Genomic DNA, 144,179 nt, shown 5'->3' with positions numbered 1-144,179 from the left:
CTTAATTATGCACGCCCCTGAAACGCCGTCCAAACGCACGGGCGCCGCCTGCGTTTGCCCGACCACTCCCCCGGTCACCACCCACAAACGGCACTTCCTGTCAAACACTTGTCCCTGGGACTGCGGCCCCCCTGCGTACACATACTCCATCGCACTGGCCAGTACGCGGACTGCGATGCATATGTATGCACAGAGCAAAACCATCGACCGATTGCGTGCGTTGCTTGCTGAATCAGGCTCTCAGCGCTGTAGTCTCACTGTAACAGTAGTAAAGTCTCACTGCGTCCCAATGGGCATCGCCGATCAATAGCGCCAGGGATATTTATAAACAAATATTTCTGTATAGCCCCTAAGATCTAGCATGTGGCCTATCCCAGGTGATGTTGCAACGTGCGTTGGACGTAAGAAGTACCAAGTTTTGGGGGGTTTTCCCGCTGTTGCACTACTGGTGTCAGACTCACTGGCCTACAGTTACCAGATTTCCACATCAAGGCTGCGTGAGTTATACCGTTAATCTCTACATACAACCTGCATTTGGTTTAACTGCTGTGTTGGGATTCTTATCATGATGCTGGTACATGTACAGTATATTACAATACAAAAGTGCATTATTAACAGTTACTGTAAAATAGTTCCAAAACCACTGTTAACCTCTTTATGTTCTTATGCCGCAATGTTTTCTTTCATGTACTTGTTTCTCCTGGTAATTTTAAGCCAGAAACCGGTGGTCTAGAGCAGGCCCGGTTGCTTAAGCATGCTCTAGGCTTAGGCCCTCATTCAGAGCCGCTCGCTAGCGGGCGTACGCTCGTTCCGAGCGTTTTCGCACATCTGCGCATGCGTACGTTTTTTAGTACGCATGCGCAAACCAGTCAGTGTGGCCGAAAATCGTTTGTACGCTATATAGCGAGTGCCTGCTATTTTGAGTGACAGAATGAGGCGTATGTGGGTGGTAACAGGGGAAGGTGTTTGAGAACGGGGGAGTGGAATTCGAACGCAGGCGTGCTTAAAGGTCAAAGCGGGCGTTTTAAGGGAGTGCATAATTAATACAGCAGCGTCATTGACCACGTCACTTGGTTTTTTTTAACTCAGAACTGCTCGCAAAATAGCGGTTGAAAAAACCAACCACAAGAATAGCGAGCAGTTCATACGCTGTACGATGTACTCGATTAATCTAATAAATAGCGGACATGACGTATGGTGCGAGCGGCCAGGGGGCGTTTTTATCAAATAAACGAGCGAATGTTTTGCTTGCTCGTTCAGACTCAGCATTTTGCGAACGGATCATTTGAATAGCCACCCCTTGTTTTTGAACGAACGACCGCAAATAGCGAACGGCTCTGAATCAGGCCCTTAGTCTGGCAGGGCATGCTGCGACTAGTAGTTCCATAACCAATTGCCTACCTTCTGCCTAGAAATGGTGTAGTGCTTTGGCTATGTAACCCATGGTAATGCACACGCTGCACACAGTAATTGTACACAGAGCTGGTATTTGATGTATACGGATGTATAGGAAGAGTACTGAGCCCGAGCAGCCGATGATTCATACTGCTGTGTGGCTGCAGGCTGTATGCCAAGAATCAAGGGCTCTGCTCTGTCCCCTGCCTTATACACCTTGTCCTCCACTGTCTGTCTCCAGCCCACAGGCCTCCCTTGTGCACATACTGCCTTCCTATAGTCTCCGCTCTGCCTCCCATGCCCCCAAGTCTCATCTTTCCACATTCCTTCTTATCATTCCCCAACACTCGCCCTTCTCTGCCCTCCCTCACCCTCTCCACTCAGCATCCATATTCATCCCTTTCTCCTCTTCATTTGTCCACTTCATTTCAGCATGCCCTGCAGCCTCGCACTGGGTTATAGAAGTGCACCAGCACCCCCTGCTGCCTTAATAAAAAACATAGCACAAAATTCTCCCTCTATACAGTCTCTATGAAATTCTCCATTGTGGTTCGCTTGTTAAAGATCCACTTATTGTCTTAGAAGTCTTAAATGAGTCCACCTAATTATTGTTTAATACAACCGCTTTAAATAACCCATAGGGTCCTACTGAGACTCTCTTTATCGTAACTGATCCCAGTATAGTTGGCAAATACTTTTCCTATTATTATTATTATTATTATTATTATTATTATTATTATTATTATATATCCTCTGATACATAGGAGGTGAGTGTGTGGCTGCACATAGGCTGAAAGGCTGTTTTATTTTAGCCACAGAACCAATAACATGTTAGTAATTTGTACTTGCTATGTCTTCTCACATTTGGATTTGAGGTGGGGGGCTGGAGCTGTACGTGGGGCACCTTGCAGAGGCTTCTCCTTGCAAGATGAGAGCTTTGGCAGACTGCAGGTGAATGTGGCACTCCCCCAAGTTTTGGTGCAGGTGGGCTGGAAAACCTTTGCCCCACTGAGATCTTGGGCGGGGGGAGGGGAATTGGGGAGTAAATGAATAAATAGCCCCAGGTTTTTCTCCTACTGCAGCGGGAGAAGCTGATCGGAAACCACCTATTCATTGCGGTAGAAAATTATCCAACAACTTAATTACTTTATTATCTGTTTTGTGTAAAATGTCATGTGCAGGTTTCTGTGTGTATGTAGTATGTCACTACAGTGTGGCCTCAACTAATACAGCCTTCATACGTGTAGGCAGCCGTTTTGTGGGCTCAGTATTTATACACATGCTAATTATTGTTCAGAGTTTCCTTTTTTCCCCTCTATTTCCTCCTGTTTCACTCTTTCCTACTTTAGTAACACTCTTCTACAAATCCTTTTCTTTCTCCTCCTCTATCATTCCCTTGCTCCATCTCTCCTCCGCCTTCCCATCAGTCTCTCTTCTCTCTCTCTCCTGCCCCTCCCTGTGTCACCTTCCCATCAGTCTCTCTTCTCTCTCTCTCCAGCCCCTCCCTGTGTCACCTTCACATCAGTCTCTCTTCTGTCTCTCTCCAGCCCCTCCCTGTGTCGCCTTCCCATCAGTCTCTTTTCTGTCTCTCCTGCCCCTCCCTGTGTCGCCTTCCCCTCAGTCTCTCTTCTCTCTCTCTCCAGCCCCTCCCTGTGTCACCTTCCCATCAGTCTCTCTCCAGCCCCTCCCTGTGTCGCCTTCCCATCAGTTGCTCTTCTGTCTCTCTCTCTCCTGCCCCTCTGTCACCTTTCCATCAGTCTCTCTTCTGTCTCTTGCTCCTGCCCCTCCCTGTGTCGCCTTCCCATCACTCTTTCTGTGTCTCTCACCTGCCCCTCTGTGGCGCCTTCCCCTCACTCGCTTGTTCCAGCCCCTCCCTGTGTCGCCTTCACATCAGTCTCTATTCTGTTTCTCGCTCCTATCCCTCCCTGTGTCGCCTTCCCCTTAGTCTCTCTTCTGACTATCTCTCCTGCCCCTGTGTCGCCTTCCCCTCAGTCTCTCATTCCAGCCCCTCCCTGTGTAGCCTTCTCCTCAGTCTATTTTCTGTCTCTCTCTCCTGCCCCTCCCTGTGTCGACTTCCCATCAGTCTCTCTTCTGTTTCTCGCTCCTACCCCTCCCTGTGTCGCCTTCCTCTCAGTTTCTCTTCTGTCTCTCCTGCCCCTCCCTGTGTAGCCTTCCCCTCAGTTTCTCTTCTGTCTCTCCTGCCCCTCCCTGTGTAGCCTTCCCATCAGTCTCTCTCCTGCCCCTCCCTGTGTCGCCTTCCCATCAGTCACTCTTCTGTCTCGCTCTCCTGCCCCTCTGTGTCACCTTCCCATCAGTCTCTCTCCTGCCCCTCCCTGTGTCGCCTTCCCATCAGTCGCTCTTCTGTCTCTCTCTCTCCTGCCCCTCTGTGTCACCTTCCCATCAGTCTCTCTTCTGTCTCCTGCTCCTGCCCCTCCCTGTGTCGCCTTCCCATCACTCTATCTTCTGTGTCTCTCACCTGCCCCTCTGTGGCGCCTTCCCCTCACTCGCTTGTTCCAGCCCCTCCCTGTGTCGCCTTCCCATCAGTCTCTCTTCTGCCTCTCTCTCCTGCCCCTCCCTGTGTTGCCTTCCCCTCAGTTTCTCTTCTGTCTCTCCTGGCCCTCCCTGTGTAGCCTTCCCATCAGTCTCTCTTCTGTCTCTCTCCTGCCCCTCCCTGTGTCGCCTTCCCCTCAGTTTCTCTTCTGTCTCTCTCTCCTGCCCCTCCCTGTGTTACCTTCCCATCAGTTTCTCTTCTGTCTCTCTCTCCTGCCCCTCCCTGTGTCGCTTTCCCCTCAGTCTCTCTTCTGTCTCACTCCCCTGCCCCTCCCTGTGTCGCCTTCCCCTCAGTCTCTCTTCTGTCGCTCTTTCCTGCCCCTCCCTTTGTTACCTTCCCCTCAGTCTCTTTTCTGTCTCTCTCTCCTGCCCCTCCCTGTGTCGCCTTCCCCTCAGTCTCTTTTCTGTCTCTCTCTCCTGCCCCTCCCTGTGTCGCCTTCCCCTCAGTTTATCTTCTGTCTATCCTGCCCCTCCCTGTGTAGCCTTCCCATCAGTTTCTCTTCTGTCTCTCTCTCCTGCCCCTCCCTCTGTTACCTTCCCATCAGTCTCTCTTCTGTCTCTCTCTCCTGCCCCTCCCTGTGTCGCCTTCCCCTCAGTCTCTCTTCTGTCTCTCTCTCCTGCCCTCCCTGTGTCGCCTTCCCCTCAGTTTCTCTTCTGTCTCTCTCTCCTGCCCCTCCCTGTGTTGCCTTCCCCTGAGTTTCTCTTCTCTCTTTCTCCTGCCCCTCCCTGTGTTACCTTCCCATCAGTCTCTCTTCTGTCTCTCTCTCTCCTGCTCCTCCCTGTGTCGCCTTCCCCTCAGTTTCTCTTCTGTCTCTCTCTCCTGCCCCTCCCTGTGTTGCCTTCCCCTCAGTTTCTCTTCTCTCTTTCTCCTGCCCCTCCCTGTGTTACCTTCCCATCAGTCTCTCTTCTGTCTCTCTCTCTCCTGCCCCTCCCTGTGTCACCTTCCCCTCAGTTTCTCTTCTGTCTCTCTCTCCTGCCCCTCCCTGTGTCGCCTTCCCCTCAGTTTCTCTTCTATCTCTCTCTCCTGCCTCTCCCTGTGTCGCCTTCCCCTTAGTCTCTTTTCTGTCTCTCTCCTGCCCCTCCCTGTGTCGCCTTCCCCTCAGTCTCTTTTCTGTCTCTCTCTCCTGCCCCTCCCTGTGTCGCCTTCCCCTCAGTCTCTTTTCTGTTTCTCTCTCCTGCCCCTCCCTGTGTCGCCTTCCCCTCAGTTTCTCTTCTGTCTCTCCTGCCGCTCCCTGTGTAGCCTTCCCATCAGTCTCTCTTCTGTCTCTCTCTCCTGCCCCTCCCTGTGTCCCATTCCCCTCAGTTTCTAGTCTGTCTCTCCAGCCCCACCCTGTGTTGCCTTCCCCTCAGTTTCTCTTCTGTCTCTCTCCTGGCCCTCCCTGTGTTGCCTTCCCCTGAGTTTCTCTTCTGTCTCTCTCTCCTGCCCCTCCCTGTGTTGCCTTCCCATCAGTTTCTCTTGTCTCTCCTGCCCCTCCCTGTGTAGCCTTCCCCTCAGTTTCTCTTCTGTCTCTCTCTCCTGCCCCTCCCTGTGTTGCCTTCCCCTCAGTTTCTCTTCTGTTTCTCCTGCCCCTCCCTGTGTAGCCTTCCCATCAGTCTCTCCTGTCCCTCCCTGTGTCGCCTTCCCATCAGTCACTCTTCTGTCTCGCTCTCCTGCCCCTCTGTGTCACCTTCCCATCAGTCTCTTTCCTGCCCCTCCCTGTGTCGCCTTCCCATCACTCTTTCTGTGTCTCTCACCTGCCCCTCTGTGGCGCCTTCCCCTCACTCGCTTGTTCCAGCCCCTCCCTGTGTCGCCTTCACATCAGTCTCTATTCTGTTTCTCGCTCCTATCCCTCCCTGTGTCGCCTTCCCCTTAGTCTCTCTTCTGACTATCTCTCCTGCCCCTGTGTCGCCTTCCCCTCAGTCTCTCATTCCAGCCCCTCCCTGTATAGCCTTCTCCTCAGTCTATTTTCTGTCTCTCTCCTGCCCCTCCCTGTGTCGACTTCCCATCAGTCTCTCTTCTGTTTCTCGCTCCTAACCCTCCCTGTGTCGCCTTCCTCTCAGTTTCTCTTCTGTCTCTCCTGCCCCTCCCTGTGTAGCCTTCCCCTCAGTTTCTCTTCTGTCTCTCCTGCCCCTCCCTGTGTAGCCTTCCCATCAGTCTCTCTCCTGCCCCTCCCTGTGTCGCCTTCCCATCAGTCACTCTTCTGTCTCGCTCTCCTGCCCCTCTGTGTCACCTTCCCATCAGTCTCTCTCCTGCCCCTCCCTGTGTCGCCTTCCCATCAGTCGCTCTTCTGTCTCTCTCTCTCCTGCCCCTCTGTGTCACCTTCCCATCAGTCTCTCTTCTGTCTCTTGCTCCTGCCCCTCCCTGTGTCGCCTTCCCATCACTCTATCTTCTGTGTCTCTCACCTGCCCCACTGTGGCGCCTTCGCCTCACTCGCTTGTTCCAGCCCCTCCCTGTGTCGCCTTCCCATCAGTCTCTCTTCTGCCTCTCTCTCCTGCCCCTCCCTGTGTTGCCTTCCCCTCAGTTTCTCTTCTGTCTCTCCTGGCCCCCCCTGTGTAGCCTTCCCATCAGTCTCTCTTCTGTCTCTCTCCTGCCCCTCCCTGTGTCGCCTTCCCCTCAGTTTCTCTTCTGTCTCTCTCTCCTGCCCCTCCCTGTGTTACCTTCCCATCAGTTTCTCTTCTGTCTCTCTCTCCTGCCCCTCCCTGTGTCGCTTTCCCCTCAGTCTCTCTTCTGTCTGGCTCCCCTGCCCCTCCCTGTGTCGCCTTCCCCTCAGTCTCTCTTCTGTCGCTCTTTCCTGCCCCTCCCTTTGTTACCTTCCCCTCTGTCTCTTTTCTGTCTCTCTCTCCTGCCCCTCCCTGTGTCGCCTTCCCCTCAGTCTCTTTTCTGTCTCTCTCTCCTGCCCCTCCCTGTGTCGCCTTCCCCTCAGTTTATCTTCTGTCTATCCTGCCCCTCCCTGTGTAGCCTTCCCATCAGTTTCTCTTCTGTCTCTCCTGTCCCTCCCTGTGTTGCCTTCCCCTCAGTCTCTCTTCTGTCTCTCTCTCCTGCCCCTCCCTCTGTTACCTTCCCATCAGTCTCTCTTCTGTCTCTCTCTCCTGCCCCTTCCTGTGTCGCCTTCCCCTCAGTCTCTCTTCTGTCTCTCTCTCCTGCCCCTCAGTCTCTTCTGTCTCTCCTGCCCCTCCCTGTGTCGCCTTCCCCTCAGTTTCTCTTCTGTCTCTCTCTCCTGCCCCTCCCTGTGTTGCCTTCCCCTCAGTTTCTCTTCTCTCTTTCTCCTGCCCCTCCCTGTGTTACCTTCCCATCAGTCTCTCTTCTGTCTCTCTCTCTCCTGCCCCTCCCTGTGTCGCCTTCCCCTCAGTTTCTCTTCTGTCTCTCTCTCCTGCCCCTCCCTGTGTTGCCTTCCCCTCAGTTTCTCTTCTCTCTTTCTCCTGCCCCTCCCTGTGTTACCTTCCCATCAGTCTCTCTTCTGTCTCTCTCTCTCCTGCCCCTCCCTGTGTCGCCTTCCCCTCAGTTTCTCTTCTGTCTCTCCTGCCCCTCCCTGTGTCGCCTTCCCCTCAGTTTCTCTTCTATCTCTCTCTCCTGCCTCTCCCTGTGTCGCCTTCCCCTTAGTCTCTTTTCTGTCTCTCCTGCCCCTCCCTGTGTCGCCTTCCCCTCAGTCTCTTTTCTGTCTCTCTCTCCTGCCCCTCCCTGTGTCGCCTTCCCCTCAGTCTCTTTTCTGTCTCTCTCTCCTGCCCCTCCCTGTGTCGCCTTCCCCTCAGTTTCTCTTCTGTCTCTCCTGCCGCTCCCTGTGTAGCCTTCCCATCAGTCTCTCTTCTGTCTCTCTCTCCTGCCCCTCCCTGTGTCCCATTCCCCTCAGTTTCTTTTCTGTCTCTCTCTCCAGCCCCACCCTGTGTTGCCTTCCCCTCAGTTTCTCTTCTGTCTCTCTCCTGGCCCTCCCTGAGTTGCCTTCCCCTGAGTTTCTCTTCTGTCTCTCTCTCCTGCCCCTCCCTGTGTTCCCTTCCCATCAGTTTCTCTTGTCACTCCTGCCCCTCCCTGTGTAGCCTTCCCCTCAGTTTCTCTTCTGTCTCTCTCTCCTGCCCCTCCCTGTGTTGCCTTCCCCTCAGTTTCTCTTCTGTTTCTCCTGCCCCTCCCTGTGTAGCCTTCCCATCAGTCTCTCCTGTCCCTCCCTGTGTCGCCTTCCCATCAGTCACTCTTCTGTCTCGCTCTCCTGCCCCTCTGTGTCACCTTCCCATCAGTCTCTTTCCTGCCCCTCCCTGTGTCGCCTTCCCATCACTCTTTCTGTGTCTCTCACCTGCCCCTCTGTGGCGCCTTCCCCTCACTCGCTTGTTCCAGCCCCTCCCTGTGTCGCCTTCACATCAGTCTCTATTCTGTTTCTCGCTCCTATCCCTCCCTGTGTCGCCTTCCCCTTAGTCTCTCTTCTGACTATCTCTCCTGCCCCTGTGTCGCCTTCCCCTCAGTCTCTCATTCCAGCCCCTCCCTGTATAGCCTTCTCCTCAGTCTATTTTCTGTCTCTCTCTCCTGCCCCTCCCTGTGTCGACTTCCCATCAGTCTCTCTTCTGTTTCTCGCTCCTACCCCTCCCTCTGTCGCCTTCCTCTCAGTTTCTCTTCTGTCTCTCCTGCCCCTCCCTGTGTAGCCTTCCCCTCAGTTTCTCTTCTGTCTCTCCTGCCCCTCCCTGTGTAGCCTTCCCATCAGTCTCTCTCCTGCCCCTCCCTGTGTCGCCTTCCCATCAGTCACTCTTCTGTCTCGCTCTCCTGCCCCTCTGTGTCACCTTCCCATCAGTCTCTCTCCTGCCCCTCCCTGTGTCGCCTTCCCATCAGTCGCTCTTCTGTCTCTCTCTCTCCTGCCCCTCTGTGTCACCTTCCCATCAGTCTCTCTTCTGTCTCTTGCTCCTGCCCCTCCCTGTGTCGCCTTCCCATCACTCTATCTTCTGTGTCTCTCACCTGCCCCTCTGTGGCGCCTTCCCCTCACTCGCTTGTTCCAGCCCCTCCCTGTGTCGCCTTCCCATCAGTCTCTCTTCTGCCTCTCTCTCCTGCCCCTCCCTGTGTTGCCTTCCCCTCAGTTTCTCTTCTGTCTCTCCTGGCCCTCCCTGTGTAGCCTTCCCATCAGTCTCTCTTCTGTCTCTCTCCTGCCCCTCCCTGTGTCGCCTTCCCCTCAGTTTCTCTTCTGTCTCTCTCTCCTGCCCCTCCCTGTGTTACCTTCCCATCAGTTTCTCTTCTGTCTCTCTCTCCTGCCCCTCCCTGTGTCGCTTTCCCCTCAGTCTCTCTTCTGTCTGACTCCCCTGCCCCTCCCTGTGTCGCCTTCCCCTCAGTCTCTCTTCTGTCGCTCTTTCCTGCCCCTCCCTTTGTTACCTTCGCCTCAGTCTCTTTTCTGTCTCTCTCTCCTGCCCCTCCCTGTGTCGCCTTCCCCTCAGTCTCTTTTCTGTCTCTCTCTCCTGCCCCTCCCTGTGTCGCCTTCCCCTCAGTTTATCTTCTGTCTATCCTGCCCCTCCCTGTGTAGCCTTCCCATCAGTTTCTCTTCTGTCTCTCCTGTCCCTCCCTGTGTTGCCTTCCCCTCAGTCTCTCTTCTGTCTCTCTCTCCTGCCCCTCCCTCTGTTACCTTCCCATCAGTCTCTCTTCTGTCTCTCTCTCCTGCCCCTCCCTGTGTCGCCTTCCCCTCAGTCTCTCTTCTGTCTCTCTCTCCTGCCCCTCAGTCTCTTCTGTCTCTCCTGCCCCTCCCTGTGTCGCCTTCCCCTCAGTTTCTCTTCTGTCTCTCTCTCCTGCCCCTCCCTGTGTTGCCTTCCCCTCAGTTTCTCTTCTCTCTTTCTCCTGCCCCTCCCTGTGTTACCTTCCCATCAGTCTCTCTTCTGTCTCTCTCTACTGCCCCTCCCTGTGTCGCCTTCCCCTCAGTTTCTCTTCTGTCTCTCTCTCCTGCCCCTCCCTGTGTTGCCTTCCCCTCAGTTTCTCTTCTCTCTTTCTCCTGCCCCTCCCTGTGTTACCTTCCCATCAGTCTCTCTTCTGTCTCTCTCTCTCCTGCCCCTCCCTGTGTCGCCTTCCCCTCAGTTTCTCTTCTGTCTCTCTCTCCTGCCCCTCCCTGTGTCGCCTTCCCCTCAGTTTCTCTTCTATCTCTCTCTCCTGCCTCTCCCTGTGTCGCCTTCCCCTTAGTCTCTTTTCTGTCTCCTGCCCCTCCCTGTGTCGCCTTCCCCTCAGTCTCTTTTCTGTCTCTCTCTCCTGCCCCTCCCTGTGTCGCCTTCCCCTCAGTCTCTTTTCTGTCTCTCTCTCCTGCCCCTCCCTGTGTCGCCTTCCCCTCAGTTTCTCTTCTGTCTCTCCTGCCGCTCCCTGTGTAGCCTTCCCATCAGTCTCTCTTCTGTCTCTCTCTCCTGCCCCTCCCTGTGTCCCATTCCCCTCAGTTTCTAGTCTGTCTCTCCAGCCCCACCCTGTGTTGCCTTCCCCTCAGTTTCTCTTCTGTCTCTCTCCTGGCCCTCCCTGTGTTGCCTTCCCCTGAGTTTCTCTTCTGTCTCTCTCTCCTGCCCCTCCCTGTGTTGCCTTCCCATCAGTTTCTCTTGTCTCTCCTGCCCCTCCCTGTGTAGCCTTCCCCTCAGTTTCTCTTCTGTCTCTCTCTCCTACCCCTCCCTGTGTTGCCTTCCCCTCAGTTTCTCTTCTGTTTCTCCTGCCCCTCCCTGTGTAGCCTTCCCATCAGTCTCTCCTGTCCCTCCCTGTGTCGCCTTCCCATCAGTCACTCTTCTGTCTCGCTCTCCTGCCCCTCTGTGTCACCTTCCCATCAGTCTCTTTCCTGCCCCTCCCTGTGTCGCCTTCCCATCACTCTTTCTGTGTCTCTCACCTGCCCCTCTGTGGCGCCTTCCCCTCACTCGCTTGTTCCAGCCCCTCCCTGTGTCGCCTTCACATCAGTCTCTCTTCTGACTATCTCTCCTGCCCCTGTGTCGCCTTCCCCTCAGTCTCTCATTCCAGCCCCTCCCTGTATAGCCTTCTCCTCAGTCTATTTTCTGTCTCTCTCTCCTGCCCCTCCCTGTGTCGACTTCCCATCAGTCTCTCTTCTGTTTCTCGCTCCTACCCATCCCTGTGTCGCCTTCCTCTCAGTTTCTCTTCTGTCTCTCCTGCCCCTCCCTGTGTAGCCTTCCCCTCAGTTTCTCTTCTGTCTCCTGCCCCTCCCTGTGTAGCCTTCCCCTCAGTTTCTCTTCTGTCTCTCCTGCCCCTCCCTGTGTAGCCTTCCCCTCAGTTTCTCTTCTGTCTCTCCTGCCCCTCCCTGTGTAGCCTTCCCATCAGTCTCTCTCCTGCCCCTCCCTGTGTCGCCTTCCCATCAGTCACTCTTCTGTCTCGCTCTCCTGCCCCTCTGTGTCACCTTCCCATCAGTCTCTCTCCTGCCCCTCCCTGTGTCGCCTTCCCATCAGTCGCTCTTCTGTCTCTCTCCTGCCCCTCTGTGTCACCTTCCCATCAGTCTCTCTTCTGTCTCTTGCTCCTGCCCCTCCCTGTGTCGCCTTCCCATCACTCTATCTTCTGTGTCTCTCACCTGCCCCTCTGTGGCACCTTCCCCTCACTCGCTTGTTCCAGCCCCTCCCTGTGTCGCCTTCCCATCAGTCTCTTTTCTGTCTCTCTCTCCTGCCCCTCCCTGTGTCGCCTTCCCCTCAGTTTATCTTCTGTCTATCCTGCCCCTCCCTGTGTAGCCTTCCCATCAGTTTCTCTTCTGTCTCTCCTGTCCCTCCCTGTGTTGCCTTCCCCTCAGTCTCTCTTCTGTCTCTCTCTCCTGCCCCTCCCTCTGTTACCTTCCCATCAGTCTCTCTTCTGTCTCTCTCTCCTGCCCCTCCCTGTGTCGCCTTCCCCTCAGTCTCTCTTCTGTCTCTCTCTCCTGCCCCTCAGTCTCTTCTGTCTCTCCTGCCCCTACCTGTGTCGCCTTCCCCTCAGTTTCTCTTCTCTCTTTCTCCTGCCCCTCCCTGTGTTACCTTCCCATCAGTCTCCCCTTCTGTCTCTCTCTCTCCTGCCCCTCCCTGTGTCGCCTTCCCCTCAGTTTCTCTTCTGTCTCTCTCTCCTGCCCCTCCCTGTGTTGCCTTCCCCTCAGTATCTCTTCTCTCTTTCTCCTGCCCCTCCCTGTGTTACCTTCCCATCAGTCTCTCTTCTGTCTCTCTCTCTCCTGCCCCTCCCTGTGTCGCCTTCCCCTCAGTTTCTCTTCTGTCTCTCTCTCCTGCCCCTCCCTGTGTCGCCTTCCCCTCAGTTTCTCTTCTATCTCTCTCTCCTGCCTCTCCCTGTGTCGCCTTCCCCTTAGTCTCTTTTCTGTCTCTCTCCTGCCCCTCCCTGTGTCGCCTTCCCCTCAGTCTCTTTTCTGTCTCTCTCTCCTGCCCCTCCCTGTGTCGCCTTCCCCTCAGTCTCTTTTCTGTCTCTCTCTCCTGCCCCTCCCTGTGTCGCCTTCCCCTCAGTTTCTCTTCTGTCTCTCCTGCCGCTCCCTGTGTAGCCTTCCCATCAGTCTCTCTCTCCTGCCCCTCCCTGTGTCCCATTCCCCTCAGTTTCTAGTCTGTCTCTCCAGCCCCACCCTGTGTTGCCTTCCCCTCAGTTTCTCTTCTGTCTCTCTCCTGGCCCTCCCTGTGTTGCCTTCCCCTGAGTTTCTCTTCTGTCTCTCTCTCCTGCCCCTCCCTGTGTTGCCTTCCCATCAGTTTCTCTTGTCTCTCCTGCCCCTCCCTGTGTAGCCTTCCCCTCAGTTTCTCTTCTGTCTCTCTCTCCTGCCCCTCCCTGTGTTGCCTTCCCCTCAGTTTCTCTTCTGTTTCTCCTGCCCCTCCCTGTGTAGCCTTCCCATCAGTCTCTCCTGTCCCTCCCTGTGTCGCCTTCCCATCAGTCACTCTTCTGTCTCGCTCTCCTGCCCCTCTGTGTCACCTTCCCATCAGTCTCTTTCCTGCCCCTCCATGTGTCGCCTTCCCATCAGTCGCTCTTCTGTCTCTCTCTCTCCTGCCCCTCTGTGTCACCTTCCCATCAGTCTCTCTTCTGTCTCTTGCTCCTGCCCCTCCCTGTGTCGCCTTCCCATCACTCTATCTTCTGTGTCTCTCACCTGCCCCTCTGTGGCGCCTTCCCCTCCCTCGCTTGTTCCAGCCCCTCCCTGTGTCGCCTTCACATCAGTCTCGCTTCTGTTTCTCGCTCTTATCCCTCCCTGTGTCGCCTTCCCCTCAGTCTCTCTTCTGTCTCTCTCTCCTGCCCCTGTGTCGCCTTCCCCTCAGTCTCTCGTTCCATCCCCTCCCTGTGTAGCCTTCTCCTCAGTCTATTTTCTGTCTCACTCTCCTGCCCCTCCCTGTGTCGCCTTCCCATCAGTTTCTAGTCTGTCTCTCCTGCCCCTCCCTGTGTTGCCTTCCCCTCAGTTTCTCTTCTGTCTCTCCTGGCCCTCCCTGTGTAGCCTTCCCCTCAGTTTCTCTTCGGTCTCTCCTGTTCCTCCCTGTGTAGCCTTCCCATCAGTCTCTCTCCTGCCCCTCCCTGTGTAGCCTTCCCCTCAGTTTCTCTTTGGTCTCTCCTGCCCCTCCCTGTGTAGCCTTCCCATCAGTCTCTCTCCTGCCCCTCCCTGTCACCTTCCCCTCAGTCTCTCTTTTGTCTCTCTCTCTTGCCCCTCCCTATGTCGCCTTCCCCTCAGTCTCTCTTCTGTCTCTCTCTCCTGCCCCTCAGTATCTTCTGTCTCTCCTGCCCCTCCCTGTGTTGCCTTCCCCTCAGTTTCTCTTCTCTCTTTCTCCTGCCCCTCCCTGTGTTACCTTCCCATCAGTCTCTCTTCTGTCTCTCTCTCTCTCCTGTCCCTCCCTGTGTCGCCTTCCCCTCAGTTTCTCTGCTGTCGCTCTCTCCTGCCCCTCCCTGTGTCGCCTTCCCCTCAGTCTCTTTTCTGTCTCTCTCTCCTGCCTCTCCCTGTGTCACCTTCCCCTTAGTCTCTTTTCTGTCTCTCTCGCCTTCCCCTCAGTATCTCTTCTGTCTCTCCTGCCCCTCCCTGTGTAGCCTTCCCATCAGTCTCTCTTCTGTCTCTCTCTCCTGCCCCTCCCTGTGTCCCATTCCCCTCAGTTTCTAGTCTGTCTCTCCTGCCCCTCATTGTGTTGCCTTCCCCTCAGTTTCTCTTCTGTCTCTCTCCTGCCCCTCCCTGTGTTGCCTTCCCATCAGTTTCTCTTCTGTCTCTCTCTCCTGCCCCTCCCTGTGTTGCCTTCCCATCAGTTTCTCTTGTCTCTCCTGCCCCTCCCTGTGTTGCCTTCCCCTCAGTTTCTCTTCTGTCTCTCTCTCCTGCCCCTCCCTGTGTAGCCTTCCCCTCAGTTTCTCTTCGGTCTCTCCTGCCCCTCCCTGTGTAGCCTTCCCATCAGTCTCTCTCCTGCCCCTCCCTGTTTCGCCTCCCCATCAGTCTCTCTTCTGTTTCTCTCTCCTGCCTCTCCCTGTGTCGCCTTCCCCTTAGTCTCTTTTCTGTCTCTCTCGCCTTCCCCTCAGTTTCTCTTCTGTCTCTCCTGCCCCTCCCTGTGTAGCCTTCTCATCAGTCTCTCTTGTGTCTCTCTCCTGCCCCTCCCTGTGTTGCCTTCCCCTCAGTCTCTGTTCTGTCTCTCCTGGCCCTCCCTGTGTTGCCTTCCCCTCAGTTTCTCTTCTGTCTCTTGCTCCTGCCCCTCCCTGTGTCGCCTTCCCATCACTCTATCTTCTGTGTCTCTCACCTGCCCCTCTGTGGCGCCTTCCCCTCACTCTCTTGTTCCAGCCCCTCCCTGTGTCGCCTTCACATCAGTCTCGCTTTTGTTTCTCGCTCCTATCCCTCCCTGTGTCGCCTTCCCTCAGTCTATTTTCTGTCTCTCTCTCCTGCCCCTCCCTGTGTCGCCTTCCCCTCAGTCTCTCTTCTGTCTCTCCTGGCCCTCCCTGTGTTGCCTTCCCCTCAGTTTCTCTTCTGTCTCTCTCCTTCCCCTCAGTTTCTCTTCTGTCTCTCCTGCCCCTCCCTGTGTAGCCTTCTCATCAGTCTCTCTTGTGTCTCTCTCCTGCCCCTCCCTGTGTTGCCTTCCCCTCAGTCTCTTTTCTGTCTCTCTCCTGCCCCTCCCTGTGTTGCCTTCCCCTCAGTCTCTCTTCTGTCTCTCTCCTGCCCCTCCCTGTGTTGCCTTCCCCTCAGTTTCTCTTCTCTCTCTCCTTCCCTCCCTGTGTAGCCTTCCCATCAGTCTCTCTTCTGTCTCTCTCTCCTGCCCCTCCCTGTGTTGCCTTCCCCTCAGTCTCTCTCCTGCCCCTCCCTGTGTCGCCTTCCCCTCAGTCTCTCTTCTGTCTCTCTCTCCTGCCCCTCCCTGTGTAGCCTTCCCATCAGTCTCTCCTGTCTCTCCCTGTGTCCCATTCCCCTCAGTCTCTTCTGTCTCTTGCTCCTGCCCCTCCCTGTGTCGCCTTCCCATCAGTCACTCTTCTGTCTCGCTCTCCTGCCCCTCTGTGTCGCCTTCCCATCAGTCGCTCTTCTGTCTCTCTCTCTCCTGCCCCTCTGTGTCACCTTCCCATCAGTCTCTCTTCTGTCTCTTGCTCCTGCCCCTCCCTGTGTCGCCTTCCCATCACTCTATCTTCTGTGTCTCTCACCTGCCCCTCTGTGGTGCCTTCCCCTCACTCTCTTGTTCCAGCCCCTCCCTGTGTCGCCTTCACATCAGTCTCGCTTTTGTTTCTCGCTCCTATCCCTCCCTGTGTCGCCTTCCCCTCAGTCTCTCTTCTGTCTCTCTCTCCTGCCCCTGTGTCGCCTTCCCCTCAGTCTCTCGTTCTCTCCCCTCCCTGTGTAACCTTCTCCTCAGTCTATTTTCTGTCTCTCTCTCCTGCCCCTCCCTGTGTCGCCTTCCCCTCAGTTTCTCTTCTGTCTCTCCTGGCCCTCCCTGTGTAGCCTTCCCCTCAGTTTCTCTTCGGTCTCTCCTGCCCCTCCCTGTGTAGCCTTCCCATCAGTCTCTCTCCTGCCCCTCCCTGTGTCGCCTTCCCATCAGTCTCTCTTCTGTCTCTCTCTCCTGCCCCTCCCTGTGTAGCCTTCCCCTCAGTTTCTCTTCGGTCTCTCCTGCCCCTCCCTGTGTAGCCTTCCCATCAGTCTCTCTCCTGCCCCTCCCTGTTTCGCCTCCCCATCAGTCTCTCTTCTGTTTCTCTCTCCTGCCTCTCCCTGTGTCGCCTTCCCCTTAGTCTCTTTTCTGTCTCTCTCGCCTTCCCCTCAGTTTCTCTTCTGTCTCTCCTGCCCCTGCTGTGTAGCCTTCCCATCAGTCTCTCTTCTGTCTCTCTCTCCTGCCCCTCCCTGTGTCCCATTCCCCTCAGTTTCTAGTCTGTCTCTCCTGCCCCTCCCTGTGTTGCCTTCCCCTCAGTTTCTCTTCTGTCTCTCTCCTGCCCCTCCCTGTGTTGCCTTCCCATCAGTTTCTCTTCTGTCTCTCTCTCCTGCCCCTGCCTGTGTTGCCTTCCCCTCAGTTTCTCTTCTGTCTCTCTCTCCTGCCCCTCCCTGTTTCGCCTTCCCCTCAGTTTCTCTTCTGTCTCCCTCTCCTGCCCCTCCCTGTGTTGCCTTCCCCTCAGTTTCTCTTCTGTCTCTCCTGGCCCTCCCTGTGTTGCCTTCCCCTCAGTTTCTCTTCTGTCTCTCTCCTGCCCCTCCCTGTGTTGCCTTCCCATCAGTTTCTCTTCTGTCTCTCTCTCCTGCCCCTGCCTGTGTTGCCTTCCCCTCAGTCTCTTTTCTGTCTCTCTCTCCTGCCCCTCCCTGTGTCGCCTTCCCCTCAGTCTCTTTTCTGTCCCTCTCTCCTGCCCCTCCCTGTGTCGCCTTCCCCTCAGTTTCTCTTCTGTCTCTCCTGCCGCTCCCTGTGTAGCCTTCCCATCAGTCTCTCTTCTGTCTCTCTCTCCTGCCCCTCCCTGTGTCCCATTCCCCTCAGTTTCTTTTCTGTCTCTCTCTCCAGCCCCACCCTGTGTTGCCTTCCCCTCAGTTTCTCTTCTGTCTCTCTCCTGGCCCTCCCTGAGTTGCCTTCCCCTGAGTTTCTCTTCTGTCTCTCTCTCCTGCCCCTCCCTGTGTTCCCTTCCCATCAGTTTCTCTTGTCTCTCCTGCCCCTCCCTGTGTAGCCTTCCCCTCAGTTTCTCTTCTGTCTCTCTCTCCTGCCCCTCCCTGTGTTGCCTTTCCCTCAGTTTCTCTTCTGTTTCTCCTGCCCCTCCCTGTGTAGCCTTCCCATCAGTCTCTCCTGTCCCTCCCTGTGTCGCCTTCCCATCAGTCACTCTTCTGTCTCGCTCTCCTGCCCCTCTGTGTCACCTTCCCATCAGTCTCTTTCCTGCCCCTCCCTGTGTCGCCTTCCCATCACTCTTTCTGTGTCTCTCACCTGCCCCTCTGTGGCGCCTTCCCCTCACTCGCTTGTTCCAGCCCCTCCCTGTGTCGCCTTCACATCAGTCTCTATTCTGTTTCTCGCTCCTATCCCTCCCTGTGTCGCCTTCCCCTTAGTCTCTCTTCTGACTATCTCTCCTGCCCCTGTGTCGCCTTCCCCTCAGTCTCTCATTCCAGCCCCTCCCTGTATAGCCTTCTCCTCAGTCTATTTTCTGTCTCTCTCTCCTGCTCCTCCCTGTGTCGACTTCCCATCAGTCTCTCTTCTGTTTCTCGCTCCTACCCCTCCCTCTGTCGCCTTCCTCTCAGTTTCTCTTCTGTCTCTCCTGCCCCTCCCTGTGTAGCCTTCCCCTCAGTTTCTCTTCTGTCTCTCCTGCCCCTCCCTGTGTAGCCTTCCCATCAGTCTCTCTCCTGCCCCTCCCTGTGTCGCCTTCCCATCAGTTACTCTTCTGTCTCGCTCTCCTGCCCCTCTGTGTCACCTTCCCATCAGTCTCTCTTCTGTCTCTTGCTCCTGCCCCTCCCTGTGTCGCCTTCCCATCACTCTATCTTCTGTGTCTCTCACCTGCCCCTCTGTGGCGCCTTCCCCTCACTCGCTTGTTCCAGCCCCTCCCTGTGTCGCCTTCCCATCAGTCTCTCTTCTGCCTCTCTCTCCTGCCCCTCCCTGTGTTGCCTTCCCCTCAGTTTCTCTTCTGTCTCTCCTGGCCCTCCCTGTGTAGCCTTCCCATCAGTCTCTCTTCTGTCTCTCTCCTGCCCCTCCCTGTGTCGCTTTCCCCTCAGTCTCTCTTCTGTCTGACTCCCCTGCCCCTCCCTGTGTCGCCTTCCCCTCAGTCTCTCTTCTGTCGCTCTTTCCTGCCCCTCCCTTTGTTACCTTCGCCTCAGTCTCTTTTCTGTCTCTCTCTCCTGCCCCTCCCTGTGTCGCCTTCCCCTCAGTCTCTTTTCTGTCTCTCTCTCCTGCCCCTCCCTGTGTCGCCTTCCCCTCAGTTTATCTTCTGTCTATCCTGCCCCTCCCTGTGTAGCCTTCCCATCAGTTTCTCTTCTGTCTCTCCTGTCCCTCCCTGTGTTGCCTTCCCCTCAGTCTCTCTTCTGTCTCTCTCTCCTGCCCCTCCCTCTGTTACCTTCCCATCAGTCTCTCTTCTGTCTCTCTCTCCTGCCCCTCCCTGTGTCGCCTTCCCCTTAGTCTCTCTTCTGACTATCTCTCCTGCCCCTGTGTCGCCTTCCCCTCAGTCTCTCATTCCAGCCCCTCCCTGTATAGCCTTCTCCTCAGTCTATTTTCTGTCTCTCTCTCCTGCCCCTCCCTGTGTCGACTTCCCATCAGTCTCTCTTCTGTTTCTCGCTCCTACCCCTCCCTCTGTCGCCTTCCTCTCAGTTTCTCTTCTGTCTCTCCTGCCCCTCCCTGTGTAGCCTTCCCCTCAGTTTCTCTTCTGTCTCTCCTGCCCCTCCCTGTGTAGCCTTCCCATCAGTCTCTCTCCTGCCCCTCCCTGTGTCGCCTTCCCATCAGTCACTCTTCTGTCTCGCTCTCCTGCCCCTCTGTGTCACCTTCCCATCAGTCTCTCTCCTGCCCCTCCCTGTGTCGCCTTCCCATCAGTCGCTCTTCTGTCTCTCTCTCTCCTGCCCCTCTGTGTCACCTTCCCATCAGTCTCTCTTCTGTCTCTTGCTCCTGCCCCTCCCTGTGTCGCCTTCCCATCACTCTATCTTCTGTGTCTCTCACCTGCCCCTCTGTGGCGCCTTCCCCTCACTCGCTTGTTCCAGCCCCTCCCTGTGTCGCCTTCCCATCAGTCTCTCTTCTGCCTCTCTCTCCTGCCCCTCCCTGTGTTGCCTTCCCCTCAGTTTCTCTTCTGTCTCTCCTGGCCCTCCCTGTGTAGCCTTCCCATCAGTCTCTCTTCTGTCTCTCTCCTGCCCCTCCCTGTGTCGCTTTCCCCTCAGTCTCTCTTCTGTCTGACTCCCCTGCCCCTCCCTGTGTCGCCTTCCCCTCAGTCTCTCTTCTGTCGCTCTTTCCTGCCCCTCCCTTTGTTACCTTCGCCTCAGTTTATCTTCTGTCTATCCTGCCCCTCCCTGTGTAGCCTTCCCATCAGTTTCTCTTCTGTCTCTCCTGTCCCTCCCTGTGTTGCCTTCCCCTCAGTCTCTCTTCTGTCTCTCTCTCCTGCCCCTCCCTCTGTTACCTTCCCATCAGTCTCTCTTCTGTCTCTCTCTCCTGCCCCTCCCTGTGTCGCCTTCCCCTCAGTCTCTCTTCTGTCTCTCTCTCCTGCCCCTCAGTCTCTTCTGTCTCTCCTGCCCCTCCCTGTGTCGCCTTCCCCTCAGTTTCTCTTCTGTCTCTCTCTCCTGCCCCTCCCTGTGTTGCCTTCCCCTCAGTTTCTCTTCTCTCTTTCTCCTGCCCCTCCCTGTGTTACCTTCCCATCAGTCTCTCTTCTGTCTCTCTCTCTACTGCCCCTCCCTGTGTCGCCTTCCCCTCAGTTTCTCTTCTGTCTCTCTCTCCTGCCCCTCCCTGTGTTGCCTTCCCCTCAGTTTCTCTTCTCTCTTTCTCCTGCCCCTCCCTGTGTTACCTTCCCATCAGTCTCTCTTCTGTCTCTCTCTCTCCTGCCCCTCCCTGTGTCGCCTTCCCCTCAGTTTCTCTTCTGTCTCTCTCTCCTGCCCCTCCCTGTGTCGCCTTCCCCTCAGTTTCTCTTCTGTCTCTCTCTCCTGCCCCTCAGTCTCTTCTGTCTCTCCTGCCCCTCCCTGTGTCGCCTTCCCCTCAGTTTCTCTTCTGTCTCTCTCTCCTGCCCCTCCCTGTGTTGCCTTCCCCTCAGTTTCTCTTCTGTCTCTCTCTCCTGCCCCTCAGTCTCTTCTGTCTCTCCTGCCCCTCCCTGTGTCGCCTTCCCCTCAGTTTCTCTTCTGTCTCTCTCTCCTGCCCCTCCCTGTGTCGCCTTCCCATCACTCTTTCTGTGTCTCTCACCTGCCCCTCTGTGGCGCCTTCCCCTCACTCGCTTGTTCCAGCCCCTCCCTGTGTCGCCTTCACATCAGTCTCTCTTCTGACTATCTCTCCTGCCCCTGTGTCGCCTTCCCCTCAGTCTCTCATTCCAGCCCCTCCCTGTATAGCCTTCTCCTCAGTCTATTTTCTGTCTCTCTCTCCTGCCTCTCCCTGTGTCGCCTTCCCCTTAGTCTCTTTTCTGTCTCCTGCCCCTCCCTGTGTCGCCTTCCCCTCAGTCTCTTTTCTGTCTCTCTCTCCTGCCCCTCCCTGTGTCGCCTTCCCCTCAGTCTCTTTTCTGTCTCTCTCTCCTGCCCCTCCCTGTCGCCTTCCCCTCAGTTTCTCTTCTGTCTCTCCTGCCGCTCCCTGTGTAGCCTTCCCATCAGTCTCTCTTCTGTCTCTCTCTCCTGCCCCTCCCTGTGTCCCATTCCCCTCAGTTTCTAGTCTGTCTCTCCAGCCCCTCCCTGTGTAGCCTTCCCCTCAGTCTCTATTCTGTCTCTCTCCTGCCCCTCCCTGTGTCGCCTTCCCCTCAGTTTCTCTTCTGTCTCTCTCTCCTTCCCCTCCCTGTGTCGCCTTCCCATCAGTTTCTCTTCTGTCTCTCTCTCCTTCCCCTCCCTGTGTCGCCTTCCCCTCAGTCTCTCTTCTGTCTCTCTCTCCTTCCCCTCCCTGTGTCGCCTTCCCATCAGTCTCTCTTCTGTCTCTCTCCTGCCCCTCCCTGTGTAGCTTTCCCCTCAGTCTCTATTCTGTCTCTCTCCTTCCCCTCCCTGTGTCGCCTTCCCATCAGTCTCTCTTCTGTCTCTCTCCTGCCCCTCCCTGTGTAGCCTTCCCCTCAGTCTCTATTCTGTCTCTCTCCTGCCCCTCCCTGTGTCGCCTTCCCCTCAGTCTCTCTTCTGTCTCTCTCTCCTGCCCCTCCCTGTGCCGCCTTCCCCTCAGTCTCTCTTCTGTCTCTCTCTCCTTCCCCTCCCTGTGCCGCCTTCCCCTCAGTCTCTCTTCTGTCTCTCTCTCCTGCCCCTCCCTGTGTAGCCTTCCCATCAGTCTCTATTCTGTCTCTCTCCTGCCCCTCCCTGTGTCGCCTTCCCATCAGTTTCTCTTCTGTCTCTCTCTCCTGCCCCTCCGTGTCGACTTCCCCTCAGTCTCTCTTCTCCCCCTCTGGATAATTTTTCTGTGAACAGTACTTCCTCTTCTTTATACAGTTAGCATGCTGTCACCGACTAGATTATCCTTGGATGGGGCACGTGTGGTACCTACAGAATGTGTGCGCGCACTGCCGGTAACCAGTGGCATGTGACGTGCACATTTGGACACACAGTGGGGACTTTCAGTAGCGGGAAGTGGCAAAGCAACCTATGTCGGCAATACATGTGGGAATAATACATATAGAAATACATAAAGCTCAGGGGCATGTGTACGTGCCATGCACATGATTTAAGCAGACACAGTTACGTACAAACAATGCGTGACAGGTAGTCAGCATGTGGAGGAGGTAACGGGGGAGGGCATAAAAAAAAACAGGTGTCCCTTACCGTTTAAACGCTGTTACATGTGGGTGCATAAATTAGTCATAGTGATCTCCTTTGCAGCATGAGAACCCATTGCGTGTCAGCAGAGTTGTAGTGTTTGCAGCTGGTCAGATCTGCCGTAAGGGCAAAATGGCTGCTCGATGAGCGTCAGTGTTAACGATATTTATGCAGGTAATCGTTGTCGTACGCAGATGAGAAGTCAGCAGTGGGCGTCCCTATGCTTGGGCGGTCTTTGGAACTATTAGCATGTTTTTTGCAGCTGTATACCGTGCGAAAACCGAGTTGCGATCACATTAGCGTCCATCTCTAAATCAGGCCCCTAATTCTTATTACATAAATAATCATTCAGCTTCTCGCCTCACGGAGGGAGAGATGTATGAAAGCTTGGAGAGAGATAAAGTGGTGAGAGATAAAGTACCAACCAATCAGCTCCTGTCATGTTACAGGCCGTGTTTGAAAAATGGCAGTTAGGAGCTGATTGGTTGGTACTTTATCTCTCTCCAAGACTTGATACACATACCCTTAGGAGATAATGGTATCACTGAGGCAATGATCATTTATAATTCATGAGAATTTAGTCAGTCCGGTTGGAGACATGAGTGACATGTTATGTAATATCATACATAATAAAACACAAATGCCACAGTGATGTCACTAGTTCCCAGTAATGTGATAGGCTGCATTCTTACGAATATTGGTCCTGATTCAGAGCCGTTCGCTATTTGTGGTCGTTCGTTCAAAAACAAGTGGTGGCTATTCAAATGATCCGTTCGCAAATTGCAGTCTGTTCCCACCTCTAAGTCTGAACGAGCGAGCAAAACATACGCTCGTTTTTTTGATAAAAACGCCCCCTGGCCGCACGCACCATACGTCATGTCCGCTATTTATTAGATTAATCGAGTACATCGTACAGCGTATGAACTGCTCGCTATTCTTGTGGTTGGTGTTTTCAACCGCTATTTTGCGAGCAGTTCTGAGTTAAAAAAAACCAAGTGACGTGGTCAATGACGCTGCTGTATTAATTATGCACTCCCTTAAAACGCCCGTTTTGACCTTTAAGCACGCCTGCGATCGGATCTCCACTCCCCGTTTTCAAGCACCTTCCCCTGTTACCACCCACATACGCCTCCTCCTGTCACTCAAAATAGCAGGCCCTCGCTATATTGCGTACCAATGATTTTCGGCCGCACTGACTGGTTCGCGCATGCGTACTAAAAACCGTACGCATGCGCAGATGTGCGAACATCGCTCTGAACGAGCGTACTGCCGCTGGCGAGTGGCTCTGAATGAGGGCCATTGTCTTAGCCCACAAAATGGCCGCCTCTTTTGTGTATTGACCAGTTGTCCAGTGAAAGCAGACCTATCCTTTCCAGCCTATAAATGACACTTCCTAAAGGTTTTTCTGGTGTCAGTGTGACTTAGTCGATCCCTCACCTGCTTCCCAGAGTAGTTTATAATTATGTTGTCTTAAAACCACTCCCTGCACAATATGTGCTTTTATGCTGTGTATAATATGTAATGCAGGCACCAGCTATGCTCATTTTTGACTTTGCAGTGTCCCTCTATAAATAGATTTTGTGGAGCGCTCGGTGAGGGGACAGTATTGGAGAGGCGAGCGAGTAATGCCACATAACAGGGACTAAGGGGGTTAGAAGTTGGCTGACTATGAGTAATGCAGGGGAATGGGAAGGCTGTCACAGGCATTTAAGTGAGCGTGTTACAGTATGGGGGAGGGGGGCACAGTATAGAGGTACAAATAGGAATTAAGAATACATATCTGATCTATTTTCCTGTGTAGGCTCCATGTACTGCTATGTGGAGACTTCGGCAGAAGGAAGGGGGAGAACAGGCAGACTGCCAAGGGGCCCGTTCAGGGTGACACGATTAAAATGTAAAGTCAGTGTGCACTAACAAATATGCTTCATTATAGGACGAGTCCTTCTGAGCTGTAACATTCAGGGAGTATGGCAGGCGACAAGATTTGGGAATGTGGGGGGTGGAGGGGATTTAGGGGGATGAGCTTTATCAAATCTTGGAGAGAAATAAAGTGGAGGGAGATAAATTACCAACCAATCAGCTCCTATCATTTTGCGAACACAGGGCCTGATTCATCACAGATCGCCGTGCAATAACGCACCCAGGTCTGCTGCGAAAATATGCTAATGAATGCCGTCGCACTGCCAGCATAGAGACAACCGCTACCGCTATCTCACATCCGTATTACCTGGCAGTCCTGCGTACACATCGGGAACATCGACCCCTCACGCACAATTACAGCAGGTCAGACCTTAACTCTGAACTTGCTAACCTCAAGGACACAAGCTGCGTATGTGCTGTCACAATGTCTAATTTGTGCACAACCCATGCAACGGTGTTCAGACGGACAGGCACGCCCGCATTTCTCCGACCACTCCCCCGCCACCACCCCCAAACGCTGTCGTCCCGTCCCTCAGCCTGCGATGGCTATATATCTGCATAGGTGATCGCAGTGCGATCTCAATGCTAACTCACGCACTGCGTGCATACGCATGTGCAGTACGCACCATCGGCGGATCTGCATACACTGTTGCATTTGCAACAGTGGAATAAATGAGGCCCACAGTCTGTAAAGTGACAGGAGCTGATTGGTTGTTAGTTTATCTCTCTCCGCGATTTAATCAATCTCCCCCTTGGTGAGTGTACTAGATATTAGAAGATTTTGGGGAGTGTGTTTGGTGTATATAGATTGAGGGAGTATGAATGATGTTAGAAGATATGCCAAATGTGTAGGGTGTTAGAGAAAACGGGGAATATGCTGGGCGTTAGAAGAGCTTGGGAAGTGTTAGAAGACTTGGGGAGTGTTTGTGGTGTTAGGAGACTTGGGGAATGTACCAATTGTTAGAAGGGTGTAAGAAGTCTCAGTAATTGTGCCAGTTCTGGGGAGTGTTTCCGGTACCAATGGCTATTAGAAGGTATTTTGCTTGTTGGTAGAAGACAGTATAGTTAATGCTAGAAGGCACAAGGAATATTCCACTTGCCGCTTGTTTGAAGACCTGGCAAGTGGGCCAGGTGCTAGAGCACTTCGGTAGAGCGCTGTGGGGGTCGTTCAGATCCACTCGCGAGCGGCAGTACGCTCGCAAGTGGGTCGATGTTCCCCACTGCGCATGTGCACGATGGAGGGAGCTCCGCCGTGCGCATGCGCGAGACCCGGCGAGCGACGGGCTTTCCATCGCTCGGGGTCTCGCACCAAAGGGGGCGTGCTGTCGATGTTGATTGACAGCACGCCCCCTTTGGTGGGCGTGCCTGCCAGACGGAGGCATTCCCATGGGAACGCCTACCGTCTGAAGCCGGCCCCACTGACATAACTAGTGATGTCAGTGGGAGTGATTTTGGCTCTGATAGAGCCAAAATCACTCCTGGGCTTGCGGCTGGGAAACCCGACCGCAGGGTTTCCCTCGCAAGTCCGATGGTCGCGATGGTCAAGACCATCGCGACCATCTTTTTACACGCTCGTATATGCTGTGGGTGGTGACCCACAGCTATACGAGCGTCCAGGAGGACGCTCCATTTTAATGGAGGAGGGCCCTGATTCAGAGCAAGCGCTCTGGTCAGAGCGTCCGGCTCTGAATCAGGGCCTATATTGGTTAGGAGACTCTAGGGGGTAAATTTACTAAGATTCGAGTTTGGGTGAGATTGCAATCTCACATGAGTTTAGGCATTTTTTTCATCTCGCAAATTTACTAAAGACAAACTGGAGTGAGTTTGGAAGAGAGTTCTCTCTTTTCTCTATTAAAACTCGTGTGAGAAGCAAACTCGAAAAAACTCACCATCAGCCAAACTAGGAAGTACTTTTCATGAAAAAGATGCAACTCTGGAATTTTCTAAGATTCGAGTTTACAATCTCGCGTGAGATTGTAGCAAACTCACTGATCAATTGAAGTTTCAAATGGACCACGTCCTGAGCTGCGAGATTGCCATAAACATACGCGAGATGAGTGTGATTTGTGTATGTTTCTGCATATATACCTAATGTAAAGTGTTTTGATTAAAAAAAAATGACGTAAGGTCCCCCCCTCCCCCCAAAAGCCATAACTAGCCCTGGACTGGTCAGCGAGTCCTGGTTCCAAAAATTACTGGTACCAAAACGAGTGGGGTTCCAACGTAATTTAGGAACCAGCACTAGGCTGCAGGGCCAGTGCTGGTTTTAAATATAGGGGGAAAAAAATTGCGTAGGGGTCCCCCTATATTTAAAACCAGCACCGGATCCAAAACGACCAGGGTGTAATGCCACAGCCAGGAGACCCTATTACCATGTCTCCAGGGCCAAAGCATTCTCACCCCAAGCAGGGGATCTAAGGGGAGGTGGGGACCCCCCCCAAAAGAGGTCCCCCTCTCTCGAAACCCCAGGTTTGGTCTGAATCCCGGGGCTCTTCCCCGCACCCCTGGGCTGTGGGTACGGGGGTAAAGTGTTAAATTGAAGTAAACTATTGTATTTTACAGTGGAACTACAGGTGCCAGCAGACGGCCAGTACCCTTACCTCCACTGTAAAATTAATAGTTAAATAAAAACACAACACACACACACATCATATACAGTAAAAGTTTATTACATACACCTACACCACTCACACAAATGTAATTTCCCTCTTGTCCTACACCTTCTCCTATGTCCCCCTTCTTCCACATCTGCCCTTATCTCCCACCTCTTCTTCTTCTCGCCTCCTCTTGAGGCTGGCAGTAGAAACTTCCCATGTGGATGGACTCGCTGCCCTGAAATGCTCCAGTTACAGGGTAGAAGCAGACTATCCAGAATTCAAGCTGCAATATAGCTGAACACTGCAATAAACACAGTTGATACCACCAGCTGCACAAGCAGAACAGAGAGCTCCTCATATGTGGGACGCCGCACCCCATCGCCTGACCATCAACCCCTAAAGTTGTTACCCCTCACCACAGGCTGCATAGCGACCAGGAGGGGATCTATGGCAAATCACAAAACAGTCCCTGAAAGATTGTCTTAATCCAGTTACTGTGAGTCAGCTATTGGGGCGATATAGTTACTACTGTGCCAAAAAGGCAAATCTGAGCAGGGTTTGAGCCCCCCCACCCCTCTTTGTTACACATTCGCATAAGAGCATTGTGCTTTTTATACACAGTTAGATCAATAAGACATAGGAAGGAATGTATCATGCACCGCATATTGCATGCGATATATCCCGCCACTTATCACATGCGTAGCAGTGTTTATGCATAAATAATAACGCAAAGGACCTCTCTTCCGATAAGTGCTGTCCTTTGTGTTATGTAGAACTCCCGGTACTTCTCAGGGGAGCTCTAGCATTCTATGGGGACTGCTGTGACGATGGATATCCGCTGCGGACCACTTTTATGCATATGGGGTTTTTGGAATACCCCCAAAACTGCAGTTTTCGGAGGTTTGACTGCATTTTAAGTCTTGAAAGTGAGCGTCACCCATACCCCCCACTTGTTTATTATCAACAAGATGCAAACCTCTTGTTAGGGCACGTGCGTGACTCTTTGGAGTATGGTCCAGCTACAGCCTTGAGGGATGGAATTCTTGGCTGGATGCGGCCGTACAACAGCTTTGAGAGCTGGAGGAAGACTTGGCTTGTTGGTCCTAAAGGCCGTACATGATGAAGCGGCCTTTGGGTCGTGCAGCAGCCTTGAGGGCTGGTATAACTTGGCTGGATGCAGCCAGTAGGCTGTAGAATATGAGGTGGCCTCTGGGCCACTTCATATTCTACAGCCTACTGGCTGCACTGTTGGTTTTAGCAGCCAATGAGAGTCAGACAGACTTTCATTGGTTGCTGCAAATCGCGTCCGGAGCTCACTCATGAGCTCCACTTTCCGGTTCTTGCAGTGGGTGATGGGAGAGACATCATGACGTGTGCTCCATAGTGCAGAGCGGGCCGGGAGGACGGAGGAGCGGACAGCGGCAGGTGCGTGGATTCAGGTAAGTGTTTTTTTTTGTGTCTGTGTCCTATATATGTAAGGGACACTGCATAGGGTGGGGGCGCTGCATAGGTGGGACCACTACTGGGGGCACAATATAAGGGGCACTGCATAGGGGGGACCTGTACTGGGGGCACAATATAAGGGGCATTGCATGGGTAGCCTAACGTGACCCGGGTGGTGTCCAGTTTCAACAGATGTGTCTTGTGGGAGTGTTGTGCTTATGTAGCCTTTTGTGCTTGTTGGAGCAGTCTGGATGCAGACGGGCATCTGTTTCTGATGGGTCTTTTGCACAACTGCACAGTTTGGGTAAAGTCCGGATGTAATAATGATGGCTGTGGATGGAAGAAACAGAGGGTGGTGTGACTCGTACGCATGCAGACGCACAGATACTCGCATAGACGGGCTGATAATCGCACTAACCTATACTAGTAGGAAGGCTGAAGCATCTAAGGGCCTGATTCAGACCCGGTCGTAAGCGCTGAGCGCTCGCAACCGAGTCGATAGTGGCCCAGAGCGCATGCGCACGACAGAGCCGGCTCCGTCGTGCGCATGCACGAGACCCGGATAGCGACGGGCAATCCATCGCTCCGGGTCTCGTACCAAAGGGGGCATGCTGTCGATGTTGAGTGACAGCACGCCCCCTTTGGTGGGCGAACCGGGAGGGTGGCTGCCCAGATGGAGGCGTTCCCATGAAAACGCCTACCGTCTGGGGGCAGCCCCACTGACATCACATCTGTTTGAGCCGAAAGCTCTCTGGGGCTTGCGGCCACGAGACCCTACAAGGGTCTCGTCGCAAGCCCGATGGTCGCGATGGTCTTGACCATCGCGACCATCATCCTGGCCTCTCGCATTAGCTGTGCGCTGAGGCCGCTCACATTAGCCGTGCGCTGAGGCCGCTCCATAAAAGAAAAAAAAGACGCCCTGGTTCAGAGCGAGCACTCTGTCAGAGCGTCCGGCTCTGAATCAGGGCCTAAGTACGAAAGCGCCCTCAGATGCCTCGGACTCTGAATGAACCCTTAGGGCCATATTCAATATGGGGTGAAAAGTCATAATTTTCGCCTGTTTCAATTATCCCCATATTCAATTTCAAAGACTTTTCGCCGGTGACAGGGATAACTTTTCTCCATGTAATACATGGTGAAAAATTGCAGAATTGGGGTTTAGGGGTGCAGACTAAAAAAAAAAATAGGCTGCACCCCTGGGAGTGTCCCCTAAAAGTATTCTGTGTCCATTTTTTTTTTTTTTTAAAAGTCCTCAGGACACCCCAAAAAATGTACTTTCATTTTGGGGGCGAGAAAAAAAAATATTGGGGAACAAAGTTTGAAACCAGCGAAATTGATTGAGAGGGGGTTCCCATGTATGCGGCAGGTGTTTTCTAGAATGCGGCTGGTAGCGGCAGGTGCATTTTTGAAAAATGTAAAAAAATTACTTTAGGGACTTAAAAATATGCTTGCACCCATTTTCATGTACCCCAAATTTGATGGGCATAGTTATTTAGAAAAAAAAGATAAATGCATTTATGCACCTGCCGCAGCTGTTTAAAAACCCCAATTACCTTCAGCAAACCAAATCGGGGGTACCCATAGTTATCCCCCATGTCAGGCCATCTTTAGGGGGGGTGCCAGGAAAATTTCCCGAAAATTTACAGGACTTTTCCATACTTACCTTTCCGCCGGGTCCCGTTTTCACTGGATCCAAATTGAATACGGGGATAATCGGGTACGTGTCCGATATTTTATCCCCGCAGAAACCTCCGATCATGGCGCAAAGTCCTAGCTCGGAATTTTTCGCCTCTAATTGAATATGACCCTTAGTAGGCAAAGCAGATGGAGGGCCTCATCCGGAGCTCTTTGGAGTATGGTCCAGCTACAGCCTTGAGGGATGGAATTCTTGGCTGGATGCGGCCGTACAACAGCTTTGAGAGCTGGAGGAAGACTTGGCTTGTTGGTCCTAAAGGCCGTACATGATGAAGCGGCCTTTGGGTCGTGCAGCAGCCTTGAGGGCTGGTATAACTTGGCTGGATGCAGCCAGTAGGCTGTAGAATATGAGGTGGCCTCTGGGCCACTTCATATTCTACAGCCTACTGGCTGCACTGTTGGTTTTAGCAGCCAATGAGAGTCAGACAGACTTTCATTGGTTGCTGCAAATCGCGTCCGGAGCTCACTCATGAGCTCCACTTTCCGGTTCTTGCAGTGGGTGATGGGAGAGACATCATGACGTGTGCTCCATAGTGCAGAGCGGGCCGGGAGGACGGAGGAGCGGACAGCGGCAGGTGCGTGGATTCAGGTAAGTGTTTTTTTTTGTGTCTGTGTCCTATATATGTAAGGGACACTGCATAGGGTGGGGGCGCTGCATAGGTGGGACCACTACTGGGGGCACAATATAAGGGGCACTGCATAGGGGGGACCTGTACTGGGGGCACAATATAAGGGGCATTGCATGGGTAGCCTAACGTGACCCGGGTGGTGTCCAGTTTCAACAGATGTGTCTTGTGGGAGTGTTGTGCTTATGTAGCCTTTTGTGCTTGTTGGAGCAGTCTGGATGCAGACGGGCATCTGTTTCTGATGGGTCTTTTGCACAACTGCACAGTTTGGGTAAAGTCCGGATGTAATAATGATGGCTGTGGATGGAAGAAACAGAGGGTGGTGTGACTCGTACGCATGCAGACGCACAGATACTCGCATAGACGGGCTGATAATCGCACTAACCTATACTAGTAGGAAGGCTGAAGCATCTAAGGGCCTGATTCAGACCCGGTCGTAAGCGCTGAGCGCTCGCAACCGAGTCGATAGTGGCCCAGAGCGCATGCGCACGACAGAGCCGGCTCCGTCGTGCGCATGCACGAGACCCGGATAGCGACGGGCAATCCATCGCTCCGGGTCTCGTACCAAAGGGGGCATGCTGTCGATGTTGAGTGACAGCACGCCCCCTTTGGTGGGCGAACCGGGAGGGTGGCTGCCCAGATGGAGGCGTTCCCATGAAAACGCCTACCGTCTGGGGGCAGCCCCACTGACATCACATCTGTTTGAGCCGAAAGCTCTCTGGGGCTTGCGGCCACGAGACCCTACAAGGGTCTCGTCGCAAGCCCGATGGTCGCGATGGTCTTGACCATCGCGACCATCATCCTGGCCTCTCGCATTAGCTGTGCGCTGAGGCCGCTCACATTAGCCGTGCGCTGAGGCCGCTCCATAAAAGAAAAAAAAGACGCCCTGGTTCAGAGCGAGCACTCTGTCAGAGCGTCCGGCTCTGAATCAGGGCCTAAGTACGAAAGCGCCCTCAGATGCCTCGGACTCTGAATGAACCCTTAGGGCCATATTCAATATGGGGTGAAAAGTCATAATTTTCGCCTGTTTCAATTATCCCCATATTCAATTTCAAAGACTTTTCGCCGGTGACAGGGATAACTTTTCTCCATGTAATACATGGTGAAAAATTGCAGAATTGGGGTTTAGGGGTGCAGACTAAAAAAAAAAATAGGCTGCACCCCTGGGAGTGTCCCCTAAAAGTATTCTGTGTCCATTTTTTTTTTTTTTTAAAAGTCCTCAGGACACCCCAAAAAATGTACTTTCATTTTGGGGGCGAGAAAAAAAAATATTGGGGAACAAAGTTTGAAACCAGCGAAATTGATTGAGAGGGGGTTCCCATGTATGCGGCAGGTGTTTTCTAGAATGCGGCTGGTAGCGGCAGGTGCATTTTTGAAAAATGTAAAAAAATTACTTTAGGGACTTAAAAATATGCTTGCACCCATTTTCATGTACCCCAAATTTGATGGGCATAGTTATTTAGAAAAAAAAGATAAATGCATTTATGCACCTGCCGCAGCTGTTTAAAAACCCCAATTACCTTCAGCAAACCAAATCGGGGGTACCCATAGTTATCCCCCATGTCAGGCCATCTTTAGGGGGGGTGCCAGGAAAATTTCCCGAAAATTTACAGGACTTTTCCATACTTACCTTTCCGCCGGGTCCCGTTTTCACTGGATCCAAATTGAATACGGGGATAATCGGGTACGTGTCCGATATTTTATCCCCGCAGAAACCTCCGATCATGGCGCAAAGTCCTAGCTCGGAATTTTTCGCCTCTAATTGAATATGACCCTTAGTAGGCAAAGCAGATGGAGGGCCTCATCCGGAGCTCTATCCGTGACCCCTGAACTTTTCTACGCAAACTACGGTTAAAGGGGAGAAGCCAAATTTCCGGCCGGCATGTCTGCAGACACTGAGCACCGGGCGAGCTCCCGGGCACTCGCCACTCTCTATGGAAAGGCTTTTGCAGTTCTCCATGCCTGCCAAGTCGCAACGGGTCCATTCTGAGAAGGGACGCTGCGTGTGGCCTCCTCTTCTTTATGGTACAGTTAGACTCCGGTGTATGCGCAGGTCTCCAGTTACATGACACCTGTGCCATGATCCCAGAGACTTCTCTATTGTGCATGCGCAAATCTCTGGGAAAATGGCCACCGCACAGTGTGGGTCCCCCTGCATACTTGCCAACTCTCCCTCATTGTCAGGGAGACTCCCTGAAATAGCAGCAATCTCCCTGTCTCCCTGAAGAGTCTAGTAATCTCCCTCATTTCACCTTACCCCCATTATGACACTGTTATATAAAAAAAAACCCAGAGATATATACATTCAAATGGGATCATTAGTATAATTTCCCTGCAGTGGGTATAAGGCACATTGATCCCTATGGGTACATGTATTTTCTGAGAAGTATCAGTGTGTTTTCATCAACAAGTAGATCTTACTAACTGCTTTGGGGCTCATTTACATGTGGATGTCAGTCAGTATTATGACACGCCTCTCAGATATAGCAGCACACGCCCAGTTTACCTCCGCGCTCATAGGTGCTGCTTTCACAATCTCCCTGACATGCTTTTTCAAAAGTAGGCAAGTATGGGCCCGTGCGATGGCACACTCTACACCCATTACGGATATGCCAATTGTGGGCACTCTAAAAACTAATACTGCACATTTACAAGAAGACCATCGCAGTATTTGGAATTAATTAGACAACCTAGAAAATTGGTCCAGGTGCAAACACTGGCCTTCCTCAGTCTCTTAAAGGTGCTCCCCTGTATCATTCTTTATGCAATACTGTTCCTGTCCTGCTGGATGTCCAATCCACCTGTGCTGATTTGGTAATTGTCTTGGCCCCACCCTAGTGGTAGACCTCAACCTGTCACTTTTAGATGCCTTAAATACCCACATAAAGAGGCGTTATGGATTGCATCCTGAAAATGCTGTTAACCTTTCCGGGGAAATTCCATGCTATTCCTTTTTCAGGATTATTCTTTTGTCGTAACCGGAACCAGGAAATATTTCTCTCCAATCTGTTCACAATTGATTGGAGATTAGATGAAATTTTCCCTGCTTTATCCGGCCTGGCTTCACGTATTTGATGAAACCTCCTTTAAAGGACACTTCAGCAGCAGATGAAAAGGAGTATCTACAAGTACAAGCATTGGAACTTTCTACAGTGCCCCCTGGTTTGGCTGCTGATTCCTGCCTTTTGCTAACCTGTCCTATGTCGCTTGGCCTCACATAGATGACTTTATGGGATCTACTACTGCTACATATTTGCATCATGTGGTCGACCTGATTTGCTGATGTCTGCTAGAAGCAATCAGATGTCCATCTGCATTGCTCCACCTGATGTTTCTCCCTCATCCCCAGTTGGAAGTCCTTGTTGGTTATTTTTCTCCTGGGACACCTTTTCGTCCTAGTTTGACTTGTTTTATTGTTTCTTTCTCTCGTCTTCCCTCGTTACCCTCTCCACTCTTCTCCCAACCCTTACTTCCCCTGGAGGGGGCAGAATTAAATGCAACGCAAATTGAATAGCGCCGGGAAGGAGCTCCAGGAGCAATTCAATTCAGCGCGCTGTTAAGCTGACTGAAAGATTTCTTCGTGCGAGCCGAAATCCGACAAAACTACTCTACTGGCGCGATAACGTTTTCTGCCCTTAGCATGGCGGAAACAGCATCACGCCGGCACTTATGTCGGCGAATGTTTAAGGCGCCAAAACGGGCATTCTCCAACAGCACGCTGAATTTAATAGCTCCGGGAGCTCCTTCTCGGCGATATTTAATTTACTTTGAATTGAATTCTGCCTGTTTCTATTCCTTATGTGATTTGCTATTATGTACATTATGTGGAATTTGGGCGATAAGCCCCTATGAGGCAGAAGAAAAATATGAGATATGGTAAGAACTTACCTTTGTTATCTCTATTTCTACGAAGTCCATAGGGTTCCACAGGATACCTTGGGGTATAGGTGTGACGTCAGTCATCGGGCACCATAGAGTTAAGCTTTCAGCCTCCCAAGATGCACTAGGGTCCCCCTCCTATACCCCTCCCCCGAGCCAAGGCACCTCAGTTAGTTACCAAGCCATAGGCCGGAGGAGGAGAAGGAAGAGAGAGAAAGAAGTTCTGGATACACAGAAGAATCACACTCTCACCAGAGGGAGACGGAAAAACCGGTGACCAGAACAAAGCCCATCTGCAGCACAGGTGCGACAGGGCGGGAGTCCTGTGGAACCCTATGGACTTCGTAGAAATAGAGATAACAAAGGTAAGTTCTTACCATATCTCATATTTCTACTTCAGGGTCCATAGGGGTCCACAGGGTGACCTTGGGGTATAGCTGGATCCTGGATCCTCGGGCACCACGGAGTTAAAGCTTTTAGCTGCTCCCAGGATGCACTTGGGTCCAACCTCCCCTATACCCCGCCCCCGAGCCACAGGCACCTCAGTTTAAGATGGTGCCAGGCCGGAGTCGGGTCACCCTGCGGGGGGGGTCTGCAGGAGCAGCCCCCTAAAGCTTTTTTAACTTAGTTAAATTTATTTATTTTTTTACTACAGTTTTTTCTTTTTCTCCAGAGCGGCAGCGATGGGCTGTCTGTACAGACGCCCATGCTGCCGCTCCTCCCTGCTGGCGCCGCGACGCCAGCACTGAACTGGGGATCGCGGCGGGGGAAGCCAGAGTCTGTACTAGCCGGACTCTGGCTTCCCCCGGGACTGCTGCCGGAAGACGCCGGGGAGATCAGGTAAGCCGCGCACCGCTGATTAGCGGCGGTGCGCGGGTTCCTTTAAAATGCTGTCCCATGCCCCCGGTCTAGGGGACAGACCGGGGGCGCTAGCGGTGGCGGCGGGCCCCCCCTCCATCGGAGGCATACCCCGCCAGACCACTAGACCACCAGGGTAATTAAGCGGCAAGCGGGATGCCGCAACCTTGGGGGTTAAATATGCTAGCCAGGGGAGGAAGCCTTCCCTGTCAGCGGCTCCTCCCCTCAGCTCAGCGCGCCTTTCAGCTCGGAGTCTGGCGTCGCTGAGCTGCAGCTACTCGGGCCACTCCTCCTCTGAGGTCTCCAGCGGCCATTTTCTTACTGGCAGCGTGGATACTCTCAGGGAGCACGCGGACCGGTCCCCCTGTGTACCTCTCCCCCGACAAGGACAGTGTACACAGCGCTATAGCCCTCCCAGACACTGAATCTGGGAGGTTGATTGTAGTGGAAAGGTACAGTGAGTATATCTTCCTGCATGGTATGTGACTTTTGCTAGTGCTGCCTGTCTGTGTCTTTTTTCTACTTACTGTCAGCCTGTACCTATCCCTTTCCTTCTCCTACAAGCCCTACAGGTGTGCGGGGGAAGGGTGTTTCTACTGACCTCACCTATATAGATCACGTATTTGTGAGGTCCGTCACATACAGTTGTGTGCTACACGGTGCCATATTGTGGGCTGTTGTTCAGCACACTGGTGAGTGCGCACGTTTTCTTCCTAAGTCATGTCTGAGGAGGAGATTGAGCACTCCGGGGCTCCAGCATTGTTCTCCTGCAGGCGCTGTTCTGCAGGAGTGGATAGGGAGGATTTGTCACGCAGGAGCCACCATGGGCGATGTTTTCCCAGGTGCTGGTGTCCATCGCGGACCGTCTGTCGGTCCCGACTGCCGCCCCTACTAGGGCGTTGCCCCAGCCTGCCATCCCCCATTCCCCGGGTGTCCCACAATTATTGCAGACTCCCCCGGGGTCTCAGCCTGTTGGTCCCTATGCGGGGTTGCCAATGTATATTCAGTCCACCCCTGTGGCACAGCCGGCTGTGGTGCCGTTTCAGGCTCCTGTGACAGCTCCTCCACCCTGGGTGGATGCGCTTTCCCACACTGTCCAAGATTTGGCGGCAGCATCTTCGGCTTTTCAGTCGATGTTGCGCAGTGACGTGCCCTCCAGGGCGTCTAAACGCTCAGTCATGGCACAGGCTGCGCATCTTTCGGATTCTGAGGGGTTCTCGGATGATGGTGAGGTACAGGATGACTCAGCCTCAGATGCCTCAGTCCAGGAGGTAGACACTAAGTCTTCCATCAATGTGCGGGCTCTGGTTAAGGCGGTGCGGGCTATTCTTCTGATTGAGGATGAGGCACCCGCTCCCAAGTCAAGGTATCCTAGTTTTAAAAAAGCTAAGGTTACTTCTACAGCGTTCCCCTTGTCTGATCAGTTGACTGATCACATGGCGGTGGCCTGGCAGACGCCCAGTAAGCGTTTCCTGCCACAGAAACGCTTGGCGTCCAATTATCCATTCCCGGAAGCGCATTGTAAGAAATGGGAAACTCCGCCTGCAGTCGATTCCCATGTAACACGCCTCATCAGGAGTGCTACTTTGCCATTGCCGTCTATATCCTCGCTGAAGGATCCTACGGACAGGAAGGTGGAGACTTGTCTAAAGTCTATTTATTCTCTCTCAGGGGCTGTAGCCCGGCCGTCCATGGCCATCTCCTGGGTGGCCAAGGCCATTGAGGGGTGGGCCAACGCCTTGGAGGACACGTTTACGGATGAAGCTCCGGACGTCCAGAGGGCGTTGTTAGGACAGATGAGAGATGCCGCCTCCTACATTGGAGAAGCATCTTTGGATGCTAGCCTGTTGACCTCTAGGGTTTCGGCGGCAGCAGTGTCTGCTCGTAGATCCTTGTGGTTGCGGTCTTGGAGAGCAGACGCGGATTCAAAGAAAGGCTTGGAGGCCTTACCTTTTAATGGGGAATTACTATTTGGTCCGGACCTGGACAAAATAGTAGATACCCTGGCAAAATCCAAGTCAGCCTTCCTCCCTTCAGCTACTACACCTGCTAAGGTCCGGAGCTCGGCGTTTCGTTCCTTTCGGGTTCAGGGCAAGGCAAAGGGTCAGTCCTTCCCGAGGCAGTCCGCACCCAAGACCGCCTCAAAGCCAAAGAAGCAAGCCTGGAGTGCTAGGCGCCCTTCTTCCAAGCCAGAAGATAAGCCTTCTGCGTGATGGGACGGGCCTCCCTCTGGGGGACCCCAGAGTGGGAGGCCGACTTCTTCAATTCGCCCAGTGCTGGCACAATACCACCACGGATGCCTGGGTGCGAGAAGTGGTCTCCCAGGGGTACGCACTGTCTTTTCGGCACAGGCCGCCTTGCCAGTTTTTTTGCACAAGTCCTTCTCAGGACAAAACCAAGGCCTTGCAGGTTCAGGAAGCCATAGAGGCCTTGCTGACGGCGGGGGTCATTATACCCGTACCACAGTCTCAACGTGGGATGGGGTATTACTCTACGCTGTTTCTGGTGCAGAAACCCAATGGCTCTCATCGCCCCATCCTCAATTTGAAGTCCCTGAACAGGTTTCTCAGGGTTCCCAAATTCAGGATGGAAACTTTGCGTTCCATCATACTGGCGATGGAACCGGGGGATTATATGGTCTCCCTGGATATCCAGGACGCCTACCTCCATGTGCCTATAGCAACATCGCACCAACGGTTTCTGTGGTTTGCTATTCTCCACAACCACTACCAATTCAGGGCTCTACCCTTTGGTCTCTCCACGGCACCAAGGGTATTTACCAAGGTGATGGCGGTCATGGCGGCTCACCTTCGGAGCCAGGGGATACGGTTGCTACCGTATCTAGACGACCTCCTCTTGCTGGCAAGCTCCCCGGAGGTACTGATCCAGCATCTCCACCTGACGGTCGCTTGTCTACAGGCGCACGGCTGGTTGATCAACTGGAAGAAATCCTCCCTCATCCCATCACAACGGATGGTTCATTTGGGGGCCCTGCTGGACTCTCGTCAGCAACGGATTTTTCTGACTCCAGAGAAGGTCTCCTCCTTACAGCTGTGGATTCACAGTTGTCTGAGCAGTGGCAGAGTGTCGGTGCACTCAGCGATGAGAGTTTTGGGGTCCATGGTGTCGGCATTCGACATGGTGGAGTTTGCCCAGTTCCATTCCAGGCCCCTGCAGGGGCTGATTCTTTCAGAATGGAACGGATTGCCACACAGGATCCGCTCTCAGATGCTGGTGTTGTCCTCGGAGGTGCGTCTGTCCCTAGCCTGGTGGCTGCAGACAGCGCATCTCCTGGAGGGGCGCCCCTTTTGGATCCCGGAATGGGTTCTGCTCACGACAGATGTCAGTCTCCGGGGTTGGGGGGCGGTGACAGGCTCCTTGTCACTTCAGGGTCGTTGGTCGGCGGAGGAAGCGATTCTTCCCATCAACATCCTGGAACTGCGGGCAGTATACAGAGCCCTGCAGTCGTCCGGCACCGCTCTTCACGGAAGGGCCGTTCAGGTGCAGTCAGACAATGCCACCACGGTGGCGTACATCAATCACCAGGGAGGGACTCGCAGTCGAGCTGCGATGTCGGAGGTGTCCCGCGTCCTGGCTTGGGCGGAGCGCTATCTTCCAGCTCTCTCGGCAGTTTTCATCCCAGGAGTCCTCAATTGGGAGGCAGACTTCCTCAGCCGTTACGATGTGCATCCCGGGGAATGGTCGCTTCATCCAGAGGTATTCCAACTACTCGTGGACAAGTGGGGGCTGCCAGAGCTGGACCTGATGACCCGTACACAGGCAGCTTGTGATTGTAACGGGACGCCAAGGACAAGGGACGCAGGCGCAAGTCTGATAGACGCGCTGTCGGTGAAATGGCTGTTTCAACTGGCTTATTTGTTCCCTCCGATATCTCTGCTGCCTCGGGTCCTGCACAAGTTCAAACAGGACGGAGGCACACTGATCCTGGTGGCCCCAGCGTGGCCCAGAAGGCCGTGGTACTCCGATCTGCGGAGCCTGTCCATCGACGCTCCGTACCTCCTACCTCAACGGCGGGACCTGTTGTCTCAGGGGCCCCGTCTTCACCCGGATCTGGGTCGACTATCTTTGACGGCGTGGCTCTTGAGACAGCCGTCCTGAGGTCTCGGGGCTTTTCTAGCTCCGTTATTACCACCATGCTGAGGGCGCGCAAGCCTGCTTCCGCGAGGATCTATCACAGAGTGTGGCACACTTACTTTCAGTGGTGCCACCCTGTGGACCCTATGGACTTCGTAGAAACAGAGATAACAAAAGGTAAGTTCTTACCATATCTCTTGTTTTTCTACTTCAGGGTCCATAGGGTATCCACAGGATACCTTGGGGATGTCCCAAAGCACTATCCTTTAAGGGTGGGGATGCTCCTGTGCTGAAAGGAGAATCCGCCGCCCGAAGGAAGCATCCTGAGAGACGAAGGTGTCAAACCTGTAATACCTCACGAAGGTATGGACAGAGGACCACGTAGCAGCCTTGCAGATCTGGACTGCAGAGGCACCACGTCCAGCTGCCCACGAAGGACCCACAGACCTAGTGGAATGAGCCTTCAGAGAAGGAGGAACCGGCAGACCTTCATGGAGATTAGCTTCAGAAATAGCCATACGGATCCAGGCTGCCAAATTTTGCTTTGAAGCAGGCCAACCCTTTTTACGGAAGCCATAGAGGACAAACAAGGCGTCCGACTTCCTAAATGAAAAAGTGCGGTCAACATAAGTCCTTAAGGCCCGCACAATATCCAAAGTGGCCTCACCCACTGAAAGACCAGGTGAGTTAAAGGCCGGAACAACTACTTCCTCGTTAACATGAAACAGGGAAACAACTATGGGAAGAAATTCAGGCAGAGTGCTGAGCACTGCCCTGTTCCCATGAAAAATCAAGAAAGGGGGTCTACAAGAAAGAGCCCCTAAATCAGAAACACGTCTGGCCAGAAGGAAAACAGTCTTAGCTGTTAGCCATTTAAGATCCACTGAGCCCAGTGGTTCAAATGGCGGTCCCTGGAGAGCCCTCAGGACCACAGCCAAATCCCAAGGCGCCACAGGTGGAACAAAGGGCGGCTGAATGCGGAGAACACCTTGCATAAAGGTGCGCACATCCGGGATTGTAGCAATCCTACGGTGAAACCAGACAGACAGGGCCGAAACCTGTACTTTCAAAGAAGCAAGGCGAAGCCCATGATCTAGTCCCACTTGTAGGAAGGCGAGTATGCGAGACAGACGAAACTCCCGCGGTGCATAACCTCTCGGTCGACACCACTGGAAGAACGTATGCCACACGCGATGGTATATCTTCGCTGAAGACGGTTTCCGAGCTCGTAACATGGTACACACTACAGAGCTGGAAAACCCCCTGGACCTCAACATGGCTGTCTCAACAGCCACGCCGTCAAAGACAGCCGAGTCAGGTCCGGGTGAAGACAAGGACCCTGCGACAGAAGGTCCAGTCGTAGCGGCAACCGCAGAGGACTGTCCACGGACAGACCCTGAAGGTCTGAGAACCAGTGCCGTCTGGGCCACGCGGGAGCTATCAACAGGAGCGTCCCTCCTTCCTGTTTGAATTTCCGAATTACCCGTGGAAGGGAAACCGGAGGAAACAGGTAAGCGAACCGGAACTTCCACCGGACGGACAGAGCATCCACCAGAGACGCCTCTTCGTCTCTTGTGCGAGACCCGTACACCGGCAACTTGTTGTTGTGCCAGGACGCCATGAGGTCGATCTCTGGAAGACCCCACTTCTCCACCAGCAGTTGAAAAACGTCCGGGTGCAGGGACCATTCCCCCGGATGAACGTCCTGGCGACTGAGAAAGTCCGCCTCCCAGTTTAGCACTCCCGGGATGAAGACAGCGGATATGGCCGTCAGATTGCACTCCGCCCATACCAGGATCCGAGACACCTCTACGAGAGCCGCCCGACTTCGGGTTCCTCCTTGCCGGTTTATGTAGGCCACGGTGGTAGCGTTGTCCGACTGGACCTGCACTGGGCGACCCTGGAGAACCCGATGTGTCTGCTGGAGAGCATTGAAGACCGCACGGAGTTCCAAGATATTTATTGGAAGTTCCGCTTCTGTCGGAGTCCACCTGCCCTGGAACAAGTGTGGACCCGAAACTGCTCCCCAGCCCCGAAGACTGGCGTCCGTTGTCAACAGGACCCAATTTGGTACCCAGAACGGACGTTCCTTGCTGAGATGGGTCGTCTGCAACCACCAGGCAAGGGACAGGCGAACCTCCGGGGTGAGCACTATCGTCTGGGACTTTAGAGACTGAGGCAGCTCGTTCCACTTGGACAGGATCAGGTGCTGCAGAGGTCTGGAGTGAAACTGGGCATATTCCACCATATCGAACACCGACACCATGGAGCCCAGTAACCTCATCGCCGAGTGTAGAGACACCCGGCGGCTGTGCAGACAACTGCGCACCCTCGACTGTAAAGCAGAGATCTTTTCCCCCGTCACAAAGATCCTTTGCTGTCCCGAGTCCAATAAGGCTCCGAGGTGCAGAATCCGCCGAGACGGGATTAGAGTGGACTTCTGCCAGTTTATTAACCAGCCGTGCCATTGCAGTAGCGCAATGGTCAGGTCCAAGTGGCGCAGAAGGAGCTCCGGAGATCCTGCCACTAATAAAAGGTCGTCCAAGTACGGCAACATGCGGACTCCCTGCAGCCGCAGAGAAGCCGCCATGACCGCCATCACCTTGGTGAACACACGCGGTGCTGTCGCCAGGCCAAAAGGCAACGCCTGAAACAAAGTGGTCGCTGCGGATTGCAAACCTGATGAACTGTTGATGGCGCAAAAGAATAGGGACATGCAGGTAAGCGTCCTGTATGTCCAATGACACCATGTAGTCCCCAGGTTCCAGCGCCAGAATGATGGACCATCATCCATCCGAAACTTCGGCACCCGCAAAGACTTGTTGAGAGCTTTGAGGTTGAGAATCGGACGATACGCCCCATTGGGTTTCTGCACCAAAAAGAGATTGGAATAGAAACCCTGGCCCCTCTGGGAGAATGGAACAGGCACTATAACTCCAGCCTGGAGCATAGTGTGCAAGACCTTCCGCAGCTCCGTGGCCTTGTTCCGGTCTGATGGTAGACCCGTGGTGAAAAATCGAGCCGGGGGTCTGTGCCGGAAAGAGAGGGCGTACCCGTGGGAGACCACCTCGAGAACCCAAGTGTGTCGTGGTGACCGACCAACACTGGGCGAACTGCAGCAGGCGGCCTCCCACTTTGGTATCCCCCAAAGGGAGGCCCGGACCGTCAGGCCGCAGGCTTGTCATCTGGCTTAGGGGACGGACGTCTGGTACTCCATGCCAGCTTCCAGGGCTTGGCCGATTTCTTGGGACCAGCCTGTCGGGGAAAAGACTGTGGTTTGGGCCTGCCCTGGGCCCTATAAGACCGAAAGGACGATGGTCCTGAACCAGAAGGAGCAGCGGCCGACGGGAGACATGCCGATTTGGCTGCCGCCAGCGTGGCCACAATCTTGTCCAGATCTGGACCGAAGAGAACTTCTCCGTTAAAGGGCAACGCCTCCAAACCCTTTTTGGAATCAGCGTCCGCCTTCCAGGATCGCAACCATAAGGTGCGACGAGCAGCCACCGCTGCTGAAGAAATTAGAGACACCAGGGTACTAATGTCTAAGGCCGCCTCGTTGATATAAGTGGCCGAATCACGGAGATTACCAATCAACTCCGCCTGATCACCCGGAATCAAAAGACGCCTCTAATGAATCCGCCCAGCGCTCCATCACTCTGGCAACCCAGCAAATGGCCATAGCCGGCCGCGCTGCACCCCCGCAAAGGAATAAGCGAACTTCAGGCAGATCTCCACCTTGCGGTCCGTAGCATCCTTAAGGGAGCACATGGATGGCATCGGCAATGTGGCACTACGGACAAGACGGGTCACGTGAGAATCCACCTGTGGAGTGGGAATCCCACTTAGCAAAATAATTTTCCGCGAACGGATAAGCCACCGCCAGGCGCCTCTGCGGCTGGTATCGCTTGCCAGGCTGTTTCCACGCCTCCTCTAAATGGTCCACTAACTGACCCGAAAGAGGAAAGACTGTGGCGTCACCCTTCACATCCTTAAAAAAGGCATACTTGGATTTAGCCGCTGTGGGAACTTCGTCTTCAATCACCAAGGATGTGCGGACTGCCCAAATAAGTCCAGGAATACACCTTGGACCTAGCGTCAGCGTCCTTAGTATGGAGAGGTTCCTGATTGTAAGGATCCAGAATCTCCCCATCATCAGACATCCCTTCGTCATCCTCATAAGGAGCCGACAGAGACGCCACCGGCCGTTTATGTGGCCGCATCACAGCCTCCCCCTGCAACACATCCGACAAGTGCTGTACAGAACTCGTCAGGGAGTTAACCCACGCCGGCTCCTGAGAAACTGGGAGAGGGGAAATAGGGAGACTGCGGGGTACCACCAATTGTCTTGGGAAACCCTGCATGGGTGACGACACCACTGACTGCTGGGACAAACCCATCTGCGTAAACGCGGGCTGCGGAGCTAACTGGCCCACTAAGGTTGTAAGCGCCTGAGCGAAACAAGCCCAGGGCGGCTCCTGTACCGGTGCTGTAACCGTAATAGGCCAGGCCATTGACAAACACTGCCGGCAGAGGCCCTCCGCGCTATCCTCCCCCTCCGCTAAAGGTACTTTACACGTAGTACACTGTAGCCGGAGAGGAAAATCACTTTCAGACATGATGGTACAAAGTATGTGACCCCTCTCACCAATTGGTTTTTAAAGAGGCGAGAGACCACCCTGCAGCAGCGCACCACAAGGGCTTAGCAGAAAGAACAGGGACAGTAATAAAGCTGACAGTTTAGAAGAAAAGTTACAGGCAGCAGCGCTAGCACAGTCACATACAATGCAAAGAAAATCAATTCCTGCACTAACCAGCGCTGATAGATCAACTACGCAGACACAGAGTCTGGTAGGACACAGCGCTGCATACACAGACCTGACCACAGCGGAGGAGAGGTAGGCGGGGGGGACCCAGACCACGATGCCTCCGTCCAGGCTTCCAGCAGCGTTCACCATGCGTCCACGATGCTTCAGGAAGATGGCCGCCGAGGAGCAGAGAGGAGGCTGGCCTGGGGGAGGAGCGCTGCCACAGGGCCAGTCGGCAGTGTGCAGAGAGGACTGTGTGCAGCGGGGGAGGCGCCGGCTGTGAGACAGGGAAGGCGCACACCCCTGGCATGCATTTAACCCCCGGGACGCCGCAGCGCTACCGCTCTGCTGCGGTCCGCTGTCCCAGGGGGTAGTGGAAGCGCAGGTTGGTCGCCTGGCTCCACGCTGCAGCCAGTCCCCAGGGAACCCCCTGCCTGGGGACTCTGGACCATGTAACAGCGGGGACCCACCGCGGGACCCTGCTGCTTACCTTGCTGTCCCCCTTCATTCCGGCCATGGTCCGGAACATCTGGGGTCACCGCTAGCTGTGACCCCAGATGCTTACCAGCATCCCCGGATCGGTACCGGCGTTCTGGTACCGGCGGGGGTGTAGGGAAGACATCATGGACGTCAGGACTGACTGTCCATGCTGTACATCCAGATGTGCAGCCACAGCTGCATGCAGGAAAACTTCAGGGGCTCTTCTTAGCCCCCACTCCAACAGGTGCACCCGACCGGCCGGGCACCAAACTAAACTGGGGTGCCTTGGCTCGGGGGCGGGGTATAGGAGGGGGACCCTAGTGCATCCTGGGAGGAAGAAAGCTTAACTCTATGGTGCCCGATGACTGACGTCACACCTATACCCCAAGGTATCCTGTGGATACACTATGGACCCTGAAGTAGAAATTCTCCTGTATCTAAAACATTCATAGTGCTCATTTGGTTGTTTCCCCTCTCTGTTTATCTTATGTGAAGTGTGTACTTTTACAATTGTTATATTTTTTTATAGGCGATCTACTCACCCGTGAGAAGGGGTGTTGAGCGGTTTCATGAAAAGTGGAGTTTCTATATATCGCCAGCCTAGGCTCCACTGCGCAAGATCATATGCACAGGGGCGCCGAGAGGGGGGGGGCGGGTACAGTTTACCCGGGCCCGGGCTTCCAGAGTTGCCCGGCAGGGGCCCGGGTCTGGCGCCGCACCCCCCCTCACTTCCTCCCTCTGCAGCAGCCCAGCACACAGAGTGTGCTGGACTGCAGCGGGAGATTGCTTGCGGCTGCTAAGTAGCAGCCACAGCAATCTCCTATGCCTGAAGGGAGGAGCGATCACACCGATCGCGCCCCCCACTGGCTTTGCGCCGGGCTGAGGGGCTCACAGCGCCCCCTCCCCGGCGCTGCAAAAATCTTTTTTTTTTCTTCAAGGGGGCGTGGCCACGCCTCCTGAAATTAGGCCATGCCCTCTCTTTACCGGGGCCTGGCGTGGCTCTCTACGCCCCTGCATATGCATACACTATTCCAATCCACGACATGATACTTACCCCGCCAATTGGGCAGTTCTTCTTGATGGGTTTTTATATTGCTGGTTATTTTCATTTATTATTCTTTCTCTCCCGCCGCCCTTTCCTTTCTCTCTCCTCCCAAAACCCTTTTTTATGCTTGGTTAACTTATACCCCTTTTACACCGGAGCTAAAACCCGGGTTATTGCAGGGTTAACCCAGGTAGCTCCTTGGTGTAAAAGGGGAGAGGGTTGGATTGCCGGGTCGAGTGACCCGGCAATCCAACCCAGGTAACTAGCAGAGTGAAACCCTGCAGTGTGAACGGCGCACTCCGGGTCACTATGACCTGGAGCGCACCACATGCCGGCCGATTGGTCCGGCTTTAGTGGCGCTTGGAGATTATGTCATCTCCAAGCGTCCACTTCAACGCCGGGTCTATGCAGACCCGACTCCGGCGTGAACGGCGCCGACTCAGAAATATCCTGGGTCAGCGCCGGCTAAATTCCGGGTCTGATCCGGATTGGAACCCTGTTTGGGGGTGCCTGCGCTCTGGATTTGAACCCTAGTATGTTAGGGACCTACCCTAAAGAGGTTACCTGGATATGGTGGGTAGACCCACAACCATGATTATGCTAAAAACATCTATTGATTGCAAAATGTTATTGCATTTATATATTATCATTAATTTGGAGTTGTGCACCTGACATTTGTCTGTTTCTGTGCCTGCAATTAGTCTCACCAGGTAGCACCTCCCATTATATATATTCAGGGTGTGCAGTCCAGGAACCTTTCCTGTTTAAAGAGGCACATACATCAAGCAGCTATCGCAGCAATTCCCCATTCTGCCAACGCCTGGCTCGGGGAGCAGAGAAATCCAACATGTTGACATGTTGGACAATCTGGATTCCCCGATTGTGACCCTAAAATGGTCGGAATAGGCATGTCGGGGATTTTTAACATGTTGAATTTCCCAGACGGCTCACCGATCATCAATATCTGCTGATCAGTGTTTTTGATTGGCGTTGGTAGGATGAGGAATTGTATCGTAGCTGTATGGCCCGCATTACTCGAATGTAGAACTACGTAATAACGATTCTGTACACCTTACTAGAACAGTTTATTATTATTAGCTTTCCTTTCTATCATTATGTTCTATACCCCATGTTTATACATACTGTATGCTTTATCTGACTCTTTGGGTCTTGATGTATTACTGTATTTGTCTTTTTGTCTAAATACCAATAAAGATGTTTTTGTTTTTGAAAAGGGGGACAAGCTGCATTCTAATATAATGTTTTGCTGTCTACCTGCACCACATGATTACAATTGTGTTTTAAGAAATGGGGCTAAAATACGTGCCCTGAAACATGTGTATATTGGCCTTATGGAAAGCTTTATGTATCCTGAGATGTGCCCGCATCCATGTGTAGCATATGCGCCTGGTTTGCTACTAGTTATCATTATCAGCCCGTGGGAATCACTATCAGCCCCTTCACACCCAAGTTCCACCTCTTCGATTGTAGATGCATTCAAAATGTACATGACTGCGTTCCCGTACTGGCATGCCCGTTTTATGAGGTGCAGTGTGAGAATAGGCAAGAGTAGCTGCGCCAACGGGCGTGCGTTTGACTCTGCCACAGCTTCTATGGCCCGTATTCAATTGGAGGCGAAAAGTCTGAAAAGTTTCGCCTGTCCGACTTTCCGCCTCCTTCACCTGTTTCAAAGGCGATAACTTTCCGTGCGCATCCCCGCTTTTCGCCCTATTCAATTCCTAAGCAGGCGAAAACGGAACAGGCGGAAAGTACTGTCAGAATTGGGGAAATCAGGGCCTGATTCAGACCCGGACGCTATTTCTGGACGGTCGTTCCAAAAAAGGGGCCGGCTATTTAAATTGAGCGCTCGCTCTTTGCGGTTTGTTGACGCCTCTATGTCTGAGCGAGCGAATGAAAAATGTGCTCGCTATTTTGTAAAGATGCCCCTTTGCCGTTCGCATCACACGTCATCTCCGGTATTTATTAGATTAATCGGGTACATCGAAAGGCATCTGAACTGCTCGCACTGCTTGTGGTAGGTTCTTCTTACCGCTATCACTGAGAGCAGTTCAGGCTAAAAGACAACCAAGTGACGTGGTCGATGACGCTCCTTTACTAATTATGCACTCCCATTAAACGCCCTTTTTACCGTTTGGCACGCCTGCGTTCGGATCTCCACTCCCCCGTTTCCAAGCACCTTCCCGTTACCACCCACAAACGGTACATTCTGTCACTCAAATTAGCAGCCCCTCGCTGTTTTGCGAGCACACGATTTCCGACCGCAGTGACTGGTTGGCGCATGCGCATTACGACCCATACACATGCGCAGTTGTGCGAACATCGCTCAGAGCGAACGAGCGGCCGCTTACGAGTGGCTCTGAATCAGGCCCTCGGTCTGTACCCCTCAAAAAAAATGCACACATAGGGAATCAATGTAGATGTGTACTAATAGCCCTAATAAAAGTGTTTGGGGTAGCGTCTTTGCAAAAGTGGTGAAGAATGGCATCAAGCAGTGTTTTTTGGTGAAAATAAGTAGTCCAGTCAAATTTGGGGTACTTGCAAATGGGTGCTGGCATATTTTTAGGTCTCTAAAGTGAACTTTAAAAAAAAAGTCAAACGCACCTGCAATCCTAAAAACACCTGACCCATCCTTGCTGACCCTCAAGTCTATTTCGCTAGTTTTTTGCTTGTACCTCCACTTTTTACTTTTTCACCCCCAAAACAAAAGTTCTGAGGTAATTTTTTTTCTGATCTGTCCTTTGGGGGGCTGTCCCAAGGGTTCTGAGTCGTTTCCCCACGTTTGCACCCCAAAATAACGATTTTACACTTTTTTTCACCTGCTATTCATAGGAGATACTTTTCCGCCTATTACATTGCATTGAGTTTCCGCTTAGGAGAAATCGACCTGGAATTGAACAGGTGGAAAGTCCGAATCCGCGGAAACTTATCTCCAAGCGGCACTTTTCGCCTCTAATTGAATCCAGCCCTATGTATGTAATAATAATTTAGTTTGTTTTATGTATCTTTCCTTCATGGGCAGCACAGTGGCGCAATGATTAACTTTCTGCCACACCGCACTGAGGTCCTGGGTTTAATTCCCACCGAGGTCTTATCTGTGTGGAGTTTGTATGTAAAGAGACAACATTTTTGTGGATAGTGTAATACATTTCTAATCACATAATGCTTCAGGGATCCCTCCCCCCACACCACTGACTTGTATGAATAAAAAGCTCTAGTATATTTGTAATGTATAATTATTATCTTTAGATTGTAAGCGGTCATGAGCTTGTGCTTTTCTCAATTGCCAACAACGGCACCCAGGGCTGAAACTAGGATATCTGTCACCCGGGGCAAGACAGTAATTTTGCAGCCCCCTCCCTTCCCATACCTGGATTTTGTTCTTGCTCCTCCCTAAGGCAGACGTCCCTGGTATAGTGACTTACATTATTCCACACACCATAATGCCCATTACACATTATGCCACACTGTAATGCCTATTACCAAAGTGCCACTTATATATTTTCCCCTGACACCATTTTATGCCCCACAGTAAGGCTTCTAATTACTTTCAAATTACCTGCTCGTTGTCAGGGGTTTTATGCTCATTACCAGGGGTTTCATGCGGGGTATCATGCTCGTTGCCAGGGGTCTCATGCTCTGGGTTTCATACTTGTTGTCAGGTGTTCCATGCTTGTTGCCAGGGGCCTCATGCGCTGGGTTTCATGCTCGTTGCCAGGGGTTTTATGCTCGTTGCCAGGGGTTTCACGGGAGAAGATGCAGCTTTCCGCATCTTCTCCCGGCAGTGCCAGCGTTCCCGACACTTCCGGGAACGCTATGCAGGACCTCTACCATCTGTCTCCTCCAAGGAGGCGGACATTTTTGGAGGGCCGTTTTCAGCAGATTCCACGTGGATGTCTAGTCTGCATGGAATCTGCAGCCCTTCAGCGCCCCCTCAAATCCGGCGCGCGGTGCACCTCTAGCCCCCCACCCCTAGTTGCGGCCCTGGCAGCACCTATCCTTTGGATTTGGCCGTCCTGCTGCTTATTTTGGTACTATGATGGCTGCTGCAGAATTGTTTATAAACCTTGCCCATGTCCTAAAATGCCCTGTACTCTTAGTCACTTTTTTCTCAATCTGCTTCTGACCCATTGTGGCGCCATATAAATAAAGAATAATAATGGTTGATGATTTGCAAGGTGCCACAGTGCCGGACAGCGGGGAAAACAGGACACACATAATGATGAGGTAAAATAAACTCACACATGAAAAGTAAGGTAGGAACCTACTCAGCAGAGAGCGCTTACATTGTAATTTGGAGAGACACATGAGGAGAATGGCTTATCGAAGGTGCATTACTGTGGATTGTTTGGGTGGAGATATGGTAAGCTCTAATAAAGAGACAGGTTTTCAGCAAGTATTTAAACATTTGGAGACTATAGGCGAGTTTAATCAGGAATGGTAGGTAAAGCCATAAGTGGACAGTGACACAAGAGAAGACCTGTAGTCAGGAGTGAGAGGTGGTTACCAGTGGCGAGGCGCAAGTCAGATCTGAGAGGTAGAGGATTATGGGATGAGGTTTGAGGTACATGAAGGTGTGGCATTGAGGTTCTGTAGAGAAGTTGAATAATGAATTCTGGAGGACACAGGGAGCTAGGGTAAAAATTAGCAATGTGCTACGGCATTTAAGATGGTTTGAAGTTTGGATAGATAGGTGAGGGGAAAGCTGGAGGTTGAAGCAGTCAAGGCAGGAGACAATGAAAGTATATAAGTCTTGGGTAAGACAATAGCATTTTTTTTTGTGGCAATGTCTACAGTGGAGGCAACAAGACTGGCAGAGAAACTGGAAGCGGAGGATGGTGTCATTTGTGGCACCAGGCTGAGGAAATTGTGGTGTTATTGATGATGAGGGAGATTTGAGGGGGTTAGTGGCTCTGGGAGGAGGAAAGATCACAAGTTCTGTTGTGGATATGATGAGGTATAGGTAGCATTGGCGATTACAGAGAGTTGGTAATGAGAGAGTGGGGGAAACAAATAATCCATGTTGTGTAAGGCCGTGGATAAGGTGTAGGCAGCTATAGTGCACGCTGCCCTGGGGTAAAAAGAGTCGGCAGTCTCTGCGGCTCTGATACGTGGTCCAGGCTGCTGACAGCTGGGCTCAGTGGGTCCAGCAGACGACCAGCGGTAATTACATTTTACCTGTTGCTGAATCACAGTGTAAGCAGCCATTTTGTAGAATAAAACGATATTTATTAGGATAATTAATAGTCTAGAAAACAGGAACATCACAAAGCTCTGAGGAACAAAGTGTCTCAGTGCTGGTACTGGTTCCTAGTGAATAAGATGAATTCTCATTGGGTATTGCATCAACCCACAAGATACCAGCCTCCATGGTGACGGGCGCACTTGTACTATACAGGTGATATGAATGCACTGGTAAATAACATCTGTAGAATTAGTATGTAGCGAGGCCATGGTTAGGATTGCCTTATAAAGAAGAGTACATCACCTACTGTGGATTATAACAATTACATGTGACCTTGGTGTTGCAACATGTATAAAGCTGCTCATACATGGCCGAATAGTCCCGAGATTACTTCTAGTTTCCCTTTGTTTTATACTTATCCATATGTACACCTCTTCTATGACCCAACAGGTGGCAAACCATGCTTCAGATCCTCACAATGCTCTTGGGGTCTCCCAGTGTCCAAAACTCTGATTGTGTGCAGAATCCTGGTGTTTGTCCTTATTTATTTATTCTGACGAAACCGCTGGTTCATGGAGCGGAGAAACGCGTAAGGGTCTCTATACTTGTCAAACTGATGACCTACTAAGGAGTCGGGAGTGTGGTGGATAGTGCCAGTGTATACACTCTGAAGTCGGGAGCTGTTTAGAACATCAACGGCTTTTAGTATCCAGCCTTTACCTTATGACGCTGGCAAGCCGTGTGTTCTTTGGGATTTACAGACGTCTGCTTGTTCCCTTTTAGCCGACCGGCGATAAGGTACTTTCTGCTTAGCTTGAACTTGTTAATCAATGTCTGCTGCTCCACACACTTGCATTGAATCAGCTCAGAAAGACCTGGAGTATTAAGCACCTGATTTATGCTCTATTAGACCATATGTTTGGACTGTGAGGTCTACAGACATTGTACTTTGTGGAACTAAACAGCAGAAAAGGAATGACTTAAAGTGAACACTTCTCTAAATCAGCTCCAGCACTTACTAAACCCCAACTCAGACTACAATTATAATTCTACTCCACTATTTATGTACATCATTCCCTTTTCTTTTTGATGTTCATTGGGAGATACCTACTGCAGAGGTGATCTCCTCTAGGGGATAAATATATATATATACTGTATTTATTCTTCATTAGTTTGATGTATGTTTATTATGTGTAAATGTGTGTTATTGTGTATTATTTTGTTTTATTTATATTAAAAATTGAGGGGTCTAGTTACTAAGCAGTGTTAGGAGACAGAGTGAAAAGTGATAAGAAAGTGATAAGGTACCAGCCAATCAGCTTCCAACTGTCATTTTTTAAACACAGCCTGTGAGATGACAGTTTGGAGCTGATTGGCTGGCACCTTATCACTTTCTTCTCACTTTTCACTCTGTCTCCTAACACTGCTTAGTAAATAGACCCCTGATTTTTATATTTCTACATTTAGTACTCCTTGTTTGGATTATCACTTGCCTCTCTATTCTATGCTTCTTATTTGACCATGTATTATATTGTCATATGATAGTGAAGTATTTCCAAACTATTCAAGGTTTTAATGTTTAGTGGGATAGATAATCTTACTGCTGTAAGGAGCTGCTTTCATGGTTTATTAAAGATGATCGAGTTTTTAGCTTGTCCTTTGCACCTGAATTGTATATGGGTTACATATACTGGTTTATTTCACTTATATATAGAGCCAGAATATTTCTTTGCACTTTACAATTGGGAACAAAACAGTAATAAAACAAGACTGTGAAATAACAGACAGTCAAAGAGGTAGGAGGGCCCTGCTCGCAAGCTTACAGACTATTGGGAAATAGGGATGTGATACACCCGGATAAGTGCTACATATTGCATATGGGTCCAGACAGAGGGTCTTGGTGGGTTGTATGATCCAGTCACACAGCAGTGTTGGCCTGGGGTCAGCGGGAGTGTAAAAGGAGAACATATGTATGTTGTGTGTATTTCAGGGAATGCTTGAAGGTTTAGAGGCTAGAAGAAAGTCTTGTTGTGCATGGGAGAGCATCCCACAGATTGGGTACAAAGTCTTGTAACCGTGAATAGGGGCAGGTAATGCATGCGGATGAGATATGCAGGTCTTGCGCAGAGCGGAGGTTTCAAGCCGGGAGATATTTTGAAGTAAGCGACGATAAAGTAAGTGAGATAGGTGTCTGCACGCAAGTCGATCAAGCAGATTGGAGGCAAAGAGTATGAGATGAATAGAGTGGTGGAGAGAGATGGTTTCTGAATTGTGAGATGAGCGCATGTCTAAAGGTGGGTGTAAATGTGCCAAGGGAAAGAGACATGTTGGGCATGTGAGCTAGAGGTAGGCATGCATTGGGGGAGAGTGAGTGGAGAAGCTGGAAGGGAATAGGGTCTATTGGGCAGGTTGTACAGTGAAATGATGAATGCAAAGTCTCTGTCCTCCATTACTGGTATATTGGGGATTATATGAGGTGTGTTGGGTGAGGGTGTTTGGCATGATGAAATATCTTGTGGAATTGGTGCGGATTATTTCGGTGACGCCGGCGGTGGGAGAGGCGTGCTTATGTCGTTTTGACATCCATATACGTAGGCAAACCTATTTTATATTTGATACTGTCTTTGATTGTGACTGTACACGTATGCATCAGGTGTCAGCCGTGATCAGACCCTCATACCTTCTTCAGGACCAAGTCCGTGATTTCCTAGGGAGCTATACCTACATTGATACACGTATCCTCACACCATAACTCCTTCCATGCGCGCTACGAGGGCCTCCCCAAAAAAACCTGTGTCACGCATTGCTGGTATACTACACAGCACCAGCCTTTTATACTGTCCCTTGTTCCTGTCATCTTACACCTGCTTTTCTTTGCCTCCACTGAATGTCTATAAGTGGTGAATCTATCTGAAGGTCGGCTTCACGGTCCAAGAAGCCCCCTGTAATTCCCTGCACTCCTGCTCGTTCACGTCTATCGGCAGGTTAACAATACATAGAATCTCCTCAACTGCATTTGGGGCCTGAGGTTTTAGCTTTGCGCCTCCTACTTGTTGGATCTCACTGTCTCCTACAGTCCAGACGCCCCCTCTCTAGAAATCTTCATAACCAGCCTCAAGTTCTCTCTATTTTCCCAAGCCTAATATTTAATAATAATACTCAATACCTAGGCCCCTTCTCATTATTCTGTTACTGTTTGCAGGTTTTTTTTTGCGTTGTGTGTTTTATTCAGCCAATGTAAAGCGCTTTGAGCCCTACGGGGGGAGAAAAGTGCGCCATATAAATACAATTTCTATTAAGCTGCATGTTCAGCACATGTTTGCAAGGATTTCTGCCGGGAATTCCGGATTCCTCTCACTACCCACAGACATACTAGTTGCGTACGTCCGATTATGCGTCCGTGGTTCGGAAATGACGCTGTAAGCTTCAAGTTCTCCAAATGCACGGCCCGGTGGCACTACACAGATAAAGGATGATAAGTTATAACACATAAAATGAATATGGAAGGGCATCTTGGCACATATGCCCGTGGCGCACATATGCACGGCAATAATCTACGCTCAAACATTACAGAGCAGTCACGGAGCACACACATGCTTTGCACAGCCCAGACACATACATTATAACACGCACAGATAGAAGCACTAGCACACACAGTTACTTGCTCCCTAGTCCTGCAGATAAATCCAGCCTCCCCCCACCTTTGTGCTAGAAATTACAGGAAGAGCAGGGGGAGAAAAAAAAAAAAAATGAGGAGGGGGGAGAGACAGCTAGTGAGAGAGTGAAAACATTTCTATCGCTGTGACCTCTCTCCTCCCTCCCTCCCTCTCTCTCTCTTTCTCGCTCTCTCTTTCATATGGAGGAGACATGACATTAAAACGAATAGAAGCAACTTTTTCAGACCCCTCTATCTATTCCGTCTGTCCCTACTGACCGCCCTACATGCCTGCTTCTCACTCCTGCCTTCTGAGACCTAACGGAAGAGAATAAGAGGGAGGTGAGACTGTGAGAGAGGGAGGGAAGGACAGAGGCAGACAGACAGATGCAGAGAAAGAGAGGGAGGTAACCAGGGAGGAGGAGGCACCAGCAGGAGGGGGAGGGAGAGAGCAGTTTAAGGGGGGGGAGAGGAGGTAAAAAAAAAATAAAAAAAAATCGTCTTTTGTGGGATTTTCACTGCACAACGGATTATAAAAAAAAAAAAAAAAAAAAAAGAAAAGAAAAAAAGCTTTTTTTTTTTTTTTTTTTGATCCTCTCTGCTGTGTAGCTGGTTCCTCTGCTCACCCCCTTTTTTCTCCTGGCCCAAGCCAGCATCGCAGGCACGGGAACCCTGGGCACAATGATCCGTCGGGGCTCCCAAGGCGATGTTCCGCTTGGCCCTGGACTGCCAGCGTCTCTGGATGGGTCTGGAATGCTGCAAATGTAGAGGAGAGACATACATGAGGAGATCGCAGTCTGTGCCTCGGCTTCCTGCGCCCGAATCCCTTTGTTAGGTGGGTGTCGTCCCCCCCCTCCCCTCCCCCTGTGCTAATCTGGATCCTTCCAGAGATTTGGGAGCTGAGATTGAGATGGATTGTGTAAAGGGATTTCCAGGCACACACACATGCGAAGCGGACACTGCCGGGGGAGAAGGCACGCTCTGAGGGGGACACGCTACACCAGACATGCACATACCAGGCATTGGGTCGCAGAGGTGTATGTGAAAGGCATGTAACACATACATGCAACAAAAATACACATGCACACACCCCCTCCTGTGGGATCTCCGTGTACACACCCCCAGCTCCCTTCTCTCACTGGCTCCGACATACACAGCTGCGCAGTACACATGGAGGGGCAACTAACGCAGTTCCTGCACTCAACAGCTGGCAGCGCTCAGGATTGCGGGCGCACACTGCCGCACGGGAGAGGCCCGAGGGGTTCCAAGTCGGGGTGCAGGTATTGCGATGCCTCGGACTACTACTGATGTGTGCCATTAGATCACTTAGAACACCTTCCACAGCGCTACATTGTACCTGACACAATGTAACACAAAATATCCCAACACAATTAGGAAGGGGTTTCATTGTGAAAGCGTTAGACAGCGATCCTCAACGCACAGTACTATATCTGTATGTTTCTACAAGTGACTGATGTACTGAAATGCTTTATTGTTAATGCTCAGAGCTAGGCATGTATCCATCTACACAATAATATCAATGTACAGGGATTATTCAAGTAGTTATTGCACAGTTTGGGGGTCAGACGGGGATGGATGTGCCTAGACTGAGCCTGTTGGATTGTATCATGTTGGGGAATATTATTCTTTTTATAGTGATATTATTGAATGACAGCGTGCGCTCATTATATAACCTGTGTGCGGAACCATAGGGCTCGCAGTCAATATCAATGCATGATTAACCCTTTGTGGCTATTCAGATGACCTGAGAAAAGTTTCCCCTACATACTTTGCTGGGGATTTGTCACTTTCTGCCACAGTTTTTATGTGAGTCGATATTTCAGCTGACAACAGTGACAAACTTTAGAACGTTACGAACAAAAATGTTACATTGGGAATCATATTCTATCTGTGGTCTAATCTTCTTGCATTCACTTTCATACCCTCCAGTAATGGAATTATACTGACTGCTTTATTTTTTGCAGGTTACTGTTCTACATTGCATGTGTAATAACATTTAATGTAGATTGTATTTTCTATATTGCCTATACTGACTGAATTATTTTTTGCAAGCTACTGTACTACATGCAAGTGCTATAACATTTAATGTAGATTGTATTTTATATTTGGTCTATACTGACTGTTGTGAGAGATCTAGCCAGCGTTGGGGTTTGTTATGTACAAAGTGCAATAATCTGTAACAACCAATCAGCTGTCAGCTTTGACAAAGTTAGTGAAAACTGGCGCAAAGGGAAACAGTTGGTGTAACCCATGGCAACCAATCAGATGTCTGATTTTAGTTTCTAACTTGCACTACAAAAATGACAGGTAAAATCCCATTGGTTGCTATCGACAACTGTTTTTTCTTTTTGCACCAGTTTGTGTCCCCCCCGTGGAAAATGCTTGGATGGGTTTGGGGTGTTGGTGCACACATTGCGCTCGGTGGTTAGTAAATAACCTATGTCTATAATCTCTTATGTGATCTATTAGTAATATTGCTGATATTTTAACTTTTTTGCTGGAAATTATGTTTTTTTTTTTTTTTTATGATATGAAAAATTCCCAGTAAGGGACAGTTGTTGGCGTGATTGGGGTTTTCATTACATTTCAGGGGACAGCACCTTATGGGAGACAAATACATGAAGATGTCTGGTAGATTTTGGGTTTGATTCAGATTTGTGCGCTAATGTTGTTTTTGTTGTGGCAGATTTTGGGTTTGATTCAGATTTGTGCGCTAATGTTGTGCGCTAATGTTTTCGTTGTGGCAGATTTTGGGTCTGATTCACAGTTGTGCGCTAATGTTGTGCGCTAATGTTTTTGTTGTGGCAGATTTTGGGTCTGATTCACAGCTGTGCGCTAATGCCGCCGCCAATGTGTACGCAGCCGCCATGCACAAATATGCCAATGTGTCGCAGCGACAGGTAGACGTACTGAGGCGCCCAGCTGCTTCTTTGCAAATCTGCCTCAAATTTGTATCTGCGTACAAATTTGCAGCATTCATCGCAGATCATTCGATGTTTGCAATCCTGAAAGAGTCTAGAGTCGCGCAGAAGGGGCGCGGGAAGTGAGACGCTGGAGCCATATTTCTTGCATATGGGATCGCAGGCGCAGGATGCGACACGCCCCCAAACCGTTCGCGACACACCTTTTTAGTCAACACGTCCCATTACCTCCCCCAAACGCTCCCTGTCAGTCAATCACACTGCGTATAAATACTCGTTGCCTAGCGACTATGGTAATGTGCCTTGTCACACGCGCGCTGCGCAGACAGGTACAAAACATTGGCGTACAGATGTGTCCTCTTGCATTCTTGCCGCTCGCACTGCACCATTCTCGCGGGTCACTCTCATCGCACCATGTGCTGCGTTCGCACAATGCAGTCCTATGGGGTTGCGTGTACTCGTCCACGGCCGCGCAACTCACGCTATGCGTGGCGCGATTTACCCAGCACGAGCGGCAAAGATGCAAATGGACATATCTGTAGCTTATGAGTTTGAATCAGGCCCACAATGCAGAGATGAGTATTTTATGTGATGCAGACACATTTAGATTATTGCATTACAGGGGACTATGGGCCTGATTCAGACCCACTCGCAAGCGGCTGTCCGCTCGCAAGTGGGTCGATGGTGTGCACTGCGCATGCGCACGACGGAGGGAGCTCCGTCGTGCGCATGCGCCAGACGCGACGAGCAAAGGACTTTCCTTCGCTCGTTGTGTCTGATCAAAGGGGGCGTGCTGTCGATGTTGATTGACAGCACGCCCCCTTTGGTGGGCGTGCCGGGGGCGTGCCTGCCAGACGGAGGCTTTCCCAAGGGAACGCCTACCGTCAGAAGCCGGCCCACTGACATCACTAGTGATGTCAGTGGGAGTGATTTGGGCTCTGATAGAGCCAAAATCACTCCGGGCCTTGCGGTTGAGAAACTCAACCGCAGGCTCCGGCTCGCAGTGGCGATGGTCGCGATGGTCAAGACCATCGCGGCCATCAACCTGCACGCTCGTACAGGCTGTGGGTGGTGACCCACAGCTATACGAGCGTCCAGGAGGACGCTCCATAATTATGGAGGACGGCCCTCATTCAGAGCGTGCGCTCTGCTCAGAGCGTCCGGCTCTGAATGAGGGCCTATCTTTGTTTTAACAGTTGAACTCTCAGGGGTGTCGGACAGGAGTCCAATACTACCTACACTAGCAAAGATCCAGCCAATCGCTTACCAGGCTGAGCGGCTGGATGGATGAAAGCATAGGAAGATTGCAGTCATTGGCCGATCTGATTTTCCATTACACCCAATCACAAACTATTTTCGCACCATAAGTGTTGGCCAACATATGACAGTATAAGGACTCTTTGGTTACATTGCTCAACCTAATGACACAGCGAGGCTGAGCCATAGATCCACACTGTTCTGCTTTGCGGAAGGATCCTGCAGTATTTCTCTGCAATTGCTCTGCAGCTGAGCATACCCAATTTAGGGCAATTACAGGCGATTCAGAGCCACACCCATCTCAGCCGCATCGCCACTTGCACTGAGCGGGCGTGCGCAGGGCGAGTTGGGGGCGTGTAGGTGGGAGGTGAGGGAGTGTAGAGATGTGTCCGATTCAGGGCAGGTTTCATGCACCAAGAACAGAGCCGGCGTAAATGCGCGCTCAAAGTTATGCCCGCTCTCGCAAGCGGATGGAAAGGCGGCCTTGACAGGCACAGATATGAATTTATTTCGGAGCTTGCGGCCCGGCTTATGTGCGATTCTCTATCAGCCCCAATGAGTGGCCCGCTGTAAAAAAGGGATAAAAATGTATTTTTTCCCTTCTTTTCGTTTTTAATACTCGCCTGTGGATAAAGGATAATGTTACTGTACTGAATTAGTATTGTGCTGTACCTCTTGCTGCAGAAGCCTCAGTCTGGGACACCGTTCTGTGGAGTTACGATCCCAATTCGATAATTATAACCTTCTGGAGTGTTGGATTGAATTGTAGAATGATGGATAGATTTGTGGGTATCTGCAAGCATAGACAGAGACAGACCATGAGGAATAAGTACATTGCTCAGGAAAGTGGAGAGTTTTCAGAAGGGATTCACCCACTGTTGCCTTCCAGGGCTATGCATGTGTTACTTTACAGTATTAACATGCTTCTCTACTGAACCGTAAAATAGCACAGTGAGGACACAGGGCCTGATACAGCAAGGATCGTAGTTGCTTATACGCACGCAATCGGACGATTGTTGCGCCATGCAGTTATAGGGGAGCATCGTGATTAGCAGCTGTAGGGAAGCAGGACGAGTAGCAGGTATAGGGAAGCAGGACGAGTAGCAGGTACAGGGAAGCAGGACGAGTAGCAGGTACAGGGAAGCAGGACGAGTAGCAGGTACAGGGAAGCAGGACGAGTAGCAGGTACAGGGAAGCAGGACGAGTAGCAGGTACAGGGAAGCAGGACGAGTAGCAGGTACAGGGAAGCAGGACGAGTAGCAGTTATAGGGGAGCATCATGATTAGCAGCTGTAGGGAAGCAGGACGAGTAGCAGGTATAGGGAAGCAGGACGAGTAGCAGGTATAGGGAAGCAGCACGAGTAGCAGTTACAGGGAAGCAGGACGAGTAGCAGTTACAGGGAAGCAGGACGAGTAGCAGTTACAGGGAAGCAGGACGAGTAGCAGTTATAGGGAAGCAGGACGAGTAGCAGTTATAGGGAAGCAGGACGAGTAGCAGGTATAGGGAAGCAGGACGAGTAGCAGGTATAGGGAAGCAGGACGAGTAGCAGTTACAGGGAAGCAGGACGAGTAGCAGTTACAGGGAAGCAGGACGAGTAGCAGGTACAGGGAAGCAGGACGAGTAGCAGGTACAGGGAAGCAGGACGAGTAGCAGTTATAGGGAAGCAGGACGAGTAGCAGTTATAGGGAAGCAGGACGAGTAGCAGTTATAGGGAAGCAGCACGAGTAGCAGTTATAGGGAAGCAGCACGAGTAGCAGTTATAGGGAAGCAGGACAAGTAGCAGTTATAGGGAAGCAGGACGAGTAGCAGTTATAGGGAAGCAGGACGAGTAGCAGTTATAGGGAAGCAGGACGAGTAGCAGTTATAGGGAAGCAGGACGAGTAGCAGTTACAGGGAAGCAGGACGAGTAGCAGTTATAGGGAAGCAGGACGAGTAGCAGTTATAGGGAAGCAGGACGAGTAGCAGTTATAGGGAAGCAGGACAAGTAGCAGTTATAGGGAAGCAGGACGAGTAGCAGTTATAGGGAAGCAGGACGAGTAGCAGTTATAGGGAAGCAGGACGAGTAGCAGTTACAGGGAAGCAGGACGAGTAGCAGTTACAGGGAAGCAGGACGAGTAGCAGTTACAGGGAAGCAGGACGAGTAGCAGTTACAGGGAAGCAGGACGAGTAGCAGTTACAGGGAAGCAGGACGAGTAGCAGTTATAGGGAAGCAGGACGAGTAGCAGTTATAGGGAAGCAGGACGAGTAGCAGGTATAGGGAAGCAGGACGAGTAGCAGTTATAGGGAAGCAGGACGAGTAGCAGTTATAGGGAAGCAGGACGAGTAGCAGGTATAGGGAAGCAGGACGAGTAGCAGTTATAGGGAAGCAGGACGAGTAGCAGCTGTTCAGATGCGGCATTGGCATTCCTGAAATATTAAACATTTGTTTAATATGTGATATGTAGAATTCTAATTCGCTAAAGAGGGACACATATTAATAAAGCCTAATACAGTTGTAAGCAGGTGTAAGAGGGTTGAACAGACTTGATTGTAAAACCTATACAGAAGCTTATTTAATGCAGAAACGCCTGTCATGTTACTTTGTTTTTAAATATTCGCTTAACTGTGTGAACATCGACATTATGTGCGCCAATGTGTCAGCCTCATTACCTTCACTTTCCGGCCATTTACTGTGATGTGTATGAATTGTGGGCCTGATTCAGAGCAGAACGCTCTGACCAGAGCGCTCGCTCTGAATCAGGGCCCTCCTCCCTCAACTTGGAGCGGCCTCATGGACGCTCGCATAGCTGTGGGTTACCACCCACAGCTATACAGAGCGTCCATGATGATGGACGCGATGGTCTTGACCATCGCGACCATCAGGCTTGCGACGGAGACCCTGCAGTAGGGCTCTATCAGAGCCAAAATCACTCCCACTGACATCACTACTGATGTCAGTGGGGCCGGACTCAGACGGTAGGCGTTCCCATGGGAACGCCTCCTTCTGGCAGCCACGCTCCCGGCACGCCCACCAAAGGGGGCGTGCTGTCACTCACCATCTACAGCACGCCCCCTTTGGTGCGAGACCCATAACGACGGCTTGGCCGTCGTTATTCGGGTCTCGCGCATGCGCAATTCGGCACCATCGTCCCGCTTGCGAGTGTCCTGCGCTCGCAAGCGGGTCTGAATCAGCCCCTGTGGACGGTGTTTGGCCCATCTTTTGTGCTGGCATTTTACGTTTGTGGCGCATTTTATGTTTGCGCTTTGATGCAAAATGCAACAAACTCTGAATAAGGTTCAAGGTTTGTCACATATATTCATGGAGGCCGGCATAACAGATGAATGGCACAGGATGGCAGGGCAGCGTATGGGCACATAATTATAGGACAGTATATGTGTACAGAAGAGCGATTCTATGTGTGGGTACTGCCTAAGCTAATGGTGAATGAGCATAGGAGCAGCATGTGATCACTGGGTAATGCACAGCTATGTGATACAATACAAGAATAGATGGCAGTGCGTGGCCACGGGGAAAACATACAGACACAGGATGGTCAATGGGTACATGTCAGCATCACAGTGTATGGGCAGAGATTAGCGGGCAGTGTGTGGGCATAGGACAGTAGACCACCATGTGGGTACAGGACAGAGTGGCAGCATACTGGCACAGGACAGCAGGGTAGTGTGTAGGCACAGGACAATAGGCTATTGTATGGGTACAGGATAGCAGAGTAGTGTACTGTGACAGAATAGGACAGTGTGTGGGCACAAGGCAGTATAGCAGATCTGTGAATGGAAAAGGTCAACATAGCAGTAAATGGGAACAACAAAGGATGGCACCATACAGGCAAAGGATAGTATAGCAGTGTATGGGCACAGTACATCATGGCAGCGTATGGATACAGTACAGCATGGCAGCGTAACTATGGATACAGGACAGCATATCTGCACATAGGCACAGTACAGCATGGCAGCGTATGGATACAGGACAGCATAGCTGCATATAGGCACAGTACAGCATGGCAGCGTATGGATACTGGACAGCAAAGCTGCGTATAGGAACAGTACGCATGGCAGTGTATGGATACAGGACAGCATAGCTGCGTATAGGAACAGTACGCATGGCAGCGTATGGATACAGGACAGCATAGCTGCATATAGACACAGTACAGCATGGCAGCGTATGGATACAGAACAGCATAGCTGCATATAGGCACAGTACAGCATGGCAGCGTATGGATACACGACAGCATAGCTGCATATAGGCACAGTACAGCATGGCAGCGTATGGATGCAGGACAGCATAGCTGCATATAGGAACAGTACAACATGGCAGTGTATGGATACAGGACAGCATAGCTGCATATAGGTACAACACGGCAGTGTATGGATACAGGACAGCATAGCTGCGTATAGGCACAGTACAGCATGGCAGTGTATGGATACAGGACAGCATAGCTGCATATAGGCACAGTACAGCATGGCAGTGTATGGGCACAGGACAGCATAGCTGCATATAGGCACAGTAAAGCATGGCAGTGGATGGATACAGGACAGCATAGCTGCATATAGGCACAGTACAGCATGGCAGTGTAGGGATACAGGACAGCATAGCTGCATATAGGCACAGTACAGCATGGCAGCATATGGATACAGGACAGCATAGCTGCATATAGGTACAGCACGGCAGTGTATGGATACAGGACAGCATAGCTGCGTATAGGCACAGTACAGCATGGCAGTGTATGGATACAGGACAGCATAGCTGCATATAGGCACAGTACAGCATGGCAGTGTATGGATACAGGACAGCAAAGCTGCACATAGGCACAGTACAGCATGGCAGTGTATGGATACAGGACAGCATAGCTGCACATAGGCACAGTACAGCATGGCAGCGTATGGATACAGGACAGCATAGCTGCATATAGGTACAGTACAGCATGGCAGCGTAACTATGGATACAGGACAGCATAGCTGCATATAGGCACAGTACAGCATGGCAGTGTATGGATACAGGACAGCAAAGCTGCACATAGGCACAGTACAGCATGGCAGTGTATGGATACAGGACAGCATAGCTGCATATAGGCACAGTACAGCATGACAGCGTATGGATACAGGACAGCATAGCTGCATATAGGCACAGTACAGCATGGCAGCGTATGGATACAGGACAGCATAGCTGCATATAGGCACAGTACAGCATGGCAGCGTATGGATACAGGACAGCATAGCTGCGTATAGGAACAGTACGCATGGCAGTGTATGGATACAGGACAGCATAGCTGCGTGTAGGAACAGTACGCATGGCAGTGTATGGATACAGAACAGCATAGCTGCACATAGGCACAGTACAGCATGGCAGTGTATGGATACAGGACAGCATAGCTGCATATAGGTACAGCACGGCAGTGTATGGATACAGGACAGCATAGCTGCGTATAGGCACAGTACAGCATGGCAGTGTATGGATACAGGACAGCATAGCTGCATATAGACACAGTACAGCATGGCAGTGTATGGATACAGGACAGCATAGCTGCATATAGGCACAGTACAGCATGGCAGTGGATGGATACAGGATAGCATAGCTGCATATAGGCACAGTACAGCATGGCAGTGTAGGGATACAGGACAGCATAGCTGCATATAGGCACAGTACAGCATGGCAGCACATGGATACAGGACAGCATAGCTGCATATAGGCACAGTACAGCATAGCTGCATATAGGCACAGTACGCATGGCAGTGTATGGATACAGGACAGCATAGCTGCATATAGGCACAGTACAGCATGGCAGCGTATGGATACAGGACAGCATAGCTGCATATAGGCACAGTACAGCATGGCAGTGTATGGATAGGACAGCATAGCTGCGTATAGGCACAGTACAGCATGGCAGTGTATGGATACAGGACAGCATAGCTGCATATAGGCACAGTACAGCATGGCAGCGTATGGATACAGGACAGCATAGCTGCATATAGTGTCAGTACAGCATGGCAGCGTATGGATACAGGACAGCATAGCTGCATATGGGCACAGGACAGCATGGCAGTGTATGGATACAGGACAGCATAGCTGCATATAGTGTCAGTACAGCATGGCAGCGTATGGATACAGGACAGCATAGCTGCATATAGGCACAGGACAGCTTATGGATACAGGACAGCATAGCTCCATATAGGCACAGTACATCATGGCAGCATATGGATACAGGACAGCATAGCTGCATACAGGCACAGTACAGCATGGCAGCGTATGGATAAAGGACAGCATAGCTGCACATAGGCACAGTACAGCATGGCAGCGTATGGATACAGGACAGCATAGCTGCATATAGGTACAGTACAGCATGGCAGCGTATGGATACAGGACAGCATAGCTGCATATAGGCACAGTACAGCATGGCAGCGTACGGTTACAGGACAGCATAGCTGCGTATAGGAACAGTACGTATGGCAGTGTATGGATACAGGACAGCATAGCTGCATATAGACACAGTACAGCATGGCAACGTATGGATACAGAACAGCATAGCTGCATATAGACACAGTACAGCATGGCAGCGTATGGATACAGGACAGCATAGCTGCATATAGGCACAGTACAGCATGGCAGCGTATGGATACAGGATAGCATAGCTGCATATAGGAACAGTACAGCATGGCAGTGTATGGATACAGGACAGCATAGCTGCATATATAGGTACAGCACGGCAGTGTATGGATACAGGACAGCATAGCTGCGTATAGGCACAGTACAGCATGGCAGTGTATGGATACAGGACAGCATAGCTGCATATAGGCACAGTACAGCATAGCTGCATATAGGCACAGTACGCATGGCAGTGTATGGATACAAGACAGCATAGCTGCATATAGGCACAGTACAGCATGGCAGCGTATGAATAAAGGACAGCATAGCTGCATATAGGCACAGTACAGCATGGCAGTGTATGGATACAGGACAGCATAGCTGCGTATAGGCACAGTACAGCATGGCAGTGTATGGATACAGGACAGCATAGCTGCATATAGGCACAGTACAGCATGGCAGTGTATGGATACAGGACAGCATAGCTGCATATAGGCACAGTACAGCATGGCAGTGTATGGATACAGGACAGCATAGCTGCACATAGGCACAGTACAGCATGGCAGCGTATGGAAACAGGACAGCATAGCTGCATATAGGTACAGTACAGCATGGCAGCGTAACTATGGATACAGGACAGCATAGCTGCATATAGGCACAGTACAGCACGGCAGCGTATGGATACAGGACAGCATAGCTGCATATAGGCACAGTACAGCATGGCAGCGTATGGATACAGGACAGCATAGCTGCATATAGGCACAGTACAGCATGGCAGCGTATGGATACAGGACAGCATAGCTGCATATAGGTACAGTACAGCATGGCAGCGTATGGATACAGGACAGCATAGCTGCATAGAGACACAGTACAGCATGGCAGCGTATGGATACAGGACAGCATAGCTGCATATAGGCACAGTACAGCATGGCAGCGTATGGATACAGGACAGCATAGCTGCGTATAGGAACAGTACGTATGGCAGTGTATGGATACAGGACAGCATAGCTGCATATAGGCACAGTACAGCATGGCAGCGTATGGATACAGAACAGCATAGCTGCAAATAGACACAGTACATCATGGCAGCGTATGGATACAGGACAGCATAGCTGCATATAGGCACAGTACAGCATGGCAGCGTATGGATACGGGATAGCATAGCTGCATATAGGCACAGTACAGCATGGCAGTGTATGGATACAGGACAGCATAGCTGCATATAGGCACAGTACAGCATGGCAGCGTATGGATACACGACAGCATAGCTGCATATAGGCACAGTACAACATGGCAGTGTATGGATACAGGACAGCATAGCTGCATATAGGTACAGCACGGCAGTGTATGGATACAGGACAGCATAGCTGCGTATAGGCACAGTACAGCATGGCAGTGTATGGATACAGGACAGCATAGCTGCATATAGAAACAGAACAGCATGGCAGTGTATGGATACAGGACAGCAGAGCTGCATATAGGCACAGTACAGCATGGCAGTGTATGGGCACAGGACAGCATAGCTGCATATAGGCACAGTACAGCATGGCAGTGGATGGATACAGGACAGCATAGCTGCATATAGGCACAGTAAAGCATGGCAGTGTAGGGATACAGGACAGCATAGCTGCATATAGGCACAGTACAGCATGGCAGCATATGGATACAGGACAGCATAGCTGCATATAGGTACAGCACGGCAGTGTATGGATACAGGACAGCATAGCTGCGTATAGGCACAGTACAGCATGGCAGTGTATGGATACAGGACAGCATAGCTGCATATAGGCACAGTACAGCATGGCAGTGTATGGATACAGGACAGCAAAGCTGCACATAGGCACAGTACAGCATGGCAGCGTATGGATACAGGACAGCATAGCTGCATATAGGTACAGTACAGCATGGCAGCGTAACTATGGATACAGGACAGCATAGCTGCATATAGGCACAGTACAGCATGGCAGTGTATGGATACAGGACAGCATAGCTGCATATAGGCACAGGACAGCATGGCAGCGTATGGATACAGGACAGCATAACTCCATATAGGCACAGTACAGCATGGCAGCGTATGGATACAGGACAGCATAGCTGCATATAGGCACAGTACAGCATGGCAGCGTATGGATACAGGACAGCATAGCTGCATATAGGCACAGTACAGCATGGCAGCCTATGGATATAGGACAGCATAGCTGCATATAGGTACAGTACAGCATGGCAGCGTATGGATATAGGACAGCATAGCTGCATATAGGCACAGTACAGCATGGCAGCGTATGGATACAGGACAGCATAGCTGCATATAGGCACAGTACAGCATGGCAGCGTATGGTTACAGGACAGCATAGCTGCGTATAGGAACAGTACGCATGGCAGTGTATGGATACAGGACAGCATAGCTGCGTATAGGAACAGTACGTATGGCAGTGTATGGATACAGGACAGCATAGCTGCATATAGACACAGTACAGCATGGCAGCGTATGGATACAGGACAGCATAGCTGCATATAGGCACAGAACAGCATAGCTGCATATAGACACAGTACAGCATGGCAGCGTATGGATACAGAACAGCATAGCTGCATATAGGCACAGTACAGCATGGCAGCGTATGGATACAGAACAGCATAGCTGCATATAGGCACAGTACAGCATGGCAGTGTATGGATACAGGACAGCATAGCTGCATATAGGCACAGTACAGCATGGCAGCATATGGATACAGGACAGCATAGCTGCATATAGGCACAGTACAGCATGGCAGCGTATGGTTACAGGACAGCATAGCTGCGTATAGGAACAGTACGCATGGCAGTGTATGGATACAGGACAGCATAGCTGCGTATAGGAACAGTACGTATGGCAGTGTATGGATACAGGACAGCATAGCTGCATATAGACACAGTACAGCATGGCAGCATATGGATACAGGACAGCATAGCTGCATATAGGTACAGTACAGCATGGCAGCGTATGGATACAGGACAGCATACCTGCATATAGGCACAGTACAGCATGGCAGCGTATGGATACAGGACAGCATAGCTGCATATAGGCACAGTACAGCATGGCAGCGTATGGATACAGAACAGCATAGCTGCGTATAGGAACAGTACGCATGGCAGTGTATGGATACAGGACAGCATAGCTGCGTGTAGGAACAGTACGCATGGCAGTGTATGGATACAGGACAGCATAGCTGCACATAGGCACAATACAGCATGGCAGTGTATGGATGCAGGACAGCATAGCTGCATATAGGTACAGCACGGCAGTGTATGGATACAGGACAGCATAGCTGCGTATAGGCACAGTACAGCATGGCAGTGTATGGATACAGGACAGCATAGCTGCATATAGACACAGTACAGCATGGCAGTGTATGGATACAGGACAGCATAGCTGCATATAGGCACAGTACAGCATGGCAGTGGATGGATACAGGATAGCATAGCTGCATATAGGCACAGTACAGCATGGCAGTGTAGGGATACAGGACAGCATAGCTGCATATAGGCACAGTACAGCATGGCAGCACATGGATACAGGACAGCATAGCTGCATATAGGCACAGTACAGCAGAGCTGCATATAGGCACAGTACGCATGGCAGTGTATGGATACAGGACAGCATAGCTGCATATAGGCACAGTACAGCATGGCAGCGTATGGATACAGGACAGCATAGCTGCATATAGGCACAGTACAGCATGGCAGTGTATGGATACAGGACAGCATAGCTGCACATAGGCACAGTACAGCATGGCAGTGTATGGATACAGGACAGCATAGCTGCATATAGGTACAGTACAGCATGGCAGCGTATGGATACAGGACAGCATAGCTGCATATAGGCACAGTACAGCATGGCAGCGTATGGTTACAGGACAGCATAGCTGCGTATAGGAACAGTACGTATGGCAGTGTATGGATACAGGACAGCATAGCTGCATATAGACACAGTACAGCATGGCAACGTATGGATACAGAACAGCATAGCTGCATATAGACACAGTACAGCATGGCAGCGTATGGATACAGGACAGCATAGCTGCATATAGGCACAGTACAGCATGGCAGCGTATGGATACAGGATAGCATAGCTGCATATAGGAACAGTACAGCATGGCAGTGTATGGATACAGGACAGCATAGCTGCATATATAGGTACAGCACGGCAGTGTATGGATACAGGACAGCATAGCTGCGTATAGGCACAGTACAGCATGGCAGTGTATGGATACAGGACAGCATAGCTGCATATAGGCACAGTACAGCATAGCTGCATATAGGCACAGTACGCATGGCAGTGTATGGATACAAGACAGCGTAGCTGCATATAGGCACAGTACAGCATGGCAGCGTATGGATACAGGACAGCATAGCTGCATATAGGCACAGTACAGCATGGCAGTGTATGGATACAGGACAGCATAGCTGCATATAGGTACAGCACGGCAGTGTATGGATACAGGACAGCATAGCTACGTATAGGCACAGTACAGCATGGCAGTGTATGGATACAGGACAGCATAGCTGCATATAGACACAGTACAGCATGGCAGTGTATGGATACAGGACAGCATAGCTGCATATAGGCACAGTACAGCATGGCAGTGGATGGATACAGGATAGCATAGCTGCATATAGGCACAGTACAGCACGGCAGTGTAGGGATACAGGACAGCATAGCTGCATATAGGCACAGTACAGCATGGCAGCACATGGATACAGGACAGCATAGCTGCATATAGGCACAGTACAGCATAGCTGCATATAGGCACAGTACGCATGGCAGTGTATGGATACAAGACAGCATAGCTGCATATAGACACAGTACAGCATGGCAGCGTATGGATACAGGACAGCATAGCTGCATATAGGAACAGTAAAGCATGGCAGTGTATGGATACAGGACAGCATAGCTGCATATATAGGTACAGCACGGCAGTGTATGGATACAGGACAGCATAGCTGCGTATAGGCACAGTACAGCATGGCAGTGTATGGATACAGGACAGCATAGCTGCATATAGGCACAGTACAGCATAGCTGCATATAGGCACAGTACGCATGGCAGTGTATGGATACAAGACAGCATAGCTGCATATAGGCACAGTACAGCATGGCAGCGTATGGATACAGGACAGCATAGCTGCATATAGGCACAGTACAGCATGGCAGTGTATGGATACAGGACAGCATAGCTGCGTATAGGCACAGTACAGCATGGCAGCGTATGGATACAGGACAGCATAGCTGCATATAGGCACAGTACAGCATGGCAGCGTATGGATACAGGACAGCATAGCTGCATATAGGCACAGTACAGCATGGCAGCCTATGGATACAGGACAGCATAGCTGCATATAGGTACAGTACAGCATGGCAGCGTATGGATATAGGACAGCATAGCTGCATATAGGCACAGTACAGCATGGCAGCGTATGGATACAGGACAGCATAGCTGCATATAGGCACAGTACAGCATGGCAGCGTATGGTTACAGGACAGCATAGCTGCGTATAGGAACAGTACGCATGGCAGTGTATGGATACAGGACAGCATAGCTGCGTATAGGAACAGTACGTATGGCAGTGTATGGATACAGGACAGCATAGCTGCATATAGACACAGTACAGCATGGCAGCGTATGGATACAGGACAGCATAGCTGCATATAGGCACAGAACAGCATAGCTGCATATAGACACAGTACAGCATGGCAGCGTATGGATACAGAACAGCATAGCTGCATATAGGCACAGTACAGCATGGCAGCGTATGGATACAGAACAGCATAGCTGCATATAGGCACAGTACAGCATGGCAGTGTATGGATACAGGACAGCATAGCTGCATATAGGCACAGTACAGCATGGCAGCATATGGATACAGGACAGCATAGCTGCATATAGGCACAGTACAGCATGGCAGCGTATGGTTACAGGACAGCATAGCTGCGTATAGGAACAGTACGCATGGCAGTGTATGGATACAGGACAGCATAGCTGCGTATAGGAACAGTACGTATGGCAGTGTATGGATACAGGACAGCATAGCTGCATATAGACACAGTACAGCATGGCAGCATATGGATACAGGACAGCATAGCTGCATATAGGTACAGTACAGCATGGCAGCGTATGGATACAGGACAGCATACCTGCATATAGGCACAGTACAGCATGGCAGCGTATGGATACAGGACAGCATAGCTGCATATAGGCACAGTACAGCATGGCAGCGTATGGATACAGAACAGCATAGCTGCGTATAGGAACAGTACGCATGGCAGTGTATGGATACAGGACAGCATAGCTGCGTGTAGGAACAGTACGCATGGCAGTGTATGGATACAGGACAGCATAGCTGCACATAGGCACAGTACAGCATGGCAGTGTATGGATACAGGACAGCATAGCTGCATATAGGTACAGAACGGCAGTGTATGGATACAGGACAGCATAGCTGCGTATAGGCACAGTACAGCATGGCAGTGTATGGATACAGGACAGCATAGCTGCATATAGACACAGTACAGCATGGCAGTGTATGGATACAGGACAGCATAGCTGCATATAGGCACAGTACAGCATGGCAGTGGATGGATACAGGATAGCATAGCTGCATATAGGCACAGTACAGCATGGCAGTGTAGGGATACAGGACAGCATAGCTGCATATAGGCACAGTACAGCATGGCAGCACATGGATACAGGACAGCATAGCTGCATATAGGCACAGTACAGCATAGCTGCATATAGGCACAGTACGCATGGCAGTGTATGGATACAGGACAGCATAGCTGCATATAGGCACAGTACAGCATGGCAGCGTATGGATACAGGACAGCATAGCTGCATATAGGCACAGTACAGCATGGCAGTGTATGGATACAGGACAGCATAGCTGCACATAGGCACAGTACAGCATGGCAGTGTATGGATACAGGACAGCATAGCTGCATATAGGTACAGTACAGCATGGCAGCGTATGGATACAGGACAGCATAGCTGCATATAGGCACAGTACAGCATGGCAGCGTATGGTTACAGGACAGCATAGCTGCGTATAGGAACAGTACGTATGGCAGTGTATGGATACAGGACAGCATAGCTGCATATAGACACAGTACAGCATGGCAACGTATGGATACAGAACAGCATAGCTGCATATAGACACAGTACAGCATGGCAGCGTATGGATACAGGACAGCATAGCTGCATATAGGCACAGTACAGCATGGCAGCGTATGGATACAGGATAGCATAGCTGCATATAGGAACAGTACAGCATGGCAGTGTATGGATACAGGACAGCATAGCTGCATATATAGGTACAGCACGGCAGTGTATGGATACAGGACAGCATAGCTGCGTATAGGCACAGTACAGCATGGCAGTGTATGGATACAGGACAGCATAGCTGCATATAGGCACAGTACAGCATAGCTGCATATAGGCACAGTACGCATGGCAGTGTATGGATACAAGACAGCGTAGCTGCATATAGGCACAGTACAGCATGGCAGCGTATGGATACAGGACAGCATAGCTGCATATAGGAACAGTACAGCATGGCAGTGTATGGATACAGGACAGCATAGCTGCATATATAGGTACAGCACGGCAGTGTATGGATACAGGACAGCATAGCTGCATATAGGCACAGTACAGCATGGCAGTGTATGGATACAGGACAGCATAGCTGCATATAGGCACAGTACAGCATAGCTGCATATAGGCACAGTACGCATGGCAGTGTATGGATACAAGACAGCGTAGCTGCATATAGGCACAGTACAGCATGGCAGCGTATGGATACAGTACAGCATAGCTGCATATAGGCACAGTACGCATGGCAGTGTATGGATACAAGACAGCGTAGCTGCATATAGGCACAGTACAGCATGGCAGCGTATGGATACAGGACAGCATAGCTGCATATAGGCACAGTACAGCATGGCAGTGTATGGATACAAGACAGCGTAGCTGCATATAGGCACAGTACAGCATGGCAGCGTATGGATACAGGACAGCATAGCTACGTATAGGCACAGTACAGCATGGCAGTGTATGGATACAGGACAGCATAGCTGCATATAGACACAGTACAGCATGGCAGTGTATGGATACAGGACAGCATAGCTGCATATAGGCACAGTACAGCATGGCAGTGGATGGATACAGGATAGCATAGCTGCATATAGGCACAGTACAGCACGGCAGTGTAGGGATACAGGACAGCATAGCTGCATATAGGCACAGTACAGCATGGCAGCACATGGATACAGGACAGCATAGCTGCATATAGGCACAGTACAGCATAGCTGCATATAGGCACAGTACGCATGGCAGTGTATGGATACAAGACAGCATAGCTGCATATAGACACAGTACAGCATGGCAGCGTATGGATACAGGACAGCATAGCTGCATATAGGAACAGTAAAGCATGGCAGTGTATGGATACAGGACAGCATAGCTGCATATATAGGTACAGCACGGCAGTGTATGGATACAGGACAGCATAGCTGCGTATAGGCACAGTACAGCATGGCAGTGTATGGATACAGGACAGCATAGCTGCATATAGGCACAGTACAGCATAGCTGCATATAGGCACAGTACGCATGGCAGTGTATGGATACAAGACAGCATAGCTGCATATAGGCACAGTACAGCATGGCAGCGTATGGATACAGGACAGCATAGCTGCATATAGGCACAGTACAGCATGGCAGTGTATGGATACAGGACAGCATAGCTGCGTATAGGCACAGTACAGCATGGCAGTGTATGGATACAGGACAGCATAGCTGCGTATAGGCACAGTACAGCATGGCAGTGTATGGATACAGGACAGCATAGCTGCACATAGGCACAGTACAGCATGGCAGCGTATGGATACAGGACAGCATAGCTGCATATAGGCACAGTACAGCAAGGCAGCGTATGGATACAGGACAGCATAGCTGCATATAGGTACAGTACAGCATGGCAGCGTATGGATACAGGACAGCATAGCTGCATATAGGTACAGTACAGCTTGGCAGCGTATGGATACAGGACAGCATAGCTGCATATAGGCACAGTACAGCATGGCAGCGTATGGATACAGGACAGCATAGCTGCATATAGGCACAGTACAGCATGGCAGCGTATGGTTACAGGACAGCATAGCTGCACATAGGAACAGTACGCATGGCAGTGTATGGATACAGGACAGCATAGCTGCGTATAGGAACAGTACGTATGGCAGTGTATGGATACAGGACAGCATAGCTGCATATAGGCACAGTACAGCATGGCAGTGTATGGGCACAGGACAGCATAGCTGCATATAGGCACAGTACAGCATGGCAGTGGATGGATACAGGACAGCATAGCTGCATATAGGCACAGTACAGCATGGCAGCACATGGATACAGGACAACATAGCTGCATATAGGCACAGGACAGCATGGCAGTGTATAGATACAGGACAGCATAGCTGCATATAGGCACAGGACAGCATGGCAGTGTATAGATACAGGACAGAATAGCTGCATATAGGCACAGTACAGCATGGCAGTGTATGGATACAGGACAGCATAGCTGCGTATAGGCACAGTACAGCATGGCAGTGTATGGATACAGGACAGCATACCTGCGTATAGGCACAGTACAGCATGGCAGTGTATGGATACAGGACAGCATAGCTGCGTATAGGCACAGTACAGCATGGCAGTGTATGGATACAGGACAGCATAGCTGCGTATAGGCACAGTACAGCATGGCAGTGTATGGATACAGGACAGCATAGCTGCATATAGGCACAGTACAGCATGGCAGTGTATGGATACAGGACAGCATAGCTGCGTATAGGCACAGTACAGCATGGCAGTGTATGGATACAGGACAGCATAGCTGCATATAGGCACAGTACAACATGGCAGTGTATGGATACAGGACAGCATAGCTTCATATAGGCATAGTACAGCAGGGAAATGTAGGGCACAGAACAGTATAAGTTCATATAGATGCAGAACAGCATGGCAGTGTATGGGCACAGGAACACATAGCTGCATATGGGCACAGGAACATATAGCTGCATAAGATCACAGTACAGCAGGGCAGTATATGGGCACAGGAACACATAGCTGCATATGGGCACAGGAACATATAGCTGCATAAGATCACAGTACAGCATGGCAGTATATGGGCACAGGAACACATAGCTGCATATGGGCACAGGAACATATAGCTGCATAAGATCACAGTACAGCATGGCAGTATATGGGCACAGGAACACATAGCTGCATATGGGCACAGGAACATATAGCTGCATAAGATCACAGTACAGCATGGCAGTGAATGGTATTGAGCAGTGCAGCTGCACAGAGGCACATGATAACATAGATGTGTACGGGTACAACACGGCATGTACCGGCACAGGACAATAGGGCATAATAGAAGTACAAGGCAACAGGCAGTATATGGGTACAGGAAAAAAAGGATAGTGCATGGGTAGCAAATCTGCATATGGGCACAGTGTAGCATGGCACTGCACAACACAGTACAAAAGGGCATAATATGAGAACAGGACATTAAGCAGTTTATGGCACAGGACCAAATAGCAGCATAACGGCAGAGGACAGGGCACAGGACAGCAGTGCACCATATGGGCACATGGCAGTATATGGCACTGGCCTGCATAGGTATATACTGTATGTGTACACAACAGCATAGGAGGTGTACAGCATACTGGCAAGTACAGCATGACAGTATGAGGTCAGTAGGTATTGTATAGGGCCTACACAGGGTACAGACACAGGACAGTGTGGCATTGTACAGGCACAGGACAGCGTGGCATTGTACAGGCACAGGACAGCGTGGCATTGTACAGGCACAGGACAGCGTGGCATTGTACAGGCACAGGACAGCGTGGCATTGTACAGGCACGGGGCAGCGTGGCATTGTACAGGCACGGGGCAGCGTGGCATTGTACAGGCTCAGTAACGCATGACAGTGTAAGAGCACAGGAGCATATGGGCAAGAATAGCATGGCAGTGCACAGACAGGTAACATGGGTATAGGAAAGGAGGGCAGTGTAAGGGCACAGGTCAGAATAGCACTATATGAACACAAGACAGCAAATGGCACGTGTCTGTATAGTATCAAAAGGTAACTGGACAGAATGGCAGCATACAGGCACAAGACAGAATAACTGCATATATGCACAGTATACAAAGGTAATGTAAAGGTAATGGTAAGTGGCGTCACAGTACTGTGATGTCTTGGAAATGCCCAGACCTGCATCAGTTGTAATCTGACATCTCGTGAGTCAGTTTGAACACCAGCTAGGCAGCTCATGGCAAAGAGACATGAATTATCGGGGATCAAGCGGACAGAGTGGGTGCCCGACAGATGGAACATTCCATTTCCGACGTTGAGCGGAGATTCCACATACCTTGATCTACAGCGTCACGTGTGTATCTCATGGAAGGCATTTTAACCCGTCGTGGATAGCGCAGTGGCTGACCACGGGTGCTTAATGAATGTGACCAATGGCAGCTGGTCAGAATTGTCCGTGGTAACAGAGAAGAGACACTGGCTCAGATCGCTTCTACATTCAAGGTACCAGACGCATATCCAGAAGTCAGAGCAGCGTTCTTTAGCTTCCATGGGATATGGTAGCAGAAGACCCACCAGACGCAGCGCCTCATCTGGGTTTGTGACAACGCTAATTGAACCCTGGAGGACTGGCAACATGTGGCACACTGTATGGGCACAGTACAGCATGGTAGTGTACATGCACAGGGCAGTGATCGGCATATAGGGAAATGACAGCTAGGAAACATACATGCACATGTCAGCAAAGCTCTATATGACCAGCAATAGATTACATAGGTCAGCATAGCAACCTATGGGCACAAAACAACAAGAAAGTGGATGGGCACAAGTCAAGATGCCATAGCTACATGTGGGCATAGCCTAGGACAGTATAGTAGCACATAGCGAGCAAGACAGTGGCTGGCACAGGGCATAAATGAGATAAGACAGGGCAGCATATAGGCACAGGATAGAAGGGAAGTGTGTAGGACCAGGACAGCATACGGGCACAAGGCAGAGAAAAGCTATGGCACATTAATGCCACATATTCCCAAATGGCACCTGGATGCTACAGTATATCTGACGATCTGTACCTTAGATATTTACATACCTACAGGCGGGTCAGTGTAACTTTTATAGATTAAATACTAGAAATATTGTACAAGGTAAAAAGAAGACAGGAATGAAAAAATACAGATATACAATGAAGGTGAGTATGACAGCCAGATCCCAAGCTGCCAGAAACAAACGTAATACTTACACGTTTACCGGGTATAACTGCCCAGCTACAGGTACTATGGGAGGGGGAGATGTACTAAGCCTTGGAAAGTGATAAAGTGGAGAGTGATAAACTACCAGCCAATCAGCTCCTGTCATGTTACAGGCTGTGTTTGAAAATATGTCAGTTGGGAGCTGAGTGGTTGGTAGTTTATCACTCTCCAATATATCACTTTCCTGAGCTATATACATCTGCCCCCTGCCAGGTTACAGGGAGGACATTTGCATGTCTAGGCCAGGAACTGGAGTGGAAGCAATGTAGTATAAACACCATGGGTCATCCAGAGTCTCTCCAATAGAAGTGACTTACAGCATAGTATTCAGTTAGCAGCCTATATGAGTGTTAATATAATTATGCAGAGAGTTAGGAGAGCTCACCTGTTGGCTTTGCACTCTGCTTGTAGGCTCCGCCTCCAGACCAGTCACATGACACTGGGAGGGTAATCCTGGGCTGGGCGTGGCAAGGCCAGCATGTGACTAGTCTGGGGGGGGGGGGAGGGGGTGTACATATATATCAATACATACACATTTTATATTTATATATATATATATATATATATATATATATATATATATATATATATATACACACACTGTATATCTATCTATCTAGTTAGAGCAGTTAAGCTGTTGCAGTCCTGGAGATGCTCCAGCAGATAAATGTACCATGTTACTAGTCTTGAAATTATTCCCTGTCCTGTACTTTATTATCACCCCTGTCCCCAGTAATAGAGATGATGATGCTGGTACACGCAGAGGGAGCATGCATAGTGCACTGACAAAGTACATGGGGTTCTGTTACCAGAGATACCCAGTGTTTCTTGACTGGTAATCTGACATTATTTCCTGGAATCCAGTACATCTAATATATACAGCCAGATACTCATTAACGGCGGGAATGAACATACTCAAATTCCGCTGTCCCTTCATCCTTTAAGATTGTCCCTCTTTTAGATGTATAGATCTGTATACTGTAAATATAACCTTTTATTGGCTCCAACATTATCCGATTAGTCCCTACTTTTAGCACTCTCTATATAATTTCTGCCATATATAGAATGCACTCACCAGGACTTCTCATCAAGGTTCAAAAATGGAAAAACCTACTTTAATGATCACATCATAATCAAATGTCGACGTTTAGACCACACAAACGCGGTCTTCCTCAGGACACCACCAGTGAAGCACAGGATATACCTGTCCTGTGCTTCACTGGAGGTGTTAGTCATACTTGTCCTGTGCTTCACTGGTGGTGTTCTGAGGAAGACCCGTGTTTGTGCGGTCAAAACGTCGACATTTGATTATGATGTGATCATTAAAGTAGGTTTTTCCATTGTTGAACCTTGATGAGAAGTCCTGGTGAGTGCATTCTATATATGGCAGAAATTATATATTGGTACCCCAAGTTAACCATTGAATGGTCACCCCAGGCAGTATTATCTACTGCTTAAAGAGAGTGCTGACCTTTACTGGACATTATATATATATATTTTATCATTATTGTGTTTGTAACCGATGACGTAATTTGCGGTGAATCGTGTCATCTTGGCCCCGTCCCCTGCTGTCCAATACCAGTAATCTCATAATTGTCTAGCAGGGGCACAGACGATGCGATCACCTTGCCTCTGGCACCAGCCCCCTTCAGTACTCCATGCCCCCAGCAGTGCCGAACTGGCTGCCTCTTTCCCGGTGGGTGCAGCCCAAAGGTCGGCAAGTATGAGACTTTGGGGCCCATTTATTAATGATCGCATTTTGCAATGCGATCAGGGCATGCAGTACCGCCCATGATCGCATTGCAAAATGCGATCATAGCGGCCAGATGTATTAACCGGCACATGCAGGGTGACGGGCTCCTGTGATGTGGCCGGAGTGCATTCGGGGCTGCTGCGCATGCGCAGTCCCGCGGACTGCACATGAGCGGCGGCCATTGCAGGCGGAGGGATCTGGGAGATCCCTCAACTGGCTAATATGCGGTAAGTTGCCATAGGCTACAGCGGCTAACGCTATCTTCAGATGGCGTTAGCTGCTGGGGCCAATATCGGGAATGCTTCACATTCCGGATATTGGTACATTTGGTAGCAACGCATCCCCCATAGAAACCTATAGTGGAGGCGGCTGCCAGCGGCAATGGAGGAGGTCCCTCCTTCATACATCCGGGGGATACTTAGTATTTGAGGTAAAACTCACGAAAACGTGTGTTTTTTGGGGGATTTTACCTCAAATATTCAATAATAAATGGGCCCCTGAGTAGACTGGATGAAAACACATAGAAGTCACACACTGCTCCGTATACAACTGCATTTGGGTTGCAGATATTTTTGTGCTAATGCAGCTGCTATATTCACGTCTCCAGACTTACAGCTGTCACCGTTAGTATTGTCACTGGTACCTACTTGCTGGGAGCAAGAGATGTGTCTGAAATAGTCATTCCCTCGAAATCAGCTGGAGACGCACAAGAATGTGTATCTTCACTACAGCGCATTCACTAGATGTGCCTGCTTATGGAGTATCAGGCCGTAAATGCATCATTAAAGTGCACTTACGTTTTTTCACTCACTTTTGCCCAATTTTACGGCGCATATTTGAGAACCCGTGCAGAAGCAGGGTGCAGAGACGCCCTGGGCCGCACCCCTCGCCCCGCAGCACAAGCGAATGTCACAGAAAAAGTGACGTGAGCAGGAAGATGAGTGCCAGACGAGCAGCCATTCCAGACACCCCACAAACTGGAGAGGGTGCCATCAGGGCAATGACTGTGCTGCCCCCTCGGCCTTGCGCTCTGGGCACACCTCTCATTTCGCCCTGGTGTGAATGATTCCCTTACAGTCCCAAGGCAGGGACAGCAATGCAGGATGGAGAAGAAATATTAGGTTACAAAAAGGACATTCATACTAATATGTGTGTTGAAATCACTATGTAAGTGAGATGCCTTGCTTGTATCCTATCCGTACTTCATTAACTGCTCAGTACGGCGGAGGGATCTGTTCGGATTCCTCTTTGCAATCCCCAGTCCTGCGTCCCATAGGGATGAGCGGGGCTCCAGGAACCTACGCCATTGGTTCCCTCAAGCAAACGGTGAAAACTTTCAATTTGCGGAGTTTGCTGAATATTAGGTGGCCACATTGGGCCACTAATAATAACAGTTCCACATGTGTAAAGGGCCGGGGCGTTTCTAGAGAGGAGGGGGCCCCTGTGCAGTCTCCGACACAGGGCCCCTTCCTCTCCGTCCAGCGGCCGGCTGCACGCTAGAGTGTGCCTAGAGTCTAGAGCGCATGCACAGGTAACCGGGAAAATGGCCACGGCAGCCATTTTCCCTGTACTACACATGCACAAACTACGGGAAAATGTCAGCGGCGGCCATTTTCCAGCCGTGTTTCCAGCCGCAGTCACTGGAGCCGACGTGGGACTCTGGAGAGGTAAGTTTTATGGGTGCAGGGTGTGCGGTGCGGGCCCCCCCTGGGCCTGATTCAGAGATGGACGCAGTTAGCATTGTTCTTGCGCCTTTGGACGCAGTAACAATGTTAACATATGGTATGGCAGCAGGAGGAGTCTATAGGAAAAAGACTCCTCCTGCCGCAATCTGCGATCCGAGTGCTGTTTCCGAAGATGTTGCATCAGATCACCGGTCGCGATGGCCGCAGTAATCACCCATCTAAGTAAGCTTAAGCTTACTAAGAATGAGCAACAGAACTGCTTAGACATGGTCAGGAAGTCGGAAGAGGCAGACCCTGCCCCCGGGGGATGTAGTTATCAGACCGGCGGTTTCAATCCCGGCAAGGGATTCAGCATACGTGTCGAAATACCAACGCCTATGTTAATCCTGACGGTGGAATGCCGGACCGATCGTCCTCAGCCGGGGGTAAGTATACACTTAGCCGGGGATGGAGGGGCTAGGAATAGGGACCCCCGGGGGGACTTAGGGTTAGGCACCCCCCCGGGGAAGGTTAGTTAGACTAGGGGAAGGGGGGGTTAGGTTTAGGCACTAGGGGGCGGTGGTTAGGGTTAGACACCCCCGGGAGGGTTAGGTTTAGGTTGCGGGGAGGGGAGGTTAGGTTTAGGCATTAACGAGGGGGAGGTTAGGGTTAGGCACTAGGGGGGCGGTTAGGGTTAGGCACCCCTAAGGGAGGGTTGGGCGGGGGAGAGGGGTAGGGATAGTATACTTAACTGAGCTGTTGGGATTTTGAACCATCGGGATGCCGACATCTGGATTTGAACCGCTGGGCATTCTGATTCCGCCCTTGGCACTGCCAGCAAACGGGCTACATGCTCCCAGCTCCACCCACTCCATTCCCCACCACCAAACGACCGCAGCGTCATCTAGGTTGCGGCTTTGGGAAACTGCAAGAAACCTCACAGTGGAAGATCGGCAAATGCGCAGTACAAATCCTGCTCATGGGCTGATTTTCTAACATTGGAAATGTACGCAAACCATCAGGATTGCATACATCTTCGAATGAGGCCGAATATCAGGGCAGGGTAAGGTTTTGTGTGATCCACATTTTTTAAAGTGTGTCCCAATAATAATAATCACAAAAGGGGCTTCAGTAATACCTTTGTACATTTTGCTCATGTGTGTCGTTACCATAGTCTATCGCTTCATTAATACATTTGCACAATTTGCTCATGTGTGTCGTTACCATAGTCTATCGGATCATACATTTTATGAAAACCAGTGCTCATGTAATTGTATTATGAAGATGCTGTAACTGATAGTAACCAATCAGATTCTCATACCTCCCAACATTGGAAGATTCAGATATGGGATGGAGGCATGGCTTTGGCATGTTGGGGGTGTGGTCACACCATTGTGCCTCTGGTCACCCCATCATAGTGACCATGGTAACACCCCCTCTCACACCGCTAATGGGCGTTTTTAGCATATAACACAATTTTTTTTTTGCCACACTCATTGGAGGTACCTGACTGAATTAAATGATGTTTATCAGGCCAGTGTGTGATATGCTTTGTTAGTGTGCATACAGCTGAAATGTTTCAAAGAAAGTTAAGGGTGGAGCTTCTCTACATTGCATCATTGTACACTATGGTGGACAGTGCACAGAACTCTACAGCTTTTAGAGTGCTCTGTGATTGGCTTATAGTCTACACAATAACAGATTTTCTCTGCAGATTTGTACATTCAACCATAGTGCTTGAGGGGACAACTATTATTATTATCTTATTTATATGGCTCCATAAGGGTTCCACAGCGCTGTCCATAGGGGATCACAGATAAACTGTACAGGAACAGCATAGCAAATACAAGAACATACATATATACTATACATAATGTGACACAGTCAGGGTAGGGTCCCTCTCCTGAGGTAGATGGACTCCCTCTTTACACACACAGCAGCCGTAAAAACAGGATACAAGTCTGGGATTCTCGTACAAACTGGTCGGCGACAGTCTTTATTGTGCCAAATGAATGTAAACATAAACAAAACATAAACATAAGTCCTACCCCGGCTGGGCACTAGCTACACAGCAGATTCCCTCTCTATAATAATGGTAGGGCCTATTGCCCTCACCATCAACAAAACACGTGCACAGTACTTACAAGGAAAGTAACCAAGTGTCTCTGAACAGGCTAGTCTGCCTGCTCTCCCAGGTGTGAGACACTCCGCCACAAACAAACCCAGCTTATATTAGCCATTTCCAGCTACTGTTACCAGGCTGAAAGGCCCAAAACCTGGAGTGACCTGTGGATGGAGCCCTCCCTCTCTTCACATCCGCACCCCCAGGACCCAAACCGGCTTTTCTCTAAAGCCGACATTTCTAGTCTGTTTTTCCCGGACAGACTTGTCCTGGGGGTTTCAGAACACATATGACAGGAACCTAGGACATACATAAAAGCCATTCCACACTTCTCCAGTGCTTCTATCACAATAATTACAGTCCTCAAGTGACACAGTTACATGGAGGGTACTGAGGGCAGAGGGTGGAGCTCACCAGGGCTTACAAAATACCTTTTCTTACATGAGCCTACAGGTCTGGCCCAGGGTGTGCTTGGGATGAATATCAGGAAATATAGCAAAGGTTTAGAGACATCATGTTACCTGTTACCATGCACAATATTTGGGTAATGCATTCATTTGTAACACTAACACTTATTTGAAAAAAATGTTTTGATGGTCAATAATAATAATTTTTCTATCTTATCAGGTAGGACTTCCCTCTTTGGATATAGTGGTCGCCCCAACCCCCACCCCCCTTCCCTGCCCCTCATCCTCACTGTCCGCAGTGCAGTTTATGTTCTCTGATACCTGCGGGGAAATGGGGCCTCTGCACCCTGCAATATGAAAACACGACAGAACAAAGACTCGGTGAGTACCTCATATACCAGGGATATTGGTAATCCCGGCAACTGTGTTCTGATATCTCCTGTCGACTCTTTCTGTGTCTCCAAGAAGATGTCGATGAGGAGCGGAAGGAAAAAGGAGAGCGTGGGCCCGAGGGAGGAGCGCAGAGCGAGGGGAAGAGCATCTCCTGGCGCCATCAGCACGTCCAGTAGTGACAGCAAGAGCGAGAAGGGCAGGCCAAGCGCCAAGGTAATGAAGAGGGGCGAGAGGGCATGATCTGGAGCAGCGCGCCAACATTTATCATCCTCAACTCTCTCCCACAGAAGGGCCGCATGGATGACGCTGTCCCTAAGACCAGCAAACGGGAAAGAGTGAAGGACTCCTCCGAGAGTGAAGGGGAAGCGGGAAAAACCCAGAAGAAAGTGAAAATGGAGGTGAGAGGCACCTCATTCGTTAGGTCTTTCAGAGTTGGGATGCATTCTCCTCAGAATTGTACTCTGTCACGAATTTGCTGGTAGGCCTTGATTTAGTGCGGCAGGCTAATGGGGCCCATACATCTGCGATGGATTGCCCCAATTCCCAGTTCTGCCGGGGTCGGGGAATCGAGGAAATCCAACATGTTGGAAACTCTCGATTCACCGATCTTGTCCAAAAAATTATCGGGATCGGTGAGCCGAGGATTTTTAACATGCTATTTTATCCCAATCTGTCAACGGCCTGCCGACCGTCGGTGGCTGGTGATCAGCGAATCAGAGCGCGGATCGGCAGAACTGAGAATCCGGGCTGTAGATGTATTCTTCCTTCACCTATATTTTTCTTTCTAAAGCTGAAACACAAAAATTTATTATATGTAGATGAGAAGGGATAGAGTGCCTGATTCAGAGCCGCTCGTAAGCGGCCGCTCGTTTGCTCCGAGCGATGTTCGCACAACTGCGCATGCGTATGGGTCGTAATGCGCATGCGCCAACCAGTCAGTGCGGTAGGAAATCGAGCGCTCGCAAAATAGCGAGTGCCTGCTAATTTGAGTGACAGGATGAGGCGTTTGTGGGTGGTAACAGGGGAAGGGGAAGGTGCTTGAAAACGGGGAGTGGAGATCTGAACGCAGGCATGCCAAACGGTCAAAACGGGCGGTTTAAGGGTGTGCATAATTAACAAAGCAGCGTCATCGGCCACGTCACTTGGTAGTTTCTTAGCCTGAACTGTTCGCATGATTGCGGTAGGAAAATACTACCACAAGCACTGCGAGCAGTTCAGACGCCTTTCGATGTACTCGATTAATCTAATAAATAGCGGAGATGACGTAGGATGCGAGCGGCCAGGGGGCGTCTATACAAAATAGCGAGCGCATGTATCGTTCACTCGCTCAGACATAGAGGCCAAAAAAAAAACTTACAAACCAAGCGCTTATACAAAAATAAAAATAAACATAAAAGACAGACTTAAAAAATTCAAATATAAGCTATATTTATAGCTGTTTCTATGGATATCCAAAAATTGATATTTTCTGCTAAAAATAGCATTAACTCCACCTTAATAGGGGATTTATGCCCTGTAAAGACTATTAGAGCAATTTTATTAAAGCTGTGATGTTTATAGTCTTTTCAGACCAAATGGTGGAGTGACAGATTTAGAACAGCAGTGTCCCGATGTTATTCGTTCGTGTAGGCAACTCGCGTAAGGTGACCAGTCTGCTGCTGAGGAGGATTGAGAGACTTTCAACAGCAGACTGGTCACCTTACTCGAGTGAACCACCCGGCGTCTGACGTCATCATCCTGTGCCACGGGTACCACGCATTGTGAGGACAGCGCCGCGAGGAAGAATCCCCGGAGGGAAAAAGTACTCAGCGACCCTTCACCAGTGCGGGTCCCACCACGTGACGGCTATCACTTCCATCAAGCACCGCGGCACACGGAGGAACCCCGGAGAGGGGAACAGTAAGGTAGGGACAGGTAGAAGTTGCCTACACGAATGAATAACATCGGGACACTGCTGTTCTAAATCTGTCACTCCACCATTTGGTCTGAAAAGACTATAAACATCACAGCTTTAATAAAATTGCTCTAATAGTCTTTACAGGGCATAAATCCCCTATTAAGGTGGAGTTAATGCTATTTTTAGCAGAAAATATCAATTTTTGGATATCCATAGAAACAGCTATAAATATAGCTTATATTTGAATTTTTTAAGTCTGTCTTTTATGTTTATTTTTATTTTTGTATAAGCGCTTGGTTTGTAAGTTTTTTTTTTTGATCATGTATAAATTATACTGAGCAGCTAATCACATAAACAATTCTACAAAGCGCAGCACACACACATTGTATTTCAGACATAGAGGCGTCAACATACCGCAAAGAGCGAGCGCTCAATTTAAATAGCCGGCCCCTTTTTCTGAACGAGCGAGCGCAAATAGCGTCCGGCTCTGAATCAGGCCCAGAGATCGGGCCCTTGAAGCTCTGTGTCATTTGGGTGAAGTAGGGGAGTTTCAAACGCGGAAGGCAGCAATAAAAATGTTGGACTTCTAATCCAGTATACCGAAGTCATATGTATATGGGAAATAGGCACTTCAGAAGACAGAGGGCCTGATACATTACGGATCGATATTGCGATTAGCGGCTGCGATTACGCACGCGGATCGGCTGCGAAAATAGGCTCATGAATGCCATCGCAAAGCCAGCATAGAGACGCCCACTACCTACCACTTCCACTATCTCACATCCGTATTACCTTGCAGTCCTGGTTATACATCGGGAACATCGAGTAACATCGGCCACTCACGCACAATTACAGCAGCCCTGACTTACTCATAAATTGCTAACCTCGTCGCACGCAGTGAGTACACAAGCTGCGTATGCCGTCGCAGCGGCTAATTTATGCACGCCCATGCAACGGCGTTCAAACGGACATGCACGCCTGCGTTTCTCCGACCACTCCCCCTTCACCACCCCCCAAACGCTGACCTGACGTCACTCACTCTGCCATTGCGTTGCATCGCAATGCTAACTCACACATGCGCAGTACACAACAATCGGCCGTCTGCGTACGCTATCGCAATAGCGATCCATGCTGAATCAGGCTCAGATAGCGTAATGTTTAATCATTGACTGAATCTACTAACAGGGTAATTATGACTAATATAAACTTCATTAAATTTCTAAATTTTGCTGCCTTCTAAAAATGTCCTCCTTGGACAGTTGCCTCATTATAGACCACCTTAGACTCACGAGCAATAACTGGGCGGAACAGAAGTAAAATTTGGGCCTCATTCTCCTGAGGACCTTTTGAATACAGGGGTTTACCTATAATGAGGCAACCGTACAAGGCAGCAATGTATACTAGTTGGTGCATTATACCATATGGACCTCATTCTCCTCCCCTGTGTAACCTACCTCTTAGAGCAGGCACTTTAACCTGAGATCCCACTCTTTGGTAGTCAGACTGAACAGTCGTAGCTCATGGGGCTGCCGATGACGACACACACACACATAGCGCAGCTGGTCAATAGCCAACTGCTTTAACCAGAACGAACGGGGGAGAACCTACGGATTTCAGTCATTCTAAGCGGTCTTTGGCGGTCGGTGGAGGCGAGAGTACATAGTGATTAAATTGGCCATGTTGTCTGACGTCTCCACCACTACTGCATTTAAAGCCCTGTTTAACATCCGCTCATTTAAATGTCTGATGATGATACTTGAATGCAGACCCCCATTACAGCTTTATATAACGGTTCTTTATAATTATTCATAGTCTCCAGAAGTCCCCCGTCCGCCCCCTGATGACGAAAGCTTGGACGGGCAGAGTGGAAATGAAGACGGAGGGAGCGACCCACGTGATATTGACCAGGATAACCGCAGCACGTCACCAAGCCTGCACAGCGGGGACAGTGAAAGTGACGCATCCTCTGTCCCTTCACCAAAATGCTTTCCTTCTCTGTACAGGGGACCTGGTTCACCCCAACCTCCTGCTTCACCGATTGCTGATACTCCAATCCTACAGCCACCTAATCAGGCTTCTCAGCCACCTGCACAGAGTGAACCTCAGACTGCTAGATCTTACCAGGCTCCTCATCTTCCCCAGCTGTATCCCAGCACTGGTGGGATGCTCAAAGCTGGGCCTCCACAGACCTCTCAAGCCAAGCCCCCTCCTACTACCCCAATAGCAGGGCTTGGCTCCCCAAGGCCACTGGCTTCTCCCACAGCTCCTTCTGCTTTACCCAACAGCTCTTCTTCCACCACGTCATACCCCCATGTATCCCACAACCTGCCTCCACCCCCTGCCTTGCGTCCTCTTAATGCCTCTCCAGGACTCCCATCCCAGGTTGGAGAAAAAACTGTACAACCCTTACCTTCTGCTCCTTGTACACTTCGGTATCCTCCTTACCCAGGACAGTACCCGTCTGGCTACCCCCACCAATACCCTACACAGGGAAAATTTGGGCAGCCTCAGCCAGGCCCACATCCATCTTGGGTGCAAGGTGGACCTAATTATGGACGGAATGAAGGTGCTCCCCGATACCCTCAGCCACCTCCTCAAAACGGACAAGCAGGTGGGGGACAAAATTTAGTGGGGGGATTCAGTGGCTCTAACCATGGAGCCACCCGTGCTCAGTCCCCTCATAACAACCACCACCCTCACCCAATGCCTACTGCAGGGGCCATTCAAGCTCCTGCACCCCAAAGCAGTGTTCTCCATCCTCATGGAGGGGCAACAGGTGGACAAGGTCAATCTCCTAATCATAATACAAATAATTCCCATCACCCTCATATTCTACCAAGCAGAGGGCGCTCTCCCACCCCACAAAGTAGCCAGCCACCAGGGGGCGCAGCGCAGTCCAGCCATCACCCTCCTCATGTCCTTCCTGGAGGACTCGCATCTCCAAGTTCACACCATCAGAATAACGCTCAACTCACAGCTCCTGGGCCAGGAAATAGTGGTGGGCAATCACCTGTGCCCCCCATTACTTCTCATCTCTCATCCCAATCCTCCTCTACTGGGGGGAATATAGGGTACCCCTCCCAAGTGGAGCCCCCAAATCCTCAGTCCACACATGCACCCTATCAGCCTCATTCATCTGGTCCTGTTTGCCAATATCCGCCAAACTCTCAGACTTACCCCAATTACCCATTCCAGGGCTATAAAGGAGCAGCTCAGCCAGCCCCACCTTATAAAGGCGGGCCGCCACCTCCTTATAAACCAGGATCTTTCCCGGTCTCCACTCCCCCACCAATTCCTGCACAGGGGTATAAAGAATCTTCACCCCCTGCTCCTACCACTGCCCCTCCGCCGCCACCACCTCCTGCTCCTCCCCCACCAGCACCGGCTCCCGTCCAAATAAAACAGGAGCCCCCCGAGGAGGTTGAACCGGAGGGAGAAAGTCCTATTCCACCTGCCAGCAGCCCCTCCCCACCACCTAAGCTTGTGGACACGCCAAGTCATGCCAGCCAATCTGCAAGGTAAGATTTACCACACTTTCCCTTTAGTATATATAATATACATTAAGTAGTATACAGTGCAGGTATATATTGCAGTAGTAGTAGCAGTTTCCCGCTGACAGAAATTCATGTATTAGGTGTATAGTAAAGATAGAAATAAAAACTAGATTCTGCTCCCACAACATAAGTCACCACAAACCTAAATTGCTTTGGTGGGAATCAAGGCATACCTGTGCAAACTGAGGTGCACAGAACCACTATAAATGATTTTACACTGGTCGGTGGCCATTTTGCACTTATGCCTTGAGGAGGCCGCCATTTTGTGGACTGAACTAATATTCATAAGAAAGTATCGTATACATTCACCAGGAACTCATGAGGATTACTAATATCACTGATCCCTCATAAATTAGTGGTTCAGACCACGATATGGCTGCATCCTCTGCGTGTAAGTGGCACGTCCTTACAAATGTTAGATCCTAAACACAAGTACATTTTTTATACCCATAGCTAGTACACAGAACAGCACTTAACAGGCTATTCTGCGATAGCAAAATAATTGGTTGGTATGCATTTTATATATACTTTTTTTACTTTAACTATTGAGGAACCAAGCCTTGAAAAAGTAACATTCCTTATCACCACATGTTGCGGAGATTTGCTGTGTATTTTCAGGGCTATTCATTATTGGAGAGGCGTCAGGAAACAAGCTCTGAAAAGAGCCTTCCCATTCAAATTAGGGAAGGCCATCGACCATCGATGATTCGTAAACATTGATGGTTTATGGCCGATGTAAATTTTTGTTTTGCCATCGATGGGGGAGAACCAGACGGTTCCCCTCTATTGATGTAAGAACCTAACCGAATAGGTTTTTTTTTATCAAGGTGCCGGGATATGGAGCATTGCTCCGCCCCCCAACACCCGCGAAGCTACGACTCCGGTTCTGATTGGCCCACGGGCCAATCCGTCATAGAACAGGGATGACCATCGGTTGGTGAAGCCATTGATGGTCAACCATTGCATAGTTGGTGACCATCGATGGCCACTTTCTATTTTTCCATCGATGGTAACCATACCGATGGCCATCCCTACTTCAAATGGCTAAATATTAAAGCTTGCACTATTACTTTACTTACGTGTTGATGCTCATGTGTAGCCTAAGTTCAGACCATCATTTGCAAGTGCAATTATCAGAGACTGATCCGTGGGATGCCTCTCCGAAAAATATTGTGAAAACATTGGACCTGATTCAGACCCGCTCGCGAGTCGATGTTCCCCGACTGCGCATGCGCCGCCTCCGGCGTGCGCATGTGCGAGACCCGTACTGCGGCGGCAGCTCCGTCGCAGTGCATCTTGCTACAAGACGGGGCGGCTGTTGATGTTGATAGACAGCTCGCCCCGTTTTGTAGGCGGGGAGGGGGGGTGGATGCACAAACGCAGGCGTACCCTTAGGAACGCCTGGCGTTTGTGGGTGGCCCTACTGACATCACTAGTGATGTCAGTAGTGGACTTCCTGCTCTGTTAAAGCAGGAAGTCCACTTGGGCTTGCGAGACCTGAGACCCTACCACAGGGCCTCCTCGCAAGCCCGATGGTCGCAATAATCGCGACCATCGCCAGGCCACTCGTAAAAGCTGTGGGTGGTCACCCGCAGCTTAGCGAGCGGCCTGGAGGCCGGAAAAAAAAAAACCTGCCGTGATTCAGAGCGTGCGCTCGCAAACAGCGAGTGCCTCTGAAACTGCCCATAGCCCTTAGGCTACAATGGCTAACACCACCTAAACGGGGCTACGCTTTTTGGAGCTTTGTAAATGGGTCTTTTTTGCAGTCTAAATAAAAAGCTATCTGGGCTGCAAGCGTAAAGAGACGGACTGCAGCAGATATGGGATACTCTCCAGATAAATGAGCCAAAAACTGTAAAATGAAGCAAATCTCCAAAAACAAAACTGTACGGTAATAACAGAGAGCCTGATTCAGATATGTGCATAAATCCGATGATCTAAGTACATAACCGATGTTTGTGGATCTGCGCATATACGCAGGACCCATTCTGTGCATGTGCAGAATGAGTCATGCGTGCTAGCATGCAGTGCCCCCAAGCAGGGCCTGCTCAGGGGGAGTCGCACCCTGTCCAGGTCGGGTAATCGTTGCCACACGCGACCGAAAATGGGGGTATGGCCTAATTTCAATAGGCCACGGCCCCTTAATGGCTTTATTTGAGGGGGGGTTGCCCGTACGGCACACCTCCCGTTAATGTCAGGCTGGGGGAGAGCCCAGCACTATGTCAGTAGCTGGGCTGCCCCTAGCCCTCTTCCTGCACTGAATGGATGCCGCTCGCATGCGTGCGGCATCCATTCCTCTTCTCTGGGACTGGCACCGCCGCACAGCGCCACGGGTGGAACAGCGGTTTAGTGCCCGAAAAACGGGCTATTCCCGCTGAAATCGGGAATGGCTAGGAAGGGTGTGCCCTCTATGGGGTGGCGCCCCTGTTCGACCGCACTGGTAGAACATGCCTCGAGCCAGCCCTGCCCCAAGCCGCAGTTTGACTGATAAGCTGCAGCCATTTTTGGGCGGGTGTGGATTGAAAGATCTACAGTAAAAAGGTAGACAATGTCTAGATATACAACAGATGTTAGACAGTCACTAGGTCGACAGGGACAAAAGGTCGACATGGACAAAAGGTCGGCACACTAAAGGTTGACATGTAAGAAAGTCGACATGTACAAATGGTCGACAGGGTCAAAAGGTCGACATGACAAAGGTAGACACAAAAATGGTCGACACATGTTTTTTTTGTTTTCTAACCCTAATCTTCACCCTAACCATCCCTCCTGGTGCCTAGCCCTAACCATCGGGGTAGGTGCCTGACCCTAACCATCCCTTCTAGTGCCTAACCCTAACCCCCTGGTAAGTGCCTAACCCTAAAAAATAAAATAAAAAAAATGTGTCGTCCATTGTTGTGTCTACCTTTTTCATGGCGACCATTTGTACCTGTCGACCTTCTTACATGTCGACATTTAGTGTGTTGACCTGTTGTCCCTGTCGACCTTTTGTCCCTGGCTGTCTAACATCTGTTGTCTATCTAAACCATGGTCCTCAAGGAAGGCACACTAACAGTCCAGGTTTTAGGGATAGCCATACTTGAGCACGTGACTTAATTAGTACCTCAGTTATTTTGATTTAACCATCTGTGCACAATCATGGATATCACTAAAACCAGGACTGTTAGTGTGCCTTGAGGACCGAGGTTGGGAATCACTGATCTAGACATTGTCTACGTTTTTGCTGTAGATCCTTAGACCTGAACCCTTTTGGACAGGGAGGAGGTGGTGCCGGGCTGGGTTTCTGCAAATGGGGGCATGCCGCCTCGTTCAGTGAGAGTGCCGAGGCCAGGTTCCTGGTTGTAGGATGCAGATTTCCTGGCCTCGAAAGCGGCCAGGAGCCGACCAGGCTGAATAAGCTTCGGCTTACGCAGCCTAGCCAGAGCAGCGAAGGTGATCTGAAGCAGCGTCTGGGGACGCTGCTCTCGGATCGCAGATGCATACAGGAGCCGTCTATCTCATACAGACACCTCCTGCTGCATTTGGTTTTTAGTTGGACGATATTGCACAGCCACTTCCTTCCTACCAGCCACAAATGAATCAGGCTCAGGCAGCGAGGTAAGAGGGTACTTACAATCTATAGGGAAATCGGCATCTGATCATACTTGCCCACTAGTATCCCCCTCGGGGAGAGTCCCGATGGGGGACAACCAAGTCCAATTCGGTAGACTGGGTGTAGGGCCACAATTGCAACTTCATGGTCCTCCCAACCCTGCTGCGATTGGTGGCATCTTACCAAGGAGACGGGGCTGCGATGACATGATTCAATGAGAAACGCTTCTTCCAACCCCTGTGATGCTCACTTGAGTTGGGAAGTGGGCGGCATTCAGGGGGATGGCAAACTCTGATCGGAGGTCCCCCCCCTAAATGGGGGACTCTCCTGGACATTCTGGATGATTAGGCAAGTATGTGCCACAAGGATGACTGCTAAATATTGCAAAAGGTCCAGGCAGGTTCTTGGTGGGCTACATGATCCAGTCACACAGCAATGTTGGCCAGTTGTGTGAGTGTAGAAGTTACGTGTGGACTGTAGAAAGGGGGCTAGTTGGGTAGAATGGTCTGTGGAGGTTATGTGGATGGTATGCACGGTTACTTCATGTCAGCTCTATGTCAATCTAGAACAATGGTCGTGAAGGTGACAGGTTGATCTCCAAATATCTGTCCTTCATCACCAGGTTTAACAAACACCTGGACCGTGGATATAACTCGTGCTGTCGGACCGATCTATATTTTGTGCCCTTGGAAGGGTCCAAGCTTTCTAAGAAAAGGTCAGAGCAGATTGAGCGAGCACGGAGAGAGAGTGAGCAGAGGGCACGAGAGGAACGTGACCGAGAGCGAGAGCGAGAGAGGGAACGGGAACTGGAGAGGAACGTGGTAAGAAAACCACAAGCGGAGTATTCATGCTTCACTCAGCTCATGGCATTGCGGGCTCCTTGTGGCGCCCTTTGTATAAAGGATAATAATGATTCAGTTTGCTTGCTGGTGTTAAGTCTCTGTGGGCCTTGTGTCCTGTCTGTTAAGGCCCCCATACATCAGCAATTGATTGCAGCAATCGTGCAATTTGCAATCGATTGTGTATAAAAATCTTTCCCTTTTTCAATCGACTGCAAATTGCATGATTGCTGCAATCAATTGCTGATGTATGGGGGCCTTTACTCTCAGGTAACAGATTTAGGATATATTCGTGCTAATGGGTGCATGGTTGCACCTGTTACGAAGCATAGGGCAAAAATATGGTTTTTTTTGCATGCAGGAAAATACTACCGGCTTCTACACAAGGTGGTTGTATTTTTGTACTGTGATTAAAGGCCCCCATGCATCAGCAATTGATTGCAGCAATCGTGCAATCAGCAATCGATTGTGTATAAAAATCTTTCCCTTTTTCAATCGATTGCAGATTGCAGAATTGCCACAATCGATTGAAAAAGGGAAAGATTTTTATAGACAATCGATTGCAAATTGCACAATTGCTGCAATCAATTGCTGATGTATGGGGGCCTTTAGAGTTAAGCTAGGACATGTTCCCAATCAATTTGAAAAAATTCAGCACATTTTAAATGTGCAGTCCCACACAATTTTGCGCAAAATGCTCCTTGTATCTACATTTGCTCCTAACTTTACACTTGGTCAAATAGAGACTACAGTTAATTAGCTGAAATGAACCAGCTGCTCCATCTGGTCTTATCAACATCACTCCAGTTCAACCTTTAATTCAGCCAGGACCCTAAATGTACTATTGTCAGTGTGTAATGTTCTGGTACACATGGGGTTAGGGTCCATTGTTCTATGACCCCTAGGGCGGTATTCAATTGTTTTGCCACTCTACGCGCCCGACAGGAGCTATTAAATTATTGCTCCTGACGGGCTCGATCAGCTGCCGGTGCACCATTTCCGCTCGCACCTCCCAAGTGGTGCGAGCTGAAATGGGCGAAAAGTAACCTGTTTGGGCACCCAAACAGCATTTTTCGTGATTGCACCCAGCGCTTTGGTCGGGGGTAGCCGTTTATCGCGGCTAAACCAGACCACTATGGGCGCGATCAGCGCGAAAATCGGCAACAATTGAATAGCGCCCGTAATCTCCCATCACTTTAGACAGGAGATCGAGCGCGCTTTAACAATTGAATACCGCCCCTAGTGTCAGTGCCCATTGCACTGGGACCCCTAGTGTCAGTGCCCATTGCACTGGGACCCCTAGTGTCAGTGTGCCATTGTACTGGGACCCACAATGTTAGTATGCCAGCGCCGGTGCTAGGTTACTTGGCACAAAACGCCATCCTCTACTCCCCCTCCGCCCCTTCCCTCCCCACCCCTCCCCTCCCCATGAGCTTATACTAATAACACCAGCGAGTGGGTGGAGGGCATGGTTCTTCCGCAGATGGTACATGGTGCCCTTGTGGGGCTGCACACACAGAGTGTGCCTCGAGACGGCCCTGCAGTGTACCATTGTACTGGGACCCTAGTGTCACTGTGTCATTGTACAGAGAGCCCTAGTGTCAGTGTGCCATTGTACTGGGACCCCTAGTGTCTGTTTGCTATTGTACTGGGACCCCTAGTGTCTGTATGCCATTGCACTGGGACCCCTAGAGTCAGTGTGCCATTGTACTGGGACCCCTAGTCCCTAGTGTCAGCGTTCCATTGTACTGGGACCCCTAGTGTCAGTGTGCCATTGTACTGGGACCCCTAGTCCCTAGTGTCAGCGTTCCATTGTACTGGGACCCCTAGTGTCAGTATGCCATTGTACTGGGACCCCTAGTGCCAGTATGCTATTGCACTGGGACCCCTAGTGTCTGTATACTATTGTACTGGGATCCATAGTGTCTGTATGCTATTGTACTGGGACCCCTAGTGTCAGTGTGCCATTGCACTGGGACCCCTAGTGTCAGTGTGCCATTGTACTGGGACCCCTAGTCCCTAGTGTCAGCGTTCCATTGTACAGGGACCCCTAGTGTCAGTATGCCATTGTTCTGGGACCCCTAGTGTCAGTATGCTATTGCACTGGGACCCCTAGTGTCTGTATACTATTGTACTGGAATCCATAGTGTCTGTATGCTATTGTACTGGGACCCCTAGTGTCTGTATGCTATTGTACTGGGACCCCTAGTGTCTGTATGCCATTGTAATGGGACCCCTAGTGTCAGCGTTCCATTGTACAGGGACACATAGTGTCTGAATGCTATTCCAATGGCACCCCTAGTGTCAGTGTGTCATTGTACTGGGACCCCTAGTGTCAGTGTGCCATTGTAATGGGACCCCCTAGTCCCTAGTGTCAGCGTTCCATTGTACTGGGACCCCTAGTGTCAGTGTGCCATTGTACTGGGACCCCTAGTGCCAGTATGCTATTTCACTGGGACCCCTAGTGTCTGTATACTATTGTACTGGGATCCATAGTGTCTGTATGCTATTGTACTGGGACCTCTAGTGTCTGTATGCCATTGCACTGGGACCCCTAGTGTCAGTGTGCCATTGTACTGGGACCCCTAGTCCCTAGTGTCAGCGTTCCATTGTACAGGGACCCCTAGTGTCAGTATGCCATTGTTCTGAGACCCCTAGTGTCAGTATGCTATTGCACTGGGACCCCTAGTGTCAGTGTGCCATTGTACTGGGACCCCTAGTCCCTAGTGTCAGCGTTCCATTGTACTGGGACCCCTAGTGTCTGTATGCTATTGCATTGGGACCCCTAGTGTCAGTGTGCCATTGTAATGGGACCCCTAGTGTCAGTATGCCATTATACTGGGACCCCTAGTGTCAGCGTGCCATTGTACTGGGACCCCTAATGTCAGTATGCCATTGTACTGGGACCCCTAGTGTCAGTATGCTATTGCACTGGGACCCCTAGTGTCTGTATACTATTGTACTGGAATCCATAGTGTCTGTATGCTATTGTACTGGGACCCCTAGTGTCAGTATGCTATTGCACTGGGACCCCTAGTGTCTGTATACTATTGTACTGGAATCCATAGTGCCTGTATGCTATTGTACTGGGACCCCTAGTGTCAATATGCTATTGCACTGGGACCCCTAGTGTCTGTATACTATTGTACTGGAATCCATAGTGTCTGTATGCTATTGTACTGGGACCCCGAGTGTCTGTATGCCATTGTAATAGGACCCCTAGTGTCAGCGTTCCATTGTACAGGGACACATAGTGTCTGTATGCTATTGCACTGGGACCCCTAGTGTCAGCGTGCCATTGTACTGGAACCCCTAGTCCCTAGTGTCAGTTTTCCATTGCACTGGGATCACTAGCGGTATATTTACTAAAGGTTGATTTTAAATGATTTTGATCGATTTAAAATAATGAAAATCCATCAACTTTGAAGTTGTGCATCTGGAGCGATACAGACAGTTTTTGATTTGTTTTTTTTTAGTATTACTAAATGTGTAATTTAGCACCAGAAACACATCGATGTTGGTAAATTTTCTTTCAATTAAAATCGACCTATAGCAAATATAGCACTTAGGGTCTCATTCAGACCCGCTCGCAAGCGGGTTGATGTTGGGCTCTGCACATGCGCAGCGGCCACACTGCGCGTGCGCAAGCCCCGGAGCGAGAGAGAAATTCTCTCGCTCCGGGGCTCACTACAAAAGGGGCGGCTGTCGAAAGTGACGGGGGGGGTGGCTTCACAAACGGAGGCGCTCCCAAACGAACCACAAGTGATGTCAGTGGGAGTGCTTCCGGCTCTATTAGACCCGGAAACTCTCTGGGGCTTGCGGTAGACGAGACCCTACCACAAGGGTCTCGTCGCAAGCCCCGATGGTCGCGATGGTCATGACCATCGCGACCATCAACCTGGCCGCTCGCTAAAGCTGTGGGTGGTCACCCACAGCTTAGCCAGCGGCCAGGAGGCCGGCTCTTTTTAGAGATGCGGCCGCCATCATTCAAACCGAGCGCTCGCATTTTGCGAGCGGCTCTGAATGAGGTCCTCAGTGTCAGTATGCCATTGTACTGGGACCCCTAGTGCCAGTATGCCATTGTACTGGGACCCCTAGTGTCAGTATACCATCGTACTGGGACCCCGAGTGTCAGTATGCCATCATACTGGGGCCCCTAGTGTCATTGTGCCATCGTATTGGTACCCCTAGAGTCAGTGTGCCATTGTACTGGGACCCCCTAGTGTCAGTGTGCCATAATACTGGGACCCCCTAGTGTCAGTGTGCCATCGTACTGGGACCCCTAGTGTCAGTGTGCCATTGTACTGGGACCTCCAGTGTCAGTGTGCCATTGTCCTGGGACCCCTAGTGTCAGTGTGCCATCGTACTGGGACCCCTAATGTCAGTGTGCCATTGTACTGGGACCCCTAGTGTCAGTATGCCATTGTCCTGGGACCCCTAGTGTCAGTGTGCCATTGTACTGGGACCCCTAGTGTCAGTATGCCATTGTCCTGGGACCTCTAGTTTCAGTGTGCCATTGTACTGGGACCCCTAGTTTCAGTGTGCCATTGTCCTGGGACCCCTAGTGTCAGTGTGCCATCGTACTGGGACCCCTAATGTCAGTGTGCCATTGTACTGGGACCCCTAGTGTCAGTATGCCATTGTCCTGGGACCCCTAGTGTCAGTGTGCCATTGTACTGGGACCCCTAGTGTCAGTATGCCATTGTCCTGGGACCCCTAGTTTCAGTGTGCCATTGTACTGGGACCCCTAGTTTCAGTGTACCATTGTACTGGGTCCCCTAGTGTTATTGTTTTATAGTGTTATAGTGTTATTGTACAAGTTTACAATATGTGCCCGTCACTTAGCTCAGAGGTGGAAAAGTTGGATTCCAGGAGATTTATGTTAGAATATGCAGCTTGATTCAGATGCTGGATGATTTAGGACATAATTTCAAGCTTTTTCAGATTTCAGTACATAATATACATATTTCAGTTTTCTAGATACGCTTGAGATGTCTCAGCACTTTATTAATTGCATATATGTAACTATCTGATGAAAGCCACATAACGTGGAGCTGATTCAGTGTATTAACACACGATTATTGTGCTCACCAATAAGTGCAAGAAATAACTCTGGTCATATTTTTTTCCTCCCCAACCTCCAGAAACTGGATTCTCGGCCTCACGACTGTCCTCAGCTGTGCCCTCAGCCTCCTCCTCACCACCCTTCCTTAGCATTAGCCTCCCCGTCCTCTGGCCCATCCCGCCAGCCACACTTTGAACCTCCAGGGGCTGTTGCTGCCGTCCCCCCTTACCTGGGACCTGACACCCCTGCTCTCCGTACACTGAGTGAGTACGCTCGCCCCCACGTACTCTCACCAGCTGGGCGAGCACCGCAGCCTGGCCATCCCCAACACCACCCTTTTTATCTGCCACTTGGAGACCCGCTCCTTGCCTACAACCTGCCGGCTGTGTTTGCCAGTGATCCTTCCCGGGCAGAGAGGGAGCTGCGAGAAAGGCTGAAACCTGGATATGAAGTAAAACCTGGGGAGCTGGATCCCCTCCACCCTTCCACCCTGCCACCACATCACCCTCCCCCGCCACAGCCACCACCCTCCAATGCAGGGGTCTCAGCGCAGATGGGTTTACACCCTGCCTTCCCCTATCACCATGGGCAGCATGCACACCAACATGCTCTTGAAAGGGAAAGGCTGGCCCTGGGGGCAGGTCCTGGAGCCGGACCAGGGGGCAACGGAGGGGCCGGAGGTGCCCGGGGTGAGCTGTCCTACGCTGAGCGCCTGGCTGCAGAACGGCAGCACGCGGAAAGGGTGGCGGCCCTGAGCGGAGACCCCCTGACCCGACTGCAAATGCTGAATGTCACGCCGCATCACCACCAGCACTCGCACATCCACTCACACCTCCACTTACATCAGCAGGATGCCATTCACGCAGGTGAGTTGTGAAATAATACGAGGGTTGTTCAAAAAGTAATGCCTAAATGCTCACAACTCAAATTTTAATATAGATACAGATTTGAAAATTTGCAGTAAAATACTTTGAAATCTTAGTAACAGAATGACTCCACTCAAAAAATTCACCATCTGTCCTCAAACACTTTCTCCACCTCTCAACCCAAGCTGTAAATCCACTTTGGAAAAAATTCCAGTGGTTGGTGTTTGACCCAGGACCGTTTGGCGTTTTTAACAACCTCTATGTCTTCAAAATGTTGACCCCCGAAGACCGTATTTGAGTGGGCCAAACAGATGAAAGTCAGAAGGGGCAAAATCAGGACTGTATGGTGGATGTGGCATTATTGCCCACCCCATTTTGGCAATGGTCGCAGATGTTGCCATCGAAGTGTGAGGTCTGGCATTGTCGTGGTGTAAGATGACATTTGACAGTCGAATTGTTGACCTTTTTTTTGCGGATGTCTTCTTTCAGCTTCTTAAGTGTAATAATGTATCGATCACTGTTGGTTGATTGGTTTGGTTCCAAGTAATCGATGAGAATAACACCTCGGCAATCCCAGAAGAATGTGGCCATGACTTTGTTTACGGATCGCTGTGATTTAAACTTTTTTGGCCTAGGTGAACTTGGGTGTTTCCATTGCTTTGATTGGGCCTTTGTTTCTGGGTCATAAAGGAATACTCAGGTCTCATCTCCTGTAATGACATTTTCCAAAAACATCTCAGGGTTGGCTTCAAAGTTGGTCAATAGGTCAATACATACATCCACCCTCTGGGCCTTATGATCCCTGGTTAATTGCTTTGGAACCCATTTAGCACACACTTTACCATATCCCAAATCATTGATTAGTGTTTCTACAGTGTCATGGCTACATTCAAGTTCATCACTGATATCTCTGATGGTCACACGATGGTCTCTCTGAATCATGGCATCGACTTTGTGTCGGTTCTCTGCTGTCACTGCAGTTGATGGTCTGCCACCACGAAGGTTTGTCGCACACGGACGATTCTCCCGATTGAAAACGCTTCATCCACCTTCTGACATTGCTATAGTCAACTGTACGCTCACCATACACTTTTTTCAGTCTTCTGTGGAATTCTGTAGCACTGCAGCCTTCTTTTTCCAGAAATTCAATGATGGCTCTTTGTTTCATCTTGGATTCCATGGTACTTCTTGGACTACCTAAACAAATCTACATATATAGCTAGCAGACATATTAAAGTACAAACTGACAAAGTTTCAAATAAATGTTGCATATTATTTCAGAGTTATGAGCATTTAGGCATCACTTTTTGAACAACCCTCGTAGCAGTGTGCCCAGAGAGGGTGGTATGGTGGCCCAACATTCACTCGTTCTTGTGTCTCCCAGCTTCGGCCGCTGTGCACCCTCTAATGGACCCACTCACATCTGGTTCCCATCTCACACGGATCCCGTACCCTGCAGCTGCGCTACAAAATCCACTCATCCCGCACCCTCTGCACGACAGTGACGTCCTCCGTCAGCAGATATTTGGTGAGTGACAAAATTCATGTTATTGTCTATAGATGCTGCGTCATTTCTTTTTGGTTGTCTGTTTAAAAATTAATCGGGGTACTGTCTGGTATAATACGTGGGGTACTGATTGATATAATGTACTGATTGTTATAATGAGTGGGATGCCGTCTGGCATAATGTGTAGGGTACTGTCTGCTGTAATGCAGGGGGTACTGATTGGTATAATGAGCAGGGTACTTACTGTCTGTTATAATGAGGGGGGTACTGTCTGCTATAACGCAGGGGGTACTGATTGGTATAATGAGCAGAGTACTGTCTGTTATAATGATTGGTGTACTGTTATAATGAGTGGGGTACTGTCTGGTATAATTATTTGGGTACTGTCTGCTATAATGCATGGGGTACTGATTAGTATAATGTGTGCGATACTGTCTGCTATAAAGCATGGGGTATCAATTTGTATAATGAGTGTGGTACTGTCTGCTATAAAGCATGGGGTATCAATTTGTATAATGAGTGTGGTACTGTCTGCTATAAAGCATGGGGTATCAATTTGTATAATGAGTGTGGCACTGTCTGCTATAATGCAAGGGGTACTGATTTCCTTGGTATAATTAGTGGGATACTATCTGCTATAATGCGTTGGGTACTGATTGATGTAATGATTGGGGTACCACATGGTATAATGTTTGGGGTAATGATTGGTATAATGATTGGGGTACTGTCAGGTATAATGTATGGGGTACTGACTGTTATACAGTTTTGGGTACTTATTGGTATATTGTCTGAGATACTGGCCCTCATTCAGAGGCGGTCGCAAGAAGTGATCGCTCTCGCTGAATGAGGGCGGCCGCTACTTTTTTTTAGTGCGGCCTCCTGGTCACTAGCTAAGCTGTGGGTTACCACCCACAGCTTAGCGACCGACCAGGGTGATGGACTCGATGGTCAAGACCATCGCGACCATCGGGGCTTGCGACGAGACCCTAAGGTTGGGTCTACAAAATGGGCCGAGCTGTCGATCAACATCGACAGCCGGCCCTTTTATAGAGAGCTCCGGAGCGAGATAGTTTCTCTCTCGCTCCGGGGCTTGCGCACGCGCAGTGCGGCCGCTGCGCGTGCGCAGGACCAAAACATTGACCCGGTTGCGAGCGACACTGTCCACTGTCTTTTATATTGTGTGTGGCACTGTCTGGTATAATGATTTGTATAATGTGTGGGGTACTGATTGGTATAATGATTGTGGTACTGTGTGAAATAATGATTGGTGTACTGTCTGGTATAATGATTGATGTACTGTCTGCTTTCATTTTTGGGGTACTGATTGGTATATTGTTTGGGATACTGGACCTGATTCAGTAAGGATCGCAGTTGCTAATACGCATGCTATCGGTCGATTAATTCGCACTGCGCATGCGTATGCATCACAGTTCGCGTGTGCGAACCAGACGATGCGATCGGAACTGCAATCAAAGTGGCCACACGCATACCCATAGCAGAGTGGCCACACGCATACCCATAGCAGAGTGGCCACACGCATACCCATAGCAGAGTGGCCACACGCATACCCATAGCAGAGTAATTGACAGGAAGTGCCGTTTGTGGGTGGTGACCATACATCAGCCATAGCACTGATAGCGTACATCAGCCATAGCACTGATAGCGTACATCAGCCATAGCACTGATAGCGTACATCAGCCATAGCACTGATAGCGTATGTGAATGTTAGCAATTTCTGAGTAAGGTCTGGACTTGTGCAAGTGTGCGTATGGGTCCGATGTTACCGATTGTTTCGCTATATTGCTAAGTATTACAGATGTGAGACAAGGGAAAGTTAGCGTCCTTATGTGAGGCTGCGATCGCACTGTTATATTGCGATCGCAATGCATTTGCATATCACCGCTGATATTAGCAACCACGTTGCGTGTGCATTAGCAAAATAGCGATCCCTAGTGAATCAGGCCCACTGTCTTTTATATTGTGTGGGGCAATGTCTGGTATAATGATTGGTATAATCCTTGTGGTACTGTCTGGTAGATGGTATAATGATTGGGGCACTGGGCCTGATTCAGAGCCGGACGCTCTGACCAGAGCGCTCGCTCTGAATCAGGGCCCACCTACCTCAACTTGGAGCGGCCTCATGGACGCTCGCATAGCTGTGGGTTACCACCCACAGCTATAGCGAGCGTCCATGATGATGGTCGCGATGGTCAAGACCATCGCGACCATCGGGCTTGCAACGAGACCCTGCGGTAGGGTCTCGCTGCCGCAAGCCCTGGAGTGATTTTGGCTCTATCAGAGCCAAAATCACTCCCACTGACATCACTACTGATGTCAGTGGGGCCGGACTCAGACGGTAGGCGTTCCCATGGGAACGCCTCCGTCTGGCAGCCACGCCCCCGGCACGCTCACCAAAGGGGACGTGCTGTCACTCACCATCGACAGCACGCCCCCTTTGGTGTGAGACCCCGAGCGACGGATTCCCCGTCGCTCGCCGGGTCTCGCGCATGCGCATGACGGAGCTCCCTCCGCCGTGCGCATGCGCACTTAGGCACCATCGACCCGCTTGCGAGCGTACAGCGCTCACGAGCGGGTCAGAATCAGGCCCTCTGTTTGGTATAATGATTGGTGTACTGCCTGATATAATCCACTGTGGCAGGGACTGATGTGAATGGCCAAATAGTCTTTGTAAAGTGCTGTGGATTATGTGTGCGCTATGTAAATAACTGGTAATAAATAAATAAAAATAAATATAATGATTGGTGTACTGTCTGGTATAATATCTGGGGTACTTATAGGTATATTGTTTGGGATACTGGGCCCGATTCAGAGACAGACGCTCTTTGAGAGCGCTTGCTCTGAATCAGGGCGTCCCTTTTTTTTTTTTAAAGACGGCCTCCTGGCCGCTCGCATAGCTGTGGGTGACCACCCACAGCTTATGCGAGCGGCCAGGTGATGGTTGCGATGGTCAAGACCATCGCAACCATCGGGTTTGCGACGAGACCCTTGTGGTAGGGTCTCGTGGCCGCAAGCCCCAGTGGACTTCCTGCTCTAATAGAGCAGGAAGTCCACCTACTGACATCATGAGTGATATCAGTAGGGCCGCCCACAAACGGCTTAATGATTGGGGTACTGTCTGGTAAAATGATTGGGGTACTGTCTGGTGTACTGATTGGGGTACTGTCTGGTATAATGATTTGGGTAATGTCTGGTATAATAATTGGGGTACTGTCTGATATGACTGGAGTGCTGTCTGGTATAATGATTGGGCTACTGTCTGATATAATGATTTGGGTAATGTCTGGTATAATGATTGGGGTGCTGTCTGGTATAATGATTGAGGTACTGTCTGATAAAATGATTGGGGTACTGTCTGGTGTAATGATTGGGGTACTGTCTGGTATGATATTTGGGGTACTTATTGGTATATTGTTTGGGATACTGGGGCCGATTCAGACCACTAAGCCGCGGACGCACGCTATGGGCGATTGTCGCACTATTGCACATGCATATGCATCACAGTGCACGTGCGTGAACCAGTAATCGGGAATCATGCATTCTTAACACAAAGATTGAGCGCTACAGATAGTGCCGTTGTGGGTGGTAACAGGAGAATGTGCTTGTGAACTGGGGAGTGGTGGTGCGAACGCAGGCGTGTCTGTCGTCAGAACTGAGGGCCTGATTCAGACCTGGTCGCAAGCGCTGAGCGCTCGCAACCAGGTCGATGGTGGCCCACAGCGCATGCGCGAGATCCGGCTAGTGACGGGCAAACCGTTGCTCCGGGTCTCGCACCAAAGAGGGCGAGCTGTCGATGTTGAGTGACAGCACGCCCCCTTTGGTGGACGGGCCGGGGGGGTGGCTACCCAAACGGAGGTGTTCCCAACGCCTGCCATTTGTGGGCGGCCCCACTGACATCACGAGTGATGTCAGTGGAGAGATTCTGGCTCTGTTAGAGCCAAAATCTCTCTGGGGCTTGCGACCACCAGACCCTACCACAAGGGGCTCGTCGCAAGCCCGATGGTCGCGATGGTCTTGATCATCGCGGCCATCATCATGGCCGCTCGCAATAGCTGTGGATGGTCACCCACAGCTATGCGAGCGGCCAAGAGGCCGATCCAAAAAAAAAAAAAAGCCCGGCCCTGATTCAGATCGAGCGCTCTGTCAGAACGAGCGGCTCTGAATCAGGCCCTGAGTTTTATGGGTGTGCATAATTAGCATGGAAGCGTCATTGTAAACGTCACTTGGTTGTATTTCAGCCTGCAGTGATCGCAGTACTTGTGGTGGAGTAGAGTCTACCTCAAGCACTGCGTACAGGTCCGATGGCTCTCGATGGTTCCGATTAATAATACACTTCCTGGAGGTGGAAAAGTGGGCATGTTTAAACCGTCATGCGCTCACTCTGCCGTCGCTCTCTAAAATATAGAGGGAGTCCTTACATCAGACAGTGCGATCGCGGAATTTGCATACCCGCCTCCTTTTGGCAGCGAGAGAGAGCAGCTTAGCGTCAGGGTCTGAATCGACTCCTCTGTCTTTTATATTGTGTGGGGCAATGTCTGGTATAATGATTGGTATAATTCTGGGGGTACTGATTGGTAGATTGAGGTACTGTCTTGTAAAATGATTGGGGTACTGTCTGGTTTAATGCTTGGGGTACTGTCTGGTGTAATGATTGGGTTACTTTCTGGTATAATATTTGGGGTACTGTCTGATATAATTATTGGGGTATTGTCTGGTTTAATGATTGGGGTACTGTCTGGTATATTTGGGGTACTTATTGGTATATTGTTTGGGATACTGTGTTTTATATTGCGTGGGGCAATATCTGGTATAATGTGTGGGTACTGATTGGTATCATTCTTGGGGTACTGATTGGTAGATTGGGGTACTGTGTGGTATAATGATTGGTGTACTGTCTGATATAATGATAGGGGTACTGTCTGGTAAAAGATTGAGGTACTGTCTGGTATCTGATATAATGATTGGGATACTGTCTGGTATAATTATTGAGGTACTGTCTGATATGATTGGAGTACTGTCTGGTATAATGATTGGGGTACTGTCTGATATAATTGGGCTACTGTCTCGCATAATGATTGGGGTATTGTCTGGTATAATGATTGGGCTACTGTCTGATATAAAGATCGGGGTACTGTCTGGTATAATTTTTGGGGTACTGTCTGGTAAAATTACTGGGGTAATGTCTGGTATAATTATTGGGGTACTGTCTGGTGTACTGAAGGGGGCGAGCTGTCGATGTTGAGTGACAGCACGCCCCCTTTGGTGGGCGGGCCGGGCTGGTGGCTGCCCAAATGGAGGCGTTCCCATGAAAACGCCTGCCGTTTGTGGGCGGCCCCACTGACATCACGAGTGATGTCAGTGGAGAGATTCCGGCTCTGTTAGAGACTAAATTTCTCTGGGGCTTGCGACCACCAGACCCTACCACAAGGGTCTCGTCGCAAGCCCGATGGTCGCGATGGAAATAACCATCGCGACCATCATCATGGCCACTCGCAATAGCTGTGGGTGGTCAACCACAGCTATGCGAGCGGCCAAGAGGCCGATCCCCCCCCAAAAAAGCCCGGCCCTGATTCAGAGCGAGCGGCTCTGAATCAGGCCATGAGTTTTATGGGTGTGCATAATTAGCATGGAAGCGTCATTGTACACGTCACTTGGTTGTATTTCAGCCTGCAGTGATCGCAGTACTTGTGGTGGAGTAGAGTCTACCTCAAGCGCTGCGTGCAGCTCCGATGGCTCTCAATGGTTCCGATTAATCATACACTTCCTGGAGGTGGAGAAGGAAAAGTGGGTATGTTTAAACCGGCGTGCGCTCACTCTGCCGTCGCTCTCTAAAATATAGAGGGAGTCCTTACATCAGACAGTGCGATGGCGGAATTTGCATACCCGCCTCCTTTTCACAGCGAGAGAGCGCAGCTTAGCATCAGGGTCTGAATCGACCCCGCTGTCTTTTATATTGTGTGGGGAAATGTCTGGTATAATGATTGGTATAATGTGTGGGTACTGATTTGTATAGTTCTGGGGGTACTGATTGGTAGATTGAGGTACTGTCTTGTACAATTATTAGGGTACTGTCTGGTAAAATTATTGGGGTACTGTCTGGTATAATATTTGGGGTACTGTCTGATATAATTATTGGGGTATTGTCTGGTTTAATGATTGGGGTACTGTCTGGTATAATATTTGGGGTACTTATTGGTATATTGTTTGGGATACTGTGTTTTATATTGCGTGGGGCAATATCTGGTATAATGATTGGTATAATGTGTGGGTACTGATTTATATAATTCTTGGGGTACTGATTGGTAGATTTGGGTACTGTGTGGTATAATGATTGGTGTACTGTCTGATATAATGATAGGGGTACTGTCTGGTAAAATGATTGAGGTACTGTCTGATATAATGATTGGGGTACTGTCTGGTAAAATGATTGGGGTACTGTCTGGTATAATTATTGAGGTACTCTGATATGATTGGAGTACTGTCTACTATAATGATTGGGGTACTGTCTGATACAATTGGGCTGCTGTCTGGCATAATGATTGGGGTATTGTCTGGTATAATGATTGGGCTACTGTCTGATATATTGATTAGGGTACTGTCTGGTATAAGTTTTGGGGCACTGTCTGGTAAAATGACTGGGGTAATGTCTGGTATAATTATTGGGGTACTGTCTGGTGTACTGATTGGGGTACTGTCTGGTATAATGATTGGAGTACTGTCTGGTATAATGATTGGGGTACTGTCTGATATAATGATTGGGCTACTGTCTGGTACAATGATTGGGGTAAAGTCTGGTAAAATTAATGGGGTAATGTCTGGTGTAATGATTGTAGTACTGGCTGATATAATGAATGAGTGACTGTCTGGTGTAATGATAGTGGTACTGTCTGGTGTAATGATTGGGGTACTGTCTGATATAATGATTGGGTGACTGGTATAATGATTGTGGTACTGTCTGGTGTAATGATTGGGTGACTTTCTGGTGTAATGATTTGGGTACTAGCTGGTATAATGATTGGGTGACTGTCTGGTGTAATGATTGGAGTACTGTATGGTATAATGATTGGGGTACTGTCTGATATAATGACTGGGCTACAGTCTGGCATAATGATTGGGGTACTGTCTGGTATAATGATTGGGGTACTGTCTGATATAATGATTGAAGTACTGTCTGATATAATGATTGGAGTACTGTATGGTATAATGTTTGGGGTACGGTCTGGTATAATGATTGGGCAACTGTCTGATATAATGATTAGGGTAATGTCTGGTGTACTGATTGGGGTACTGTCTGGTATGCTGATTGGACTGGTGTCTGGTATAATGATTGGGGTACTGTCAGATATGATTGGGGTACCGTCTGGTGTAATGATTGGGGTACTGTCTTGTATAATATTTGGGGTACTTATTGGTATATTGTGTGGGATACAGGACCTCATTCAGAGTCGGTCGTTGCGGCCGCACAATCGTATGGGAAAAGGGGCCGGATATGCAAATGATGCACTCGCATGTTGCGTCCTTAAGATCGGATCGTTAGCTGGCCGACCAAGGGGAGGAAGCGGCCGGAAGACAAAAAATACGCTCCCTTCTCGTACGCATTACACGTCATCTCCGGGCATATAAAGATTAATCGAGACCATCGGTAACCATCAAAACTGGTCGTAGAGCTTAAGGTTGTCTGATATAATGATTGAAGTACTGTCTGATATAATGATTGGAGTACTGTATGGTATAATGATTGGGCTACTGTCTGGCATAATGTTTGGGCTACTGTCTGGTATAATGATTGGGCTACTGTCTGGTATAATGATTGGGCTACTGTCTGGCATAATGTTTGGGGTACTGTCTGGTATAATGATTGGGCAACTGTCTGATATAATGATTAGGGTAATGTCTGGTGTAATGATTGGGGTACTGTCTGATATTATTGGGTGACTGTCTGGTGTAATGATTGGGGTAATGTCTGATATAATGATTGAAGTACTGTCTGGTATAATGATTGGGTGACTGGTGTAATAATTAGGGTAATGTCTGGTATAATGATTGGGGTACTGTGTGGTATGATGATTGGGTGACTGTCTTTTGTAATGATTGGGGTACTGTCTGGTGTAATGATTGGGGTACTGTCTGGTATAATGACTGGGTTACTGTCTGATATAATGATTGGGTGACTGTCTGATATAATGATTGGGTGACTGTCTGATATAATGATTGGGGTACTATCTGATATAATGATTGGGGTACTGTCTGGTGTAATGATTGGGATAGTGTCTGGTATAATGATTGGGTGAGTGCCTGGTGTAATGATTGGGGTACTGTCTGATAAAATGATTGGGGTACTGTCTGGTATAATGATTGAGCTACTATCTGATATACTGATTGGGGTACTGTCTGGTGTACTGATTGGGGTACCGTCTGGTGTAATGATTGGGGTACTGTCTTGTATAATATTTGGGGTACTTATTGATATATTGTTTGGGATACAGGACCTAATTCAGAGTTGGTCGTTGCGGCCGCACGGTCGTACGGGAAAAGGGTCCGGATATGCAAATGATGCACTCGCATGTTGCGTCCTTAAGATCGGATCGTTAGCTAGCCGACCAAGGGGAGGAAGCGGCCGGAAGACAAAAAATACGCCCCATTCTCATACGCATTACACGTCATCTCCGGCCATATAAAGATTAATCGAGACCATCGGTAACCATCGAAACTGGTCGTAGAGCTTACGGTTGACCATACCCTCTCTTAAGCACTACGATCAGGTCAGTGTACAAACCTCCCATGTCACGTGTGCCATGACACTACTTTGTTAATTATGCACTCCCATAAAACGCCGTTCGCATAATTTGGCACGCCTGCGTTCGGATCTCCATTCCCCCGTTTTCAAGCACCTACCCCTGTTACCACCCACAAACGCCTAATTCTGGGCCTGATTCAGAGCCGTTCGCTATTTGCGGTCGTTCGTTTAAAAACAAGGGGTGGCTATTCAAATGATCCGTACGCACATTGCTGTCTGTCCACACCTCTAAGTCTGAACGAGCGTGCAAAACATACGCTCGTTTATTTGTTAAAAACGCCCCCTGGCCGCTCGCATCCTACGTCATGTCCGCTATTTATTAGATTAATCGAGTACATCGACCAGCGGATGAACTGCTCGCTATTCTTGTGGTTGGTGTTTGCTACCACAAATTTGCGTGCAGTTCTGGCTATAAAATAACCCAGTGACGTGGTCAATGACGCTGCTGTTTTAAATATACACACCCATAAAACGCCCGTTTTGACCTTTAAGCACGCCTGCGTTCGGATCTCCACTCCCCATTTTCAAGCACCTTCCCCTGTTACCACCCACATACGCCTCATTCTGTCACTCAAAATAGCAGGCACTCGCTATATAGCGTACAAAGGATTTTCGGCCGCACTGACTGGTTCGCGCATGCGTACTAAAACGCGTACGCATGCGCAGATGTGCAAACATCGCTCGGAACGAGCGTACAGCCGCTAACGAGCGGCTCTGAATGAGGGCCTCTGTCACTCAAACTACCGACCTGGCTGTGTTCAAGGAGAGAGAAATTTCTGATCGTAGCAGCTAGTTTGCGCACGCGCATTGCGAACTTTACGCATGCGCAGTTCAGCGAACATCGGTGGCGTACGACCGTGCGGCCGCAACGACCGACTCTGAATGAGGTCCGCTGTCTTTTATTTTGTGTGGGGCAATGTCTGGTATAATGATTGTTATAATGTGTGGGTACTGATTGGTATAATTCTTGGGGTACTGATTGGTAGATTGGGGTACTGTGTGGAATAATGATAGGGGCAGTCTGGTAAAATTATTGGGGTACTGTCTGGTTTAATGAATGGGGTACTGTCTGGTATAATTGGGGTACTGTCTGTAGTATTGTCAGGTATAATGATTGTGGTACTCTCTGGTGTAATGATTGAGGTACTGTCTGATATAATGATTGGAGTACTGTCTGATATAATGGTTGGGTGACTGTCTGATATAATGATTGGGTGACTGGTATAATGATTGTGGTACTGTCTGGTGTAATGATTGGGTGACTTTCTGGTGTAATGTTTGGAGTACTATCTGGTATAATGATTGGGTGACTGTCTGGTGTAATGATTGGGGTACTGTCTGATATTATTGGTTGACTGTCTGGTGTAATGATTGGGGTAATGTCTGATATAATGATTGAAGTACTGTCTGGTATAATGATTGGGTGACTGGTGTAATAATTAGGGTAATGTCTGGTATAATGATTGGGGTACTGTGTGGTATGATGATTGGGTGACTGTCTTTTGTAATGATTGGGGTACTGTCTGGTATAATGTTTGAGTGACTGCCTGGTATAATGACTGGGTTACTGTCTGATATAATGATTGGGTGACTGTCTGATATAATGATTGGGTGACTGTCTGATATAATGAACGGGTGACTGTCTGATGTAATGATTGGGGTACTGTCTGGTGTAATGATTGGAGTACTGTCTGATATAATGATTGGGGTACTATCTGATATAATGATTGGGGTACTGTCTGGTGTAATGATTGGGATAGTGTCTGGTATAATGATTGGGTGAGTGCCTGGTGTAATGATTGGGGTACTGTCTGATAAAATGATTGGGGTACTGTCTGGTATAATGATTGAGCTACTATCTGATATAATGATTGGGGTACTGTGTGGTGTAATGATTGGGAGACTGTCTGATATAATGATTGGAGTACTGTCTGATATAATGATTGGGGTTCTGTCTGATATAATGATTGGGGTACTGTCTGATATAATGATTGAGGTACTGTCTGATATAATGATTGGGGTTCTGTCTGATATAATGATTGGGGTACTGTCTGATATAATGATTGGGGTACTGTGGTGTAATGATGATTGGGGTACTGTCTAGTGTAATGATTGGGGTACTGTCTGGTGTAATGATTGGGATGCTATGTGGCATAATGTGTGGAGACATGATTTGTTGGCATAAATAATGTATGAATACTGGTAATCGTGTAATTACTGCTGTATCCTGTTATATATACAGTGATTACAGGGTGGGTTCAGAGCATTGGATCAGTCACAGCATCTATCCACGTTTCATCAGTTGAGCAATGTACAGTACATCTTCATGCTTGTTCTCAGCGATGACTTACAGATCAGATTTTTAGGTGGCTTCTACTTGAGAATAATGAAATTAATTCCTCGGCGCTTTTTAGTGCAGAGTTTAGGTAAAACCTCAGCTGTTTACAGTCATATTAACCTCTCTGTACATAGTCCTTGACCTAGTCCTTGATATGTTCCCTTCCCTACAGCCTCCCCTTACAGGGACCTTCCTTCCTCCCTCTCTGCTCCTCTCTCCGCCGCTCACCAGCTACAGGCCATGCATGCACAGTCCGCGGAGCTGCAGCGCCTGGCCCTGGAGCAGCAGCACTGGCTGCAGACGCACCATCCCCTGCAGGGAGTTCCCCTCCCCGGACAGGAAGACTACTACAGGTGAGAGACCACGGGGCGCCTGCCATGGTGTCACCTGCAGGGTTTTATACATCTCTTTGTGCAGACTATAAGCAAATTTAAGGCTGGGTTTGTCCGTCCTATCAGGTCCTCCCCAGTTGGTCACCACCCCAGTAACATTGTATTACTCTCTAATTATGTGTATTGTAAGAGTATTTTCATATAAGCTGCATACACACACAACGATTTAGTAAATGAACGATTTTAGTAAACGATTTTAGTTCATTTTTTTTTTAAGGGAAAAATTAACGAAAATCGTTTACTAAAATCGTTCATTTACTAAATGTAATGAACGATTTTTTTTTAACTACAAACGATTTTTGCATATTCCCTTACTGAAAATCGTTCAGTTGGTCAGTCTGAGCGAACTGCAAACTATAAACATGAACGCGCATGAATGATAATCGTTCATCGTTTTAACGATTTTTTCAACGATTGAACGATAACTGATATCGTTATCAATAATCGTTAAAAAAAATCGTTATGTGTGTAGGCACCTATAGGAATAGTATTGACCATGTTTGTGCTACTATTTTACAGTCATTTGAAGAAAGAAACCGATAAAACCCTGTAATAAAGTCACGGGGACAGAGGTGGTCTCAAGGCTTGCAGGCATCTGATTGGACAAGACAATATGGCTTCTTCTGGTACCCGGACAGTCAGGAATACTTCATGCGACCAAAAGAGACACCCAAGAGAGACATGTGGTGACAGAACATGGAAAACAGTATGAGAGAGACATCTGGACACGCAGCGTAACAGACTTTGCACCAAAGAGACATGCTGTGACGGTGACTAACGACACACCTACTTACGTGCGAAACAGAGCGCAATGCCCATAAGAGAGTGATGCTCTGTGATATATAGGCCCCCGCCTAAAGAGAGACAGCCCTTAACTGACATACCGCACCTTGAAAACCTACAGTATACCTGAACTAGAGATCCATTTTTTCAGAATAAGACACCCTGTGACACGGAGAGACACCCTATGACAGTCAGAGACACTCACACAGGAAGTGCACTGTGAGAACTTATGTAGAATAATAGTGACCGCCCGAATGACTGACAGAAGCACTTGTGACAGACGGAAGCACCTTCTGTAAGAGAGACCCTTCCCATGGCAGAGAGACATCAAGAGAGCATCAGTGAGACTCCTCAATGTGACACGTATAGAGATTTACTCTGGCAGAGAGACATCCTGCAAAAAGAGAGGCATGCAAGGTGTAGAAAGTGACAGCTTGCCCCAGTAACCTGACATCTCATGGACATTTTTTAATGTATGTATTGTGTCACTAATAGTTGGTCTGAGTGTGACTGAGCTCTGGACTCTCCCCCTGTGTGTCTGTGTCTGTGTGTTATTGTGTGTTCATATCGTGACACGTCCACAAGGATGGTGGCTTAGCTCATCTGAGACTGGATCGTATGCAGAGACATATAGATGGGGAAATGGAATGTAGGGAACACCAGTATAGTTACATGGATTCCATATTAGCGTGTTCTGTGTTGCGTGTGCACTTCCTTGCTTGGTAGCAAAATGCATGCTGATTTGTGGTAATGTGCACCTAACAGAGGCAGCCATTTTATGACAGGGACAATAGTCATGGTAACGCCGTCCCTCAACTCAGAAGCAAGTAGTGACATTGTTGAGACGAGAGGTACAAAGTGCCTCATGCCTCAGTGATGTCACCAGATTCGGGCACCATTATCTCCGCTAGGTTCCGAGTATCGGGGGTGGATTTCATGTCCTCGGCATTCTCATAATCATTGGTTCAGTCTGCAAAATGGCCGCCCTGACTGTGTTTATTGGAAGAGTACGTTGTAAACTGAGAATAGATAACAGCTGGTACCTCATGCCTCCTCGATAGTACACGTGTCGTGATTTGTGCTCTTCCCCTGTCAGTGCTTACAGAATCAACTGTTGTAGAAAAATGATCTTGTTCCTCACGCAAGTCCGTTATTATCACCATCCTGATAATATGTTATGTTCCAGATGAGTTGTAAAAACCTAGCTGTTGTCATGTCACACAATCCATGTGAGCTTGTGTATATACCCGAGTGTGTGATTATACATAGAGATATATGTGTGTGTGCCCGTCCCCTTTCTGTGTGTGTGTGTGGATGCATGCTGCAGTCACTTTGTATATATCCGTCTGAGTGTATATACAAGCGAATGTTGTAGACCTGTACATAACGGCGTGTGTAATCCGTGGTTAAGAATACATATGTGTCAGCATGTATGTATATCTTTATGTATATACCAGGGAACTTTCAGTTTGCAAGAATGTTTGCGTGTACCTGAACCTGTACAGTGTACGTATATCTGAGCTGTGAGTATATCTGTGTATATTAATTCCACATTATATACCAGAAGCAGTGTGTGTACATACATGGACGCCAGCCAGTGTATACTTATTTATTCCTAATTCCTCTATATGCTTCATTTATAGGGAAGTTGCGATTTTAGGGCTTACTCCTAATTTAATGAAAGAAAATACCATGAAAAACTGGTGAATAAGCCCCACCCCCAACTATCTTTACCCATGATGCTCTGGGACTCTCCCATCTGGAGGATTAGGGCCCGATTCTGACTGCGCATGCGCGTACATACACCTTTTGTGTATCTCAGGACGATTTTGACTTGTCCGCTGCGGCCGGCGTACGGAATTTCGTGCGGCACAAAATCTTTAGATTCAGCAAACTCCTTGAGACGGAGATGAAAGTAAAAGTTTGGTTAGACCAAGCGTAAGGACATCCCCTATCTATACCATTCAAAGGGCCATATTCAATTAGAAGCGAAAAGCCGAGATCTGCGAAAAAGTATCGCCGATTGCGACTTTTCGCCTATCGGAAACTTATCTCCGTATTCCATTCCATCCGCTTATCGCGTACGCGGAAAGTCAATGCAAGGTAATAGGCGAAAAACATTTGCCTCGGAATAGCAAGAGAAATTAAGTACCATATTATTATTTTGGGGTGCAAAGGTGGGGACTCCACTCAGAACCCTTGGAACAGCCCCCCAAAGGACAACTGCGTTAAAAAATTCCTAAACAAAAACCTTAAGAACACCCCAAAAAAGTACTTTGAATTTGGGGGCGAAAAAGCACAAAGTGGGCGGACAAGTTCGCAAACTAGCGAAATAAGGTTCTGGGGGTGCTCTAAGAAGGGGCCAAATGTTTTGGGGATTGCAGGTGCTTTTATGAGGGAGGAATTTCACTTTTATTAAAACTACACTTTAGAGACATTACAAGATGCTACCACCCATTTTCAGGTTCCCCAAATTTGACAGGACAACTTATTTTCTCCAAAAGATGCGGCTTTATGCCATTCTTCACCACTTGTGCAAAGACGCTAATTAGAGGCAATTATGCGAACTTAAGTACCCCAAACAGTTTTATTAGGACTAATCGGGCACTACTACATTGATCCCCAATGTCAGTGCATCTTTTTGTGGGGATTCAGGCTGATTTCCCCCGATTCTGACACCACTTTTCGCCTGTTCTGACTTCGCGTGTCGCTGTTTTCCAATCTTTGGAATTGAATAGGGTGAATAGCGGGTACGCGCACGATAAGCTTCCTCGGCTAAAATACGCAATGTAGGCGAAAAGTCCGGCATGCGACACTTAAACTTCCCATCGTCTGAGGATTGACCTGCGTGTGAATCAGTGACAATAACATACCCAATTGAAATAAAGACACGGAGACTTGTATTTGGCAGAATTTGTTAGCTATTTATTTAAAAACATATAATGAATTAGTTACTATATTAAATTAATTTAAATATGGTGGCAAAGAAAGAACGGCTAACAACAGCCCAAGCCTAACACTATAAACACTCCAACCACAACACAATACGCTCAAGCCTTCTATCTTGACTACCCACCCGGTAAGGTGATGATGCTGCCCCCGGCAGGGTGGTCCAGCAGACTTTATGAGTCAACGAAGGTGAGCAAAACAATGAGTAAACAAATATTCACAGTGCTAATAGGTAACCTGCCGTTCTTTCCCGCCTAAAATAGCCAACGAAACAATCACCAAACCCAAATCAAAAAGAGCCCATAAAAATAAACTTTAGGGAGGGAGGGTGGGAAGACAGGAACAAAAGAGGCTGACTCCGCCTCCAACAAACTCTGATATCCCTGCTAGAAACTACAACCCTAAAAACCCATTGGCCCTACATGACACATGATTCCCCTCTCCGGTCCGCCCCCAGCCTAGGAAGTTTAACCCTCTCCACTCCTATACAGTCATTTCGTTTATCTTATCGCGGGTGCAAAACTAATTGAATACGGCCCAAAGTCTGTACCCTGAGCCCTGGAGAATTAATGGGAACAAAGGTCCTGGCAGTGATAAAGGTTAACTACCATTTTAAAATAATGATGTTGGGTCTAAAACATACTGGAATACCTCCTGCTACTTGGAATAGTTTTTCTGCCTGAAATGGCCCTTTGAAGACTCAGAAACATCCTGCTGCTGCCATTTGACTGACAGATGGTGAAAAACTGACAACAGCTGACACCATGGAAACAATCGGTGCAATTCTGCTAGTTTAGTGGATGAAGGATAAATGCGCAAAAAAATCGTTGAGGATTTCTCATTTACACTATTATGCTTCTGATCCTTTGTAAGAGGAGTTATCTAATTAACCGAATTACAATGTCTCTGTGATAAACAAATTCAGTGGTGGCAACAGACACCCCCAGAAGTTCGTCTCTGGTCCTTTCCCTAGTTATGTAACAGACGCCCAACCATGGGGTGGGGGGATGGTGAGGTCAGCAGAAAGTGGAGGTTCATTTTCTTTAAGATGATGGTAATTAAACTCAATTTTCTTAGAAAAGAAAGGCAAGCTGTGATTGGTTACCCAGGGTTACAGGACACTCTAGTGTGCATCAGTCTCCCTAAATACCTCTGGATGTGTTTTAGGAGCCTTGCAATAGCCTTTGAAGGCCACTGATTCTTTCACACCAACACAAATACAGGACCATAGTGAGGGTAACTAATAATGATCAGTAGGGCCACAGCTGAGCCTGCTGGGGGCCACCTAATGCTTCCTATGGATGTACAAGCTATACTGTAGGATGTGGTGTTCAGCAACTCTCATACCATATTATATATGCGGGGCCAGCAGCACTGTATACCAGCGCACCATCACCGATTTCCTGTCCAGGTCTAACTTTATTGTCTCAATGTGCACATGTGTCATATATGTGACTTTGGGCCTCATTTAGCAATGAGTTTTATCATATGCAACGAGTGCTAAACCTCGCTGCGTATGATAATGGTGCTCCAGCCAATCAGCTCCTAACTGTCACCTGTTTGAAAATTTGCAGTTGGGAGCTGATTGGCTGGAGCACCATTTATCATACGTGACAAGTTTTATCCCATGTTGTATATGATAAAACTCATTGGCAAATGAGGCCCTTTGTATGTTGTAGTCTATGCACAGTGTGCATCCAGTATGTATGTCGTGTTTATATATGGACTGCGTGTATATGATCGAAGCGTGTTACAGACCATTTGCATGACAAATTGTGCCGTTTAGCCCCGCCCCCTCCCCGCGGACCCTCGAATACCCCATTAAATGTTCCCATCCTACCCGCTTCACTAGGAAGTGGGCAAGATGCGGGAAGATCTGCCTACACTTCCGGGGATGCGGCTGGGCTACCCGAAAAATCGGCAGCCTCCCGCGACTTCCGGGAGTGTAGGCAATTATGGTATGATCTATTTTACAAGCTGATGACAATTGCTGTCCGACAGAGGCTCTTGCCTAAAGGACCTTGGCTTAGGTATAGTGTATTTAATAGGACCAACCTAAGCAGCCGCACTGTACAGTCAGATAGATACCAGTGCCGAATTTTACAGTGAGCTTGCCCTTGCCGATGAATGTTGGTGGAGGATATAATAGGGGTTCCACCGCTACATCTAGGTGACGCTTTAGATAACGGCAAGGAAATGACTTCATAAATGGTGGTCTTGCACGTCTATGCTATATGGATCTAAATGTATTGTTAGCGCATTGAATAACCTCTGTAGTATGTAGGTTAGGTCCTGACAACTCAATCCCGTTTTTATTGGTTCAATTTCCAGTTCAGATCACTCAGAATTAGGCCGCACCAGTTTACAGTATCTGAGCGGGAGCATTGTTGGGATAGTCCAACACAATGGTGGGGTAGACATTCAACCAGTCCACTGTGGTGGATGGCAGGTGACACCCACATGGGGCATCGACACAGACAACTCGTCGTCCTGCCTGGGGGCATGCATGGGCTATCAATTGTTCAATTTAACCACCAGTGGCCATATTGGCTAATCTAATCTACACGTACGTGGCTTGCTTAGTACTTTATTACAAACACCATCCACTAAGCTTTGAACAGTTACATAGCCGATGTCTTTCCGGGTCCTAGGCACTCGCCTCAGTTGCCTGGATGGTAATTAGGGGCTGTCCTTTGGACGTGTTTCTTCCATCAGGATATATATGTATGTATGACCGAAAGCTGCTTCAGAACATTGAGCTATATACATGTATGACTGGGTATTGGACATAGTCTAGACATATAAAAGACATACAACTATGTTTGCCATATCACATTTGTTAAGTCGTGAAAGAAATGGCCCTGACTTTCCACGTTGTACTGTAAGTGACGTATGTAAGAACAGAGTATGCTTGCTACTCATGTATATATGAGATATACACAGTGAAGTGTGTGTATTTGTACATATATGTGTGAACCTATACATGTACATACATGTGTGCGCTGGAGGGGGAGAGTGAGAGCCTATGAAGATATAACTGTATAAATATATATGGATATTACACTCCTTCATCACCCCAAGCCCCACCCCTTTTGTACTGTCCCCTCCTCTTGCGCCTTTGCACGATGACTCAGCACGGCCACCTGTGTAACACGCGGAGGGGGGGGTTGGAATAAAGTGAAAAGGCACTTACAGCATATGTGTGGATGATAATTTGTCTGGTTGGAACAGAGAATGGCCTCCGTGCAGATGAGGCACAATGGAACACGGATATGGTTCATGTTGAAGAGATCTCATTTGACACGGGTGCCTCAGGCTTCCACACACGTGTCATTTGTTCAGACACACTAACTGGCGAGTAGATTATTTGCAGGAGCAGAACAAATATTGAAAATTGTGTGCCGAGAAACAGAGGATCACAACCAGCATACAAAATAATAGAAGTTGCACTGTGCAATTATTCATTACCTAGCCTCCTACCTAATTAGTTTTGTTTATTTTCTCTTTTACAAACTGGGACTGGAAGGGGGCCCAAACCAGTATGATGCTGGCCCCATAGGGTCTTAGGGCCTAATTCAGACCCGCTCGCAAGCAGGTCAATGTTGCCCAAGTGCGCATGCGCACGACGGAGGTGGCTCCGTCGTGCGCATGCGCTTGACCCGAATAACGTCGGCCAAGCCGTCGTTATGGGTCTCGCACCAAAAGGGGCGTGCTGTCGATGGTGATTGACAGCACGCCCCCTTTGGCGGGCGTGCTGGGGGCGTGGCTGCCCAGACGGAGGCGTTCCCATGGGAACGCCTACCATCTGGGGCCGGCCCCACTGACATCACAAGTGATGTCAGTGGGAGTGCTTTTGGCTCTGATAGAGGCAAAAGCACTCCAGGGCTTGCGGCAGCGAGACCCTACCGCAAGGGTCTTGTCGCAAGCCCGATGGTCACGATGGTCTTGACCATCGCGACCATCATTTTGGCCGCTCGCTATAGCTGTGGGTGGTCACCCACAGCTATGCGAGCGGCCAGGGGGCTGCTCCAAAAAGGAGCAGGGACGGCCCTGATTCAGAGCGAGCGCTCTATCAGAGCGTCCGGCTCTGAATCAGGGCCTTAATCCTGATCTGATACAGAATAAGAACAGATATGGATAATCACACCGCAGCAGGGGCAAACGCAGGATTTTTAGGGGGGGGGGGGTTCCGTTTCAATATATATATATATATATATATATATATATATATATATAGTGTAAGACATCCGCAGCACACACAACATATACACACGCACACAAAACATACACACAACACACACAATATGTCACAATTGGTGTCTGCGAGTTACCTTCTCAGGTGGTGATTGGGTTTCAACGGAGGCCGGCATGACTGGAATCACAGATAATGTAAATAGCTCTATTTACAAGACTTGGGTAGCAGTGAAAACTGCCTTTGATGATAAATGACAGGAACTGGAGGGACCGGACTGGGACCGGCAGGAAGACTTGTTGAATTGAACTGATGAACTAAGAACTTGACTCTGGACTGGAACAACGTGGACTGAACTGATGAGCTTGGAACTTGACTCAGGACTGGAATGTGACAATGGCTAAAGGGAAGTCAGGTAATGCTGAGACGAGGGCTAAACAGGGTAATCTGGAATACTATGACAAAGGCTAGAACTCAGGTGCAGGCTGGATTGGATAATAGGGAATAACAGGTTTCAGGAAGGAATGGGTAGGTTTGGGAATTTGCAGGCTGGACAGGATAATTGGAAATAACAGGTTTCAGGAAGGAATGGGTAGGTAACAGGGGCAGGAGTTGATCCACAGCAGAAAGCAAGGCAGGGTAACACGATGCAGGTTTACAGAGTGCCAGGGACCAACCAGGAGTAGGACTAACAGCAGAGCACAGGCCAGGTATGCTGTAACAGGACGTCTGGATGCCAGGTATTACTATAGCAGGTTTTTGGGATGCACCAGGGGTTGCTGTCAACAGGCTTACTGGATTGCCAGGTTTGGCTGTAACAGGTTTTCTGGAAGCACCAGGGGTTGCTGCCAGCAGATTTACTGGATTGCCAGGTACAGCTGAAACAAGTTTTCTGGATAGCGCCAGGGATTGCTGTAGCAGGCTTCAGGGACAGACTTGAATGCAGAAACAGCATGAACCATTCACCACGGGAAGACGAGATGTTCAGGCCCAGAATGCTATCAGGAGAGGATATATATATCATGGGTCTGGCAGCAATTGGTGGATACGGACAGGTGGTCTGGTAGTAGCATTCTGAGTGGTGGAAGGCACAACATGCAGAGGGAGTATTCATCTCTGCAGCTCTGAGAATCAGAACCACACCTGTGATTCCAATCAGGGCTAGCAGTGCTCACAGACAGAAGAGAGGCCAGGTGCAATAATCAGAGCAAATCCTCCAGGCAAAATTACACACACAGCTCCATGTGGAAGCTGACAGGGGTAAGTCCCAAGGCAAAAAGTTGACAACTAGACAGGGTCGTGACACAATATACATACACATAGCATACATACACACAACCTTGTTGCCAGGCTGCTGCTGCTTGGGTGGCCGTGATGATCCTCCCCTTTCCCTGGGACTCCTATATCTCACACACATACATCCCAAACACTCTCCCCTCCTTCCTCCCCAGGACTACAATGTCACACACACATACATACATCACACACACACAAACACATACAACACACACACATACCACCTACCCTGGTCAACACTAACAAGATTGACCTGACCTGATTCTTCAGCGTTTGAGCCACTCAGTGCCGTGCCACCTTCCCGCGCCGCGCCTAACTACTCCTCCATCCCTCGTCAGCACTGTGGGAGAGGTCACTGGAGAGACAAGCGGGAGGCGGAAGTGGGAGCCGGGGGAGGCGGAGCGCACAGAAGGGTTGTGGATAGATCCCCTTCCGTAGATGTACCTACGGAAAGGGGATCTATAAACAACCGTCCCAGCAGTCAGGACTAAGCCGGGTGCGCCGCAAATACATATTGCAGCAGCTGCCGGGTCTGGCTGTCTGTAAAAAATACAATTTTGGGGGGCTGGGGGGGGGGGGTTCTGGGTACTCAGAAACCCCCCCCCGCATGCGCTAGTGTGCAGGATATAATTAAATAGCTCCGGGCACTTAACCCGGGACCTAAAAGCTTGCCGTAAATCCCACGGTTAATTGAATGTGCCCCTAAGGCTTCTATCTCAGGCGTAGATGTAGGAGAATAGAGGGTTTCTAATTTCATAAAGGTGCGGCAGAGGTTAATATTTCTTTTAAACTTAAAAATGAAGGGGCCTATTCATCCAATGATTAAGTATTGAACTCACTGCGAATGATACTTAAGTATCCAACTAGCAGCGGGGGATAGAATACACCAGAGCAATTCATCATTTGGTGAGGGGACAGCTGCTCCGAAAAGCAGCTGTTCCTTCGGTTAGTATCGCCGCTACAGATGTAGCTAAGTTACTTACCTCCTCCCCGTCACTAACTAACTAAAACATGCAGAAACTAGCGTTTCCGCATGGTTACCGAACCATTTAGCGTTTCATGAATAGGCCCCTCGACCTTAAATGGTGATTTGGCCCTCATACGTCAAGAGTCCAGGCCAGCCGTGACGTTAACTCTTGGTGGCAGTAGAAACATTGGCCTCCGGGATCAAGCTGTCTGGGGGCACGAGGAAGGGGCATTGGTAAACCACCGAGGGGCTGTTGCCCAGTGACTGCAGCAAATCACTTATAACATTTTCAGAGATCTCTCTCCACACATTTTATAAGTGATTTCCTGCAGTCACTGCTGTCGTTACTCTGAAGCCCCTTAGTGATCCCCCGGCTGGGCCGCCAGCTGTCTGTAGCATCCTCAGAGTGGAGCTGCAGGGAATAATCCTGGACACTCAACACCTATCCTGCTGTGTAGAACACTGATATAGGAGTATTACATCCTCCCTGGGAAGGAATCAAGTATATATATATATATGTCCAGGGCTGTTTCTAGGGACGGCCGAGCCATACAATCGCACGGGGCGTCCCGACCCCTGCTAGCAAGGACCGAGAGGATCAGGGGCGGATTCCCCTGCTTGTCCCTATAACCTGGAGCTTACATTGAGAGGTAAGAAGTCTGGGGGTCCTATGGGTGCTATTAGGCCACTGACTGCCTGTCCATGAGACTATAAGTCCCAGCACATCTTGTCAACTGGATATGCTGGTACTTGTAGTGCCATCGCAGCTAGAGAGGCCTTAAAAAGCAAGTGTGTGTATATATATATTTAAAAATGAATCGCACAACACTTCAAAGGATATAGCTTGTAGGGTGCCAGGTCTAAAGTAGTTTATAAATCCAACCTTAATGTCTCCACCAGGTGCCCACAAAGAGGGGAGGGGACCAGCACACCCATTTTTTAGAAACATTTCAATAATTTATTTGAATGAAACATAGCAAGATAAAAAATCAGCCATCCTGTGCAAACATCCGTTTCGGTGTCAATACACCTTTGTCAAGGTACTGCCCTTTGGCAGTGGCTGTGTTATGAGGTCATCTCCTCGAGATCATGCATTGGATCCACCCTTGATAAGTACCTATTTGGGTTTTGTTCAGGATGGCCGAATTTTAATCTTGCTGTTTTTCATTCAAATTATTTATTTATTTATTTTGTAAAAAGTTAGTGTGCTGGTCCCCTCCCCTTTGTGGTTCTCTGGCGGAGACATTAAGGCTGCTGGTTATACTGGGACGTCATTACTGCTGGTTATATTGGGATGTCATTGCTACTATTTATATAATAATTACTGCGGGCTGACTGGAGGGACACTGGGGTCTGGCTGGAGGCAGGGACGGATTTCCTTTCTGGAGGCAACGCCCCCCTATTTGCTTTTGGCGCACGCAATAATATTAATGATCTTATAAATTCCCGTGGGAATTTTGACTGTTTGCACTGGGAGCCAGATTGTTTAGAAATCACCCTGTATATGTCTTATATAATGAAAGAAGAGAGGGCAGTAGTTGTTTTAAGGTGGTCCACTAATTGCTAAAGTGAAACTTTTAGGGCTCTATTTATTATCATTTTGGGCAGCAATTTTTGACAATAAGGAATCTTTATTCGCCCAGATGTTCCATTGGTGAGGGTTAGGCACTAAGGGGGGAGGGTTAGGTTTAGGCATGAAGAGGGGGACTTAGGTTTAGGCACTTACTTGGGGGGTTAGGGTGCAGGGTGGGAAGGGTTAGGCGACAAGAAGGGAGGGTTAGGGGGAGAAGGGGGGAGGGTTAGTATACTTCTCTGACCCCTGTTGGGATACCAACCATTGAGATGCTGCTGTCGGTATTTTGACAGTACGCATCCCGACAGCCGTCATTACATACTGATTCCGCTTTACAGACATAAGGGGTGCTTGGTAACGCTTTACAGATAAAAGGGGTGATTGCAGAGCTGGCCCTAGCCAAATTAGTGCCCTAGGCAAGATTTTGGGTGGCACCCCCCCACCCCCCTTGGGATCCTGAAAAGACTTGTGTCCTTACAGAAGGGGCGTGGTCTCACTGTGCTGTGGCCCCATTCCCCCATTGTGTTGTGCTCCCAGCACCCCTCTCCCAGCATAGTACCCAGCACCCCTCTCCCAGCATAGTACCCAGCACCCCTCTCACAGCATAGTACCCAGCACCCCTCTCACAGCACAGCACCCCTCACCCAGCACAGCACCCTTCTGAATGAGCCTTTGCTAATGCGCAGAAGCTTATCCTGATCGTGGTAGCGGCCACCACCAGCCACCGCCCCAATGTGTGCCGTTAACAGAGCCAGACTGGCAATAACCGCTAGCCGCCACCCAGGTGCCCAGACCCCATAAACTGACACCAACTGACAGCTCGCCGCTCACTGTTTGCTGCTGCCGGTATCTATTGGAGCTGTCAGCTGAGCTCCGATCAGAGACGTTGCGCAGTAGCAGCTGACAGAGGACCTGATTCAGACCCGGTCGCTAAGTTGCGCTCGCTCTGAGCGATTTTCGCCTGCATATAATTCGCAGTACGCGTGCGCAAGCCAATATTTGCGATCTGTTTTTGGTTGCTCGTAAGCAACTATCAGGTCGCTACTTTGAGTGACAGATAGCGCCATTTGTGGGTGGTAACAGGGGAAGGTGCTTGTAAACGAGGGAGTGGTGTTGCGGACGCAGGCGTGTCAGGCCGCCAAAACGCTGTTTAAAGGGCATGCATAATTAGCAAAGTAGCGTCATTGTACACGTCAACTGCATGTATTTCAGCCCGCACAGATCGCTGTACTTGCGGCGGGTGAAGGCAACCTCAAGGTCTGCGAGCAGCTCCGATGGCTCTCGATGGTCCCGATTAATCCTACATTTCCCGGAGATGACGTGTGTTGCGATTGGCAAGGGGGCGTCTTTATACACTTGCGAGTGCACTTTGCCTTAGCTTGCTAAAACATAGTGGGCATCCTTACGCAACGCAGTGCGAGCACTTCATTTAAATATCCGGCCCCATTTTGCAGCGAGGGGCCGCCACTTGTGAGCGGGTTTGAATGAGCTCCAGATTTTCTACCCAGCCGGCAGCAGGTGCCCTGGCCGTGCCTGCCAAAAATCTCTGCCTGCCCTAGGCGGGTTTGGATGCCCCTAGGCATTTGCTTAGTTTGCCTATGTCTAGGGCCGACTCTGGGTGCTTGGTAAAGCTTTACAGACATAAGAGTTGCTTGGTAAAGCTTTATAGACATAAGGGGTACTTAGTAAAGCTTTACAGACATAAGGGGTGATTGGTAACGCTTTATAGACATAAGGAGTGCTTACTAAAGCTTTATAGACATAAAGGGTGCATGGTAACGCTTTACAGACATAAGGGGTGCTTGGTAAAGCTTTATAGACATAAGGGGTGCTTGGTAAAGCTTTATAGACATAAAGGGTGCTTGGTAACGCTTTACAGACATAAGGGGTGCTTGGTAACGCTTTACAGACATAAGGGGTGCTTGGTAACGCTTTACAGACATAAGGGGTGCTTAGTAAAGCTTTATATACATAAAGGGTGCTTACTAAAGCTTTATAGACATAAAGGGTGCTTACTAAAGCTTTATAAACATAAAGGGTGCTTGGTAAAGTTACAGACATAAGGGGCGCTTGGTAACGCTTTACAGACATAAGGGGTGCTTGGTAACGCTTTACAGACATAAGGGGTGCTTGGTAAAGCTTTACAGACATAAGGGGTGCTTGGTAACGCTTTACAGACATAAGGGGTGCTTGGTAAAGCTTTACAGACATAAGGGGTGCTTGGTACAGTTACAGACATAAGGGGTGCATGGTAAAGTTACAGACATAAGGGGTGCTTGGTAACGCTTTACAGACATAAGGGGTGCTTGGTAAAGCTTTACAGACATAAGGGGTGCTTGGTACAGTTACAGACATAAGGGGTGCCTGGTAAAGTTACAAACATAAGGGGTGCTTGGTACAGTTACAGACATAAGGGATGATTGGTAATGCTTTACAAACATAAGGGGTGCTTGGTACAGTTATAGACATAAGGGGTGCTTGGTAACGCTTTACAGACATAAGGGGTACTTGGTAAAGCTTTATAGACATAAAGGGTGCTTACTATAGCTTTATAGACATAAAGGGTGCTTTGTAAAGTTACAGACATAAGAGGCGCTTGGTAACGCTTTACAGACATAAGGGGTGCTTGGTAACGCTTTACAGACATAAGGGGGGCTTGGTAAAGCTTTACAGACATAAGGGGTGCTTGGTACAGTTACAGACATAAGGGGTGCATGGTAAAGTTACAGACATAAGGGGTGCTTGGTAACGCTTTACAGACATAAGGGGTGCTTGGTAACGCTTTACAGACATAAGGGGTGCTTGGTACAGTTACAGACATAAGGGGTGCCTGGTAAAGTTACAAACATAAGGGGTGCTTGGTAATGCTTTACAAACAGAAGGGGTGCTTGGTACAGTTACAGACATAAGGGATGCTTGGTAAAGTTACGGACATAAGGGGTGCTTGGTAATGCTTTACAAACATAAGGGGTGCTTGGTACAGTTATAGACATAAGGGGTGCTTGGTACAGTTACAGACATAAGGGGTGCTTGGTACAGTTACAGACATAAGGGGTGGTTGGTAAAGCTTTGCAGACATAAGGGGTGATTGGTACAGTTACAGACACAAGGGTTGCTTGGTACAGTTACGGACACAAGGGATGCTTGGTACAGTTACAGACATAAGGGGTTCTTGGTACAGTTACAGACATAAGGGATGCTTGGTACAGTTATAGACTTAAGGGGTGCTTGGTAATGCTTTACAAACATAAGGGGTGCTTGGTACAGTTACAGACATAAGGGGTGCTTGGTACAGTTACAGACATAAGGGGTGCTTGGTAAAGCTTTACAGACATAAGGGGTGCTTGGTACAGTTGCAGACATAAGGGGTGCTTGCTACAGTTACAGACATAAGGGATGGTTGGTACAGTTACAGACATAAGGGGTACTTGGTAAAGCTTTACAGACATAAGGGATGCTTGGTACAGTTACAGGAAAAAGGGTTGCTTGGTACAGTTACAGACACAAGGGATGGTTGGTACAGTTACAGACATAAGGGGTGCTTGGTACAGTTATAGACATAAGGGGTGCTTGGTAAAGCTTTACAGACATAAGGGGTGCTTGGTAAAGCTTTACAGACATAAGGGGTGCTTGGTACAGTTACAGACATAAGGGGTGCTTGGTACAGTTACAGACATAAGGGGTGCTTGGTACAGTTACAGATATAAGGGGTGCTTGGTAAAGCTTTACAGACATAAGGGGTGCTTGGTACAGTTACAGACATAAGGGGTGCTTGCTACAGTTACAGACATAAGGGGTGCTTGGTAAAGCTTTACAGACATAAGGGATGCTTGGTACAGTTGCAGACATAAGGGGTGCTTGCTACAGTTACAGACATAAGGGATGCTTGGTACAGTTATAGACTTAAGGGGTGCTTGGTAATGCTTTACAAACACAAGGGGTGCTTGGTACAGTTACAGACATAAGGGGTGCTTGGTACAGTTACAGAGATAAGGGGTGCTTGGTACAGTTACAGACATAAGGGGTGCTTGGTAAAGCTTTACAGACATAAGGGGTGCTTGGTACAGTTGCAGACATAAGGGGTGCTTGCTACAGTTACAGACATAAGGGATGGTTGGTACAGTTACAGACATAAGGGGTACTTGGTAAAGCTTTACATACATAAGGGATGCTTGGTACAGTTACAGGCAAAAGGGTTGCTTGGTACAGTTACAGACACAAGGGATGGTTGGTACAGTTACAGACATAAGGGGTGCTTGGTACAGTTATAGACATAAGGGGTGCTTGGTAAAGCTTTACAGACATAAGGGGTGCTTGGTAAAGCTTTACAGACATAAGGGGTGCTTGGTACAGTTACAGACATAAGGGGTGCTTGGTACAGTTACAGACATAAGGGGTGCTTGGTACAGTTACAGATATAAGGGGTGCTTGGTAAAGCTTTACAGACATAAGGGGTGCTTGGTACAGTTACAGACATAAGGGGTGCTTGCTACAGTTACAGACATAAGGGGTGCTTGGTAAAGCTTTACAGACATAAGGGATGCTTGGTACAGTTACAGACATAAGGGATGCTTGGTACAGTTACAGACATAAGGGATGCTTGCTACAGTTACAGACATAAGGGGTGCTTGGTAAAGCTTTACAGACATAAGGGATGCTTGGTACAGTTACAGACATAAGGGATGCTTGGTACAGTTACAGACATAAGGGGTGCTTGGTACAGTTACAGACATAAGGGGTGCTTGGTAAAGCTTTACAGACATAAGGGGTGCTTGGTACAGTTACAGACATAAGGGGTGCCTGGTAAAGTTACAAACATAAGGGGTGCTTGGTACAGTTACAGACATAAGGGGTGCTTGGTACAGTTACAGACATAAGGGGTGCTTGGTAAAGTTACAGACATAAGGGGTGCTTGGTAATGCTTTATAAACATAAGGGGTGCTTGGTACAGTTATAGACATAAGGGGTGCTTGGTACAGTTATAGACATAAGGGGTGCTTGGTAACGCTTTACAGACATAAAGGGTGCTTGGTAACGCTTTACAGACATAAGGGGTGCTTGGTAAAGCTTTATAGACATAAGGGGTGCTTGGTACAGTTACAGACATAAGGGATGCTTGGTACAGTTACAGACATAAGGGATGCTTGCTACAGTTACAGACATAAGGGGTGCTTGGTAAAGCTTTACAGACATAAGGGATGCTTGGTACAGTTATAGACATAAGGGTTGCTTGGTACAGTTACAGACATAAGGGATGCTTGGTACAGTTACAGACATAAGGGGTGCTTGGTACAGTTACAGACATAAGGGGTGCTTGGTAAAGCTTTACAGACATAAGGGGTGCTTGGTACAGTTACAGACATAAGGGGTGCCTGGTAAAGTTACAAACATAAGGGGTGCTTGGTACAGTTACAGACATAAGGGGTGCTTGGTACAGTTACAGACATAAGGGGTGCTTGGTAAAGTTACAGACATAAGGGTTGCTTGGTAATGCTTTATAAACATAAGGGGTGCTTGGTACAGTTATAGACATAAGGGGTGCTTGGTACAGTTATAGACATAAGGGGTGCTTGGTAACGCTTTACAGACATAAAGGGTGCTTGGTAACGCTTTACAGACATAAGGGGTGCTTGGTAAAGCTTTATAGACATAAGGGGTGCTTACTAAAGCTTTATAGACATAAAGGGTGCTTGGTAAAGTTACAGTCATAAGGGGCGCTTGGTAATGCTTTACAGACATAAGGGGTGCTTGGTAACGCTTTACAGACATAAGGGGTGCTTGGTAAAGCTTTACAGATATAAGGGGTGCTTGGTACAGTTACAGACATAAGGGGTGCCTGGTAAAGTTACAGACATAAGTGGTGCTTGGTAACGCTTTACAGACATAAGGGGTGCTTGGTAACGCTTTACAGACATAAGGGGTGCTTGGTAAAGCTTTACAGACATAAGGGGTGCTTTGTACAGTTACAGACATAAGGGGTGCTTGGTAACGCTTTACAGACATAAGGGGTGCTTGGTAAAGCTTTACAGACATAAGGGGTGCTTGGTACAGTTACAGACATAAGGGGTGCCTGGTAAAGTTACAAACATAAGGGGTGCTTCGTACAGTTACAGACATAAAGGGTGCTTGGTACAGTTACAGACATAAGGGGTGCTTGGTAATGCTTTACAAACATAAGGGGTGCTTGGTACAGTTATAGACATAAGGGGTGCTTGGTAACGCTTTACAGACATAAGGGGTGCTTGGTACAGTTACAGACATAAGGGGTGCCTGGTAAAGTTACAGACATAAGGGGTGCTTGGTAACGCTTTACAGACATAAGGGGTGCTTGGTAACGCTTTACAGACATAAGGGGTGCTTGGTAAAGCTTTACAGACATAAGGGGTGCTTTGTACAGTTACAGACATAAGGGGTGCTTGGTAACGCTTTACAGACATAAGGGGTGCTTGGTAAAGCTTTACAGACATAAGGGGTGCTTGGTACAGTTACAGACATAAGGGGTGCCTGGTAAAGTTACAAACATAAGGGGTGCTTCGTACAGTTACAGACATAAAGGGTGCTTGGTACAGTTACAGACATAAGGGGTGCTTGGTAATGCTTTACAAACATAAGGGGTGCTTGGTACAGTTATAGACCTAAGGGGTGCTTGGTAACGCTTTACAGACATAAGAGGTACTTGGTAAAGCTTTATAGACATAAAGGGTGCTTACTATAGCTTTATAGACATAAAGGGTGCTTGGTAAAGTTACAGACATAAGAGGCGCTTGGTAACGCTTTACAGACATAAGGGGTGCTTGGTAACGCTTTACAGACATAAGGGGTGCTTGGTAAAGCTTTACAGACATAAGGGGTGCTTGGTACAGTTACAGACATAAGGGGTGCCTGGTAAAGTTACAGACATAAGGGGTGCTTGGTAACGCTTTACAGACATAAGGGGTGCTTGGTAACGCTTTACAGACATAAGGGGTGCTTGGTACAGTTACAGACATAAGGGGTGCCTGGTAAAGTTACAAACATAAGGGGTGCTTGGTAATGCTTTACAAACAGAAGGGGTGCTTGGTACAGATACAGACATAAGGGATGCTTGCTACAGTTACAGACATAAGGGGTGCTTGGTAAAGCTTTACAGACATAAGGGATGCTTGGTACAGTTACAGACATAAGGGATGCTTGGTACAGTTACAGACATAAGGGGTGCTTGCTACAGTTACAGACATAAGGGGTGCTTGGTAAAGCTTTACAGACATAAGGGATGCTTGGTAAAGCTTTACAGACATAAGGGATGCTTGGTACAGTTACAGACATAAGGGGTGATTGGTACAGTTACAGACATAAGGGGTGCTTGGTACAGTTACAGACATAAGGGATGCTTGCTACAGTTATAGACATAAGGGGTGCTTGGTAAAGCTTTACAGACATAAGGGATGCTTGGTACAGTTACAGACATAAGGGATGCTTGGTACAGTTACAGACATAAGGGGTGCTTGGTAAAGCTTTACAGACATAAGGGATGCTTGGTACAGTTACAGACATAAGGGTTGCTTGGTACAGTTACAGACATAAGGGATGCTTGGTACAGTTACAGACATAAGGGGTGCTTGGTACAGTTACAGACATAAGGGGTGCTTGGTAAAGCTTTACAGACATAAGGGGTACTTGGTAAAGCTTTACAGACATAAGGGATGCTTGGTACAGTTACAGACATAAGGGGTGCTTGGTACAGTTACAGACATAAGGGATGCTTGATAAAGCTTTACAGAAATAAGGGGTGCTTGGTACAGTTACAGATATAAGGGTGCTTGGTAAAGCTTTATAGACATAATGGGTGCTTGGTAAAGCTTTACAGACATAAGGGGTGCTTGGTACAGTTACAGACATAAGGGGTGCTTGATAAAGCTTTACAGAAATAAGGGGTGCTTGGTACAGTTACAGATATAAGGGTGCTTGGTAAAGCTTTATAGACATAATGGGTGCTTGGTAAAGCTTTACAGACATAAGGGGTGCTTGGTACAGTTACAGACATAAGGGGTGCTTGCTACAGTTACAGACACGCTGCTCCTGTCTGCAATGCCGATGCCGCTCCCGCCCTCCAGTCCGCCCGGGCTGGCGCGCTCAGCATTATGGGACTGACGTCATGACGTCAGTCCCATTACCCACTGCAGGAGCCGGACGGAAGTCTGGCTCTTGCAGTGGGTGCTGCAGCAGTCAATGAGAGTCTATCTGACTCTCATTGGCTGCTGTTTAACACACGCATCGCCGCCAGCGCTGGCGGCGATGCGTGTGTTATGCACAGCCTGAGCCCGCCTCCTAGCGCTATTGGGCAAGCGCTCAGGGGGAGGGAACGGGCTCAGGCGTGCAGCACAGGACCGGCGCTGGAAGCGTAGCGCCGGTCCTATGCAAATGTGTAGCGCTGACCGCACTCCTTGCGGTCGGCGCTACACTGGCTATCTAGGGCGGGCGGGCGGGCCAGTACCATGGCCGGCGGCGCCCCCCCCGCGCTGCTGGTCCAACGGCGCCCAGGGCACGAACCCCGCTCGCCCTGCCCTAGTTACGCCACAGGATGCTTGGTACAGTTAAAGACATAAGGGGTGCTTGGTACAGTTATAGACATAAGGAGTGCTTGGTAATGCTTTACAAACATAAGGGGTGCTTGGTACAGTTACAGACATAAGGGGTGCTTGGTACAGTTACAGACATAAGGGGTGCTTGGTACAGTTACAGACATAAGGGGTGCTTGGTAAAGCTTTACAGACATAAGGGGTGTTTGGTACAGTTACAGACATAAGGGGTGCTTGGTACAGTTATAGACATAAGGAGTGCTTGGTAAAGCTTTATAGACATAATGGGTGCTTGGTAAAGCTTTACAGACATAAGGGGTGCTTGGTACAGTTACAGCCACAAGGGTTGCTTGGTACAGTTACAGACTCAAGGGATGCTTGGTACAGTTACAAACATAAGGGGTGCTTGGTACAGTTACAGACATAAGGGGTGCTTGGTACAGTTACAGACATAAGGGGTGCTTGGTACAGTTACAGACATAAGGGATGCTTGGTACAGTTACAGACAGGGGTTACTTGGTACAGTTACAGACGCAACGCATGCTTGGTACAGTTACAGACACAAGGGATGCTTGGTACAGTTACAGACAAGGGTTGCTTGGTACAGTTACAGACACAAGGGATGCTTGGTACAGTTACAGACATAAGGGGTGCTTGGTACAGTTACAGACAAGGGGTGCTTGGTACAGTTACAGACATAAGGGGTGCTTGGTAAAGCTTTACAGACATAAGGGGTGCTTGGTACAGTTATAGACATAAGAGGTGCTTGGTACAGTTACAGACATAAGGGGTGCTTGGTACAGTTACAGACATAAGGGGTGCTTGATAAAGCTTTACAGACATAAGGGGTGCTTGGTACAGTTACAGACATAAGGGGTGCTTAGTACAGTTACAGACATAAGGGATGCTTGGTACAGTTACAGACAAGGGTTGCTTGGTACAGTTACAGACACAAGGGATGCTTGGTACAGTTACAAACATAAGGGGTGCTTGGTACAGTTACAGACATAAGGGGTGCTTGGTACAGTTACAGACATAAGGGGTGCTTAGTACAGTTACAGACATAAGGGATGCTTGGTACAGTTACAGACAGGGGTTGCTTGGTACAGTTACAGACGCAACGCATGCTTGGTACAGTTACAGACACAAGGGATGCTCGGTACAGTTACAGACATAAGGGGTGCTTGGTACAGTTACAGACATAAGGGATGCTTGGTAATGCTTTACAAACATAAGGGGTGCTTGGTAAAGTTACAGACATAAGGGGTGCTTGGTACAGTTACAGACACAAGGGATGCTTGGTACAGTTACAGACATAAGGGATGCTTGGTACATACAGTTGCAGACACAAGGGGTGCTTGGTACAGTTACAGACAGAAGGGATGCTTGGTACAGTTACAGACACAAGGGGTGCTTGGTACAGTTACAGACACAAGGGATGCTTGGTACAGTTACAGACACAAGGGATGCTTGGTACAGTTACCGACACAAGGGATGCTTGGTACAGTTACAGACACAAGGGATGCTTGGTACAGTTACCGACACAAGGGATGCTTGGTACAGTTACCGACACAAGGGATGCTTGGTACAGTTACCGACACAAGGGATGCTTGGTACAGTTACCGAAACAAGGGGTGCTTGGTACAGTTACCGACACAAGGGATGCTTGGTACAGTTACAGACACAAGGGGTGCTTGGTACAGTTACAGACACAAGGGATGCTTGGTACAGTTACAGACACAAGGGATGCTTGGTACAGTTACAGACATAAGGGGTGCTTGGTACAGTTACAGACACAAGGGATGCTTGGTACAGTTACAGACATAAGGGATGCTTGGTACATACAGTTGCAGACACAAGGGGTGCTTGGTAACGCTTTACAGACATAAGGGATGCTTGGTACAGTTACAGACATAAAGGGTGCTTGGTACAGTTACAGACATAAGGGATGCTTGGTAACACTTTACAGACATAAGGGGTGCTTGGTACAGTTACAGACATAAGGGGTGCTTGGTAATGCTTTACAAACATAAGGGGTGCTTGGTACAGTTACAGACATAAGGGGTGCTTAGTACAGTTACAGACATAAGGGATGCTTGGTACAGTTACAGACAGGGGTTGCTTGGTACAGTTACAGTCGCAACGCATGCTTGGTACAGTTACAAACACAAGGGATGCTTGGTACAGTTACAGACAAGGGTTGCTTGGTACAGTTACAGACACAAGGGATGCTTGGTACAGTTACAGACATAAGGGGTGCTTGGTACAGTTACAGACAAGGGGTGCTTGGTACAGTTACAGACATAAGGGGTGCTTGGTAAAACTTTACAGACATAAGGGGTGCTTGGTACAGTTATAGACATAAGGGGTGCTTGGTACAGTTACAGACATAAGGGGTGCTTGGTACAGTTACAGACATAAGGGGTGCTTGATAAAGCTTTACAGACATAAGGGGTGCTTGGTACAGTTACAGATATAAAGGGTGCTTGGTAAAGCTTTATAGACATAATGGGTGCTTGGTAAAGCTTTACAGACATAAGTGGTGCTTGGTACAGTTACAGACATAAGGGGTGCTTGGTACAGTTACAGACATAAGGGTTGCTTGGTACAGTTACAGACACAAGGGGTGCTTGGTACAGTTACAGACATAAGGGGTGCTTAGTACAGTTACAGACATAAGGGGTGCTTGGTACAGTTACAGACATAAGGGGTGCTTGGTACAGTTACAGACACAAGGGATGCTTGGTACAGTTACAGACATAAGGGGAGCTTGGTACAGTTACAGACATAAGGGGTGCTTGGTACAGTTACAGACATAAGGGATGCTTGGAACAGTTACAGACGGGTTGCTTGGTACAGTTACAGACGCAACGCATGCTTGGTACAGTTACAGACACAAGGGATGCTTGGTACAGTTACAGACAAGGGTTGCTTGGTACAGTTACAGACATAAGGGATGCTTGGTAACGCTTTACAGACATAAGGGGTGCTTGGTACAGTTACAGACATAAGGGGTTCTTGGTACAGTTACAGACATAAGGGATGCTTGGTACAGTTACAGACATAAGGGGTGCTTGGTACAGTTACAGTCATAAGGGGTGCTTGGTACAGTTACAGTCATAAGGGGTGCTTGGTACAGTTACAGACATAAGGGATGCTTGGTAATGCTTTATAAACATAACGGGTGCTTGGTACAGTTACAGACATAAGGGGTGCTTGGTACAGTTACAGACACAAGGGTTGCTTGGTACAGTTACAGACATAAGGGGTGCTTGGTACAGTTACAGACATAAGGGATGCTTGGTAATGCTTTACAAACATAAGGGGTGCTTGGTACAGTTACAGACATAAGGGGTGCTTGGTACAGTTACAGACACAAGGGGTGCTTGGTACAGTTACAGACATAAGGGATGCTTGATACATACAGTTGCAAACACAAGGGGTGCTTGGTACAGTTACAGACACAAGGGATGCTTGGTACAGTTACAGACACAAGGGGTGCTTGGTACAGTTACAGACACAAGGGATGCTTGGTACAGTTACAGACACAAGGGGTGCTTGGTACAGTTACAGACACAAGGGATGCTTGGTACAGTTACAGACACAAGGGATGCTTGTTACAGTTACAGACATAAGGGGTGCTTGGTACAGTTACAGACATAAGGGGTGCTTGGTACAGTTACAGACATAAGGGATGCTTGGAACAGTTACAGACGGGTTGCTTGGTACAGTTACCGACACAAGGGATGCTTGGTACAGTTACAGACACAAGGGGTGCTTGGTACAGTTACAGACACAAGAGGTGCTTGGTACATACAGTTACAGACACAAGGGGTGCTTGGTACAGTTACAGACATAAGGGATGCTTGGTACAGTTACAGACACAAGGGGTGCTTGGTACAGTTACAGACACAAGGGGTGCTTGGTACAGTTACCGATACAAGGGATGCTTGGTACAGTTACAGACACAAGGGGTGCTTGGTACAGTTACAGACACAAGGGGTGCTTGGTACAGTTACAGACACAAGGGATGCTTGGTACAGTTACAGACATAAGGGGTGCTTGGTACAGTTACAGACATAAGGCGTGCTTGGTACAGTTACAGACACAAGGGGTGCTTGGTAACGCTTTACAGACATAAGGGATGCTTGGTACAGTTACAGACATAAAGGGTGCTTGGTACAGTTACAGACATAAGGGATGCTTGGTAACACTTTACAGACATAAGTAGTGCTTGGTACAGTTACAGACATAAGGGGTGCTTGGTAATGCTTTACAAACATAAGGGATGCTTGGTACAGTTAGACATAAGGGGTGCTTGGTACAGTTACAGACATAAGTGATGCTTGGTACAGTTACAGACATAAGTGATGCTTGGTACAGTTACAGACAGGGGTTGCTTGGTACAGTTACAGTCGCAACGCATGCTTGGTACAGTTACAGACACAAGGGATGCTTGGTACAGTTACAGACAAGGGTTGCTTGGTACAGTTACAGACACAAGGGGTGCTTGGTACAGTTACAGACATAAGGGGTGCTTGGTACAGTTACAGACAAGGGGTGCTTGGTACAGTTACAGACATAAGGGATGCTTGGTAAAGCTTTACAGACATAAGGGGTGCTTGGTACAGTTATAGACATAAGGGGTGCTTGGTACAGTTACAGACATAAGGGGTGCTTGGTACAGTTACAGACATAAGGGGTGCTTGATAAAGCTTTACAGACATAAGGGGTGCTTGGTACAGTTACAGATATAAGGGGTGCTTGGTAAAGCTTTATAGGCATAATGGGTGCTTGGTAAAGCTTTACAGACATAAGGGGTGCTTGGTACAGTTACAGACATAAGGGATGCTTGGTACAGTTACAGACATAAGGGGTGCTTGGTACAGTTACAGACACAAGGGGTGCTTGGTACAGTTACAGACATAAGGGGTGCTTGGTACAGTTACAGACATAAGGGGTGCTTGGTACAGTTACAGACATAAGGGATGCTTGGAACAGTTACAGACGGGTTGCTTGGTACAGTTACAGATGCAACGCATGCTTGGTGCAGTTAGAGACACAAGGGGTGCTTGGTACAATTACAGACATAAGGGATGCTTGTTACAGTTACCGACACAAGGGATGCTTGGTACAGTTACAGACACAAGGGGTGCTTGGTACAGTTACAGACACAAGGGGTGCTTGGTACATACAGTTACAGAAACAAGGGGTGCTTGGTACAGTTACAGACATAAGGGATGCTTGGTACAGTTACAGACACAAGGGGTGCTTGGTACAGTTACAGACACAAGGGGTGCTTGGTACAGTTACAGACACAAGGGGTGCTTGGTACAGTTACAGACACAAGGGGTGCTTGGTACAGTTACAGACACAAGGGGTGCTTGGTACAGTTACAGACACAAGGGGTGCTTGGTACAGTTACAGACACAAGGGATGCTTGGTACAGTTACAGACAAGGGTTGCTTGGTACAGTTACAGACACAAGGGATGCTTGGTACAGATACAGACATAAGGGGTGCTTGGTACAGTTACAGACATAAGGGGTGCTTGGTACAGTTACAGACATAAGGGGTGCTTGGTACAGTTACAGACACAAGGGGTGCATGGTACAGTTACAGACATAATGGGTGCTTGGTAAAGCTTTACAGACATAAGGGGTGCTTGGTAAAGCTTTACAGACATAAGGGGTGCTTGGTACAGTTACAGACATAAGGGGTGCTTGATACAGTTACAGACATAAGGGGTGCTTGGTAAAGCTTTACAGACATAAGGGGTGATTGGTACAGTTACAGACATAAGGGGTGCTTGGTACAGTTACAGACATAAGGGGTGCTTGGTAAAGCTTTACAGACATAAGGGATGCTTGGTACAGTTACAGACATAAGGGGTGCTTGGTACAGTTACAGACATAAGGGGTGCTTGCTACAGTTACAGACATAAGGGGTGCTTGGTAAAGCTTTACAGACATAAGGGATGCTTGGTATAGTTACAGACATAAGGGTTGCTTGGTACAGTTACAGACATAAGGGATGCTTGGTATAGTTACAGACATAAGGGTTGCTTGGTACAGTTACAGACACAAGGGATGGTTGGTACAGTTACAGACATAAGGGGTACTTGGTACAGTTACAGACATAAGGGGTGCTTGGTAAAGCTTTACAAACATAAGGTGTGATTGGTACAGTTACAGACATAAGGGGTGCTTGGTACAGTTATAGACATAAGGGGTGCTTGGTAAAGCTTTACAGACATAATGGGTGCTTGGTAAAGCTTTACAGACATAAGGGGTGCTTGGTAAAGCTTTACAGACATAAGGGGTGCTTGGTAGAGTTACAGACACAAGGGATGCTTGGTACAGTTACAGACACAAGGGGTGCTTAGTACAGTTACAGACACAAGGGATGCTTGGTACAGTTACAGACACAAGGGGTGCTTGGTACAGTTACAGACATAAGGGATGCTTGGTACAGTTACCGACACAAGGGATGCTTGGTACAGTTACAGACACAAGGGGTGCTTGGTACAGTTACAGACACAAGGGGTGCTTGGTACATACAGTTACAGACACAAGGGGTGCTTGGTACAGTTACAGACACAAGGGATGCTTGGTACAGTTACAGACACAAGGGGTGCTTGGTACAGTTACCGACACAAGGGATGCTTGGTACAGTTACAGACACAAGGGGTGCTGGGTACAGTTACAGACACAAGGGATGCTGGGTACAGTTACAGACATAAGGGGTGCTTGGTACAGTTACAGACATAAGGGGTGCTTGGTACAGTTACAGACACAAGGGGTGCTTGGTAACGCTTTACAGACATAAGGGATGCTTGGTACAGTTACAGACAAAAAGGGTGCTTGGTACAGTTACAGACATAAGGGATGCTTGGTAACACTTTACAGACATAAGGGGTGCTTGGTACAGTTACAGACATAATGGGTGCTTGGTACAGTTACAGACACAAGGGATGCTTGGTACAGTTACAGACACAAGGGATGCTTGGTACAGTTACAGACATAAGGGGTGCTTGGTACAGTTACAGACATAAGGGGTGCTTGGTACAGTTATAGACATAAGGAGTGCTTGGTAATGCTTTACAAACATAAGGGGTGCTTGGTACAGTTACAGACATAAGGGGTGCTTGGTACAGTTACAGACATAAGGAGTGCTTGGTAAAGCTTTACAGACATAAGGGGTGCTTGGTACAGTTACAGACATAAGGGTTGCTTGGTACAGTTACAGACACAAGGGATGGTTGGTACAGTTACAGACATAAGGGGTGCTTGGTACAGTTACAGACATAAGGGTTGCTTGGTACAGTTACAGACACAAGGGATGGTTGGTACAGTTACAGACATAAGGGGTGCTTGGTACAGTTACAGACATAAGGGGTGCTTGGTACAGTTTTAGACATAAGGGGTGCATGGTAAAGCTTTACAAACATAAGGGGTGCTTGGTACAGTTACAGACACAAGGGATGGTTGGTACAGTTACAGACATAAGGGGTACTTGGTAAAGCTTTACAAACATAAGGGGTGATTGGTACAGTTACAGACATAAGGGGTGCTTGGTAAAGCTTTACAAACATAAGGGGTGATTGGTACAGTTACAGACATAAGGGGTGCTTGGTACAGTTATAGACATAAGGGGTGCTTGGTAAAGCTTTATAGACATAGTGGGTGCTTGGTAAAGCTTTACAGACATATGGGGTGATTGGTACAGTTACAGACATAAGGGTTGCTTGGTACAGTTACGGACATATGGGATGCTTGGTACAGTTACAGACATAAGGGGTGCTTGGTACAGTTATAGACATAAGGGGTGCTTGGTAAAGCTTTATAGACATAATGGGTGCTTGGTAAAGCTTTACAGACATATGGGGTGATTGGTACAGTTACAGACATAAGGGTTGCTTGGTACAGTTACGGACATATGGGATGCTTGGTACAGTTACAGACATAAGGGGTGCTTGGTAAAGCTTTACAGACATAAGGGGTGCTTGGTACAGTTACAGACATAAGGGGTGCTTGGTACAGTTACAGACATAAGGGGTGCTTGGTAAAGCTTTACAGACATAAGGGATGCTTGGTACAGTTACAGACATAAGGGTTGCTTGGTACAGTTACAGACACAAGGGATGGTTGGTACAGTTACAGACATAAGGGGTACTTGGTACAGTTACAGACATAAGGGATGCTTGGTAAAGCTTTACAAACATAAGGGGTGATTGGTACAGTTACAGACATAAGGGGTGCTTGGTACAGTTATAGACATAAGGGGTGCTTGGTAAAGCTTTATAGACATAATGGGTGCTTGGTAAAGCTTTATAGACATAATGGGTGCTTGGTAAAGCTTTACAGACATAAGGGGTGCTTGGTACAGTTACAGACATAAGGGTTGCTTGGTACAGTTACAGACACAAGGGATGCTTGCAGTGGCGTAACTAGGGTATTTGGAGCCCAGGGTAAATTTTAAAATGGAGCATCCTCCCGATGTGCGCGCGCCTAAGGCGCGCGCGTCAAAAAATGGGCGTGTTCACTTAAAAATGGGGCGTGTCAACATGATACACCCCTTTATTTTCAAACTGAACATTCCTATCCATATGCACCTTAACCCCAGTAGTACCCCCAGTATGCAGTTGTGGTCCCTCTCATGCAGGCCCATAGTAGTGCCCCTTATACAGTATCCCCAGTAGTGGTCCCTCTTATACAGCCCCCAATTAGTTCTCCTTACTCAGTACCCCCAGTAGTGGCCCCCCCAAATGCAGTGCCCCACGTAGTGTTCCCCCTTATGCAGTGCCCCCAGTAGCAGTCCCCACAATGCAGTGCGCCCAGTAGCGGTATCCCCTTATGCAGTGCCCTTTTATATAGTGCCCCCAACTGTAGTCCCCCCCATGCAGTTTTCCCAGTAGTGGTCCCCTTATGCAGGCACCCTGTAGTGATCCCCCCTATCTAGTGCCCCCTGTAGTGGTCCCCGCAGTGCCCCCCGCAGTAAGCCCCTTATATAGTGCCCCCAGCAGTAGTGTCCCCCCCTCCCATGCAGTGCCCCCAGTAGTGGTCCCCCTGATGCAGGCTCCCAGTAGTGACCCCCCCCCCCCACTATCCAGTGGTCCCTGTAGTGGCCCTTCCTATTATTGCCCCCATTAGTGGTCCCCCGAGTGCAGTGCCCCTTTTAGAATGCCCCCAGTGGTAGTCCCCCCCAAGTAGTAGTCCCCAGTAGAGTAGCCCCCCCCCAGTAGAGGTCCTCCAAATGGCACCCCCAGTAGATGTCCCCCCCAGTAGATGTCCCCCCCCAGTAGTAGCCAACCCCTCCCCCGTTGTGCAGATAGGTAAGGTTTAAAAATAAATAAATATATATAAAAATATACTTACCTGATTCCACGCTGCTCCTGTCTGCGATGCCGATGCCGCTCCCGCCCTCCAGTCCGCCCGGGCTGGCGCGCTCAGCATTATGGGACTGACGTCATGACGGAAGTCCGGCTCTTGCAGTGGGTGCTGCAGCAGTCAATGAGAGTCTATCTGACTCTCATTGGCTGCTGTTTAACACACGTATCGCCGCCAGCGCTGGCGGCGATGCGTGTGTTATGCACAGCCTGAGCCCGCCTCCTAGCGCTATTGGGCAAGCGCTCAGGGGGAGGGAACGGGCTCAGGCGTGCAGCACAGGACGGGCGCTGGAAGCCTAGCGCCGGTCCTGTGCAAATGTGTAGCGCTGACCGCACTCCTTGCGGTCGGCGCTATACTGGCTATCTAGGGCGGGCGGGCCGGTACCGTGGCCGGCGGCGCCCCCCCCGTGCTGCCGGTCCAGCGGCGCCCAGGGCACGAACCCCGCTCGCCCTGCCCTTGTTACGCCACTGGATCCTTGGTACAGTTACAGACATAAGGGGTGCTTGGTACAGTTATAGACATAAGGAGTGCTTGGTAATGCTTTACAAACATAAGGGGTGCTTGGTACAGTTACAGACATAAGGGTTGCTTGGTACAGTTACAGACACAAGGGATGGTTGGTACAGTTACAGACATAAGGGGTGCTTGGTACAGTTACAGACACAAGGGATGGTTGGTACAGTTATAGACATAAGGGGTGCTTGGTACAGTTATAGACATAAGGGGTGCTTGGTACAGTTATAGACATAAGGGATGCTTGGTACAGTTACAGACATAAAGGGTGCTTGGTACAGTTACAGACATAAGGGATGCTTGGTAACACTTTACAGACATAAGGAGTGCTTGGTACAGTTACAGACATAAGGGGTGCTTGGTAATGCTTTACAAACATAAGGGGTGCTTGGTACAGTTACAGACATAAGGGGTGCTTGGTACAGTTACAGACATAAGGGGTGCTTGGTACAGTTACAGACATAAGGGATGCTTGGTACAGTTACAGACAGGGGTTGCTTGGTACAGTTACAGTCGCAACGCATGCTTGGTACAGTTACAGACACAAGGGATGCTTGGTACAGTTACAGACAAGGGTTGCTTGGTACAGTTACAGACACAAGGGATGCTTGGTACAGTTACAGACATGAGGGGTGCTTGGTACAGTTACAGACATAAGGGATGCTTGGTACAGTTACAGACATAAGGGGTGCTTGGTACAGTTACAGACACAAGGGGTGCTTGGTACAGTTACAGACACAAGGGGTGCTTGGTACAGTTACAGACATAAGGGGTGCTTGGTACAGTTACAGACATAAGGGGTGCTTGGTACAGTTACAGACACAAGGGATGCTTGGTACAGTTACAGACACAAGGGATGCTTGGTACAGTTACAGACACAAGGGATGCTTGGTACAGTTACAGACATAAGGGGTGTCTGGTACAGTTACAGACATAAGGGGTGCTTGGTACAGTTACAGACATAAGGGATGCTTGGAACAGTTACAGACGGGTTGCTTGGTACAGTTACAGACGCAACGCATGCTTGGTACAGTTACAGACACAAGGGATGCTTGGTACAGTTACAGACACAAGGGTTGCTTGGTACAGTTACAGACACAAGGGATGCTTGGAACAGTTACAGATGGGTTGCTTGGTACAGTTACAGACGCAACGCATGCTTGGTACAGTTACAGACACAAGGGATGCTTGGTACAGTTACAGACAAGGGTTGCTTGGTACAGTTACAGACACAAGGGATGGTCGGTACAGTTACAGACATAAGGGGTGCTCGGTACAGTTACAGACAAGGGGTGCTCGGTACAGTTACAGACACAAGGGATGCTCGGTACAGTTACAGACACAAGGGATGCTTGGTACAGTTACAGACATAAGAGGTGCTTGCTACAGTTACAGACATAAGGGATGGTTGGTATAGTTACAGACATAAGGGGTACTTGGTAAAGCTTTACAGGCATAAGGGATGCTTGGTACAGTTACAGGCATAAGGGTTGCTTGGTACAGTTACAGACACAAGGGATGGTTGGTACAGTTACAGACATAAGGGGTACTTGGTACAGTTACAGACATAAGGGGTGCTTGGTAAAGCTTTACAAACATAAGGGGTGATTGGTACAGTTACAGACATAAGGGGTGCTTGGTACAGTTATAGACATAAGGGGTGCTTGGTAAAGCT

The 144,179-nt window shown here is 49.4% G+C and overlaps 1 protein-coding gene and 1 long non-coding RNA gene across 4 annotated transcripts; one reads left to right on the top strand and one right to left on the bottom strand.

The window, feature by feature from the left end:
• Nucleotides 1–51,753: 51,753 nt before the first annotated feature.
• Nucleotides 51,754–77,549, bottom strand: LOC148477886 (uncharacterized). Its single transcript, XR_015872467.1, has 4 exons — nucleotides 77,467–77,549; nucleotides 58,802–58,922; nucleotides 54,557–54,686; nucleotides 51,754–53,732 (listed from the first exon to the last, which is right to left on the bottom strand). It is a non-coding gene; the product is annotated as an uncharacterized LOC148477886 (long non-coding RNA).
• On the top strand, nucleotides 54,540–113,583 carry ATN1 (atrophin 1). 3 transcript variants are annotated; one of them, XM_088456076.1, is made up of 10 exons: nucleotides 54,540–54,765; nucleotides 83,248–83,408; nucleotides 83,496–83,633; nucleotides 83,708–83,818; nucleotides 87,130–88,835; nucleotides 93,086–93,284; nucleotides 98,447–99,233; nucleotides 100,618–100,761; nucleotides 112,066–112,246; nucleotides 112,805–113,583. In XM_088456076.1, the coding sequence occupies exons 2-10, from the start codon at nucleotides 83,382–83,384 to the stop codon at nucleotides 112,836–112,838; spliced, it is 3,327 nt and encodes a 1,108-aa protein (XP_088312202.1). In that variant the 5' UTR covers nucleotides 54,540–54,765; nucleotides 83,248–83,381; the 3' UTR covers nucleotides 112,839–113,583. The 3 variants fall into 3 exon arrangements, with proteins under 3 accessions (XP_088312202.1, XP_088312200.1, XP_088312201.1); XM_088456074.1 differs by having other exon boundaries at nucleotides 83,493–83,633; XM_088456075.1 differs by lacking the exon at nucleotides 54,540–54,765 and adding an exon at nucleotides 54,954–55,210 and having other exon boundaries at nucleotides 83,493–83,633.
• Nucleotides 113,584–144,179: the final 30,596 nt, after the last annotated feature.

Source organism: Taudactylus pleione, unplaced genomic scaffold (genome assembly GCF_031769625.1).
Source record: "Taudactylus pleione unplaced genomic scaffold, aTauple2 ptg000685l, whole genome shotgun sequence".
NCBI lineage: Eukaryota > Metazoa > Chordata > Amphibia > Anura > Myobatrachidae > Taudactylus > Taudactylus pleione.
Note: the sequence above shows the minus strand (reverse complement) of the source record. Positions and strands in the feature narration are given on the sequence as shown.

Coding starts and splice junctions, on each gene's coding strand:
- ATN1 (XM_088456074.1), top strand. CDS start 83,382: ATGAAAACACGACAGAACAAAGACTCG. Junction 83,819..87,129: donor AGAAGAAAGTGAAAATGGAG/GTGAGAGGCACC, acceptor AATTATTCATAG/TCTCCAGAAGTCCCCCGTCC. Junction 112,247..112,804: donor GGACAGGAAGACTACTACAG/GTGAGAGACCAC, acceptor ACTATTTTACAG/TCATTTGAAGAAAGAAACCG.